Genomic DNA, 144,179 nt, shown 5'->3' on the forward strand with positions numbered 1-144,179 from the left:
AAAATAATGCATATTAAGTTAAACACTGGAGTGAGATTAAAATGCTGCAAAAATCCAGTGCCCATTGCCCTCAACAACTGAGAATCATGTCATTTTCTTTGTAAATTTCAGTAGGTTCTCCCATTCCGCATTTCCTAGTCAGCTAATGAAGATAAATGACTTTATTATGATTATTTTTGATCTTAATGAAAAACAAACAGCTACTGTTGGGAAAAACAGCAGACTTGTTGAAAAAATATTCTAAAATACCTCATAAAACAGATAAAGGAAAATAGAAAGTATTTAAGATTATAAAGCATATTGTGTAACAATCTATACAACAAAATAGCTTAAAAAGAGAAATTTTTTTTACATAATAAAAAGCCTCATTTTTGAAGCAACAAGTGCTCTTTGAACTTTATTCAAAATGTTTTGACATTATACGCATGTGTAGTATAGATTTACTCAAAATAGCACATTTAATGGCAACAAAAGCCTGGAAGTTAAGTGCTTAGTTTAACAGAATAGTTTCCATAGTTACCATAAAGAACATAGGATAACTTTTATTTCTTTGGAAGCCAGGAAGGGGCATTAGGGAAAGAATTAAACAAACAGAACCAAGCAGGTTCATTATGAATATAGCTCCACACCTGGTTGGCTTTTTAGAAGAAGGAACTCTTGATATTACCGGAAATGAAAGTTTTTCTCCCACTGAAATCTATAGCAGCACCTTAAGAAATCTGAGCAGTCTTTCCTCTGGGCGTTTCAAGCTAGATTCTGAGCCAGAGGGAAAGCCAGTTTAATAAGATTATCTCCGTGAGATGCATTTTTGCTCAGTGTTTCGTTAACAAACCACATCAGAAACAAGTAGTAGAGATTGCTGCACAAACACAGCGGTGCCTTGCGCTCCATGGCGAACCAAGCAGCCTCAGCTGTGGCTTCATTGCTCTTGGTCAACATGGTGTTGAAAGTCCCTCAGGAGGGGAAATGGACATCCATGGCTGGTGAAGGTGTCTCCATGTGCCAGCTTGGTTGTTCCTCGGGGTGGTGTGGCGACACGCTCTCTGAGTGTTGGTGGAGGTCACTTTCAGCCTTGCTTCTCGCTGAGTCTAATCCAAGGAGTTCTTCCCAGTTGACGGTGGAGAAACAAAATGATGTGGTTTCCTGCACCTCACCTTCGCTCCCAGCCTTGAAGGCAGCGGTGATTAACAGGACTTTTACAAAGTTCCTATGTAGTGACAAGGACAGTTTCAATCTTCTGTCATTTTTTTGCATTAGCTATGATTATGCTTTTACCACAAAAATGCATTTGTTTTAAAGGTAACAATGCAGACTAGGAGAATAGCTTATGTTTCATCTATATTTATCAGCACTCACTGTACATTTGTGTCTTCATTACCAGGAAATATTAAGGGACATTGTGCCATCTATTCCTGTTTACAGTTTATTATGCAGAGATAGGAAACACTTAGCATGTAAAATGAATGTAGAAATTATTCCTGGATAGAAACACGGACATTTCCCACTCGTTGGCTCTTTCTCCTCCATCACCGGATCAGAGTGTAATTGTCAGTAATCAGGCCTGCTTGCTGCTGATAAAACCACTCTGAATGCTAGCAGCCTTCTTTGTGTGATGACTCAATTATTCCAGAAGTGCCTCATCAAATCTGCCCCATCAGCTGGGCTAATAAATAAGGAGAAGAAACTGGCCCCCCAAAGCAAATTATAAATCCATTTGCATTAACCATTTCACTGGTCCATGATCTAGGCAGAAATAAGCATGGCAGATTGTGCTAAGCTTATTTGAATATGTTTATAATGTTTACAGCATGCAACTTTTCCCCCCACAAGGTGTTAGAATTATCAGTCATGAATGGCATCTAAACGCAGTTATGTTAATTGCAGCAAGGCTTGAGGTATCTTTGAGGGCTGTTTTGTGACTTAAATCAGGTGAAAGTCAAATCCTCTTGCCCTGAGAAATACAGGTCTTGCACAAGTTATTGGTGTTGCTTCCGAGTTTAGGGAGAAGAGGCCTGTGTTCTCGTTTTACAGGTGCTGGAAGGACAAATACAAATACTCTAATGCCTGCTAGGACAAGAACAATTACTTCACAGACAGTGCTGCGGAACGGGAGTTGTTTTGATGCTCCCGTGCTCTGGTATGACTTCCGCAATTTGCAAAACAAAAATTGCGTTTTTCTGGGAGAGAGAGCAGAGTTGCCTTAGCACTCCTTGTGCTTAGAATTCCTTGAAAAAAGACTGCAGGGCAGAGAATTTCATAAACCTGGGCAAACCAGTAAAAACCGATGAAATCCACCCGTGGAAATTTTGTTCATGGATCAATTTTAGTTTTTGTTCTTTTCAGAGGACAAACTATACTGAATAACAAGAAGTTTTATTTACATTTGAACTTCAGTGGCCACTTGGGGAAGCCAAAAAATGTTCACAATGGATTGTGGAAAGCAACCTGATTGCTAATATCGAAGACTTAATCTGGTTGACTATGTAATGATTTAAAACCCAAACATCCTCCCTGAGAGTAAGGGGTACCACTGGCTCACCCTATAATGCCAGCAGTTCTCCTGCAGAGCAGTTCATGCTGTGGAAGCTCTTTTTCTGCTCCTGATGGGATCAGGGGCCTGATGATGGGCTGATGGTAAAAGGAAAGCTTGTGGCCCATCTCAGTATTCTCTCCTCCCCTCCCCTCCCCTCCCCCCTCCCCTCTCTTCCCCTCCCCTCCCCCTCCCTTCTCTTCCCCTTCCCTCCCCTCCCCCTTTCTCCCCTCTCCCTTCTCTTCCCCTCTCTCTCCTCTCCCCTCCCTCCTCCCCTCTCTCCTCCCCTCTCCCTCCTCCCTTCTCTTTCCTCCTCTCTCTCTTTCCTCCCCTCCTCTATCCTTTCTCCTCTCTCCTTTCTTTCCTTTTTGATTTCAGAGAGGAAGGGAGAGGGAGAGAGAGATGGAAACATCAATGATGAGAGAGAATCATTGACCGGCTGCCTCCTGCACGCCCCCTACTGGGGATTGAGCCCACAACCCCGGGCATGTGCCCTTGACTGGAATCGAACCCGGGACCCTCAGTCCGCAGGTCGATGCTCTATCCACTGAGCCAAACCAGCTAGGGCCACAATGTTTTTCTTTGCCTAAAGCAGCTTACATGAAACTCACCACCTCTCTTCATCTGCTCCAGCCAATGCAGCATATGCCGAATACCAACCTGGAGAGCTAAGTAGAACAACGTCATCTGTGAGGCATAAGCATAGAGTGGCAACAGGCTTACAGAATTTTTATGAATCAATTTCTAAATGTCTCTTGCTATAATGGGGGAAAAACACACAATTCTATAGCTCATTGATCAGAAACTCTGAAGTAAGGGGCTTACATGTTCATGGGAAATTTAATACAGCAAAATGGGAAATGGAAAACCAAAGAATTTGATTGTCTGGGCAAAGATATCATTAAAGTTTATACGAAGTTGAACTCTAACTTAAAATGTCATACTGATTAATATAAAAATAAACCTGGACACTTAGAGCTGCAAAGGACTTGCTTTGCCATTCACAAAAATAAACACATGAGAAGAACCCTTCTCCCGCCCTCCATCATTCCAAATAATCAACTATTGGTGGAGATGTTAAGGTTGGAAGAGTGATTAAGAGACTGAAACTATTAGAAGTTGTGGAGGCAGGGCCTCCGGAGGTAGCAATGCTACGGTAAACATGCTGGCATGCTTCTGCTTTTATTTTACTTCTTAAGACACTAATTCTGGCCGGGCGTGGTCTTCGGAGCTTGTATTAACTTTCCAAATTTCTGAGGGGACCCTGCTGTGCCTTTGCAACCGGACTGAAATAGACCAGCAAATCCCAGGAACGAGTGGGTGGTTGTGGTGAGCTCATCTTAGTTATGTTTCAGGGCTTCAAGTGCTACATGCATTTCACGTTACATTTATTTGTCTTCTCATCCAATCTTTTACTTTGAGTCTAGTTGGAGGATTTTTTAAAAATGCTGCAGTATTTTTTTTCCCTGTTTTTTTTTGTTTGTTTTTTTGTTTTTTTTGTTTTTTTGTTTTGTTTGGAAAGACAGGTAAATCTATGATTCTCTGCTTTAAGGATACAACTGGCATATACATCATCTCACTTTAGGTCATTCACTGCCTCCCAATCAAATATAATCTGATATGACTTTTTTTTCTTTTAGCAACACAGCAGATTCATTACATTGTATCATAGGTTTAAAAAGCTTTTTCAGAAGCAGGGACTCACCCAGGAAGCAGCTGTGAAGAACTGAGTCCCTAATTATTGGCATATAGTAAAGCCGACAAATGGAGTACTTTGTGATGACTCCATTAAACAAGGAAAGCCATGCCTTTGTTTTGTTAATCCTCCTGAGGATATTTTTTTCTATTAATTTTTAGAGCGAGTTGAAGGGAGGGAGGGAGGAAGAGACAGAGGGGTAGAGAGCGAAACATTGATGTGTGAGAGACTCATGGATTGGTTGCCTCCCGCACCCAACCCTGACCAGGGCCAGGGATCAAACCTGCAACTCAGGTACGTGCCCTTGACGGGGAGTCGAACCTGAGATCCTTCGGTTCATGGGGCAAGGCTCTAACCACTGAGAAACACTGCCCAGGGCTGAAGAGACATGCCTTAGTTAGAGTGCACACTTAAAGATTTTGTAGCCCATTAGATTACCAACACCTTAGTTGCCATGCAGTTTTATCTCTTACGATTGCTGTTTTATAAAAATACGAGCTTCAATGTGTAGCTAGAACTAACTCTGCTGCCGGGTGTGGGAGCTTGGTCAAGATCCCAAGTCTTGACCAGGTTAACTGCCTTCCAAAATGAGTATTTCCCATAAATATTTTAGTAAGACCTTAGGTGTTATAAAATGGTTTAAGATGAGCAAAGGAGATTAAAGTGTGGCAATTAATAAAAATGGGGCTTTAAAGGGATTGCCTTTAAAATATTATAATAACAGGGCCCAGGCAGGGGATGGAGGGAACTGATTTCAGCGGCATCAGCCGAGAGGGTGGGTGGCGTTAGTGATGATGGACACAGGGAATGAGGAGGCTCTGAAGGGCTTGCATTTTCTTATGTATTTTGTGTAGTTGGGCCTTCCGAGCCTGTGTGTGTCAGATCACGTTTCTAAAGTCGCATTTTGTCCCAGCCCTCTGCCCACTTCTCCAAGTCGATCTCAGCTGTGCAGCCTTAACTCTGGTCCCCGGGGAGGGCAGAGACGGCAGATGGGGTTAGGGCAGAGGCCTGGTGCATCTGACAGCAAACGGCCTTGGGTGGAAGCCGCAAGCATCAGGAAGCTGCTTTTCCCCTGGGAACCAACTAACCACTGAAGAAAGTTGAAAATGAGCCCTCTGAGAAACGCTATTAAAAGTAGTAAAAAAAAATGGCAATTGTGCAGATGATATGCTGCTGTGTGCTTATTCGGATGCTAATGACTTTGACATTAGGGAACTCGGAGGGTTTACAGCTACTCCCTTATGCGATTCCGTTCTTTATTGGCAATCTTTGAGAAAATAAATGGAAAATGTATTGCTAATAAATACCTAACACGATAGGGCATTAGACAGAAAGCCATTACTTTTAGGATTTAGAAGGAGCTTTGTGACTGTTTTCCAGGATCTTTTGTTTTAGGTTCGAGTCTGGCAGACAAAGGGGAATGGGCAGGTGGGAAGCTTCAGAACTCCTTCTGAACCGAGGGTGAAGCAGAATAAGCCAAACGCATTTGCAGAGAAGGTCTTTTTATGTATTTTTGGCTGCCATCGACCACAAACTAAGAATTCCCCAACTCCCATGCGACTTTTCAATTCTTTCCTCCTGGCAGTGGTCTACTCCAGCACTTGAGAGAGTTTCGTCCCTCCCCTCCCAGGAGCCACAGTTGCTGAGTGGAGTTGAAGAAGCATCTGCTTCATGTGTGGTCAAACCTTGCAAGTCACCGAGAAATCTATGGTTCAGGAGCCGGTCACTTCAATCCACTGCAAAGGGTAAAACACAGGACGAGGCGAGAGAAATCAGCGAGGAAGGTTGGTGGCGTATGTTTTACAATCCCAGAACTGCCAGAGAGAAAACATGTTAGGTCTGTGTGATATACGTGATGTTTGTATGAACAGCCCCTCTCACATGCTGAGTGCACTGCCCCGAATTTCAGAGTTTCCTCTCAAGGGCCACACGGTGTGGCTGCGCACAGATTCTGTTCTTATCCCTGAGACCAAGCAGAAGTGATACAGCTCCGTGCGTTCTGTCTGAACGCAAAGTAAACCAAAGGCAAGTTGCTTCCTGGAAAACAGGTTAACACAGTGGCAAGAAGAATTGGTCGCGTTTTAGGACAGCCTCGTCCAAGAAAGCCCTGAATACCAACAGGCTGCATTTCCATCTGTCTTCTGTGACTCGAGTGTGGCACATCCCAAAGCTTGCCTGAACGCTCTCTTTTGGTGGTTAGCAGTAAACTAACAGTGCTAACGGAGAGTCTTTCTTACCCACTTTCCCTGGTAAATTGAAGACATAATTTATATATAGTTTGGTAATAAAGACAAAAAAGGGACTTGGCTTACCTTGGAAAAAGTAAACATGTTTTTACACTGATATGTAGTATACATTTTTTATAGTATAGGCCAGTGGTTGGCAAACTGCGGCTCGCGAGCCACGTGCGGCTCTTTGGCCCCTTGAGTGTGGCTCTTTCTAAGCCTTAGGAGTACCCTAATTAAGTTAATAACAGTGTACCTACCTATATAGTTTAAGTTTAAAGAATTTGGTTTTCAAAAGAAATGTCAATCGTTGTACTGTTGATATTTGGCTCTGTTGACTAATGAGTTTCCGACCACTGGTCTAGTCCAACTGAATGATAAGTAAGTGTCAGCACATCATTCATTGTTCACTTCAGTGTTTATTACTGATCTATTGAACTTGCCCTGCCTGATAGACTTCCCTTCTTTCATCTTAATAGAATGAATTTTAGGATTTCTCACTGAAGCGGGCAGAGACATTGAGTCACGTGAACGAAGCAGGACAAACCAAGTTGGCATACAAGTTACCTGGAGAAACAGAGAGGTAAGGCAACATTTTTATGAAAAAGTATCATCTAGGGAAAGAAAGCGAATCCAATCAAAGCACGTATATAAAGGCTCTCCTGTATAGCAGTGCTTTATCTCTGTGAATTTGCTTTGAAAAAGTTTTTTTCTTAGTGCTGAATTTAGAAGTGTGATTTTTGTTAGAAACATGGTCACTTTGATATTTAAAAACATCAAGCAGGTGAAGAAGTCCTCTGAGCCTAAAAACCTTTTACATATTGATTGGGATGTGTTATTTGTCCACAGATTTGCCTTTAAAGAAAGGTTCAGTGTTAAAAAAAAGTTTTAAAAATTCAATGTAGATTCATTTTTATTAGAAAATTAGTACTTAAGGATTAAAAGTAAATAAGTGATATATTTTTAAATTATGTTTTCAACACTATATGATGTGTAGAGTTAATTCCTACAAACACTGAAAAGTAAGGAATTTGGTTGTCCTTGGGAGAAAAATCTATTTAAAATAATTTACCCATATATGAAGGAACTTGTTTGCTAGCATTTACCTATTTTGCAACACATGCATCTCAAAATATCAATAAGAAAAAAATCAAGGCCCTTTTAAGGTGTTACTAACTCTGAGTTCTTTTTAAATAGGGCCCACTAAAAAAATACACCAAAAAAAAAATGACTCCTAAAACATAAAGCCCGCAATTACCCCCTTATGTTACAAAGCTGTGACTCAGAGGCCACTACAGCAACTAATAGAAAACCTTGGCACACGTTGGCTACCTAAGGGAATAATAGAACTATTTGCTGGAGTCGTTTGGCAAAAGGACACAAACATATGGCTTTGGTTTATGTTCAGCCTTGCCAGTTGTGCAAAGTTGCAGGATGAAGTCTACAACAGCAGCGACGACTCAGAAACGAGAAGCGAGACTCAAAATAGATCAGCCTCCTTAGAATGCCCACCAGCTGGTCTCAGGTTTAAGGTTTCTTCAGTGCAGTGCATGTCCACGTGGTTCTAGAAAATCACCTTGTCTCTGGGAAATGTGCATGCACTTGGCCCTGGCGAAGAGCTATTCCCAGAGAACCGTGCTGAATCTGGGAGCAGACCAGACCTGCTCCTTCCTCTCAGTATGGTGTTTGTTGGGCATAAGAGGGGTTCGTGGAGACAAGGAGAGGTATCATACATGTGAAGGGTAGACATTATGCAATTCCTTGGCTTCCTACAGAGTCAGACAGCACAGTAAGAGACAGATAGGAACAGAGAGTTGAAATCAGGGTCAGTGTGCCCTAAACAAAAGATTCAGAAAATATTTATTTTATTTAGGATAAGGAATTCAGAAAAGATTTAAAAGATTATATATATGTGTTGTCACAAATGATATAAGAACCTTGTTTTATTAGGTTAGACTCTTGAATATTTATTTTCTGAATTGCTCTTCCTATTAATAAATGTATGAAAAAAAAAAAAACACCCAGAAAAGTAAGCAGAGGGTACAAACAGAGAAAAACATCCTTGAACATTCTGTCTTAGTGTTCCTCTTGGTAAGTCAACTATTCCTTTAGAATCACAACTTATTTCCTTCCATGTTGTCCTGTGTATCAGGGAAACAAACATCTTTTCCTGCCATTTTGGGCTGATCCAAAGCTGTGTTCAAACAAAACGGTGGCAGAATTATCCAAAGAAAGGGCACTCACTGTAGGGTTCCTTGTTCTTCAGCATTGCCAAGTTTCATTCCAAGGTACTGGCATCATCTAGTTGTTTCATTTTTTTTTTGGGGGGGGGTTAGTCTTTTCCGACTTCCTGAGTCTCTCTTTGTCATTGTTTTAAAAAAATTGATCCTTTTAAAGGAAGGTAAAAGGTTTAAGGGCTCCTCATTGAGAGGACCCTGGCACTTCCTCTCCCCATTGCAATGAGATCTCCTGGTCTGAAAGGACATCACATAGGTGAATGTGACACAATATACAAAACTACATCATCAGTTCAAATATATCAGGAGAGGAACACAATGCAATCTGGTTAAACATGGAAATGATTACAGGTTGAATGTACGTGAAGGACTTTTCAAATGTGAAGTAGCTTCCTGCATAAGACTATATATACCTAGACAGTATTATGATGAACTGTATAAGAATTTTGAGAAAGTGTCCTTAAAACCTTATGATCACCATGGCTTTTTATATTAAGACTAGAGGCCTGGTGCACAGATTCATGCACTGGTGGGGTCCTTTGGCCTGGCCTGTGGGGATCGGGCCGAAGCCGGCTCTCTGACATCCCCTGAGGGGTCCCGGATTGCGAGAGGGCGTAGGCCAGGCCAAGGGACCCCACATAGCAACCGGTTGAACAGTCGGACACTTAGCATATTAGGCTTTCATTATATAGGATTAAGAAACACAAGACTACTTATAAATGAGTAGTGAGGATGTCTGTGTCTAGAGTTCTGTTGAAGGAGACATAAAACTTAAACATGACCAAAAGATTTGTTTTATATAGTTTTTAAGAAGTAAGTAAAGCATGGGAAATATATGAAATAATTCTGTGATAACTGTAGGATTCCAGCTGGGGTCCTGGAAATATCCAGGGGAACACAATGTAAAGTATATGATTGTCTAACCACTAAGCTGTACACCTAAAACAAAAGCAACATAAAATTGAAAGAAAGTAAATAAATAAATTAGAGAAGCAGAAAATTAAAAAATATATATACTTGAATATTTTTTACCATTAGGTTAAAAAGGATTATAAGTGAAAAATAAAATCAAACTAAATCTACTCACATACCAGTAATTTACTTGTGTGAATAAAAGCAAAATTGAGTTTATGAATTATGTGTCCTGCTTCTTGAATCCCTCTATCCCACAAAATGGTAATTTCAGGGCTCCCTCATCAGCACAAAGGAAGGTACCAGATCTGGGCACTGGGGTGCTGTGGACAGATCAGGTGATTGTCCCCGATGTAAGCACTAAGCCAGTGATGGCGAACCTTTTGAGCTCGGCATGTCAGCATTTTGAAAAACCCTAAGTTAACTCTGGTGCTGTGTCACATGTAGAAATTTTTTGATATTTGCAACCACAGTAAAACAAAGATTTATATTTTGATATTTATTTTATATATTTAAATGCCATTTAACAAAGAAAAATCAACCAAAAAAATGAGTTCGCGTGTCATAGGTTCACCATCACTGCACTAAGCACTAGTGAGAAAAGATGCTCAAGTACCAGTAACTAGAAAATGACTGTGTGCACCTGTATATAGGTTTAGAAGTATATAAGGTTGTTAAATGAGAACTTTCCAAATTCAATTAAGTAGTTACATTTTATTTTGTGGTCACTTTTCTTCTTCATTGCCTATCTACTTATTTCCATCGTTTGATCTTGCATGTCCTTCCTCCAAGTTTTGCTTCTTTGCCTTCTTTATTTTATAATTTTTTCCCTCTTGTCATTTCTCCTTGCATTAACTCCTAGAGAACTGGGGAATAAAGTGTTCTTAAAGATTTATTCCTGCTTTATTATGAATCAGATACCAAGCAATGACCACTTTTTTCTCCTTTCTATATAAATATTATATTATATAATATTATATTATATATTAAACATATCCATGCTTATAAGTTAAATAAACTTTTTAAAAAGTAGTTTCAGATCAATAAAAATAAGTGGCCAAGCCAACCTTTAATATTATTACTCTATTGAGAAGTAGACTGTAAAGCCAGGAGGAATCATAGGAATCTCAGAAAATATCTTGTCTTGTTCCTCTATAAACAATGGAATGAAATAGATAAAGGCCCTAAAAAACTGAGAGAAGGACAGCTTTTTAGAAAATCACATTTCTGTTTTGAAAAGAGAAGTGACTCATTAAATTTTATAAAATTAATTGCAGACGTGCCAATACCATTCGGGACTGAAGTAGTAAAAATGATCAAGTCTCCTTTGCCAATGAAAAACAACAATGTTCCCAATGGGAAAAGTCGTTTTAAGGTTGTGGGACATGTTATTTAGGTCAGTGTCCTGATTCATACCATAATCACGTATCTCTTCTATAAATCTGAGAGGATTTGGAAGATGATGATCCTTACCTCACCCACCCAGGTCTCAACACATACACCGAGGTACAAGTCTCTTTCTGCCTTTCACCAACCATTACCTGAATGAGGTACCCACTGAATAAGAGGTTTGATTTTACAAAAATTAAGGCTATTCATTGGCAATTTATTAAAGTTCCTGATAATAATTCAAATGAAGAACACTTACAAATTTTTACTCCTGTATTCAAGATTTTATTTTTTTAAAATATGTCTTTATTTATTGGTGGACTTTTATTGGTGGACTTTTTTTTTTCTCATATTCAAGATTTTAGAGAACAAAGACTTATTTTCAAACTAGAGGCCCGGTGCATGACATTCGTGCACTGGGAGGGGGTGGTCCCTCAGCTCAGTCTGTGCCCTCTCGCAGTCCAGGACCCCTCGGGGGCCCCTAGAGCTGCTGCAGAGGCGAGAGAGGCCCCTACCACCGCCGCTGCACTCACCAGCCGTGAGCCCGGCTTCTGGCTGAGCGGCGCTCCCCCTGTGGGAGAGCACTGACCACCAGGGGCAGCTCCTGCATTGAGCATCTGACCCCTGGTGGTCAGTGCTCATCATAGCGACTGGTTGTTCCGCTATTCGGTTGATTTGCATATTAGCTTTTATTGTGTAGGATTGAGATGTATGAGGAGAGCGAGCCATCTCATAAATGGTAGAAACTTCCACCCCCAGCCCCAAAGGAAAAGCACATGTGCTTTAGGGTTCTGATATTTTTACTCCCTGACAAACTATAAGACAAGACTGGACACTGATTTTCATACTTTTATTATTCTTCAGGTGTGAGGGAGAGAAAGAAGGTGAAATAGATAGGTTGTATATTATGGCCTTGGTCCACTTTGTTCCTACAACTTGGCCCACCGGTTAAATCTGAAAATGTAGTTGTGTCAATGAGTATTCGTTTTTACAATATTTATATAGGACATACATGCTACACCAACAAGAGGACAGTAGCTCCACAACATGCAATTTATAAACCTGCATTCTAAGCCCAGTCAAGCAGAGGGCCATGCGTATTTACACATCCCTTCCAACGACCTTCAGGGGGAGGTGGCTGCGTGGGTTGATGAAAGAACAGTTAGGTCCTTGGATAGCCAAATTGCAAATGGAAGTAGTCTTGCACTGGCTGGTGTGGTCAGTGTGGTTCAGTGGTTAGAGCATCAGCATGCACACCGGAGGGTCATGGGTTTGATTCTTGGTCAAGGGCACATACCTGGGTTGTAGGATCATTCCCTGTCCCTGGTTGGGGTGTATGTAGGAGGCAACAAATAGATGTCTCTCTCTCCCCTCTCCTCTCTGCCCTGCTCCCCCCTCCCTTCCACTCTCTCTAAATATCAATGGGAAAAATATCCTCGCTCCTCAGGTGAGGATTAAAAATAAATAAACAAACACATAGATAGATAGATAGATAGATAGATAGATAGATAGAACTAGTCTTAAAGCTGTTATAAAGAAGGTTACATTTAAGTAGGTTTCGGAAACTTTTTAATTTGTGTCCACTGGTACTCTTTGCTGTCTATCGCTTCATTTTGGGAAAGAAACTCATGGAGTTCAACCTTCACTTGCCTTTTGGGGAAAATTTTCCAGTGGCTGGGGAGAGCTAATACCACCTGTGTGGCAGAATAGCATTAGACCTGAGTTGAGTAGCTTCTTCAGAAGGAGTGGATGGTTTTCATCATTTTAACCCCCATGCTACCATTCTCTCTTAATCTAGTTATTCACTTAGCACATGGAGGGGAGTTTGCATGAGTTGAGCCACTTTATATGCAACAGAGATACTCACAGCGGAGGAGGATTTTACAACACAGTGCTCACCATCCTGAGTAAACCAAGCCATTGTAATCCCAGCCAGTGTCACATCTGTCATAAATCCATGTGTTTTTAAGAGGGGGGAAAATCTACAGAAAAAAACCCCACCTTTGTTTTATTGTTGTTTTGTCTTATTATGTAATCTAAAATATTCATAACAATGAACCATTTTATTTAGAAGAAAGCAACTGCTGTTCAGCAAAAGCAGTGTGCACTTCTTGTTTGCTAATTTAAAAAAGCAGTTCAATGATCGGTGTGGTGTTTATTATGAAATGATGACAAAAGAGTGCTGGTGGTTTTAATAGTTTTAGCTGACGAGAGCTGCTGTTAATTTTGTCTGTAGTGTTGCAGGTGAAAAAATGCACAATGGATAAATAGTCTATATTGGTTTAACTGAACATAATATATAGTGTGTTCTGGAGTTGTTTGTCTCAATAGACTATAGTAATCAAAAGTAATGAACCTATTATGTGCAGGACCTTGGAGAGCGTCAAATGGCAGTAAAAGTGTGGCACATAAAAGGTTTATTAAAGGAAATTAAAGTCCATCATTGCCACACCTGCTCCCCTATTATAAGTCTATGGCAGGTCAGTGCCTTCAATCACAACTCAGCCTCGGAGAGCGGAGATGTGTCTCCCATTACCATCGCAGTCACAGGCTTCCACGCTCGTGTCAGGATTTAGGGGTGGGAGCCACACACTGCACCTTCTGCCTGTGTCTGACTTTCAACCATCAAAGCAACTTCTTTCTGTTTAAGAAACCCTCCTGACAACTTGTAAAAGTGAATTAAGCTAAGAAATTATTAGGGGAGTCTACGGAAATGGATGAATGGACCCAGGCCAGAATCTATCTCCATGTGGACAAAAACAATAGGTTTCTAGAATTTTTGCATCCCTTTGAGAATGCATTTGATTATATTTAAAATATTTAGGGGTGGTGTTTTAGGATATTTACTGCCACACCCAACACTCAAATTTCACCTTCCTTATAGACTGGGATGATTATAACCAGTGTTTATTCTGGAATTCTTAAAGTAAATGTATGCCATTTTTGCTAACCAACATTTCCAATGGTATTTTGAAATAGGGACATTTCAAGGGGTTGCCTCCATGTTGCTTTTTTACATGGGGAATCATTTTTTTTCTGACTTGGCAAGTGGTATGTATCAGAAAAGGTCTAGAAATGCAAAGGAATCAAGTTTTAGGAAATTAGTCTGAAACCTTTCAGTTTGGCATTTGAGGTTTTGTCTCCTTTGCAACCGCTGTTCATCAGACCCTCCTTTTTCTTTCTTTCTGTCCTTGTAATGCCAACAGTGTTTGAATCACTAGCAAACACTTACGGACAAGGACATCTGCCCTCTTGTCACTGTTTCCTGTGGCCCCAGCATCTATAGAGGTATTTCCAAAACGCAGGGGGTGCGAGGGCAGTCACAGTTCTCTCCCTGCAGAGTCAGAATGCTATTCAAGAACATGGAAGTCTACTCTGGTTTTCATCACGACCTTAAGAACTTCTAGTGACATGTTTTCACATTTTGGTCACTGTCAAAGGAATGACCTCAGGACTTGTGCTCCTGTTACAGATGGATGCAGAGGCTGAAGATAAAACGCTGCGTACCCGCTCTAAAGGAACGAAGGGTGAGTTGGAAGCAGGTTCCGGGACACCGTGCCCACCACACCATGAAATATGGGTGTTCTGGTGCCCAGTACCTGCCGTGCAGAATGATGACAACATCCTCAGGACTTCTTTTCTCCTTCTCCTTCTCCTTCTCCTTCTCCTTCTCCTTCTCCTTCTCCTTCTCCTTCACCTTCTCGTTCTCCTTCTCCTTCTCCTTCTCCTTCTCCTTCTCCTTCTCCTTCTCCTTCTCCTTCTCCTTCTCCTTCTCCTTCTCCTTCTCCTTCTCCTCCTCTTCGTCCTCCTCCCCCTCCTCCTCCTCGTCCTCCTCCTCCTCGTCCTCCTCCTCCTCCTTCTCCTCCTCGTCCTCCTCGTCCTCCTCCTCGTCGTCCTCCTCCTCCTCGTCGTCCTCCTCCTCCTCGTCGTCCTCCTCCTCGTCCTCCTCCTCCTCGTCCTCCTCCTCCTCATCCTTGTCCTCCTCGTCCTCCTCCTCGTCCTCCTCCTCCTCGTCCTCCTCGTCCTCCTCCTCCTCCTCCTTCTTCTCCTTCTCCTCCTTCTCCTCCTCCTTCTCCTACTTTTTTTTGGTAGATCAAACTAGAACATTGGGTCATGGTATTGAGAGGCAGAATATTCCGAACCAGGAGTTGAAGGACTCAGAAGAGCCCAAATGATATAGGATGCTAATTTTTATGAAGTGCAATCATGAGTAGACTCGAACATCTTACAAAACAACATCAGGGTCAGCGAGGGAAGAATGCTTCATGGAGACCTTCACATTATTGATGTGACCTTTAATGGCCGAGGGAAAAGACCAAATTGCTCGTTTATTGCCAAAACGGGTTTTGATTTTTATGTTATCTGGCTTCGTGGCTCCCAATCTAAACTTAGTTCCAGTAAAATGATGATGTTTATTTTTTGACTGTCCCTGCTGGGAATTTCCGGCAGCTCCGCAAAGAAATGTGTGAGAGGTTTAATGTAATGGTTCTCCCTCCCTTTTTGTAACCAACAGATGGTAACGTAACATTGAAATAGAAACAGGCCCTTGATGATATCAACATCTGGAAAACAGGATTGACGTGCAATAATACACCTTAAGGAAAATAACTTTTATTATAATTAGCTATATTTTTGGGGACCCTTAATTTTAAATGGACAACTGCAGGTTCACCATGGTGTCTGAAAACACTCTGGGTAGCCATTCCCCACCCTGTCCTCTCACGGTCGGCCTTGCTGAGAAGGGCTGAGTCAGGTAGCAATGGGAAGATATTTTGGAAGCATTTTGGGATTCATCATTGAAAGTGGCTAATCCAATGGGAGGCTTTTGTTAGCTATGCTTACATATGTAGTCAAGGTCAGTAATTCCTGTTTGAGTAAAGTTCAGATTCCAAAATTTTAAATAAATTCCAGGATGATTTTTTTAGTTAAAATGTAATTATGTTTATTATTAGCCATGGTAACCAAAATACAGAATATGCTATATGAGATATAGGGCTTTACCTAAACAGAAATTTGACACTGTATTATTTTCCAGTTTTAGCTTTACGTTACCTTTAAAGTAATTGCATCATGTAGCCTAATATTTAGAATGCAGTATTTCTAAACATTAAGTTTTTATGAAGTGCAATCATGAGTAGACTTGAACATCCCATAAAATGTAAATTTAAGAAAAAGAGTTTGCATCATTATTTAGTATAAGCTCAGGTCTGTCATAAATATCAGAGTCCTAGGGACTGTATTTGGATTATTTGAATCTCTTGCTTAGACTCCTAAAAGCACACTACTCTAGCATACTTGGAAATTGAGGCTGTTTTAATTTGCTGTTTTTTTTTTTTACTTCAAATTCCTTTGGCACATACATATACATTCTTAAATAGAGCCAAAATGTTCTTCGAGAAATGAGACAACTGTTTCTCGTGCAGCATGAGTAATCTTTCAAGCCACCTGTTGTCTCTCTCAATATGCTGCTTATCCTTGTGTAGGCAGGTATTTATAAACATGGACTTCTTTAGTTCCCATCATCCCAGTAAGAAAAATCAAAGTTCTTTTTTTCTATAAATTGCTTATTTTGAAAGATGTTGATATTTAATATGGCTGATGCTTATCCTCCTCTCTCTAAGGATAAAATGTATAAGACAAATCTTGGAACATATTCTTTAGTAAATATTTTGTCAGTTTTATTTATATACTTGTTTAATGTGAATTAAAATGTAAATAGGGGTGTGGTGGGGTTTTTTTTGGAAAAATTCTCCATAAACAATAAAATGGGTTAAATTGATTTAAAAAAGAATTCAAGTCCTTCATGCTTCTGTGATTTTTGAATGTATCTCTAAAGACAAGTATTCAGAAAGTCCAACCCATGACATCAAGTTCCCAGGGTCACCCTAGGCACTAAACCTAGAGTCATCTGTTCTGGGCCATATTCATTTGTCCTCTTGTCTCCAAGGAACCAGAACCAGAAAAGATCAACCCACCAGTGGGAACTTAAGTGGGGTCTATACTAACCATTATTGATCATTATGTCTAGGTAGGTGAATAATTTCAGTTGTACAGTTCTTGAAATTAGTAACTGATTTTTTTTTCAACAGTGCCAATGAATTCTCTAATCCAGGAGCTCAGGTAAGGTTTGTCCTACATTACTTTTTCTAATATTGATTTGCTTTAATTATTAGAATGTTTTGTATTCAGAATCCCTGTTTTAGTATGGGGAATAAGCCAACAGGGTTATTTCACGTAGCCTCTGTCTATATGCCAAAGAAGGGAAAAACTATTGATAATTAACCTAAAACAATTCAAACTACTCTTGTGATAACTAAACCCACAGCATTTTGCTGTAATGTGAGTAATTTTCCACTTTTCTCCGTAGAGTGTGTGCTGCCTCTGTGTACACACCTCACATGTGGTTTGTTTGTGCACTGATGGTAAGTGAAGAACTTGATTAATGGATAACCCAAGTCCTAAATTCTCTACTCTTTTTTTTTTTAATACTCAGACAATTCTATCAGGTAACCACGTGACTTTTTCTAATGTGACTGATAGCTATTGGGGTGGGTCCAAGCATTTCCACCTTGTATATTGTAAATGCACCTCAGGTAATATTCTGAAAAGTCCACCTTAATAGGTTTTGCAGAATAAACTCCAATTAGATTTTTTTTAAACAGTATTATTGTGAAGTATGGTGTGGTTTTTAAAAAGTATTTATTTATTTATTTTAAATATATTTTTTACTGATTTCAGAGAGCAAGGGAGAGGGAGAGAGATAGAAACGTCAATGATGAGAGAGAATCATTGATCGGCTGCCTTCTGCAGGCCCCCTACTGGGGATTGAGCCCACAACCTGGGCAGGTGCCCTGATTGGGAATGGAACCGTGACCTCCTGGTTCATAGGTTGATGCTCAACCACTGAGCCTCACCGGCCAGGCTAGTGTGGTTTTTTAAAGTACATATTTGAAAATAAATACATACTGCCAGTACGTTTTCTGTACTGGTGATATTTTGTAGTGGAATTGTGTCAGGAACAAGATTAGAACCTTGTCTCTGCTCTAGGTTTACTGTTGCAATCCCAGAAAGCCCCAAACCCGCCAACTAACCCACTTTTGTGAAAACAACAGTGGTCTGTATGTGTTCCTCAGGGAAATGTTTGGAAACTGAAGGATATGTAACAGTGTCGGACCCACATTGTGCACTGTCATCTGTGCATTGACAGTTCACATAGTTCTTTTCCCAGTAAACTGTGCTGTGTGGTTTCCCGAAGCCAGGGCTGAGTTACTTCTGTGTCCCAGGATTCATTCTGTCAGTTTTGGTTCACCCATTTAATGGGACACTAATCTACAAGCCCTTAGCTGTGGAAATATTTTAGTCGGGAATCCATGGCCCTGCCTCCATTATCAATGTTATCACTGAGGGTTTTACATGATAAACTACTTTTTATCAGAGCAAAACATATAGTATACCCCACATTGAGGCAGAATGAAAAGGTTGAATTTTCTGGCTCACTTAAATGCTTGCTTTTAAAATCCGTTCTCATTTAAAAGTCCTGTCTGTTTGGAGACTATGTTCCCTGTAGAATGATCAAAAGACGGTGACGTGATCAAAGGCTCAAAGTGGGTGAGATGTTTGCCATCACTGGGAACGGTTTCCTAATGGTCTGCCACAGAAACTGGGTGCCCACGAGCCCACGGTGTGCTCGCCTGTGGAAGTGGTTGTGTTTTCAGGCAGAGTCTTTTTTAGAGACTCCAACTATTCGGAGGGGAGGGGAGAGGCCTTTTGAGTGACGTGTCTTGTATGATAGCATGAAAAAGAAAAGAGGATATTGAACAGATGAGTGTGTGCTTTGGCCAAGGAGAAATATGTAATTCATAGAGAAAAAGGAAGGCATTCACAGAGAGAAGCAACTTTGTGGGGGAAAACATGTTTAATAGAACTTTCTGGAGAAATAAGAATTACTATTTAAGTTACTTTATTAGCATTTATTATAATAATAGGACTAATATTTATTGTGATCTTATTGTATGCCAGACATTCTTGAGCATTGTTTGTCATTTAATCCTCGCAACAACATTATAAGGAAAAAAATGATGAGAGTTCCAATTTTCAGATGAAAAAGTGAAACTAAATAGCTTATGTAAACAGCCCAAGATTTCATTCACCACTAGTTGTAACCCAGACTTCTGACTCAGAGACCAGCTTCTCAACTCCAAGCCATGCTTTCTGTCCTACACAATTAACAGTACCTGCCTAGAATATAAATAAAAAAAGAAATGGTTCAGCTGGATTTTGAAATTCTATGCTTTAACCCTTATGGTGTGTCTCTCAAAGCTTAATTTTCTGAAATTCAAACAAAGAATATCTTTTAATTAAAAATAATAAAACAATAAAGTAATAAATTGTTCTAATTCCCTAAAAATTATTTTTATCAGATATTTAATTTTACCTGATTTGTCATTAGCCCAACTCAGAAAGCTGGTGATAATTGCTGATAACATTTAGAAACCAACTTAATTCACCTATTTTTCTTGAATAAGAACCTGTTTGTAAAAATTACTGATTACTGTTAATTTCATAATTGCTTGTTTTCAACAGAATGATCATGCCTGGACTGAGAAGGTCCCAAGTTGCTGCTGAAATAGTTTAAATTGACCCTAGATATAGACCCTAATGATCATTCTATGTAAATTCTTGAAAAAAAGTTCTAATTTACTTGCTAGGTTATATTTTTAGTGTCTTTTTAATTCTGTACAAGTTCATTGGCTACACTTGCTCCTCCAATTTTTTCCTCAGGTTTCTGGTGATCTAGAATCCAGAATTTGTTTTGCATCTGAAATTTGAGCATCTTAGGCAATATAGCATATTTTCCTCAGTATGAGAGTTAAGGCTATTTTGTAGGGAATATTGGCAACTTTATTTAGTTTTCCATTTTAGAATGCATTGAGCATGTTATTGCTTCTAGAGATACCACTTACAAAAATACTAAGCAAAAGAAGCTAATTTAAATACACTATATTATTCATGACGCTAATAAAAATTGATACTGACATTCTCATCTCCGTATTATCCTCTATGTCAGCTACTATCATCACCATTAAAAAAGCAATTTATAACCACAGGCCCACCTTTAATCAGATTTATTATTAGCATTTCCCAGTCTTTCCTCTAACACAATTCAGGCTACAGGTGGTGTTTGGAAGGCTCTCTTGGCACCTTTCTAAATCATGACCTCTGTCTCATCTTTGCTCTTTTCGTTTGTTACTATTACCCTTAATCTGATCCTCATGTGATTGCACCTACTAATATTGGTAATTGTCTCATGCATTAGAAAAATGCTTTTATACCAGTCCAGCCCCTTTGCTCTAATTAGAAAATATATTCCAGTTTCTGAATGGCTTTCCTATGCTTCTGCTGCAGCGGGTACGGAAAGGCATGGGACAGACCACCCAATTCTGCCTCTGGTTCAGTCACGTAGTCAAAAACCGCGTAGAAAGCACTAAACTGCCCTGAACTTGGCTCATGAGTTAAATGTGGATAATATCATTTGTCCTGACTATCCCGTGAGCTTTTATGGATCCAATTAGACACAGTGCATATTATTTCAACAATTCACTCAATAGGCACATATTGCAGGCCCACTCGATAGCAAATTCGATGCTAAATGCTATAAAAGGCTATGTAATACTATAAATATATGATAGCATTATAGTTAATGGAATGTACTTATTAAAGAACAAACTCTTTTTATTTATTTTCATTCTTGTCAAAAGCCTCCCTAGGACATTTTAAGACACTTTCTTACCCTAGTAAATATAGTACAATAAACAAAACGATCTTTCTGGAACGATTGTCATCTTATGCCTCAAAGTTTCACTCCCTGTATATTCCCTTTGTTTTAAATTATGTCTTCATTTCAGAAAAAAATACTATGAGGCTTATGAGTAAATATTCAGAGTGTCATTTCTCAGAAAGGAATCAGAACAAGAAAATATGCTTTATTTACTTTACCTTTTTTTTCTGTGATCAAATACTATCACAAGGATATTAACCAATGAGTTATAGGAGTCTGAGGCACTAATATTTCTAGAAATCAGACATTTTCTAACACTGACAAAATGCCACCACTGCAGGTTTCACATGAAAATTTACTTCACTGTGGCATTCAGGTTTGCAGAGCTCACTCATAGAGATAATTTTTTTTCACCCATCTAGCTTTTATTTTTTGTAACATAAATCTTTTTGTTGTTGTTGTTGTTGTTTTTTTTTAAATTAAATCTTTATTGTTCAGATTACATTTGTTCCTCTCCCCCCCGCGCCCCCCCGCATAACTCCCCTCCTTCCAGTTCCCGCCCCACCCTCCGCCCTCACTCCCCACCCACTGTCCTCATCCATAGGTGCATGATTTTTGTCCAGTCTCTTCCCGCATCTCCCATTCCCCTTTCCCCCCCAAGAATAGTCAGTCCATTCCCTTTCTATGTCCCTGATTCATTATAATCACCAGTTCATTCTGTACATCAGATTCTTTATTCACTTGATTCTTAGATTCACTTGTTGATAGATGCATGTTTGTTGTTCACAATTTGTATCTTTACCTTTTTCTTCTTCCTCTTCTTAAAGGATACCGTTCAGCATTTCGTATAATATTGGTTTAGTTGTGATGAACTCCTTTAGCTTTTCCTTATCTGTGAAGCTCTTTATCTGACCTTCAATTCTGAATGATAGCTTTGCTGGATAAAGTAATCTTTGTTGTAGGTTCTTGGTATTCATCACTTTGAATATTTCTTGCCATTCCCTTCTGGCCTGCAAAGTTTCTGTTGAGAAATCAGCTGACAGTCGTATGGGTATTCCCTTGTAGGTAATTGAGTCTCTTTCTCTTGCTGCTTTTAAGATTCTCTCTTTGTCTTTTGCTCTTGGCATTTTAATTATGATGTGTCTTGGTGTGGTCCTCTTTGGATTCCTTTTGTTTGGGGTTCTCTGCGCTTCTTGGACCTGTAAGTCCATTTCTTTCACCAGGTGGGGGAAGTTCTCTGCCATTATTTCTTCAAATAGGTTTTCAATATCTTGCTGTCTCTCATCTTCTGGCACTCCTATTATTCTGACGTTGGTACGCTTGTAGCTGTCCCAGAGGCTCCTTACACTATCTTCACACTTTTGGATTCTTTTTTCATTTTGCTTTTCCAGTTGGGTGTTTTTTGCTTCTTCGCATTTCAAATCTTTGGTTTGATTCTTGTGCTCCTCTGGTCTGCTATTGGGTATAATATTCTTTATTTCAGACCATGTATGCTTACTATCTAGTTTCTTTATCATAGCATCGAGGGTCTCATTAGTTTTTGTGAGGCTCTGCTCAAGTTTATTGCAAGCCCTCAAAATTGCGATTTTTAGCTCCATATCCTCCATTTCTGTCATGTTTTTTTTGTCTCCACATCTTTTATGCTTTCTTGGTGCACCCCCTTGTGGTCTTTGTGCACAGTCTTGTTCTAGTTAAGCCTTAATTGTTGTAGTTAATACTAGAGGGATTTGACCACCAGGTCGACTGGCTGTGAGAATCAGCTGTGTGGAACACTTCTGTCCTCTGGGGAGGTGCTAATCTAGCCTTTGCCTGAGGCGATCCAGCAAATGGCTCTGCGCAGGGCTTGGGCGGGGTGGGATCAACAGGGCGGGCGGAGGGAGCAGCTATGGCTGCTCTCAGTCCGTCCCCAGGGGCTCTGCCTCTCTGTCCCAGCAACCGCTGCAAACCTCGGAGGGACCGTAGCCAGACAGTCCCGCTTCTCCCGTTTGAGTCTGGGTCCCTAGAGACTCGCCCGGATCTGTAGCCCAGAGTCTGAGACTCCCTCCTGATTGAAAACAACAACCGCGCCGCCCTCAGCCACCAGCCCGCTTTGCGCGCGCACCACCGTACCTTTAAATTTTCCACACTGCACCTCCTCTGAGCCTCGTAATGCTGTTGTTTTTCCTTCTAGTTGAAGAGTCTCTCCTCAGCCAGCTTTCCTGTGGTTCTGGTTGATGTCCGTTCCGTCTTTTAGTTGTATTTTTGAAGTGGTTGTTTGCGGCAGCAGTCTCCGGTGTTTACCTATGCCGCCATCTTCCTCTCTTGTAACATAAATCTTTTTACATAGCAGAATTTGCCACTCTTGATTGAGGAATGAATATTTCCTTCAATGTTTGTTCACCCAACCCTTCTTCTGTAGAGCGTAGTACTAGGTATTGCAGTGGAGATGAAATTAAAGGTATCCATGTAATAAACCCAAGGAATTATTATAATATCATCATTATGGGTGTTATGAGCATTCAGAGGGAGAGGTCACTTCCAACTTGAGGATCAAATATAACCCCGGAGCTTGACTATTCAGAGTATCAGCTGGTTGGCATTCCGTGGGAGCTTATTAAAAATGAAGATTTTTGGGCCGCACCAGACCTATTGAACCTGCATTTGAACAAGAGCTGTAGGCTATTAACATGTGTATAAAAGTTGGAGAAGTGCTAGTTTTTTTAGTCCTTACTTGGAAAAGCTAATCTTCAATGGTGTTTCTTTGGAATTTTCTTGATCTCTGAATTCTTGTTAATGATCATTGGTATTTCTATGTGATGAAGAGTAGCAGGATCCCAAACAAACAATTTTGACGGTGGCGTGGCAAAAAGCACAAGCCTCGGTCTTTTTCAAGTCTTTGATTTGACCTCTTGGAAGTGTTTGAAATCAACTAAATCTTTCTTAAATACTTTCCAAAGGTCGTTAGAAAGAGAATTTATATAAGGACGCTTTTTAACGCCATTTTATATGCATCCATAGATGACTCTCTAGCCATCTCAAGTGTATTCTCAGAAAAGTTATTGTCTCAAACAAAATCCAAAATCTGTCAGCTTCCACATGTCACGTGCCTGTCTTGCTACTTTGATACACTGGTAACCAGTATATGGAGATTTCTTTCAACCTGCTGAGCACTTCACAATTGTTGGTTTGGTTGGTAGCTTCCCATCCTAATGTGCTCTTTGAAAATCTCTAACTCAACACAAAGTTATTTAGCACTGTTTCTTGTTTCTCATCAACCCTCCTTGAAGGAACGCATTGAATTTAATTCTCAAGCAAAACACTTCATTTCTTGTTATTGTTTAAGTGAACTATAATCATTTGAAGTCCCATTTCACTTACATGATGTGTTTGTAAACAGTGTTTCTGACATCTTGTAATATTGTTCTTGCTTAAAGTGTGAACTGAAATAAATGTCCCACAATGTTGACAAATCAACTCCCTACAACCAAGACATGGTGTGCTTTAGCTTCTGATATTTTCTTTCAATGGGTGACTTTCATAATTCTGAATGCAAACCCTCACTTAGAATTTGACTGGTTCATGCAGTGGAGTGAACAATGGGGTAATAGCAGGCCTGGGTTCGGGGCTCTATCCGTGACTAGCTGAGTGACCTTGGAGAAGTGTTCAAATGTCAAGTCTTGCTACCTTCTTGACTAATGAAACCTTTTTTCTAGAAAGCACCTTCAGTTCTGGCCTCAAAATTCACCTCCCTGTCCCATGCCCCATCCCTTTCCCCCACCTCAAAGCATAACTAAATTTAACTTCTTGTTTTATTCAAACACTAGAGGCCCGATGCTCGAAATTCGTGCAAGAGTAGGCCTTCCTTCCCCGCTCTGGCACCCGGAACGCTAGGTTCCCTCGAAGCCCCGGCTTCATCTGGAAGGTCGTCCAGAGGACGTCCGGTCTAATTAGTATATTATGCTTTTATTATTATAGATATCTCCTGAGTTTATCTTTGCCTTTGAGCCTCTCTTTCGCTATCTTTCACTTGCTTTTTTTTTCATTGCATATTTTCTCTCATTTATGTTCTCCTCCTTGAAAGAGAATGTACTTTTTTTCCTAAGCAGCCCCTTCCCCCCAGATTTTGTTCTTCCAATCTCATCACCATACTGTTTTCTTCAGGAAATCCATACCTAAGGATACTTCTTATTTTTCATTTTATAAAATGCTCTTTCCATCTCAACTCTGTTACAGGCTATTCTGGCAAACTTCTTCCCTTCATCTTCTCCCATTTGGAATTTGTTCTCATACTCCAAGGCTAGTGATTAATGTCACCTCCTCCATGCATTCTCCCCATGACCACCCAGCCTGATGGATACTTTTTTCCATTGTGTACCCAGAGCTCTTCTTTTCCTGTCTGTCATCAAGCACTTATTACATTTAATCATAGCTATTTTATTATTCATCCCATCCATCTGTCCACTCATGCAAAAGAAAGCAGATCCCTGCCTTGAAGTTTACAGTTTAGTTGGGAAAACAATAAAAAAGGAGCAAACTATAAAAAAAACAACCCCACTTTAATCATATATAATTTTTTCCTTTTTGATACAGTCAACATTTTAAGGATAAGAAATCTATTTTATTCAGTTGTGGCCCTAATATATGATGTCCCTTGAGAAATATTTTAATTTATATTGTCTATCAGTGTTTGTTTTGAGAATAAATAATGCAATTAGTAATTCATTGTAAAGGAATGTCTCATATATCGATTTTCTATAACATCTTTAAAAGGACTGCAACTTTTTGCTTCTAAATTCTTAGATTATTTCACTAGGTCTGTCCCTTTAAAGTCAAGACTGTTTGCTAACAGAGCTTCCACTGGCCCCTTCACTACAGAACAGCCTCCTCTAGCTATAATCATTTCTAATTCATTTTCCTACTGCCAATGAGTGTTTTCCTCTACAAATATATTTCCTGAAAGTATCAAATAGAAAAGTGAGGTTCTCTTAATTTTGTTAACCGCTCCCTGGATCTCATTTGGTCATTTTTGGTCTCAAAGAGAAAACAAAACTGGAATAGAAATGCATCATGCCCTTTCCTGGGTTTGCTTGTATGAAGGGATCAGCCAAGTAAGTCTGCGGACAGGAGTGGCCGGATGCCACAAGATCAGAAAGTAAAGCCACGGCTGGATATGTGAACACAGAAGAAATCGAAGGCTGAGACAGCAAAATACAGAGACTGTAGATAAGAAAGAATACTTTCGGGGTTTTATTTAAAGATCTTCACAGTGGTTCTCAGCCTGAGGCATGGGAACTCACTCCATCTGTGTGGGAGGCACACGTGGGGTTTTCTCTCGGGGTTGGAGTGGGCAGTGTGTCTCTAGGGACTCACTCAAACTCAGAGCCAGGGAGTGAAGCTCTGGGAGGGAAGTGATTGCAATATGCCCCTGGGGGCTGCTCTTCATCTCTCTCCCCTGTGTGAATAGAGAGGCTTGAGACACCTGAACACCCACAGTGTTCATGGTCATTGCTGCAGAGCCTCCAAGGACCCCGTGTCCTGGTGGGTGAAAGCCAACGCGGAGCCTTCGGTCTCTCCTGTAGGATCACGGCTCTGAGTTTCTGAAAGGCAAGTCCGGCAGGCTCGCTCTCCATGGCCGTTTTCAAAGAAGTGTGACTTCCCAACACAAATGCTCCCGGATTTCCTCTTACCACACGGACTGTACCTTCTTAGTGCTCATTGCTAGTTCCCCCTCAACACCCCAATCACCCACCACACTCACTTCTTCCTAATCTCCCTGCCTTCCTCCATTCTGGCCCCTTCCACCTCAGACACTTCCTCCCTCTCTCTAATCTTTCTCTCTTTTTGTATGGCCTGTCCTTCTTCTGCAAATTGCTGCTCTAACTGTTCATAATAGACCCACCTTTCTTCAATCTGGGAAAAACATTCTTTTGAACATTGAGAAATATCTATAGTAAAAACAACAGAAATCGTCAGGAAAAAACAAACAAACTGGAGAACAATGAAAAGGTCGACATTAATAAAATCTGTTCTTGATGACAAATATAATGTGACGCTCCTCACTAAGAAATAATACAAATATAAATATCACCCAATAAAACTATTCATACATGAATTTCACTTACAAGCAGCAAATGTCAAAGAGGAAGAAGCCACCATATTATATTATAATATGCAAGGTATGGTTATCTATTGCATGAAAAAACATTTAATTCTTACATCAAAAGTTTAAACTTACATTAAGCTCCATTCTCTGTCAGTCTCAGTAACCCCCCAGAGTCTTCTCCTTAGGAAGAGTTCATGTATGTACATCTTGGGAAAAAGAAAAAAACATGTTCTTACTAGAGAACAGAAGGGCACCTATACTTCATTCATTACGGTACTAATTCGGCCTTTGTGCTTCCTGATCTTGATTTCCCGCCCTACTATATTAACTCAATTTTACTTACGTGGCCCTGGTTTGAGTGTTTCTGGGAGGGATTGACCCACAGTAACAAAGAAGCTCCAAACCCCATCATTAGTTAATGATTTTTACTTTGTGAATAAATGAGATCATTTTCATTTATAAAGATGTATCTGCATCATACGCATAATAGGAACTTGATACTTGATCGGTTTGGATACGGTAGAGTAGAGATAATGTCCTTGTGGGTTGATCCCAATAAACGTTTCCCCCTCGGACTTCTCTAACTCATATGACCTTGAGTTTATTCACATGATCACAAGTTAAATATCAACCACCTTTGTCATTTTTGTTCAGAAATAATTTAGAGCAGCCCCTTTTCTATGCCTACTTTACAATCACGATCACTTACTCCACTATGATGTCCCCATTCAAAAGTGAGGGCTGAAATCGAGTTTTTGAAATGGAATTTCGCCAGCGCCTGGTTAGCGGTTCTGCATTCTATCCAACAACCTTATAGTTCTCATTCCCGTTAGGAAGTGGCTGCAATTCACTCTGACCTCTAGGTTTTGTGAGGAAGTGAACTGTTTCTTCTTTCATCAGGAGTGTGCACGAAAGGGTCCTGCTCCTCCTCCCACTGCACAAAGTGCTTGCACGGGGATGAGATGAGGCAACTCCCTCTCTTCCCCCCCCAGATTCTCCATGACCTCTAGCCAGCCCCCTGCACTGTGCTACACACAACTCTAGAAAGTCTAGACCAGGTGCAAAGTTAGGGAGAGGACATACCGGGTGTCATTATTCGCCAGAAAAATAAACTAGGATGTTGACGGACTAAATGGCAGGGTGAATGATGGTTTTCTGCGTCATTCATGAAGATACTTGTATTTAAGATTTTTTTTTTCTTTCAAGTTTGAGGTTTGGGGCTTAAAACCCCTTTTTGGACAGAAAAAAGCTGAGCCAGCGTGGCTGGTTCTTCCACAGGAAGCAGGAGGGACTCTGGCAGACTGTGCAGTCCTGTAGACCCAGCCCAGGGAGGAGGGAGGAGGGGGAGCACCTTCCATCCCCCTACTTAAGCAGTGCTTTGATCTTTTGCTTTTTAAAAGTTAACCATTTTTGCAAGCATAATATGCAACAAAATTTCTGCTGGCAGCACAATCTATAGTAATAAAAGGGTAATATGCTAATTAGACCAGATGTCATTCCGGACATCATTCCTGACAAAGCCAGGCCGGAGGGAAGCCCAGGTCCCGGGTGCCAGAGGGAAGCCGGTGCTGGAAGTCAGGGAAAGGAAGGCCTACACTTGCATGCATTTGCATGCACCAGGCCTCTAGTCCTATCTAATAAAGAGGGAATATGCTAATTGACCCTCACACCATCACAAAGATGGTGGCACCCACAGCCAATAAGGAGGGAATATGCTAATTGACTGCCACACCCTCAAAGATGGCGGCACCCACAGCCACAAGATATGACACCCAGTCCCCTCAGCCCTGCCGGGGTGGCAGGCGTGTGGCAAGGCCAGAGCACTCCAGTCCCCTCAGCCCCCCAGCTGCCTGGCCACCCAGGGCCACCTGAGGCTCAGGTAACCAGGGCCAGCCGAGGCTTGCGCTGCTGGCAGTGGCAGCAGCAGAGGTGTGATGGGGGCGTTGCCTTCCCCTGATTGCCGGGTCGCCTCCCGCCCCTGAGGGCTCCCGGACTGTGAGAGGGGGCAGGCCGGGCTGAGGGACCCCCCCCCCCCCCCAATCCAGTGCATGAATTTTCATGCACTGAGCCTCTAGTTTCTATATAAAATTCTTTGAAATACTGTGCGAGAGAAATTAAATGGGGGTACATTTTATTTTCTTCTAAAACTAGGTATTTGTGAATGTATATGGGCTTGCCATATGCTAACAAAAATACAGTATTTTTATCTTATTATGAAATTTCACAGCTGTCATTCTTATTTTATTGTTAGGAATGCTAGTTCAAGTAAAAAAAAGTATTCAGATGATTGACTAATTAAAGTAAAAAGAGTCATTTTAAACTCGATTTTATACTTGCATTTAACCTGCATCGTCAAGATGCTGTTCTTATTCAACCACATTTAATTTTTAGCATATTCAATCTGTAATAGGCCAACTAAGATGCTGTCATCAACATAACTTGCCAATGATGTTTTGTGGGATGTCTTGCTCTCCAGGTCCCTGTGGACTGTGTTATGACAGAGAGTTAGTAGAATTTGCACTGTCCTCAGTAAGGCTATAGACCTACATTCTTTTTCTTATTATTGGAGTGTTAACTGACCCTGGTTCTGCTCTCTGATAGCTATGGGGAAGAATGTATTTGTCCTGTTAGTGACTACAAAACACATACCTGAGTCTGTTAATCTGCTGAAGTAAACATCACATATTTTGGTCTAGCAGAAAGGACTATTATTTGAGTTTGTAGCCGTCCATTGTTAATCACCAGGATCAATCTTATTGGGGTCCACTCTTGTAAATTTAATGGAAAAATGATAGGGACCACCCACCAAGCATTTTCTAAGTTCTAAGGGTGGCACTCACCTTTGCCATGCCTTCTAGAATATAATATTGTAGATTTACTATTTTGGTGCTGGGAAGGGAGACGTTTTAGAGGGTCCCACTTAGGGTTCCTACTTTATTAGCTAAGAAGCCAATAAATTTTTTGTTTTTGCATTTCCCTGGAGATGAAAGAGCCTGAGCACCTCATCATTTGTGTATCAGTTCTTTTGTGATGTGCTTGCCCATGGCTTTTGCTACTTTTTAAATCAATTGTCCTTTTCTTAATTATCTGGAAGATTTTAAAAGTATTCTGTACATATGAGTTAGAAGAAACTTTTCCCACTTGGTAGCTTACTTTTTTTTACTCTTACTGGTCTTTAAAAAACAGTTTTGAAGGGTATAATGGAAGGAGTTACATATCGTAAGAGTAGAGCTCAATGAATCTTCACAGTGTAAACATGCTTGTGTCAACAGATCAAGAATCAGAATATTGATAGGAAGCACTGCTTACTGGTATCTTTTGGTGAATAAAAGTTTTTAATTTTAAGCCATGCTAATTAGTCTTTTCCTTTAAATTAGTGCTTTTTATAATCTTCACTAAGGACATGAGGATATTGTTGCAATTTTTTTTTAGCAGCTTTAAATTCATACTTTTTCTGGATTTATTTCTCGAATCTACTATACAGTAGAAGTCAAGACTTTTTTCAGATAGATATCCCATGGACCCGGTGCTATTCATTAAAGTAACAACCCTTTCCCACGTGACACCTTTGTCATAAATTGACCATATAGGTGCGAGGTTATTTCTGGACCCAATAGATGGAACGTCTATCTCTTCTGTTTCATTGGTCTATTTGTTGATGCTTGCCCCAATAACACCGTATCTTAAGTACTACAGATTTATGACAGACTTTGATATCCAAGACTATAAGTCTTTCAACTTTGTTCTTGTTCTTCTTTGAGATGATCTTTGCTATTCGTGGGGCTTTTCATTTTCATACAAATTTTAGAATTAAATTGTTAATGTCTAAAAAAAATTATTCTTGAGATTTTTTTTCTGGGGACTGTATTAAATCTAAAAGGTAAGTTTGAGGAGAATTCAAATTGTACAACACTGGGTCTTTTATTCCATGAATATTTTATATTTCTTTATTTGTCTTTAATTTTCTCGAAATGTTATTTGTTTTATATTCATTTTATACATATTTTGTTATATTTATTCCTAGGCATTTCTTATTTCTATATAGTATAAATGGTTTTATTTTTTAAATTATTATTTCTAATTGTTTATTGCTGCTTTATAGAAATGCAAACAATTTTCTAAAGTGACCTTACTAAATTCACCTCCTTATTTTAGTGTTTTATCTATAGATTCTTTTGGGTTTTCCTCAAACACAATCATGCCTCTAAAAAAAATAGTTTAAGTTTTTCTTTTTCCATCACCATATACCGTTTTATTTTCTTTTTAATTTGAATTCATACTTTCTGGTACCTCTCCATGATCCTGTAGTACTCTGTCTAGATAGAAAAAATCAGTAGAAATACCCACTATGAAATTTCCATGGAAATATTAGAGCATGTAAATCATTTCTTTGGACTCAGAGATTAATAACTTCCAAATCATTTTTGTTATATTCTTTTGGGGAAATGTTGTTAGAATATATCTACTGCTGAAGCTACATTTTTTAGTGTGTTACATATTTTCTGGTAACTTGCATTGAGAATTGATTACTGTGGAAAATAAACTAGAAAACTGTTCTGGAGCTCAGAGCTTAATGGACAAATGTTGGGGGTTACAGTTCCCTAATTTGTTGTACTCTTTTCTGAAATCTGAAAAGTTAATGAATTTGACTTCTAGATATATTTCCAGCACTGACTTTTTCATTCATGTTATCTAATTATTATTTTCCTCAATCATTTGTTAAATAAAATTTCAGTCATATGTTGTCATCAGAGGGAATACGATTTCAAATTAGAATTTGAGTTTCTAAATGGAAGCATTTATTAAATATGAAACCAAACATTTCCTTTGGGTAAAAATGCAGATATGTTAAAGATATTTTAATAAAATCGAAACCATAGATTTGAAATATGGCATTGAAAGGTATTTGGTGCGTTGATAAAGTTCCCTGGAGGACTCTGGATGTTTAAAGCAACAGTTTGATTGAACAGAACAATAAATGCAGGGGTATTTTTTCTCTTTCTTTCTCATCTACTAGAAAAATATAGATAATAGAGCTCATTTATTTCCTTAACATTTCAGAGCTCTGCAGATGGGAAAACACAACCCAGTGGAAATTATTTCTGGCAACCTCGAGAAGATATGTTAGCATTTTGTGGCATTTCTTTCAGTGACATGTAAAGCATGGCTTTCCCTCATTGCAGTGTCACAGTGAAGTGTCACAATAAAGCCAAAATAGTGTGCCCTCGGGGAAAACTAGGGAAAGGGACCATTTTCCATGCGCACACAAAGGGTAATATTTATTATAAAGCCTTTTCATTTTAGCTCCAAATGCTGTCGGGGGCCATGGCTACTTTGCAATGGAGAAGCGCACAGAGTGTGAGGTTTAAAGCAAATGTTATGTATACATCTAATGTAATTTATGTAAATATAAATTAGACGTAAAAAGAGGAAAGTGCCTTTATGGACATGCAAGCATGCATACATCCGCACAGTGTGTTGGAGAGAGATGCTGCGGAGGGGCCACATCAGCCTGATGTTGATGGAATCCAAAGAGCACTGATCTGGGAGTCAGACCAGCTCCATCTTGACCTATTTTTGTTCTGACCAGCCCAGATGTTACCTTCTACCTGCCACATGTGATGTGAAAATTGTTACCCTTGTTCTATGGATAAGGAATTTGGTTTTCCAAAAGACTCAATTCTATGTTCCAGATTACACACAGCTAATATTATGTAAGGAATGTCATACACAGTGTATCAAATACAATAACTTTATTTTCAGTTAAATGTGTACTTTTGATAAAACCTTGTATTTCTTCTTCGCCTTGACACAGTTATTATTTGGATCCAAATACTGATCTTGAGTTTTATTGCCATTAAATGTCACCTCGTTAGATTCATTCTACTGCTCCATCTCTGGACAGTTTGGGGGTCTTGATTTCATTCCTCAGCATGCTTTTCATTGCCACAAGTCAGTAGCACCCCCAGAGCTAGTGGACATCGTCGATACCTGCACCCGAAGCATGGGGCAACGCCCGGTGACAGGCAGCTTCCTTCCAGTTAGAGAGGTGACTGGTTTATCCAGGCACCACTTCACCCAACTGCCACATGCATATGGAAATCACCCAAGTTCATTGTTCTGATTTGGCAACACGCAGGAGGGAGCCTGAGCCTTGGGGCCGGCAGACTGGGATTCAGCACCACCGATGGCCGGATCTGTGATGTGGGGAACGTAATTTGTCTTTATAAGTACACGTAGGTAACAGTGTTAACCAGACAAGGTTTGTAAGGGTGTTGCAGGTAGTAGATGTGTAGTCCCATTCGTCACCCCAACCATCAAAGAAAAACAGGACCTTTTTCTGACGGACCAGTTCTTTTTAACCACCCCGACCACCCATGTCTCCTTGATCAGTGTTTCCAGGACTGACACGTCTTCATCTTCATAAACTTTCTCAGCCTCTTTCCATTGTTATGCTTAAGTTGGTTTTAAGAATCTACTCTCTTTTTCCTGCTTTAATATATGAGTGACATTTTTTAGAACTCTTTTATTTTCTATAAACCTTAGTTTGAGATAATGGTTTAGTGGTCTTGTATTTCTTCTGAGCATCTTGGATGGAAATTCACTTGATGTAGGAGACTTTCGTGTAGGGAACTTCTTGAACTTTTTTTTTATATAACTAGGAAATTTATTCCCTTTGATATTTTTTTTTCTGTCCCTCCTTCCTCAAAGGTCAATCTCCTTGAAAAGAAGATAAGGGGAAGGGTAGTTCTGTGTCTCTGGGCTTGGTCTCATGCTATCATAACCGTATTTGTAGGCTGTTTTCCTTGACAAATTGGTAGGTTCAGGCCATGGAAGTTTCTGTTTGCTGCAGTCTTCTTATAAAGGCATATGTTTGCTCTCTGGTTATATTCTTTTTTGCTCTATGTTCTGTGCATGGTCAGTTTAAATTTGAGCTCCTAAGAGAAATTTTACACAAGCACATTAGCTTATTTAGGCACTACACCCTTCTCTTCCTCAGAATAATTTTAAATTCTTCTATTTTAATCTATTTTTGAGAGATTTCTAACCCTCTTGAATGATCTTTCCTTCCAGAATCTTTTTTCCCCTCTAGAAGAAATAGTATTTTTTCTTCTGACATTTTTTAATCTACTCTTTGAAATCCAAGGATGCACGTATAACAATAATCAAGTAATTCTCATGAATGGGCCACCATCTTTGCATTAATGTTTCTAAAGAGAACAATTTAAGGCCTTTATCTATTTAGTAATATTACTGAGCATTTCATCAGTTTCTTAGTGATGGAGTAAGGAATAACATACCACTTTGAGACTCACTGTTGCCTAAACCTTCTGGTCTTCCTGTATCTTGCTAAGAGAATGCTTGTCTTAACTCCAATACGTAGAGTGATCTACATTAAATCCGAGTGAGCTGTACGCAGGAAATCTATTTGAAAGGGCCATCCTCAGGAGCATTTTCAAATAAAATGATATGAGAACAGGAGTAAGAATAAATTGTTGCTCATTCTTGTGAAATCCGATCTTATTTCTCCTCATTTTCTGTGTTTGTTCTGTGTGTTGAAAGGGTGAGAGTAAAAAAATAGAATGCCACATAGCATTTTTGGAGGTGTGGGGGGGTGCTTCTGGAGATGGGCTGATTAAGTGTTCATAAAGTCCACTCCTTTCATTCTCCTTTCTTTCAAGTCAAAGCTCAGGATATGGCATCTCAAGTTTGATGTGCAACTGTGGCAGAGATAAGCAGTTTGGGTAGCAAACAACTATTGAAAAACCTTGCTATTTATCCATCCTGGACATGTGTTTTTTTTTTGTATCCGGTGGTAATTTTTCACATTAGCTGTTTCTTAGGATTAGCAAGCCAGTGCAAATCTTGTTTCATCCTCCCCTGGGTATTTAGTGTAGCGCCAAGCAAAGCACAGATTCACATATGCTTCCTCGGGATTAAGGATGATTTTTAAGCAACTCTTTGGATAGGCAGTAACATAGAATCCACAATCGAGTCAGTGGTTAGGCTGTTTTCTTTCATGCCAACAACAAACCCTAAACTTTAAGGTTTGCCCAAAACAAGCCCTAGGCTTTTAGTCCCAAGTTCTCACAGACTTGGAGTCATACCCATGAACGTCAAATAGCAGTCAACTATTTTACCATGTTCTTCATTTGCCTCAATCCCTACAGTGCGGCATATGATTGCTCCATGGCAAAGAAGAGGAGAGCTGAAGAGCAGGCCTCGGGGGTCCCTGTCAACAAGAGAAAGTCCCTGCTGATGAAGCCCAGACACTACAGCCCAAGCATGAACGGCCAGGAGGGGCTCGATACCAGGACGGAGGTGGAGGAGGACAACGGCCTGCTGGGGACCAACGCTCACCGGACCACAGGTAGCAAGGAGGGGCCCAAACTCTCCATTTGCTGTCAGGCACCGAAAACTCAGTCTACAGAACACATAGAGCTTGTGTGTTTGAATTTGGAAGCAAAATTAAATATTTTTTTCACGTCGAATCCATTTAGTGAGGGTTGATTTCTATCTGTAACTGTGGGATGTCTCAAACTAAGCACTGGGGAGGCCTTGCCCTGCGTTCATTTTCAAAATGCAGGATTGGGCTGTGCCTCTTTTTGAAGAATATAAAAGATACTAAACCTGAAAGCTGACGAATACCTTGACTCCTAAATAGGGTAGATGTCTAATGCCTGAAAGAACCTTTCAAAATAAAAGGGCAGATTTAATCTTGAGAATATTTAAGATATGATATACATGAATAAAACAAAATATTTTTGTTTTGTAAATATATATAGTATTAGTTAGCCCTCAAAATATAATTAGTGATAACAACATGGACCAATGCAGGTGGAATTCAACCTTAATATTTTCAACATTTAAAAAATAAATATTTATAGCAACGGACTACAGAAGGACGTAAAGTTGGCTGTCTAGCATCTCCATCTAGAAAACTGATATAGAAAATTTATTACTGTGCCCACTATTTCCAAAATACAATCATTTTAATTTACCTATAAGCACACATTATGTTTCATGAATTTAATTCTTCACTCATTAAATGCTGTTTGCATTATAAGTTATATGTAGTTACAATCTCAGAATTTTAGGGTGTTTCTCCCCAGTTCACAGTTACTCCCATTGGTCCCTGGTAGTCACAGTGCCTCTAGGAGTCAGAATATCACCAACCACATTGTGCATGAGGCTGAAATTAAAGGACATGCAAACTATCTCAAAAAATTGTATTTAAAAAAAGAAATCTAAAGCTTGACTTATTAGAAAATGAAATTAGGTATTCTAAATTAAATACACATGTTTTTTCTAAATGTGACTTTATAGGAATCAAAATATACCAAATGAATTGTAATTTGAAAAAAAGTATATATTATACAAACCAAAGGCAACAAGAGTGTTAGATCATAAATATCTATTATATATAGAAATATAGTAACAGCAATAGGTGTCAACAGAACAGACATAAAAGCATATGAAAGACGAGGGAGCACAATCTCAGATCACAATCCACAGATCTCCAGTAATCTTGGCTTACAAGTAGCTTGAGGTTCTGTAGTTAAAAAAAAAAAGTTATATTCTGATTTGATGATGTTTAAGTAAATTTTCTGACCTTCCTGTATTTAACATATGGCTTAAAGCCTCATGGCTCATTGGTAAATTATAATCATCTTTGACTTTTTTTGTTTCCTTGAGTTGGTTAGATTTTTGCTGATTCATGAAAATTGCAGATAGAATCTAGAAAGTCCTTGAATCAGTGTGGTTGGACTTGGACTGTATCTGCCCACTGATGGTATCATGATGTGTAACCATTGTAGATGCTTAGTATTAACCAAGAAAATATATTGTCAAAATGTACTCAGTTAAAATTTCAGTTGTAAGTGTTGATGGACATCTATTTGCAGGTTCATAAATATTACCTATTTTTTTTATATTTAGTACTGGAATCACTACTAATAACAATGAATAGGCTGAAATTCCAGACGTAGTGGCCATTATTGTTGAATTTTTAATATATTCTTGGCAAATAAGTTATATCACTTAATCTACCTGACAATGACATGTGTATGATTATGGACAGAATTTTACAGACATGCTGATTAAGGACCAAGGAGATTTAATGCTTAAGGCAATGCAGCTTGTAAATGTTGAGAAGGACATAATTAGGAAACAATTGAAGAATAAGCAAAATAACCAGCTAGCCATGCTTCAGCAGCTAATTCTCCCCAAGCTCTGACCACCTTCAGAAAGCAGACTGCGCAAAGTTTCTGCAACATTAGGTCAACATTTCCAGAAACGACAGGTCACAGATGCTCCTATCTCTGGTCAAAAGAGCAAAACTCTTTCAAGTTTTCTTCAGTCCTCTGAGCAAGTGATCCCCCACCCTCAGAAGGAAAGAGAGCTAGGTTGGTCCCCAGGCCCAGTGTAAGGGCTTCTCATCTCTCTCTCATTTACTGCTGGTACTCCAGGGTTTTTACCTGGCCAGGGGTGCGCCTGGTTGCGTCTTCAGTGGGCAGTTCAGGTGCTGAAGGCAGAGGGTCTAGTGCTCCTGAAAGTTCACATCATGAGCTTGTATCCATTTAATGGCAAAACTGCACCCTGGACCCTCCGTGTGGTAAACAAGCTCCAACTCACTTATGTGGAGGGTCCCATAGCCTCTGCCTTCCCTATCATCTAACACAGTATCTAGGGGAGGGGGAAGAGAGCCACCTTCCGGAACACCTGCAGGGTGTCACCTGCTCTCCCGAGCTCCCCCGGGATGTCTGCAGGTGCCTCCCCGTGTGAGGGAGGACGCCAGGGTCAGAGAGGTTAGGGACCTGTCAGCGTTGGAACAGAGATCGCATGCCAGGCCCAGAATCAAGCCTAGGTTCCTCTGATATGAAAGGCAGAAATCTTCTAGTGATCTCAGTGGCAAAAGCACAGAATAAGTCACGAGGCCACCCTGGGACATAGAAACACACTCGCATAGAGAAGTAGGCAGCCCGTCACAGAGCTGGGAGAAACAAGTGTCTCGTCGCAGACCTGTCGGGTTCAAAGGCTCACTCAACGTTTTTTCCCCCCTTGTAATTACAGCGAAAGCCAGGGAGAGAGGGATTCACGGAAGGAAATCGGATGGCAGCTTTTCAGGCCATCCCTAGAAACCTTCGTGTGCAATGCGCACGGGCATGGCTGTCGGCAGGACTCCTCTCTTTCTGAGGAATAATTAATAAATATTTTCTTTTAGCATATAACAAACAGTTGAACCAAGCAATTATGTAAACTGGAAATGACCCAAAATGCTAGCAGTTGGCAGCGGCACAGTGAAGTGCATTGTCGTGCACATGTGCATTTTTTGTCACTCCCGCCTCTCTGGTGATCTGCACTTAATAGGAATATTTTAAACTATGTAGCTAAGCAACAGAGGTAATTGTTGCTTTCTAGAGCTTTTGTTAGCACTCTACCACAGCCCAAATATGCATAATTAGGTATAATGTCTATAAATCATTATTGTACACATGTGGGTAGTTAAGTGGAGTGAGAGAATAGTTCAATGAATTGAGCATATTCACTGAAAATGCTTTTTATTTGTTTTCCGTAGTTCATAATACTTTAAAATTATCATAACCCTTTACACTTTCTCTTAATCACCAACCGTGATATTGAGAAAAACTTCATTTGCATTTTAGACTATGTTTAATATATTATTTAAACCTGGAGTTCCTCTGATATGAATTCAGGAGAGGATAGACCATCCTATCAAACATTATGTGCTTGTTTATCCAGTCTCTTTTCTAGGAAGTAAAATGTTAAATTTTTCAGTTTATGTTGAATAGATCCCAACAAAAGACTGCACCCTATAATCAGCATTATTTAAAGGGGCTAGTGTTGTGACTAAATTCTTCCCTTCATCCAAAAATGCTTTTAGTTACTATGGCAATATTTACTTGATCCTGGCAGACCAGTGTTGATTTAGGGAGATAATTACCAGAAAGGAAGATGATGGAGATGTATTTTTGAGTGTCCTTGTCAGAGACAATGTTTATAAAAAAAAAATTAAATGAGACAAAAAAAGGCTCATTGTCTTCTGCTCAGACACCCTCGCCCACAGCCCTCACATGGGATGGCTGTGCCTTTCTTCCCTCCAAAGATGCTTATTAACACAGAATGCACTTCACTTGGTGTCTTTAGCAGTCCTTCAGGTAGCTGATTATTTTGTGTTGCCCGTCCCCCACTCCCCTCCTGCTCCTCCTCCTTCTCTTCCTCCTCCTCTTCCTCTTTTTTGGTCATAGTATTCACTAAAGGAAGCATTGCTGGGTTGTCTGGTGCATTTCACAGCCTGGTACGTGCTGGGTGCTGTGCTCGGGGGAGGACACCTTGACCTGGACAAGGGTTAGGTCATCAGATAATCTGGACCCTTCACTGGTGTGTTTGCACCGGGACACACACACACACACACACACACACACACACAATCTTATCACCCCCACTGGGCCATTGCTGAGAAGGAAAGGGGGTGATGCTGACAACTGCCCTGGGACAAGAGGGATGGGTGGACTGTCCCAGGCAGACCAGCACTGGGGCCTCTTCTCAGTCATGGGCTCCTTGACTGTCAGGACTCCAGCTGGTTCTGCACCGAGAACAACAGTTAACATTCAGCATCCTCCAAACATCCCCATCTCCCGTCTCATTTCCTTTTCACACAAATGTACGAAGCACCAGACCAGAAAATGTGTTACTGTGTAAGGCGTTATTTGATCATGCTGATTTTCCCATGTGCTTGTGTTTCCTTCCACATGGAACTTTTGGGTGACCATTATGAAAGTGGTCAGGAAATCTAGAAAGCTTTCAGAACTTGTTTAGTAGATGAATTTCGTATTTTAACGAAATCCCATAAAATCTGAAAGTATGTCTGAAAAAAACTATGAAGACAGAAAACTGAAACCAAATAAGCTTTGAAGATATACTGCCATGCTAACAGAGAAATCTGATGACTATTTCCTTTATAATGCATGGCATTATATATATTTGATTTCTAGGTGGCTAAGATTTGCTAATGTAAGAGGTAAAGTAACAATAATTTCGCATTCAGCATTCTGTTACTATTATGTATGGACTTCAGTACCCTAGAAGTACTTAGTTCTTAATATACTAAAAATTCTAATAGCTCATTTCTTTAAAGGTAATTCTCAGAATATGAAGGTCTAAGTTTTGTTTTAAGAAGGTATTTATTTTTTCCCTAATGCTTTTAAAATTAATAGAGCCTACATATTCACATATTTTACATATTATATATACATATGTATGTATATATTGTTTGTGTTTTCTTAAAGTATTTTTGAAAATATTTCTTAAATAATTTTTAATTATTAAATAAATTTAAATAATTTCCTTAGAAAAATGTCCATAAACGATTTTTGTTCTTGTCTTTCAAATATTGGCGTGTGTTTTTCCCCATAGAAGAAATCATGACAAAACCTCTGGATGAGAATGTTCATTCAACTGCACAAGAAAACTCTCATGGGAAGGAAGACAGATACGGTTGCTACCAAGAGCTTGTGGTCAAATCTTTAATGCACGTGGGGAAATTTGAAAACAGTGCATCTGTCCAGACCACAAATGAAAACTTCAATGACAGTGGCATCCAGTCTCTCAAAGCAGAGAGCGACGAGGTGGACGAGTGCTTTATGGTTCATTCCGATGACGGAAAAGACCACATCGGCGACTCCCAGCAGAGATTCTGCTCCTCCGATGACAATGAAAGCAACTCGGAAAGTACAGAGAACGGCTGGGACAGTGGCTCCAACTTCTCCGAAGAAACCAAACCACGTAGAGTTCCAAAGTATATTTTAGTGGATGATAGGAAAGACATAGTGGAAGTTCCCGAAATAAAGACCGAAGGTGACAAATTTATCTCTTGTGAAAACAGGTGTGATTCTGACCCAGAAAGGAGAGACCCGCACAGCGCTCGCACGGATGCACTGGAGGGCAGAGCGCAGGCCCCCTTCCCCGGGGCCGAGGAGGATGACAGCCAGTGCCTGGCCGTGATGACAGAGGAGTCTGTGGACCTGGAGAAGGCGAAGGGGAACTTAAGTTTGTTGGAGCAGGCCATCGCCCTGCAGGCCGAGCGAGGCTGTGCTTTCCATAACACCTACAAAGAGCTGGACCGGTTTCTGCTGGAGCACCTAGCAGGGGAAAGGAGACAAGCCAAAGTTACGGACGTGGGTGGAAGACAACTCTTTAACAATAAACGTAAGACATGCTTCTGCATTTACTTTAGAAAGAAAATTGCGTTAGGGTTGGGAAAAAAAATTAGTTAAGACTTGATTACTTCTTCCAGATAGCTGTTTGGACAACTTAACCCAATCTGAAAACTAGTTTATATTTTACGTTATAAAATAAGCAAGTTCTTTTTGTTTCCTTACTCTCTAAATTGTTCTCAGATCAAGCTTGGTCAGTTGTGTTTGGACACACGATAAAAGGATCATTGCCTCTATTTCTTTTAATTTGATTGCTTTTAAAGGTAATTATCAGAAATATGAAGGGCTAAGTTTTGTTTTAAAAGTATATAGTACTTTTTAAAAAGTTCTTTATTGCACATTAGAAGTACATTAGTACGTACTGGATTTTAAATCATCATATTAATCAAGTCAATTCCAGAAATTTATTATTTCTTTCCCACCGTCTTCCTGGGATCATCTGACTGTCTTTAAGCTTCAAAATAGCCAAGCCAGCATGGCTTAGTGGTTGAGCATCAACCTATGAACCATGAGGTCATGGTTCAATTCCTGGTCAGGCCAGATGCCCAGGTTGCAGGCTCCATCCCCAGTGGGGGACGTGCAGGAAGCAGCTGATTAATGCTTCTCCCTCATCATTGATGTTTCCATCTCTCTCTGCCTCTGAAATTAATAATAATAATAAAAAATAACGTTAAACTACTTGCAAGTCAAGCAGGATGATCTATCTGATCCTTCTTAGGATAAAACTGGCTGTTAATGCTTTTATAAGCCTCTGCTTTTTACAAGCTCTCTAACTCAGGGTCCACAAAAATCTGGGCCAAGCTTGAATGCGAGAGTAAATAAGCTTAAAATTGTTCCTCAGACTTTAGGGAAATTGTGTTTTCTCTCCCATAAAGATAATCCCCTCCCCCACTCCACCCCCAGCCTTGCACAAGGTGGGCCTGATGATGATATTTTACAGTTAAGTGGAGTTTCCCAAATGGTGGTATGTAAGTGCCTAGAAAGCTAAGATGGGTATTTCCAGGATCTCATGAGACTCACTGCTCCAGAACTCGACATTTTTAAAGCAAGTTTGTCAGTTGATTCTTGGACACCCTGAAGGCTGGTAACCACAGAATCAGGGAAAATCAAGGTGGTGGCCCCAAGCTTGTGCTTATTAGAAGAGTTAGATGTTTGGTTGCTATTTATGCATGAATGAATGGTTTTGTCATTTTAAGTCTGTTTTACTACTCACCTGCAATCTTATTAGGTATTGCCTTGCAGCTCAGAGCTGAGAAAGCAGAAAAGAATAAGATGACGTCACGTAGTGAGGAACTAGATAATGCTAGGCAAACATTCTGCCAGGGTTGGGATGGGGACAGAATATTAATGACGTGTGTGTGGTTTGGGACAGGACACTGTATTTAGCTCCGTGCACTCCACTAATAGGCAACTGTTGGATTTATCTGAGTGTTTGGTTTTTTTGTTTGTTTGTTTTGTTTTTTAAATAAACTACAAGCCAGAAAAAAAGAAATTTACTTCCAATTCCCCCAACTCATAATATCTAACATATTACATTTCATTCATCCTAAGATACAGAGTTTCCCAGTTTAATATCTCTGAAATCACAGAATGTGCCATAATTAAATTTTAATAGTTTTTTCTTTCTTACTAGCATACAAATTATGTTTCATCTTACAATTGATGAAATCTTCCAGCCAATGAAATCCAGTATTTGGAGAAATTTTATTTATTTGTGCTACAGCTTAAAATACTTGATGATCCTTGGGTCAATTTTGTAGACCTTTTGAAACTATTTTTTGTTTTCAAAAATTAACAAGGCATTGGAATCTGTGCTTATAGACTTGGGTGATGTTGGAGATTTACTGAATGGCTAATGCTGCTGCATGGGTCAACAGTATATCTTAGTGCGTAGAGCAGCGGTTCTCAACCTGTGGGTCGCGACCCTTTGGGGGTCAAACGACCCTTTCACAGAGGTCGCCTATATACACCCTGCATATCAGATATTTACATTACGATTCATAACAGTAGCAAAATTACAGTTATGAAGTAGCAACGAAAATAATTTTATGGTTGGGGTTCACCACAACATGAGGAACTGTATTAAAGGGTCGCGGCATGAGGAAGGTTGAGAACCACTGGCATAGAGCATTGTCCTGCCTTGGGGTGTAAATAGCCGATGCCAGGAAGATTCAGACCAGATTACTATATAACAGAGAGGGAAAAAGAAGTGGAACTTGGAGAAATTGTAGGTGTGGTCCAGAGAATGCCCACAGAGTCCAAATTAAGTATTAACTTTCCTGTTCCTCTTTTTAGATTTGGGAGCCAGCAGCGTTAGAGGTGCTTTTTATTCTCTGGCATAAATTCCATGCTTCTAAGTCAACACTTTTCCCAAATGATAGCCACGCTCTTCAAAATATCATCCTCATTTCCTATAGACTGTGGGCATGTGACAGCTGTTAAGGAGAGAATAGTAGAATTTTAAAATATCATTTTACCCAAGACTTCAGATGAGTCAGCAATTCTAAAGTAAAGTTTGACTCTCCTGTTGCCACCAACCATCTAGTGAGACTTTAAGTCGAAATATAAGTAGAGTCATCGTATAATGTATAGTTCAGCCTCTTGGAGTGAAGGGGAGTGATATGAACAACCGCACAGGTATATCAGGCGGGAATTGGGACAGTCCCGGACAAACCAGGATGTAGAGTCATCAGGGGAGACGGTTATTATGCAGCATTTCACACAGAAAATGGAGGAGCCAGGCCTGAGATCACAGGAGCTCTGGCTTCTCAGCCTGCACAGGGGCTCTGCCCTATAGAGCATTTCATTAGCATCTCGTTTCACCCACAGAACAGAGCTTGCAGACAAAGGTGCATGATGGACGTCAGGGGACCACACCTGGTCAGGAGCCAGCGGCCTTATCTCCCACACCCTCTCTGGCTTCCTGTGCACCGATAGTGTGGCAAAGAGCAGGCACACTTGACGCCAAACCTTTCAGTCTGGTTTAGAAATGTGGCCTCACCTGGGTGAGGTCCAAGAGAGGAAAGGCACCGAATTACACATTGTCTCTCCTTTTTTTCTAATTCACTCTCCTGTGCTGTCAACCCTCCGAGTTTGGCTATCAGCAAACTTCAAGGAATTTGACTAGCGGTCTCCTGGAGAGCACAACCTGAAAGTGGGCAACGTTTTTGGATTCAATAAAATCTATTGCCATAAAAATCATAGAACAAGTCAAAGCTCTTAATAGGACCCTTTTGTCTCTTACAGAAAAGTGTATGTTCTCCACATGATGGCATTTAAATCCTGTCTCTCTTTCAACAAAACGCCTGCTCCTCAAGGCATCCCTGTCTTTCTCTGTTCATTTCTCACTTAACTTAGAGCTTTCTTTCGGCTCCCCTACCCCCAGCCCCTGAGTGACAACTTGAAGGACCCTTTGCTGAAACCATGCTCCCAAATAATTGCATTACATACAACCTGCTGTGCCCACCTGCCCAGGACTGCTTGTACTCCAACAACTGGGGTGGCATGCTATCTCAGAGGCACGTCTGCTCTCACAGTCCTCTGCCCTGGAGACGGCTGCCACATCCCGCGACATTGCCCTGCCCCCCGGGCCACGCTTGGAGCGGCAGCACACGTGCCCTCCACATCCACCAGGCAGGACTCACGCCCCCCCTTCCCCCCCTGCACCCCCGTCCCATCGCCAGCAGCTTATTTGTTTTCATTATTATTTTTCATTCCATGCACTAGTGAGGGAGGCCGTTTGGGCTAGAACAGGGGTGGGCAAACTTTTTGACTGAAGGGCCACAATGGGTTCTTAAACTGGACCGGAGGGCCGGAACAAACGCATGGATGGAGTGTTTGTGTGAACTAATATAAATTCAAAGTAAACGTCATTACATAAAAGGGTACGGTCTTTGTTTTTTTTTTTTTTTTAGTTTTATTCATTTCAAACGGGCTGGATCCGGCCCGCGGGCTGTAGTTTGCCCACGGCTGGGCTAGAAGAATGCATTTGTGTGCAGTCATCAGCTAACTGCTTTTCCTTTATCCAAATCAACAATAGTTTTTCCACCTATTCAATTGCCTGTAATCATTGTTTCTTTCACACCCTTAGCAACACTAGCACTCTTGATGGCTTCTTTATATTTTAAAATTGTGCTAATTGTCCATTTTGCCAACAACAAAAGAAAAAAAAAAACTATTCACAGCACAATTTCCTGAGATATTAACAGTAAGAGGTTTAGCAGTAAACTGATTTGCATTCTCTCCTTTGTTTTTAGCCTGAGAGATGCTTTCTGTTATGCTGATGTATCAGCATGAAAGGGTTGTCAGATTGAAAATCAAAGTTTGGTTCAATAAGGGAGACATTTTTTTTGATGAACAAGTTGGTCAAGAACTAAATTGTTTGAGAGGGAGACATTTGAGAACCAAGGTTTGATCATAATTGCAAAACTATTTGAAATGGCCCAGGTGGTGTGTCTCAGTGGTTGGTCATTGACCCTTGAACCAGGAGGTCACAATTTCATTCCTGGTCAGGGCACATGCCCAGGTTTCAGGCTCAATCCCCAATAGGTGGCACACAGGAGGCAGCCTATCAATGATTTTCTCTCATCATTGATGTTTCTCTCTCTTCCTATCCTTTCCTCTCTCTGAAATATATACATAAAAAAAAAAAAAAAAAAAAAAAAAAAGAATGCATTTGTGTTTGAAGTTCATCTGTCATCTTGACCACAAATATGAAAATTCTATAGAAGGCCTCTCTGTTAGTTCTAACCTCCTTAGTAGTTCTGTTAGTTCTCATTCATTTTATATATTTAGCTAACCCTTTAGCTAACCCTCAGCCAGAAGACCAGACGATTAACACCCAGGGCTTGTCTTCAGCCCTTCCCCTGACCAAGGTGTCCCCGGTCCCTGCCTGGCTGGGACCTGGGATCCGCACCCCCACCTCTGCTCTTGGCAGCACCCTCCAGGCCATGCAGGGCGGCCTCCACTCTTTGTACTTCCATTCTCTCTAAGTCTCCCGCAAGAATGTTGCTTTGCCAAACCTCCTTCCTATTGCCTCTGTTTTTAGCTTTTGCGTTCAGAGTAAAGCCAGCAGCTCCTTTTCTGTAGTCACTGCCTGCAGATCCCAAATGGCAAACCATTGGCGTTTTGGAACCTCGGGCCTCTGCAACACTGGCCATGGCACCAGGTGGCATGCTGGCATCCTTGTCCTAACTCTCGCAGAAGCAGGTTCCACACGTGTCTAGGAGCAGCCGCTGGGCCCTGAAGCCTGGGCCACCTGCTTTGTGAGTGACAAGGCCAGAGATGTCTTTCTCAGATATGGTGGCTTCTTTGTTTTGTCATTTTGAACCGGCTTTTTCCAGACACCTTCAATAGGAGGTAGTTTTTGGTTTAAATAAAGTCTTTCTTCTTTCTCACCTTTTTTCTTTTTCTTTTCAGGAGCCTGTGTATCCTGTGGTGTGGACTTGCTTTCTCACAGTGAGGCTCTAACTACAATCTGTGGCATGACACCTTAAAGCCATCTTGTGTTTTAACACTCCCTTGCCCTGGGTCAGCCTTTGCTTAGGAAACCAAAGAAATTGAAAATCTTTTTTATGTGTCCACAGGTCTTAGTTGAGGGTCTCACTCAAGGCAATGTGAGAAGAATGTTTATGATGATAAAACTGAATAAAGTGAGAATGTCACCCTGCAAGGCCGTCCTATTGAAAAGGAAGGGAAAGAAGAATAACAAAACGAATCTTTCCATTTTATTTCTCTGCAGATTCACCGAGGCCTGAGAAGAGGGAGACCAAGTGCCCCATCCCCGGGTGCGATGGCACAGGCCATGTGACAGGGCTCTACCCCCACCACCGCAGCCTTTCGGGGTGCCCCCACAAAGTGCGGGTTCCCCTCGAAAGTGAGTACTGCTTAGCCCTAAAAGAAGGAGGTGCCTTGCTATACATCCCACAGCATCACAGTGCGATCCCCTTTCCCCTCTGATTTGGAATTAGGAACGGAAATATGAAGTTTTTAAACATTTCATCAAGATAATTTTCGTCTGGCCTGGTGTTCACAATACAGTGTAGAGATAGAAGATGTGGGAACAGTCAGGCCAATAGGTCATGCAATGACTGATATTGAGTAGGTAATTTGTTACTCATAGTTCCAAAGAGGGGGGGGGGGGCAGGGCCACCCTGGGAAGTCCCAGGGCCAGTCGGGGGTCAGAGTGAGGGCGGGGGTGTGTTGTGGGCTGTTAACAGCCTTTATTGTGGTTTCCTGGGAAGGAACAGAGTGAGCAGGTTTAGGATTGGCTAGATCAGTGGTCGGCAAACTGCGGCTCGGCAAACCGTGGCTTGCGAGCCACATGCAGCCCTTTGGCCCCTTCAGTGTGGCTCTTCCATAAAATACCAGCTCTTCCACAAATACCAACTTCTGTGCATGGGCCACGAAGTTTCAATCGCACTGTACGTGTGCGCCCGCACGTATTTTGTAGAAGAGCCACACTGAAGGGGCCAAAGAGCCGCATGTGGCTCGTGAGCGGCGGTTTGCCGACCACAGGGCTAGATTGACTCCTTTCGGGGGCTCTGGCCCTGGGAGGTTGGGGCAGGTGAGAGGGTTCTGTAATGCCAGAACCTGATGACAGAGGCAGTTGGGTGAGGGCTCAGAAGGGGTTGGTTTGCTACTGAAAAGTGTTTACTGTGTCTAGGAATTAGGTAGCCCTGGGAGGGGCAGGCTCCCCACGGTTAGCAAGGCCCCAGATATCAAAGCATCAAAGTACAGAAAATGAAAGGCATGGCTGATACGCTGTGTGACTGCACAGCCCTTTCTTACTCAGAGGCATGGGTCCCTTATGCCCACAAGGAGCGTTAGCCTCAGTGCATCATTGAAATGTGGGCAGTGCATCACTTCGCCAACGCCCTCTGGACCGCTGCACTGAGGGTCACGGAATGTCTGGGATGTTGCCCCAGGACAACAGCAGCTGGGGGCCCTGGGCAAGAGCAAACCTGAGTTGGTCTCTCCACCCACATGCCCACTGTGAACTAGGAAACTAAAGGAAAAGGAAAGGACTGCCTCCTAGGTTTTCAAGTATCTCTGTGTTCCATCCTCTACTTTTTGAACCCACTCATTGAAACACCTCTTGGGTCATAAAAACCACAGTGATGGGAATGCCTCAACGTCACCTTTCTCAAAAGGTATTTTTTTTTTGATATCACTGAAACTAATCAGCTCATCACTGCCCCACTGGATTAGCAGTTCCTCACACTGATTGCCTCCACCAATAATTGAATGGCAGTGAGGGTGAGGAGTGGGGGGTGATGGACAAGGAATCAAAATAATGTCTCTTGGGAAATAAAAAAAGACCATATTCAGAACTTCACACTGTGGGGAAAAGATAGAAAGAACAACTGTCTACACTAATAAAAGCCTAGGTGCCTCTTGTGTGTGACGTCATCACAAGATGGCCACCACAAGATAGCTGCCACAAGATGGCCACATGCACAGCGGAGGTGGGGCCTGGCGGCCGCTCCGCACACTGAGACCTGGGGGTCCCATGGCTCTGTGTGGCATGGAGGAGACCGGTTCCAGTGCCTCCGCTGCCTCCCACAGAGGAGGCAGGTCTCAGCAGAGGAGGTGGGTCGTGGCAGGGGAAGGCAGTTGTGGGCAATCGGGTCAGGAGGGGAGGGCAGTTGGGGGCCATCGGACTGGCAGGGAGGGCAGTTGGGGGCCTTCGGGGCAGCAGGGGAGCAGTTAGGTGTCAATCAGGCCAGCAGGGGTGGTTAGGGGGCGATCAGGCTGGCAGGCAGAAGTGGTTAGGGCAGTGGTCAGCAAACCGCGGCTCGTGAGCCACATGTGGCTCTTTGGCCCCTTGAGTGTGGCTCTTCCACAAAATATCACATGCAGGTGCACACGTACAGTGCGATTGAAACTTCATGGTCCGTGTGCAGAAGTCAGTATTTTGTGGAAGAACCACACTCAAGGGGCCAAAGAGCCACATGTGGCTCATGAGCCGTGGTTTGCTGAGCCGCAGTTTGCTGACCACTGGGTTAGGGGCAATCAGGCAGGCAGGCAGGCAAGAGATTAGGAGGCAGTGGTCCTGGATTGTGAGAGGGATGTCCAACTACTGGTTTAGGCCCACAGGGATTGGGCCTAAACCGGCAGTCAGACATCCCCCGAGGGGTCCCAGATTGGAGAGGGTGCAGGCTGGACTGAGGGAACTACCCCCCCCCCCCTCAACGTGCATGAATTTCATGCACCGGGCCTCTAGTTTGATAAATAATGTTTTCCATTCACTCCAAGGAAAAGCATCTATATATATAAAGAGCCAGGGTCCATCACACCCAAAACGACCGAAGGCTCAACCTAACACCCAGGCTGCGTGCGCAGTAGGCTCTGGTGGGTGGGGACTTGTGGCAGTGGGGCTGAGGCCGGGGGAGGGGGGACCGGCACTCACACTCATTCACAACCACACACACGCACAGACACACACAGCGCCTACCAGCTCACAGTCTTTTCTCCCTTTCTTTCCCTCCCTCCCAGCTTGCTCTCAGAGTCTCTCTCAGAATGAGGCCCCAGGGAAGGCAGAGGATGGAGCTGCCCCCATTGGCCCCGCCCACTCCCAGCTGGGAAAGAGGAAGAGGGAGAAAAGGAGGCAGGGAGGCCTGGAGGACTGCTAGAAAAACAAAGAGAGACAGAGACTGGGAGAGACTGGGATAGAGAGATGGAAACAAAATAACAATATTAAAATATTTCCTCTAATTAATTCCCTTTTAATGTGCACGAATTTCATGGACTGGGCCACGAGTATAAATATAAAAGGAAGAATATAAGCTTTTCAGTTTGAGTTAAATATTAGCAGAATCATCTCATTTAAGTCTAGCGTTAACCATAATATGAAGTTTAGAAAACCTCAGACTTGCTGAATTTAATTGTTCAAGTCCGTAAGTACCCATTTGCTTCAATCCCAATAACTATGGGGAGGGAGCAGCGTGGGTTATGTAACTAAATTCATTTGACTGCAAACTTGAGAAATCATCTTGTGCTTGTGTCATGTGCTTATAGTATATTATTTTTTCCTTCTATGTGACATTTTGTGCTTAGTTCTTGCCATGCATGAAAATGTGCTCAAGTGCCCCACCCCAGGATGCACAGGAAGAGGACATGTGAACAGCAACCGGAACACCCACAGGAGGTAATGGTGCTGAGTTGCTAACCTTTTACATTACAAAGAAGTGAGAGACACTTCCCATCAAGAAAATAAGAAGCTAGCAATGTGTTATCCAAATCACTGCAGCAGTATCAGATACCTGACCACTTGAAGTAGATAAGAAGCATTCTCAATTTGTGCAGACTAAAAGGAAAATGACCTCACTATTTACTCTCCTAGAAATGTTCATTTAGCAGTCAATTATGCTAACACAGATGTTAAATTTGAAGACCAGGATTACACATTCATATAGTCATGCAAGTAGAACATGTTTTCTTTTGCTCTGAACCCATAGCTGTTTTGATATTGAATGGAGTTATCTTGAACCCCATTCTAAAAGCATTAAAAAGGTACCCAAAGGGCTTTGATATGCTGTGGTTTTGACTATATATTAGGATGAAGCTAAATATTACTACATTTCATGGAGATTCATCTCATTGAGATCTCATCTACCTTAAAACACATATGTGCATTTATATACAGATGTATTGTGAATACGTAAATATTTTTTGGTGAAGATGCTTGTTGTTTTATGTGTATTTTGTATTATGTATAGACTATGTGGTCTGGAGATACTATTTGATTCATAAGCATATTGCCAGAAATCTTCATATTCTATTTAAACTCAGACAACCAATGAAGTCGCTAACATTTCCCTAAAGATCCGAAGATAAATCATGGAGTTATCATGCTAACATCTATAGTTGGATACATTGCAATTGGAGTGAGCACTGTCCACTTAAAATATTATAAAAGTTTCAGGATAATTTAGTTATTTCTTCTTTAGGTAATATTTTGATTTTTAATATGAGTTTGTTATCTACCACCTCTGAGATGTTGTTGAGGGACATATGTTGACACTATAGTTTGCAAACCCCTTTACTGTGTTAAGTGAGCTATTAATGTGACTTAATAGTGTGTGTGAGGTATGATGTGAGGTACCTGCCAAAGCAAATTATGTTATCTTTTTTTTTTTTTTTAACTCAAATCCTCACCTTTTTATTTTTGACAGTCTTTCGGGTTGTCCAATTGCTGCGGCTGAAAAATTGGCAATGTCCCAGGACAAAAGTCAGTTTGATTCTTCCCAAACTGGGCAGTGTTCTGACCAGGTTCACAGGTATGACCCTCCCATGACACGCCTGGTACTGTATTCATGCCATGCTCCTACACAATGGGCCTGTCACCTCTCGTGTGCTAGTTCACTACAGCCAACATTCGTTCTCAGCTACCAATAGCCACTGGAGAGGCTGGTCCAGTTGATCATACTGTCACTTAAATGAACTTCTCCAGCCGTGGGCAAACTACCGCCCGCGGGCCGGATCCAGCCCGTTTGAAATGAATAAAACTAAAAGAAAAAAAAGACTGTACCCTTTTATGTAATGATGTTTACTTTGAATTTATATTAGTTCACACAAACACTCCATCTATGCTTTTGTTCCGGCCCTCCGGTCCAGTTTAAGAACCCACTGTGGCCCTCGAGTCAAAAAGTTTGCCCATCCCTGTTAGACCATCCAGAAGTTTCACTTGAAATTAATCTGTATGCAAAGGTAACATAATGTGGTTGAATCTAAAAGAACTAAAGTATATGATAACATATATTAATCAAAAAATTTGCATCACTAAAGGCAACCCATTCCACTGGTCAGCTATGGTCTTCCTGATTGAATTAACCTTTCTCCCCAGAGAAAATGCCACCATAAATCACTCATATCACTCAAACTACGTGATGCTATATATTCACCTTCTCTTCCACATGTACATTTAGCTTTTTTTTTAAAACAAAGATTTAATTGAGTAAGTTGGTAACTATTAATAAAATATATCTAATTGGTCCTAGGTGCATCACAATCTCTGGTAGTTTAGAAGACAATATTTTACCTTAGTAGTAAACTATATATGATGCCACTTAATGTTATTTATTTAGTAATATAAAAATCATATATCTAAGAAAAGTGATTTCAGGATGAAAACAGGTGATCAGATCTTCATTGTTACTGAGACACTGAAATGCAAAATAGATAGTAGGAATATTTTTTTGAAATTTGGCTTCTATTAATATGTGATCCTATAGATTTAATTAAAAGATTCAAAATAGGAATTCAAATTCCATGAGTGAAGAATATATGTCAAGCCCTAACAGGTTTGGCTCAGTGGATAGAGTGTCAGCCTGCAGACTGAAGGGTCCCAGGTTCGATTCCGGTCAAGGGCATGTACCTTGATTGTGGGCACATCCCCAGTAGGGGGTGTGCAGGAGGCAACTGATCCATGTTTCTCTCTCATCGATGTTTTTAACTCTCTATCTCTTTCCCTTCCTCTCTGTAAAAAATCAATAAAATATATTAAAAAAGAATACATGTCAAATGAAGTACATGAATTACTGAATAACTAGCAATTTAATATTTTATAACAAGCTTCTTAGTTAGTATAACTGTATTCTCTAGTTTTTCCCTAAGTACGTTATTTATTAAATATAGAAATAACATTGTTTTAATTTGCTAATTTCTTAAAAAATAAATATTGTTTTAGACTGGAACACATGCAATATTAGGAGTATAAACCAAGTTATATACACAATAGTAAGATTAATTCATCACTCAAAATATTTTTATATTTCAGCAAAAGTTTTTTACCAAATCCAGGAAATATCATTGAAGCTTTGACATTCTGATGAGTCAGGCATGTTTTGGTAGGAGACACACACATATAAATATATATAGGAATCCCCCAGAAATGTATATACACTTTGAATGATTATAAAGTAAGTGTTTATTAACATACAGTTCATTTTCAAGATTTAAAAGAATCTACAGAAATGAATAATTTTTTTTTGGTCAACACCTGTTTTCAAACTGATGGCTGTTCTGGTCCAGGCACTGCTGATAATGCAAAGCACTGGAATTACAAGCATCAGGAGTCATTTCCTTCGGGATTTGTGCACCCCGAATTTGTCAGCTGTTGCCAGTTTTGTACTGTAAACTTTATCTTTTATGTATACCCATAGAAAAGTCTAGTAGATAAATTTTCTTTGTTCAAAACTTAGTCTGGCTTCGCCTATTATTTCAAATCAGTTGAACCTGAAAAAGAGTGAAAATTAAGTGAGTTACCAGCTGTTAAAGTATATACATGTTTTTTGGGACACCTTGTATATCTATCTATATCTATATATGTATCTATTTCTATCTATCTATATACATATCTATATATACGTATATACGTATATATATTCTGAAAGGTATATTTGTTTAAATTCTTTTACCATTAGACCATAGCACAACAATATTTGTGTTTTCATTGACTGGAACTGGTACTCCATAAATAGGATGCCCTTGTTTAATCCAAATACAATAATTCTAAAGGAATAGTTAATTCACATTTAGCTTAGATTGGGATAATTTTGTTGAAAACTGTGATAGCTATGATAACACAGTAATTTAGATTCCTATTGAAATGATGGCAATTTAATAGCTACAATATTGAAATACTATTTAAACTATTATGTAAATTAGCAAAAACATTCAGACTGCAGTTAGCAAGATAGGTGAAAAGCCTGACAAGAAACTCACAATCCAGGAAGCTGTTTCCTGGTGCCTTGGCTGCTCCTTTGAGGTGCTAGGCTCCTGCCAGTTCTGCCAGCACGGCAGGGAGGCCAGCATCGCTTCTCCTGATCAGAATATAACGGCTTTTCCTCACAAGCTATGCTACTTTTCACTGCTAATTTGATGAACAGTCCTCGCAAGCAGAACGTGCACACCTTGTCAGTGCCCTACTAATAGTTACACGGCACTTTTCTCTAAGGAGCTCAAAGTGCTAACATCCATCAAATACTTGCTCCTCGTGGCATCTGCATCAGATGAATGGGAGATTGTGCATCTTTCCTTTATGGATGGGAGACTGAGACACACAGAATGAAGCCTCACCTTAGCCACCCAGAGCCCAAAGCACGTCCCTGTCTCTTACTCCGGGTGCAGAGCTGTGACCACAGGCCTTTCCCGCAGTGCAGTGTCGCTAAGGGTACCCACAGGCATGCCACCTCTGATCTGCTTTAATGCTGAGGCTGGTGTGTTCACCACGAGTTTCACCATATTTCTTTCAAACTCTTCAGGACAAGCTTGGTGAAGCAAATAGAATTCAATTTCCGATCACAAGCCATCGCCTCCCCCAGAGCCACGGTGTCAAAAGAACAAGAGAAATTTGGAAAAGTACCGTTTGATTATGCCAGCTTCGATGCACAGGTTTTTGGTAAACGCCCCCTAATACAAACAGGTCAAGGACAAAAAACTGCACCGTTTCCTGAATGTAAGCTTTGAATTCTAATGCTTATTCCAAAAAACGTGTATTGTGTATGTGTGTGTTTGGGGGCGGGGGGGGTGGTACTTAAATATGCTGCTCACTGCTGGGAGAAGAGAAAATATATTGCACATCGAAATAACAGAAACAACGATAGGTTGATGAGTGTTGCTGATTTTATATGAACTTACACTGAATATGGTGATTAATGAATGATTTAATTATTCTAAAAATGTGATACTATTGTTTAGTCTGAATATAATTTTCTAAAGAAATATTTATTCCACATTTAGCTGAGATTGGGATTAATATATTGAAAATGGTAATAGTTATTATAAGAGAGTAAATTTGACTGAGAGTGAAATTTTGAAAATTTAATAGGTAAAATATTGAAATACTACTTAAAACATTACTTAATTAGCAAAAGTGTTCAGACCGAAAGTAGGAGAAAAAGTGAAAAGTCTAAGAAGGAACACAATCTACTGGGAAGAAATGTGTGTGGCTATGGAGATATTTACTCACAAATTTAAGAATTTATATAGAAACATTGAAAATGTGTTAATACTCTAACGCTAACACATCCACATGGAAGATGTGTTCATAATTCAACGATGCTCTAACATAAAAAGCTTGGTGGTTTTCCTAACACATTATTTTTCAAGTTGTTTAGAGTCTTTGAGTATTTTAATGAAAAGGAGAGAAAGTGACATTGGCAATAAAGCCAGGAATGATTTTTTCATTATAGTAACTTAATCATAAGGGAAGAAGCAAACTAATTCCCCACTATGAGTCCTCCATAGACCACGAATTATATACAACATTCCACAATTCTGTGAAATCCTTTGATCTCACACCTCTTCACCAAGACTGAGTGCTCCTACAACACAGAATCTTTGCTTCATTCTGTGATATTGATCTTCTCTTTCAAAGGACTAGGATGCTGTATGAAACCCAACAGTATAAAACCAGGCCTGAAATGAGTCTGCTATCAATGAGAAGGAGCTTATACTCCAAATATGCTTTGCCTATTCTTACCAAAAATAGGTCCCAGACACCATAAATAAGCACTGAAAAAACATCACACACACATGTGCGCACACACATGCACAGAGTATGTTTTGTATCTATCTATACAATGTTATATATAGTTTCATTAAAAATATGCAAAACACACACACGTGCATATCTGTTTAATTCTGGTAAAGCTAGTTAATAAGAGCTATCTGTATACTCACATAATATCAACATTGGTTTAAAAATGTGAAATATTCAGTGATATTTTCATATTTTTATGTAGGGATAACATTTGATAAGTTTTAATTTTGTTTTATAAAAATAATGATAAAACATTTAAAATAAACAATATTGACAGCAAAAATGAATAACTAACTGCTTTAATATAATCCCCCATTATCTTGGGTGTGTCTCCTGTGATCTTGAGTGATGTTTACAAACACCCAGTGAAGAGAAATATGCATAATTCTCTCTCTCAGCAATGCCTTGGTACCCACAACAGAAACATAAAACAGAAACTCCGCCTTGATATCTAAGTTGCCTTTCTGTTCACCTTGAGGACATTTTCTCTGTCCTTTGCTCATCGTGTGCTGCCTGAATATGCAAAATGCCAGCTCGTTAAAGACTCTGCCATCTCGTTAGTTCCATCTAGTTGGAGGAAGAACAGCTTCTACTGGTTTAAGTACAAAGCAAACCTGGGTATCAAATAAACAGAAATGCAATTCCATATCTAAATATAACTTGTTATTGTGAAAGCAAATATTGAAAGGATATATATTTTCTCTTCTGGAATGACTGGTCCGTACACACACAGTTTACAGATGTATAAGCCTTAACCCTCTGTAGGCCCTGATGTGTTTTAGCTAGAGTGGTTTTTAATATACAATCTTTGCCCCAAATGCTGCCAGTGCACCTGCCCCATAACATTAGCTGTGGAGTTTTTGCTATAAGATGTATAAATACAAAAATATTAAGAGAATAGGCATCTTTTTTCTACAGCATTCACACCATCGGTGAACTTCTGTGATAACCAATCTGAGTAACCTTCCTTGAATGTACCAGTGCATAATGGATCGTGTGTTCATTCACTCTTCACATATTTTAAAGCAAGAAGTTGTATCTTTAAAACAAATCTGTTTAATGACCGGCACCACGTACATGCAATTGCTAATCAAATCTCTTTTCAGCAGCGAAGCATTTTTCAAATCCAGGGAAATTTCCTAATGGACTGCCTGGTGCAGGCGCCCACACACAGAGCCCTTGCCGTGCCAGCTCTTACAGCTACGGTCAGTGCAGCGAAGACACCCACATAGCAGCAGCTGCTGCCATCCTGAACCTTTCCACCCGCTGCAGGGAGGCTGCCGACATCCTCTCCAACAAACCACAGAGCCTGCATGCCAAGGTAGGCCAGTCCAAGAGCCTGGAGGGGGGGCCGGCGACTGAACCCTGAGAGTAAACTGCCTTTCATGTTCCTAACCACGTGCACTGCCCTGCCGCTCCCACCCCTAAAGCACATCCCCTCCTTGTCTTAAGAAGAGGGTCAGGGCCACAGTGACAGGGGTGAGCTTGGCCGGTTCCAGGAGGCGTGAAAGAGGGGCTGTTCTGGAAGGTGGTGCCCCCAAGTTGGGGCGACGTAAGCTATAGAGACTGGTTGGGGAGATGTGTAGCTTTCAGAGTTATGTTGTTTTGTTTGTTTGTTTGTTTGTTTGAGAAGTTTGGCACACAAGAAAAGGGGGTTGCCATGAAAATCTTTCTGAACAAGGGAAGCTTTTTGCTGTCTGCGAATCAAAGATGGTAGGCACCGTATGATTCAGCAGTGACTCGTAAAACCTTCGCAAAACTGACTCAGGGCATTTTGTAATTGCATGTGATCGCTAGCCCAGGGTGCTGTAGTTCTCAAAGGACATGTAGTAAAACCCGGACACATTAAATCCACAAGAGATAGTTCAGGGGGACCTGAGGGCTTAGGGCAGGGGTGGGGAACGTCCGGCATGCAGGCCATTTAAGGCCCGTGAAATCATTTGGTCCGGACTTGGCAAGGCATTAGGGGTGAGCTAATTAAATGTTTAACCAAATATAGATGGATAATTTTTAAGTCAATAATGTTTATCACCCTTGAATGATGTTATACGTATCCAAATGGCCCTTGGTAGGAAAAAGGTTCCCCACCCCTGGCTTAGGGCATCCAAATCCAAAATCGAATTCTAGGAGGTGCATGAAGATGCCACATTTCTGAAGCCTCAGAAGTTAATTCTGTTTCTCTAATGACCTCGCCTTTCTAACCAGCAACGAGAAGTCCACATGCGTGTTTATGACACCTCGATGACAACAAGAAGCAGAGGCCCTCTGTGTCCTGCCTTTTGCGAAGGAGGGGTTGATGGGCTGCGAGTCACAGTGATCCTCCCCCGAGGGAGGGCAGGACTGAGCCTGCCATCAGCCTCAGCGGGAGCCAGCAAGTCCTACCTACACAAAGGGCTCCCTTAAAATAAATCAGTTTCTACCCAGATGGCAGAAGGCAACCGAAATAGAGTGTGGGCTTATTTGGAGAAGAGATTTCACTCCTACTTTTAGTGAAAGAACCTTGGGTTAAACGCTAACCCCAAGATTCAGGCGATCAAAGGATATTGGTCTCTTTGCCAATTAAGCGCAGCCCCATCCCCAGTGTGGTCAGCTGCTCACCTGTGCCTGCCAGGCCTTCAGGAGACTGGGAACGCGGTGCTATGGAGCATTTGACAGAAGAATCGGAATTAGCTTCTGGACAAATCTGAGCCAAGTAAACCCCAGGAAGAGTTGGTGGCCAAGAATCACTCAAAAACAATTTTTAAACAAATGAGATTCTTAAACAAAGAAAAATACATCCTCTAAAAATATAAAGAAAATACCAAGTTATCCAAACTCAAAGGACACCAAGTCAGAAATTATTCACTTAAATAAATGATCTAGGGTACTTCAAAATGCAACTTTTGTTATTTTAAAATTTATTTTTAAATCTGAATTTTTTTCCTTTTTCAATATGCAGGTAGTTGGAGAAATACTAAACTATTGTCCTTCTTAGTGCTTTATTTTTTCTTTGTATAGGCTGTTCTATGAAAATAAAGGACCAACATTATAATGATTAGTGCTGCTAAATCACTTGAGTAAAAGATTCTAGGTCGAATGCTTTCCATGTGCACATGCAGATATTTTTTTTGTTTCTCAGAATTCTGACTTTAACCTTAATTAATACACTCCTGTGTTCTATTAATTGATGAAGCCAAACAATGAATCAAACAAAGATGACTAAAATCTGAGAGCATTTTCCCTTATCAATATATGTTCTCTTTTTAAAACACATTTTTTTCTGGTCAGAAAAGTGACTGTCACATTGGCTCATTTCAAAAATGCAAATGATCGACTTCCTGTGTATGTTCCTCTGCTCCCACTGGGCGCACTCTGAGTGCCAGTGTCCCCTGTGGAGCAGATGTGCCTGCCCAGGGGACAGGAGCTCACTGCTGGTCTCAGCCTCCCAGCTGCCAGATCAGTCTTAACTGCAGAAGCCAAATTCGCAACGTGATGATGAAGATGGAAGAGACAGGAAGGGCAGAGATAGACTTTTAGAAGGAGTCTGCTCTTCTGGAAGCTTTCTAAACCATTCCCCCATGAAAGTGACCTCGTTTGGCACAGTGGTCGTTAAAACAGGCTAAAGATGGCCCCTCCAAAGTGTCACTTGGTAAGGAATCCTTCCCCCAGGCACACATTTGCATACAACTGTAGCAATTGGTAGAATTCTGTCCTTGTGGATCCTGTTTTCTGAATAAAGAAGAGAACCTCATAAATTCCTAAAACCACAAAACATAATTTTTGTGGCAAAAAATAAAATAGAGAGGGAGAGAGAGAGAGAGAGAGAGAGAGAGAGAAAGCCAAATTAACCCTGAAAATGGCCTCTGACAAAGTGCCCATTGTGGGCCATGTGTATCGTCAGCATTGCACTTTGCTCTGTGCCCTTTGCTTAACGTTGGATGAACAGTTGTCCCCTCCACGTTGAGCACTAGGCTGACTCTCTTTCCACTAGCTTTGTTTTTCCCCCATGGCAGGCTGTGAGCATGTTTATGTCGGATGGGAAACAGCCATAGAGCTCTTAAGTTCCCTATTTGGAACCAAGGATGTGGACATAGGAAGTTTTCCCTTACTCTTGACTTCTGCAGCCAAGCATTTTTGATGTACTAGAGCAGCGGTTCTCAACCTGTGGGTCGCGACCCCCGTTGGGGGTCGAATGACCCTTTCACAGGGGTCGCCTAAAACCATCAGAAAACACATATATAATTACATATTGTTTTTGTGATGAATCACTATGCTTTAATTAGGTTCAATTTGTCACAATGAAAATACAGCCTGCATATCAGATATTTACATGACGATTCATAACAGTAGCAAAATTACAGTTTTGAAGTAGCAACGAAAACAATTTGATGGTTGGGGGCACCACACCATGAGGAGCTGTATGAAAGGGCCGCGGCACGAGGAAGGTTGAGAACTGCTGTACTAGAGAGACATTTTGGCAGATGGACTCTTAACTGTATGGACCGAAGGTGTTGAAGTGCTGGACTGCTCAGGCCCAGGTTAGATCCCATCACAGGCCCTGCCTTCCGAAAGCTTACAGACAAAGCAGACACAGTGGTTGTCCCAGGCAGAGGGCTAGGTTTTCAGCGGCCATGGTCCTCGTGTCCGGGTGCGGACGGGTGGCTTTGCAGAGAATTTGATCAGAACTTGGGCAGGAGCTGATTTCTCATTTTCCTTCTACCTCCATCCAGTCCTTTCTTTTATGTCAGCAGCTTCTCTGAAGTCACTGAAAGCGCCCAATGAGAGCCCAATAAAATTATAGATCATGATGTCACCCAGGCACAACCTTTTTAACATCAAGCTTAAGGACAGGAACCTTGACATTGCCTTCCTGTTCACCTGTTGAGGTGAATATAGATTTTTTTTTCATGCTATTTGCAAGCTCTCAACCGATTCCAAGTTGAGTGGGAGATCTGAATTCTTGATTTGCAAAATCCCTACGCTAGTGGAAGATAGAAGCAGAGGCTGTTTTCAGAGTGGCAGGAGAGCTCTGAGTTCTTAACACTAAAAGCAATGAAGATTGGGCGTTATGGATATTCCAAAACGCTCTTCTCTTTCTGAAGTTCCTCAGCCTCGAGCAGCTCTCTGCCCAACACTGGGGCACTGTCTTCACCAGCCCCTTCCCAACACTGCGCTGAGGATATCAGTACTAACACCCCTGCCCAGACTCAAGTCCATTGCATCTGAAGATAACCTTTAAAGGGATTATTCACTAAAATACAACCTGGCGTGAATGCAACACATCCACCCTGCCAAAAATTACCCGTATATGTTTTAAGTATCTCTTTGAAGAATCAAGTCAAGAGAAAAAATAGTATCAGTACTTAGTGGATAGCATAATCGTTAGAGGTAATTTTGTGTGAGGTCTGAGCCCTCTTTTGATTCTAGTACTTACATTTGTTCTAAGATTTATGTAATGTCCTCTATTTTAATTTGGAATTTATATGAGTTTGTAAAGCATACACGGACCACAGCCTCAGACACTCTCCCTTTAGTCTGGTGACTGTTGCTACTGATATTAGCGGAGAATTCAGTCAAATGGGCAGCAGGCATGGAGTGAGCATCCCGGGCGTGTGGAGTTTGCTGAGTGCTTTCCTCCTGCCCCGTAACAGCATGTGCCAGCACGTGTCAGAGACACTCCCCGTTTTTCTTCCTCCCTCCCACCCTCACCAGCAGAGGTAGGAACACGCTTCACAGTCTATCTTTATCCCGGTTGCTGCTGCTTGCCAAGCGTTCTGTTGTTTGTTTTGGTGTCTCCCCCACCTGTTTAGACAAAGTGGCATATGCACAGTGTGCCTTAAAAGAAAACAAAAAATTGACACTTGCTTGAAATGTTTAAAGTTCAAAGTCTGTTTTGTGCTTGAACAAGGCCGAGAAACAACATGATATCACATCGCCATTCTTGCTGCCTGATATCAGAAATAGCCTGGCAGCTCTCAGGGTGGTTAGAATCTGAAAGCGGCCTTTTCAGGAACTTTACACCATGTACTGTGTGTAAAATGCTACAAGGGACTCAGGTCAAGGATCCCAAGGAACCAATTAATACACATGTAGGGAAAATAGATATATAATAACTGACACTGTACCACTGTGCATAGTAGCATAGAAACATGTCTCTTTTGGTATTCAAAGACCCAAATTATTATTATTACTAGAGGCCCAGTGCACGAATTCGTGCATGGGTGGGGTTCAGCCGGCCTGCCCCTATCGAGGGTGATTGGGCCAGGCCGGCTGGGGGTAGGGGTGGGAGGTGTGCTGATTGGGGGTGGGGCTAGCCGAGGGGAGGGGCCGAGGGCAGTTGGCTGGCTGGCCCCACCCCCTGGTCAAACTCCCAGTCAAACTCCCGGTTGAGGGGACAATTGCATATTAGCCTTTTATTATATAGGATTAGTTGTCATTCATTGAATACCTATTATGTACCAGGCACTATAAACTAGCACTTTGCCCACATTAATCCTGTTTAATCTTTCTAGAAATTCCATAAAGCAGATATTATCTCATTTTGCAGATGACGCAGCAGTGGTGCAGAGATATTAAATAATTTTCTCCTAGTGGCACAGCCATGAATGTTGGAGCTGCCATTTGAACTCACACCTGTCCCACTTCTCATCTTTTTAGAGAGCTTGTCATGGTGTGGTATTCAGACTGCTGGCCCACCAGCAATTTCCACTGACTATGATTCCAAGTCCCAGACAAAGATTTTTGGGGAATTCCATTTTAATTTCATACATTTTTCAGACAAAGACTTGGGGGAAATATCATTTTAATTTTATATCCTATGGCAGACACTTATTTTTCCTCTGAATTCCACCATTCTACTTATATTGAGTACATTTCACTAGTTTATACTCTTAATTTAGGAGTTTTAATACTCAATTACTATTTAGTAAGAATTAGATATTTATTTTTCCTCTTTATTTTTAATAATTGCCTGCTTTGAAAGCAGATTTCAGATAGCTTCCAATCATGAAAAGATACTCCCAAGTACCCTGAAGCTAGCGTGGAAGAACACAAGAGATGGAAAGGAGGGGGGGGCTAACTCCCGCAGAAACCTAGGCTGAGGGACACTTCATTTTGCCTGCCCATTTAGCCAAGTCAGAAAGGAAAAGGTGACGGGAGACCTACCTTGTATTAAGAGAAAATTTTGCCAAATATGGAAAACAATGGCTTATCCTACCAATATTTTGAATATTAATAATTTTTATAATCAGAACATTTAAAGTAAAAATTATGATTTTGCTCCTTTAACTGCATCGTCATCTTTAATGAAATTTTTAATTGTTGAAACAATGCACTATTTTCATGTGCCTGGGAAATATTGGAGGGAATAGCCACAAGTCCATCCTCTAAATAGAAGGACCATACTTTATGCAGTTTTCTCTTTTGTTCTTCTGGAAACAAATTTCTATTTATTTTTTTCCTATTTGTAAGCAGAGTAGAAATGCCAGGCGGTTTCCTGCTTTCGGTGGTAGGTGACAGGTCTTTTCCATGTTGCTACAAAGTCCTCATAATTATTATTTTACAGGTCGCATAATGTGTCATTAAATAGATGTAGCATAATTTCTGTAATCATTTCTCTGTTGGTGTACAACTGAGACACTTCTTATTTTATAGTGCAGATAACAATTACAATGAATAATTATCTCAATTTTCAGTTTAATAATTTATAACATTTATTAAATCACCTTTTACTACAAATTTCTTATACACATAAAACAAGCTCTTCGGAGTCAGGAACCATGTATTTTTTCAATTTTCTTTTTCCCCCAAATAGAGTAGCTTGAAACTATTCAATGCTTTATCAGCAACTCAATGAATGAATAAATGAATCATAGGTAACATCTTTAACTTGAAAGTGGCTGAAATGGTGTTGGACATGCTCCCAAACTGGGAAGTACATGAGTAGTGATAGACTTATGCCTACCCTCAAGAAAACTTAAAATTTAAAGTTAAAATAAAGATCCCCAATAGCACTTTGAGAAATTAGAATATTGGAAGTCTGGGGGTGGGGCTCCATAGCAGCTGAAGGGCTATTTTCTCCTCCTACAGTCGCCTGCCCCCCTCAAACTCCTCCTCACTTTCATCCTGCCATTTGGAGTTTCAGACTGGAGAGAAGTGATGTCCATAGACACAGCTCTGAATAAAACCCCGTGCAGTGAACGTGTGATCCACCCATCGATGGGCAGAAAGGGGCCCTTCCCTGGGACTGAGTGTAATTGTTGAATGCATCTGTGCGCTCACTTAAAGCCCATCTGTACCCTGGTGCCCAGACGTGCTCTCTCCCAGGCAAGTCAGGTGCTCAGAGCAGCCGGCTGGAGCCTGGGTTGCGGGAAAGTGCCTCTTTTAAACATTAGGAGTGATTTCTTTTTTTCAATCAGCACACGATTACTCAAGATGTATACTCATAACAACTCTATTTTTGAAAAATTTACTATTTGGAACTTTTTTCCCCCCTGTGAAAATTAAAATACTTATTAGCGTTGCCTTGGGATAATTGACATTTTTCAGTGAGCTCAAATCTGCAGTATTTGTGGGTTTTGTACTATAAAACTCTGCAGCCCAGTGTCATGGCTCCTTTCCCTAAGCCATCTGTCACAGAGGTCTGGAATTTTATGTGAATGTTAGCTGTGCAGTCTTAACCCAAGTTTTTTTTTTTTTAATGAAAAAATGCCAGCAACTATGGCATTTAGCACTTTACATTGGTTATTAAACTTGATTACTATAGATCTGTTTTATTGCTGTAGTTACATAGCAGCTATGAAGCCAATAATTGCCTTGATATGCTCATGACAGAATGCATTGTTATATCATGGAGAGAGCACATGGCACTGATATGGTTAATATCTTGGATTTTTGTAACTAAGGTTTATTAATGCTGGTAGAAAAGTGTATTTGATGTTATACAGATGGCATAAGATGTTGTGGTTACTAAGTTATTATCCCGGATAAGCTGTACTGTCAAATTCAGGGCTTAAAACTATCACAGGAGATTAAACTATTTACTAAAAAGGACAGAAAGATATGGCCAAAGCGTCTTAGTACAAACATATTAGAAGTGTATTTACCTCCCACAAATATAATGCAGCATATCTGTCTCATAGGCTGAGAGCCTGAAGATAGGAACTTTGCAGGTAGAACAAACAGACAGAAGACGTGATTTTAAAATATATTTTTATTGATTTCAGAGAGGAAGGGAGAGGAAGAGAGAGATAGGAACACCAACGATGATGAAAGAGAATCATTGATGGTCTGCCTCCTGCAGGCCCCCCACTGGGGACAGAGCCCACCACCCGGGTGTGTGCCCTGACCCGGAATCAACCGTGACCTCCTGGTTCATAGATCAGCGCTCAACCACTGAGCCAGGCCGGCCGGGCTTCATTCTCTAAATCCGGGGCAAGCGGTGAGCCCAGCTACTGTGTGTGGCCCACACCTGAGTGGCAGCTGTCGGGGAGGTGAAGGCAGTGAAAATGGGGAGTTCGAGTAAATCCCCAGGGAAGTAACTGGCTACCACACACCTCAGGGATCCTGCTCCCATATTCAAGGATGCCTCCTGCTTTGCAAGCCTGAAGGACAAAGAGTAGAGAAGTCGTTCAAAAGTTAAACGTGAATTGACGGATGATGGCGAGAACGCCAGAAAGAGACTCATTTGACCCACTTATGAACATGACAGGCGTGTTCTTCCCAGCATCTGGCAGTGCTCCTGACTGATGATGCCGTGAAAAACCCGCCTGAGCAGGCACCTTGCAGAATATGCAGACACACGGGCACGTGGGCCTCAAACACAAAACAAGAAAACCTTAGCCGAAGGTGTCCCCACAAGAAATGCTGTGAGGAGGGTAGTTTTAAGTCTTTTACTCAGTATCACCTTTCTTCTGAAGATTTAACTGTAGAACTTAAACCGTGAGCGGCCATCCTGGCAGCTGCTACCCAAAGGCCCCGAGTGAATCATGGTTTGTACATCTGCCTCCCCTCAGCTGCCTCCCCACAATTTAACAAAGCTTTTCCGGTTCAAGTAACCCAGGGTAAAATGTTACTTCCATGTCAATCTAGTATTCCAATAAGAATTCTCTTCCGGCCTGGTTATTTTTCCACTTTCCTCATGTTAGGTTAATATTGTGATTTGGGGGTTGGAGGGAGGAATACTGTTGTACCTTTTTATAAAGGCAAGTATTAATGCTTTCAATGATGGATTGTGAGTGAGAATTCTGCAAACTAGGAAAGAAGATTTAAAGCTAAACTTTAAAAAACACCTGACCGGTTTAGCCAATACGTTTAGTATTTGGAACCTCTTATTTCTATTAGCCTTACTTTGTTTAAACCCAGAAACATGAAGCTCACTAGTGGGGCTGCTCTGAAAAGTCCGCCTAAGAATCGAACATTAACCAAAGCAAATCAGAAAGCGAGGTTTAAAATCAGATATACTTACATAAAAGCTTGCATTTAAAATGATCCCTTAAAAGCCCCACATGGCTCAGCTATAACAGCAAACTGCTTAAATGTTGTTTTTTTTTTCTGTTTCCTATGTACACCAGGGAGCCGAGATAGAAGTGGATGAAAATGGCACATTGGACTTGAGCATGAAAAAAAATCGACCCCCGGACAAAGCTGCACCCCTAACTTCCTCAAACACGTCTATTCCCACTCCTTCCTCTTCCCCATTCAAAACAAGCAGCATTTTGGTCAATGCAGCGTTCTACCAGGCTCTGTGTGTCCAAGAGGGCTGGGATGCTCCTATCAACTACAGCAAAGCTCATGGGAAGACAGAGGAGGAGAAAGAGGTATTGCTTCAGTATGTCCATACGTTTAAGATCGAAGGGCATGATGGAAGGGTATTATTGGCTTTTTTTCTCCTAATTTATTTTTCACAGTCCCGTTTAGATGATACATCATTCTGTACCTTGTTTTAGATTTTGGTAGAGTGTTAACTTAGAATTTCAGAGGAAATCTATAAATAAATCCAATTTTCCTGTTACTTGCCTAAAGTAATACTAAAAAAATTTTTTTTGTTGTTAATCATCACCCAAGGATATTTTTCCATTGATTTTGAGAGAGTGGAAGGGCGAGGGAGAGACACACAGAGAGAAACATCAATTTGAGAGAGACACATCGATTGGTTGCCTCCCACATTGGGGATGGAGCCTGCAACCAGGTATGTGCCCTTGACCAAATTCTAACCTGAGACCCTTCAGTCCACAGGCCAATGCTCTATCCACGGAGCCAAACCAGCTAGGGCTATTGTTGTGAATTTTATCTCCATTATGGCTACAATTGTGTGAACTGGGCTAGAGATTATATTACCTATGCCTTCAGATACAGCCGCCTGTATTATGAGTTCTTTCTGAGCCAGAAAATAGGAGATAAAACCAATTCAGGGACAAATAGGAATCCTGTCAAATGTATTTCCTTGGTTTTGTGAAGGAACTGTGTTAGCAACACTATGTGCAGTCCGCCTTGCAGAGTCACCCAACTCCAGATGGAAAATATTCAGAAAAAAGTTACGTTGTTGCTGACATGTGCTATGTAGTTAAACCAATGATTGAAGGTGTGCTGAACGCATAGAGACATTTTTTCCTTGTCATTATTCCCTAAACAATATAGTATCACCACTATGTACATTGCACTTATATTGTGGAAGGTATGATAAGTAATCTAGAGATGATTTGAAGTATACAGGAGGATGTGTGTAGGTTACATGCAAATACCTCAAGTGTCCTGGAACCAATACCTGAAGACCCTGAGGGACAGCTGTATGGAGTCATTGGGTCACATGCTGTGTGACTGAGTTGTCTCAATCCCAAAGTCAAGAAGATGCATTCATGTACTTGGTTATCTTAGAGGCGCTTTTACTCCTGCAAGCCAGATGTCCTGACTGTGCAGGAGTTCCTGGAGCCTTCATCTCCCTCGTCTGAGCCACCTGGCTTGGCCTAATTAGCATGACTTAGTGTCGTTCAAAAGAATTCATGGCCGGACCCCTCTGTGGTTTAGACTCTATATCACTGCAAATGTGACCCTAATTGTTACAGTAAGTGATTCTCGTTTGCTGGTCGGGAAAGTTATAGATACTTGCGTTTACATGTTTAAAGAACTGAAGTAGCCATTCTCTTTGGAAGTGTGCACCACCTTTTTCAGGTTTTTGAAGTCCAGAGACCTTAGGGGAAGAGTAATTTCATTTTAGCATATGCTTGAACATCTCAGAGCATAAGTCAACATAAACAGTAGTGACCTCAGATGGGGTTGTTTGCAATCCCTCTCTACCCTCTCTCCTCTTCTCCCTCCCTTCCTCCTGTTTCTCCCTCTTTCCATCCCTCCCTCCCTGCCTCCCTCCCTCCCTCTCTCCCTCTCTCCTTCTCTCCCTCCCTGCCTTGCTCCCTGCCTCCCTCCCTGCCTCTCTCCTTCTCTCCCTCCCTCTCTCTCTCCTTTTCTCCCTTCCTCCCTGGAGCTCATGTCCACGGGCAGTATTATCTCTGTGTCCAGTCAGTAAGGTAGGCCCAGTACCATTCTCCCACCACACATGTGCTCTATCTAGCCGGAGGACTGACATAACAAATCCCGCTGATACATGGACAGGAGCAGGCACACAAAGTAGAAAGGAAAGGCCAACCCTAAGTGTCATGGCTGGGGACGGGTTCCTGGGAGTCCCGAGGACCCAAGGCACGCTCTGTGTCACCAGCACACACAGCACCCCGGGAGTGGAGAGGGACATTGATACAGCAGCTGCTTCCGATGAGATTCTGTCAGGCCTGGCTTTTAAAAACGTATCTAGAGTGTTGAGGGATGGTCTTAGTTCATCTATCCTAATTGTATTTTAGAAGAACAGTTTCTTAAAATAATATATATTTGACTTTACTAAATATAAAACTGACACATACAAAGTATAAAAAGCTGGTTTACCGTAAGCGATGACCACAAACTGACAAACATGTGCTCCTTCCTCCCACCACATTCCACCCACCCCCTACCCCCACCACTTCAGGCTCCTGTCTATTTTTATAACCCAGAAATCTGCTGAAATTCATATTAACTGATCAAGCATAGTCATGATGAGATCAATATTGTTGATTCAATCCCACTTCATACAAGTCAGCTTTAGAAATTGGGGGGGGGGTACCCTCCAATTCCCCAGTCTTCTGAGTCTCCTACCAGTCGATTGCTGATGGAATTGTGGCCTATCCCCCCCCCCCCCCGCCCCCCCCCCCCCCCCCGCCACTAATGGGAATCCTAGTCCACGTCATAAGATCTGTTGGTGGAGGTTCAGTAAAAGTCGTATGTCACATGAAGGACAGTGCTTTGCAAAGTCAGCATACCTGCGTTCTAATTCTTGGATGAATCCAGCTGGGATAAAGCCCACCATGTGTGCAAGTGTCTCAAGGCCATGTGCAGGGGGGACTCAGGCTTTCTGGCCTCATCGTTGTGACCGTGCTGTAATGGGCCATGGTCAGTGTTCGCCGGACATCCTTCTATTCGTACAGAGTCAGACAAACGGATCCAGTCCCGAGTTAATGAAGCACGTGTCAGACAAGTGGGCTCTCGCGTCCATTTAGGGTCTTGTGTTGGACATTGGTTAGGATTCTGTGCCCTCCGCATCAATGCCAATACCGTACCTTTTCTATGCTGAGAAATTCCTCCCATTTGGGGGTCTAATTAGCTCCTAAGGGACCTCCTTGGCTACACTTTTATCACTCAGCCAGAGAGTGAGATCTTATAACAAATAGTTTATGTTTACTTTCCAATCTCATTTTTTTGCATAATTCCCAAAAATATGGATTCACCTTGGCAGCTTGTATAATTCAATAGAAATATGTTCTTATCTAATGCTTATATATACTAGTACATGTGAGCATGTTTTATTTTCTGGCAAATTCATGGGGGAAAAAATGGATTTGTTTAGATTCTCGCTCTTTTCGAATGGCTTACTTACTCCAGGTCTGCTAGTACAGACTTTTACTTCTACAGTTGGAAACCTAAATAATCAAAAATCTGGAATTATGAAAGTATGTGGAGATTCAATGTCATTAAGAAGAACAAAAAGGAATTTGAAGATGCTAAGTGAGTTCTTAGAGTCAAAGTGCTTGCCTGGGTTTGAGTTGACAAAACAGTTTTTAAGCTTAATGCTTATTACCGCAGTTACCTGACATGGGTGACCCCCTGCTTGGGGAAGCTACAGCCAGTGGGGACGAGCACGAGAAAGAGTGATCTGGATCACCTTAGCCCCCAGCACACGTGCTCACCTTTTGTTCTTTGTTCCTTCACCTGTGACAAGGTAATCAACTAATAGAGAATATTGTTCACATCCTGTTCTGAATCTTGAAAATGAGAAGTGAGATACTTAATAGGTATTGTTTTGAAAAAGTAGATTGCATTCAATGTCCTCCTTGGGAAGGTATCAGAGGGATACCACATTCAGTAAAAATAAAGATGAGGGATCTTTATCCTGAGATCTGTATATTGAGAAGCAGGATTATTATCAATGTTTTTAGAGGAGACAATTGAAGCCCAAGGAAGGAAAGGTGTTGATGCTTGGTCATGCAGAAATTAAGTAATGGGCTTGGCTTCCCTAACGTGAAGAAAAGGGAGAAGAGAGAAAATAGAGAGAAAAAAAAGAAAAAAAAATACACCAAAAAAAAAAGGAGACAACTAGGGAATATTGAAAAAAATTAGAAAGGAAAGAAAAAGGAGAATAACGAAGAAACAGTATGTGGCAGGGTCGGTGGAGGCAACCGTGGTCTACAGTGCTTCTCAGAATAGCAGGATCCAGAACTATAGGATGTGACCACACAAGTTACAGGGACTGGTCCACGCTTGTCATTTTCAATGAGCTTTACTGGCATGGCTGCACATGGCCCAATGATATACTGAAGACTACCCTGTGGTCTGTTCCTGCTCCCATACCCCATCCTTCCTGTTGCCACCTCCGTCACCTCCCCACCCCCCACCTCACATGACACACATACATCTACACACAGGCAACCAGAAATTGAGCGATTATTTCTAATTCATTGTTATCTAGCTCATATGCACAACAGTTGCTTAATTTTGGTGGCAATTTTCAGAAAATATTGTCTGTCTCTCTCAGTGAAATAGCCTGTCCAGATGCCCCCTAAAAAATTCCTGAATCTGGAAAAAACTCAAAATATCTCAGAAGGAAAGTGCTGAGAAATAACTACGGCTGTCAGTTTCATTCAACTGTCAGTTCTCCAACGATTTCAGGGCTTAAAATGTTAAAAGTGCCAGATGCTATTATCTGTTATTCATGTTACCATTATGTTCTGGTCTTTACTAAAATCCATATAAACATCCATCTGTACATTAAAGGAATCTCATTGCATCCAGGTCCTCTCTAAACACACACATATATGCCATGTTCTTTCTTACATAGCCATAGTATAAAAATATTAACTTCAAAATATTCATTTAAAAATAATATTATTTTATTTAATGATATTTTATATATAAAAAATTCTTATATATTCTTATAACTTATTTTTTTACTTAGTCCTGTTTAGGAATTTGTCCAATATAAAATGCTTCTGTAACAAATGAAGAATTTTCTTAGTGATGACCATCTGTATTTGAATATCTATGTTCTCTGCAAGTGTTTTAAGGCCAATATGCTGAGCAAAGAAAAGGAAGAAAACAATTATTTTATAATGAAACTAGAGGCCTGGTGCACGAGATTCGTGCATGTGGGGGGAGGGTCCCTCAGCCCGGCCTGCACCCTCTTGCAGTCTGGGAGCCCTTGGGGGATGTCTGACTGACGGCTTAGGCCAGTCTCCCCCTCCCCCGGAGAGCAGGCCTAAGCCATCAGTTGGACATCCTTAGCGCTGCTGCGGAGGCAGGAGAGGCTCCTACCACCACTGCTGCTCTCACCAGCCGTGAGCCCAGCTTCTGGCTGAACGGTGCTCCTCCTGTGAGAATGCACTGACCACCAGGGGGCAGCTCCTGTGTTGAGCATCTGCCCCCTGGTGGTCAGTGTGCTTCATAGCCACCAGTTGTTCCACCATTCAGTTGATTTGCATATTAGCTTTTTATTATGTAGGATTGCATTCATAAGAGTCCACAGTTTTTAAAAGAAGTTACAAAATATTTTTAAAAAGTGACACCCAATAAAATTGTCTTATTAAAGCATTACCACATATTACTATACCAAATGAAATATCATATATTCTGCAAGCATTATTTCATATGCATTTTAGTCAAACAACTTAAACTTTCATAACTGGTCATTTCTTTCAAAGGCCCCTATATCCTTGCTTTCTATAATGCACAGATTCAGCAGTAGAACAACGAATAACCTTTACATATTCATCTATAACTGTTCATACCTTCTTAGAGATTCTTTGTTCTTTATCATAAAAAAAATAATAAGATGGCTTTTTAGTTTATGCCATTTTTGTGAACTTCAGTATCTATACAGAAAAACAAAGACTGTTCTACATTGAGACTTAATACTGAACTTAACATTTGTATCTGCTTTCCGAAAGCCAAGACATTTATAAATTGTAGTAGAAAATACTAGCTAGGCTGAATCCAGATAACACTAAATGGAATGGATGGTGGTATTATTAGGTTTTACATCTTATAATTAGAACTTGCTTCACTTTAGGCATCCACATTATAAAACTTGAAAAGTATACTAATAAGCATCATTCATCTATTTTGCTTCCATGAAAGCAGCCAGTAAAATAGCACTTCTCTTTGTATCTGAGTAGGCAAGTATTATCAAGTACCTATTTCTCTTTAATTTTCAAGGGTTTATTATTCTCTGCTGCTATTTTCAAACATTTATCAATAAAATAAGATGGGCCCTGACGGATTTGGCTCAGTGGATAGAGCATCGGCCTGTGGACTGAAGGGTCCTGGCTTCAAGTCCAGTCAGAGCACATGCCCAGGTTGCAGGCTTGATCCCCAGTGTGGGGTGTGCTGGAGGCAGCCGATCAGTGATTCTCTCTCATCATTGATGTTTCTCTCTCTCTCTCTCTCTCTCTCTTTTACTCTCTGAAATCAATAAAGATATATTAAAAATAAAATAAAATGGAACACAACACTATAAATAATATATAGAAAAATTATATCAAAACAGGTTTTATGAATTTGATCTGATGATAATATAACTTGAGATAGTTTACCAATGTATTTACACTATATGGTCTTGTGTAAAATAATTGATTGAATTGTTATCTAAGTAATTAATGAAAGAAATTGCATTTGCCTTTATAACTGAGATCAAGATTTAGTATTTTTCTTTAGTTGGAAATATTCAGGTATTTTGTTTTTCCCATTGCTTTTTAATGTAGACTAAGGTTATTAAAATTGTATTTTACCATTGCATTTTTATATCCACTTGATTTAAATGAGATTTACCTAAAAATTTAAAATTGTTTTATCACCTTATTTAGATCAGTACTTTTGAGAATTAGAATACAGTTTTCTATATTAGTTTTCTATATTAAATCCAGGAAATATTTACCAGATATAAACTAAATGATAAACTAATTATGTGACTGAGGAAAAGGATCATTAGTTTCCTGTAACATAATATATCAGATGGTAAATAAGTGATTTGAAAGGATTAATGAGTCTTATGAAATAAAGGTCAGTCTTAAGCTTAAAAGAAGGCCATGAAAATTAGTGATAACTCAACAAGAAATTCCATTCAATAAGTAAAAGCATACCAATTTAGAAAAAAAAAAGTAACTAAGGTAACTTAAGAAAAAACAGGAAGTGCTGCAATAATTAAAGCGATGATCCAGAAAAATCAAACTAAATACCTAAATATTGTAGACTTGGTTATTATTTATTTATTTATTTATTTGTTAATCCTCACCTGAGGATATTTTTTCCATTGATTTTTAGGGAACTAGGAGAGGGAAAGATAGAGAGAAACATTGATGTGAGAGAAACACATCGATTGGTTGCCTTCTGCACAAATCCCAACCAGGGCCCTGTCTGGTTGGAACCTACAACTGAGGTATGTGCCCTTGACTGGAATTGAACCCGGGACCCTTTGGTCCGAAGGCCAACACTCTATCCACTGAGCCAAACCAACTAGTGCAGTTATTATATATTTAAACAAATAATTTAAATCTTAGTTATTTGTATATTAGAAAGAACATTCTGTTAACTTAAATTTACTTATTCCATTTCAGATTTAAACTTTTTGTGATTTGCAATATTTCTTCTGTTTTTTTTTTTAAAATATATTTTATTGATTTTTTACAGAGAGGAAGGGAAAGAGATAGAGAGTTAGAAACATCGATGAGAGAGAAACATCGATCAGCTGTCTCCTGCACATCTCCTACTGGGGATGTGCCCGCAACCCAGGTACATGCCCTTGACTGGAATCAAACCTGGGACCTTTCAGTCCGCAGGTCGACGCTCTATCCACTGAGCCAAACCGGTTTCGGCTATTTCTTCTGTTTTACCAATGACTTCTGTGTACATAAAGAACTAGCCCTATGTTCTCTAGGCAATGTTCATCATACAATAAAACCCGAACTCTATTAGAATAGTAACTTAATTATTTGGCTCAACAAATGCCTCTGTAATTATATTTGCCAAAATGTGAAAATTTTAAAGGTATCCCCATGAATTATAATTTCTCATTCCTCATACTCATTTTCTTATTTATTTTGTGCACAAACCCTAGAGGAATTTCAGCTAAGTCTTTAAGCCAAAACTCACATTTGACCCTGAGGACTTCAAATACAGCTGTCTTTCTAGGGTTCCCTAATGCCCTCTGTGCTTCTGTTTTTTGTCTTTTTTTTTTTCTCCAGAAAGACCCAGTGAACTCTCTAGAAAATTTAGAGGAAAAGAAGTTTCCTGGAGAGGCCTCCATGCCAAGCCCTAAACCCAAGCTCCATGCAAGAGATCTCAAAAAAGAACTAATCACGTAAGTGATCCAACATGGCATTCTCTGCAAGACTCTGGAAATAAGGTACTCAAGGTCGTATATTTTGAGTAATAATATCTCAGCTTATATAGTTGATTTTAGGAATGTTTTAGGGCAATTTCAACCATCCAATAGTTAGATATTCTACATGGACCTAAACATATGCACAGAACTAAGAGGATTATGAAGAAAAAAGAAACACCAACAACCAAAAAAAAACAACAACCCATTTACATGGCATGATCTTATGCTAAAAGAATTAAAAGTCTAACTGTTTAAAAACAACAACATAAAGCCAATAGAAATGTTTATGTTTTGATCAGAAATTCTTAATCTGATATCCATCGACTCCAAAAAACCCAATTCAGGACTTCAGGTGTCTACAAACCTTTTCGAACTTAATGCAAATTGCTATTTGGGTAAGACAGTTCATCATTTTCATCACATTCTCAAAGGACAGAAAAATGAAGTGTGAATATTTCTTAATGGGTACTTTTTACTGGTACAAAAGTAAACAAACAAGGAAGGGTTTTTAAAAGACGTTGAACAATGTTTGGAATATATTTATGAATTCCTAGAAAATGATCTCTAGGGACCTCATGGGACTCACCACACTTTACACACAGGTGAGTGCTTTAGTGGATACCCCTTATATTTATGGGTTGATATTCTGGTTTTGTGAAAGTCTCACTACTTACAGTTCCATCCTGTCCTTCTTATGTTTTCTGTTTCTAACACATAAATAAATGTACCTCAATTACTTCCCAAAAGTTGTTTGAAATAGGATTTTTTGATGTTGTTGATTAGCATAAATTTGCTTAGAGTTGGAATGCCACTTATTGAGGGAACTAGCTAGTTTCCTCTCTCTAATTTTGACCCTTCCACTTGCAAACCTTCTCAGCATACTGGCAAATGTTATTGTGTAGGATTTTTCAATGAAGATTTGTAGTTAAAGCCAGCTGTCAGAATCTGAAACAGCGTTTCCCACTACAACACTGCCCCCAATTCTTTATTTTTGTTTAACCTCTTCATACTACCAAACATGAAAATTAATCAGTAGATAAGTGCACAATTTATTATTATATTTACTAAGTATTTATAGCTGACTTGTTTAAAAATTATTAGTACGTCTTTACCTATCCTCGGCAGTATTAACAGTGGTAATTTAAAAATAGAAATAAGAAATAAAGTAAATGCAATGCTGTTTTGAACACTAGGTGGCAATGTATTTCCAAAGTGGGAATTAACAGATCATTATAACACGTCTTTCACTCTCTGATATATGATTTGTATAATGTTCAGAAAAGATTGCTTCTCCATTTGGGGGGAGAATGTCATCTGCAAGATAACTCAGCTCAAATGTTAGTCATTGTTCATTTTTTCTTTACTTGTTTGCATATGCTATAGCTGGACACAAAACTGCTCAGAATAATGCACCTGTTAGCTTATTTTCAAAACACACAGAAGAGGCCCAGAATGTGACTAGCTTCTGAGATAAAATCAAGTGTCTGATCTTGCCAGATGCCCTATTGTTTAGGTTTATTTTTAATTAGCAATTGCTTTGTTGGGTTTGAGACTTGAATAAAAGTGATTGCAAGCTTTTTAACTAAACTTCTTGCGTATTTCTGAACTGTCAGCAACTTTGTCAACTATTAATGTCAGTTTACATTTCAGTCACATGTAGTGTTTTCAAAGATTTCTTTCTTTTTCAGATGATTTAAAAAAATGTTTATGAAATTACTATGTTGCCTGATCTCTTAAAAACTAACAAAAATTCTTTTCTGAAATCTGTTATATAATTGGTGATGGTATTCTTAAGAGACACTATCATTGCAAACCATGGATTTACAATATTTATTTTTATAACCCACATTTTCAAAGAAGTAAAACATCATTGATTGTTGACTCACCTCATCACTAGAACATATATTTTAGCATCACTTTCCTACATTATTGGAATCAGAGAATTGGATGTGATGCTGAGAGCTGATAAGAACATGCCAGTTTTCTTTTCGCTAGTCTACTTGTTCTTCTGTAGCACAGATCCTTAGTTCACTAGCTTCTGCAGGTTCTATACTGTGTTAACTGACCTTGAAAAGAGAAGCTACGTTATAACAAAGCAGACAAAGCAAGTGAAGCAATAAAATGCACTTGACGCTAATTATATATATCTTTTGGTCCAGCTGTCCAACGCCAGGATGTGATGGAAGTGGCCACGTCACCGGAAACTATGCATCCCACCGCAGGTACCTCGTTTTATCATCTGGTTCTGATTTAAATACTAATTCTCGCCCATTCTAGAACGATATCTTGATCATGAATTAGAGCATAAGTTAGTTGGTGTGTGTGTGTGTGTGTGTGTGTGTGTGTGTGTGTGTGTGAGGGGGTGGTGGTGGTGGTTTGTTTTTCATAAACAAAGCTAAGTTAAATCTTTAGTTTTTTCCCTTATGTAGTATAGATATCATGATTTTGGTTAAAAATGGTTTTCTGCTCCTGTAGTCCAGGCTACAAAGTGAGAGTTTATGTCAGGGCTTTGGTTGTATCTAGTTTTAGGATTCAGGTAAAACAAAAGTAAGACAACAGAGTGACTGGGGTTGACCACTTAGCTGTGGATGTGGCATCCCCAGTCTTGGTGTTAAAGGTGAAACAGTGACAAACGGCTCTGCTTAATCTTTGCGCTCACCTTCTTCATTGATTTGCTTACCCTTTGGGTGCTGATTTGAACCTGTCAGCCACCATCCTTTGGTGATGCCGTGGGCATGGACTCCTTGTCAGTAATGGTTCTATCACTGAATTCTAGAATTGCGGAGTATCACTGGGTTAAAGCCCTTCATTTGATAAATAGCAAACCCAACTCTTATCAGAAATAATTGAGGAGTCCATGAGCCCAACCTGGCTAGAGTAACAAAGCCAGATTCAAACCTAATTATTTTTTTTCCCCAATCCCCAGTCACCAGAAAATTTAACAGATACTCACAGTCTCAGGATGCCATTTGAGTCAGATTTGTGTATGTCAGTGTTCTGTGTTTTGTTTTTGTTTTTCTCACCCCATTTTAGTGTTTCTGGATGTCCGTTAGCCGATAAGACGCTTAAGTCCCTCATGGCTGCTAACTCTCAGGAGCTTAAGTAAGTGTGGGAAGCGTGACCTCCATGCCCTGTGCCCGCTGCGCTGGGACTCTGCTCACTCAGGACCAGCGTGGTCACTAACAAGTAGAGAATTGTGTCTCCGTGAATTATAACCAGCACACCCTTTTACCAAAATGTTCAAGTGACTAAACCCAAATCACTTTAAGCTAATTATTTTGCTTGCTTTGGGAGTTTTGATTTTTATAATAATTTTTAAAGCAGTGATGTAATAGTATAAGAATACTTTTTTTCCCCTGTTAACTTCAGAATTTATATAATAAATCAGACTTCTGAAGGTATGGCAAACAATTTCCATCATCTGATTTTAAGAAAGCTGCATCGTATTTTTCTTTGTGGGCCTTTTGAATCATCTGACTGCCTTTCACTTTTGGGTGCTAGACACATTTGGCTCATTTTTACCTAGTTTAACAAATCTCAAAGTCATATTAACTTTTACTTATTGATTTTATTTTCTCCATTCTTATCTTCTTTTTTTAAAAAAAATATTTTTATTGATTTCAGAGAGGAAGGGAGAGGGAGAGAGAGAAACATCAATTATGAGAGAATCATTGATTGGCTGCCTCCTGCATGCCCCTTACTGGGGATCGAGCTTGAAACCCGGGGAATGTGCCCTGACTGGGAGTCGACTAGTGACTTCCTGGTTCATAGGTCAACGCTCAACCACTGAGCCACTCCGGCCAGACTCTTATCTTCTTTTATTCCAAAGTTCTCACTTGTTTATTTTCATATCTTGTTATATTACATGTAGAATAATTAAAAGTAATGATCCACCTATACCCTTTAAAAATATAATAGGGCATATATTTTTAAAAGACAAAGGAATAATAGTAAACAAAATTAATGAACTTTACTTGAAAATAATAATATTTTAGGAAAAATGAGTGTTATTAAGTTTAATGATAAAACACTATTTATATAAATAGTAAAATCAACATTTGGTATCTAAACCACAAGCAAAATTTCATATATTAAATGTTTTTAATTTTTGTTAGTATTTCCATTTTCTAATTTGTTCTAAAATTTTATCTAAAAATTAAAGAAAATAAGTCTGTGAAAAGAGATGGAATATTAAATAGATATAACATTCAGAATTTTAGTACCAGAAATAGTATAGGGAACTATACAATATACAATTTTTCTCATTTTCAAAATGTAAACTACAATCGATGGTGTTGGTGTAGATTCTGGAAATTGTTTTATTGACTGCCACTTTCGCAGACTGAAACATAAGAATGCTAACTAAAAACTAATAAGAGATTGAAAAGAGAGAAGTGCCAGGCATACTTACTTTTATTTCATCTTACTCAGAACTTAATTATTCAATCTTATAGAATTGCTCTAAACTTACACATTGCCATGTCTTCATAGTAATTGTCGGTTCTCTTAAGTATTTTCTCTAAACATTATTTCTAGGGAAAAAATGTTGGTAGTACATTTAAAACATGTAGGTTGACAGGTCTTATAGCAATCTCCAGTACTTAGGTCTTATACAGTCATCTAATAAGTAACAATTTTGGATTTTTTTCTGTACATAGAAGAAAAAGAGACACTTCATTGACTTCTTCTTTGGAGATTCAAGAAGAACTCCAAAGCAAGGTCACTTGACACAGATTTTTCTATAATTGCAATATGCTACTAAGCCAGTAAAATATTAATAGAAAAAGACTGGCATTTAACCATTTCCTATAAAATAGAATACATGTTATATTTGAAAGTGGTTGATTAGAGAGTCAATGCATAAATATGATTTCACTCATATGCAGGCTATAAAACTGAAAACAACAAGTGAACAAACAAGACAAACAAACAAAAATTCATAGACACAGACAACAATAAGGTGGCTACCAGAAGGAAGGGAGGGAGGGACCGGGAAGAAGGGGCAAATATATGGTGATGGGAGGAGATTTGACTTTGGGTGGTAAACACACAATGCAATATACAGATGATGCATTATAGAATTGTACACTTGAAACCAATATAATTTTATTAATCAAGGTCATCCCAACAAATTTAATTTTAAAAAATAAGTAAAAAATAAAAGACTCAATGCAGGTTTCTCTGGTTGGCTTAAAGAGATGGATGCTGATTTTATATTTCATTTGGAAAAAGCATTTACTCCCATTTTCTGCCTCAGGATTGAATATAAAAACATTTTCATGAAAGTTCACTGGGTTCAAGTTTAAGAAAAGGGGAGGTATTCACAGTTTCCTTTTGGTTATTATTTTTCTCAAACTTGTGTTTGGGTAGAAATCTGAACCATTGTGAGCATATAACCAAAATAATAAAGATAATTTCTTCAAGAAAATTTAAAAAATCAAGCATTTTACGTCAGTCGGTGTGTATCTATTAGTATTTGGGATTTTTAAAAAGGCAAAAGGGAGAGAAGCAGTATAAACTGTATTCAAGTGTATTTTGAAACCTAATTCTAATTAGCCTTCCAAGCAGAATTGGGTTTTTCCTTCTCTTTCACCCTCCACGTTCCAAATTTAATGGTTGACTGTCAACAATAGTTATTGGTAGATTTTCCAAAAGGCCATTTAAGTTGGACCATGAGCCGAACAGACCAGGTGCAAATGACTTTGCTCCTTTGGCAACCATATTAACGTGCCACGTCTCTGGAATTTGCATAGAACACTGTTGTTCACCTGAACTCCATGGGTTATTGTGGTAGTGGAGCATATCACAGAAAATAAATTATGCTCTGAAACAATTTGGAAAACTGTTTTTCTTAAGCGAAAGATAAGAACTTTGCATGATGTAGAGAGAAGCCCAGCAGTAAGTTGTGGATCAAATTTTAGGTTCCTTCCCAAACAAGTTTTTAAGAAAAGGGGAAAAAAAAAGAATGTAGGATAACTAATACAGTCTATCAAGCCTAACACAGGAGTCACATAGCTTAACAAATTTTTAAAATGGATTCTTAGCCAAAAACTAATTTTATTTAAGCAACACGGGCCCCACCAAAAGCAGCTCATTCTGTTGAGTTCTATTTGCATGTGTCATGATCCCGCTCCCTCCACCACAGCCATGTGGCCAATGCTCTGTTCCTGTGTTTTCCAGGTGTCCAACCCCAGGTTGCGATGGTTCGGGGCACGTGACTGGAAACTATGCTTCCCACAGAAGGTAGGATTGACCCATTTCTCAGAAATGAAATCAGTGTCAGCAGCGGTGGCCATGGAGCTGACATGGTCTGGTTTTGTTCTCTGTTGGGTCCATATTTTAGTTTGTCCGGCTGCCCTCGTGCCAGGAAAGGTGGTGTCAAAATGACTGCTACGAAGGAAGAGAAAGAAGACCCTGAACTCAAGTAAGTGCGACAGCCGAGGCAGCAGCAGCAGCAGGGCCAGAAGTAGCTTGTGGGTCAAATGGGCGGGACCTTCGTTGGTGCCAGTGGGCGCTGATTTCATCTCAAGCACAGGGATCCTTGAGGCAGCTGTCAGTGTTCGGATATTTGAGAAAAATTTTCCATTCATAGCCGTGTTTCTACAGATGATGATACTATAAAGTTAGAAGGAGGGGACCGTACTTCTTCCAGTTGTTTTAAAGGAAAGCAGCATTCTGCAAGCGCTACAGAACAGCAAATCGGCAGCACCCGCCCCCCTCCCCCAGCTTTAATTTTGCTTAAGGCGAACTTTTACCTAAATTAAAGTCCCTCCTCTGAGACATATGCTACCAAGGCTAGGATGACATATAAAAATATAGATGTAGGAATTCAAAAAATTTTTTAATTGATTTCAGAGAGGAAGGGAAAGGGAGGGAGAGAGAGAGATAGAAACATCAATGATGAGAGAGAATCATTGATCGGCTGCCTTCTACATGCCCCACACTGTGGATCAAGCCCGTAACCCGGGGAATGTGCCTTGACTGGGAATCGAACCATGACCTCCCGGTTCATAGGTTGATGCTCAACCACTGAGCCACACCGGCTGGGCTAGACGTAGAATTTTAAATTGCTTGCTCTACAGCATTTCTAAGTATAATATTTAGGTATTTGGACACCAGAATTCCTGTTCTATGAGCAATGTGCTATGTAATATAGGACAAGGTAGCTAACATTTTGCACCCGTGGTCTTTGCCAGCAACAGGGCTCACCTGGTTGGTTGGGGCTAAAAAGTGTGGGTCTGAACTTGACTCCACTTCTTGTAAAATGGATGACAAAGTTCCCGAAGCCTCATTTTTCCCACCTGTAAAATGGGATAGCAACACTCTCTGCCCATTAGATTTGCAGTGAAGATGACAGGAGATAACGCGTGAAAATTGCTTAGCCCCGAGCCCAAGGGCCATTAGTACTGCCAGAACCACGCTGTTTTGCTAGTTGTATTGGCATCTTTTAAAGTCTATGATCTCACCATTTGCCTTCTGGATAGTGTGGAACCGCCACTACCTCCTTGTTCACTCAGTTACTGCGTGTCATGTGAGTTGTCCATTCTCTCCCAGCCGGTAACCTCTCTGCTGTGTTCCTCTAGATGTCCTGTGGTAGGGTGTGACGGCCAAGGTCACATATCAGGTAAATACACGTCCCATCGCACAGCTTCTGGCTGTCCCCTGGCTGCCAAGAGACAGAAGGAGAATCCTCTCCATGGGGCCCCCCTCTCCTGGAAACTGAACAAACAAGAACTTCCACACTGTCCCCTGCCAGGCTGCAATGGGCTGGGCCATGTAAATAATGTTTTTGTCACCCACAGAAGGTAACCTTTATTCTCTTTCTGTTGTGTTGTTGTGATTATTTGTCACCTGGGGGGCTTGGTGGGTGGGGGGAGCCCTCCTCCGGGTCACACGTTATAGCATTTTTAGATGTGATGACAATGAGTGTGGTCGGAGAGCTGACTAGTTTGAAGAATCAAGCCTATTTTCCCTATTTCTGAAAATTTACTACACGATTTACAAGTGTTCTAGAAATGGTGCCTTTGTCTCTTGTATACTAAAATATTGCTTATGCTGCTATTTTTTTTTTAATGGTTCAGTCTTTTAAGGGTTCACTTTAGTTCCAAGAGGTAATATCTACTCTATTATGTTGTGTCATTGTAAACTTTCACTTCGCATATTTATGCCATTCCCTGCCTCTCGAGAACTGGCACAATTTCAGGCCAAATTGTAGTTATTTTTCTGCTGGGAAGATGTGACTCATCCCCAGCAGCCAGAAAGAAAATAACACAGTGGCTACTAAGTGTGTGACAGGATGAGAGAGATTTAGAAAACCCTTTATGGTTTCACAATGACTTCATTCCTTTGTCACCGAGTGTCACGCATTTCAACAGAGTCCTTTGTGGGTACAGTGATCGCGTGCTGCCTTGTGGTTCACATTCCACCTAACGGAAGATTCACTGCACACACCTCCAATCAGCGAGGGCCCTTCTAGCCTCGCAGCCCATGCATGGATGCGGGTTTCTTACCAAATGGAGCTTCAGTGAGCCTGATGCTTTGCTTCAGAGCAGAATGTGGATTGAGCAAAGCCGGGGCATTTTAACATTTCATTCCATTTTAAAGCTACATATCGATGGAATCAGAAAAGTGAAACCTTCCAGGAATTGCTGGTTTAAGTGGCTATGCAGTGACACCTGCTTATGGAGAAAACCTGGACTTGTCCAGTCATTTATTTTTTGATGGTTTTCAAATGCCTGGTCTCTTCCCCAATAGTACAAATGGTTTTATTCTGAGTTGGAATCGCCATCCCATAGTTTGAACTGACAGTGGCAAATCCAGTGTGCCTAATGTCACCATTACTGCAGAGTAGCTTTACTTTCTTATCACGGACTGAGCAATAGACATGTTAACACTGATAAGGAAATGTTACTGCTATGCTATGATGAGCACAACCCTCCGTCAGCAACAACAGAGGTAGCTTTTTAAAAAATATTATTTTTATTGATTTCAGAGAGGAAGGGAGAGGGAGAGGGAGATATATAGAAACATCAATGATGAGAGAGAATCATTGATCAGTTGCCTTCTGCACGCCCCCTCTGGGGATCGAGCCCATAACCCAGGCATGTGCCCTTGAGGGGAATCGAACCTGGGACCCTTCAGTCCGCAGGCCAACACTCTATCCACTGAGCCAAACCAGCTAGGGCAACAGAGGTAGCTTTAAAGCCATGAAGAAGCTTTCGACGATGTCACCAAGGTGAGCTGAGGACCACAGGGATTCTCATACAGCTGCAGGTGGAAGAGGAGTGGGGAAAGCCACGCCAGGAAGTGAGTTGCCTTCAGGAGTCAAGTTGAAAAAGAGCAGACGCACAGGCCTGCTGCCCAGCCTCTGAGCCGCTGGGTTGATGCCCCAGAAGGTCTCCTGCATGGTGGAGCTCAGAGACACGGCTGAGAATGTCTGCGGTGGCATTGCTCTACTAACTCCAAGCTGGAAGCGACCTGCCTGCCCACTGGCCGCCGAGAGCATAGGGAATCAGTGTCTGTCTACAGGGACTGCCATGCAGTGGTGAAAATGAAGGCACAGCGCGGGGGACTTTCAGAACACAATGCCGAGTGGAAAAAACATTGCTGCTGGAGAATATGTTCAGTATGATTCTAATTACAAAGAGTTAAAAATGTGACAACATTACACTGTAAAAAGCTAGGTAATTATCCCCCCCCTCCCCCAACTCCAGTTAATGGTTTTCTCTGGGGAACAGGAGACAGCAATCATGGAAGGGCTCAGGAGCTGCAGAGGTGCTAGTAAGGCACGCGCTACTTGGGAAGAAAAACCGTGTTCATCTTAGGAGTGTTCCTTACACTGCAGACCTATTGTGTATGTGTCTGCATGCATGGTATATTTCATAATATGAAAATCAAAATGACAAGTTCAAAAAAAACATACACAGGCTGCAAAATTAATGACCAGATAGTATTTTTCTAGGAGAAGGAAAGCGATGAAGAATTTAGACAAATGAATAACTCAGATCTCGCTGCTCTTCACTGGCGATCTCTCTTGTTCCTCACAAGAGATGGCATTTAATGTGTGTGATTCTCTTTAATGAAGAATGCTTTTCTTCCTCATATATGTGTATATGTGCATATTATTTTTCATATTATTTAATGGAATAATATAACAAAAATGCCTAGCTTCTTCTGGCACACCCACAGGTGTTCTATTCAGACTATCTTCTTCCTCTTTTATAAAAATTACATGCATATGATACAATAATTTTTTAAAGTAAGAACGACTTAAACTGGAATAGCACATTCTGACCTACCATAGACGTTTACATGCAATGTATTCTGAACCTAAAATCCAGGACTCTTTCCAATCACCAGTGATAGCTGATAGGCACCTACTCGGGGCTCTCTCTGTTCCAGCAGAAAGCACTGTGCTAAGTTTATTCTCTCAAACCTTCACAAATCCCTGCAAGCTACAGAGGTGTTGTAATGATCTTCCATGGACAGGAAAGGACATAAGCACAGGGAGTTGCCCCTGCAGACAGCACTGGGATGCCAGCCCCCTTGCATGAGCGCTGTGTCATCCATGTCCCTGTGTTTAATGAGTCCTCCCGTGTACCAGGCCACATGTGCATACAGTTTCCTCAGCCATCGTCTAAGATAAGTTTTCTAATTTTTCCCATTTTCCCATCAGGAAAATGGGGATAATTACAAAACTTGCCTTGTACAATAGTTAAACAACATTCAATCTCTGTGTTAAGTCAGCATTATATTTACACTAGTGGCCCAGTGCAGAAAATTTGTGCACTTGGAGGGGGGGGGTGTCCCTCAGCCCAGCCTGCACCCTCTCCAACCTGGGACCCCTCGGGGGATGTCTGACTGCCGGTGTAGGCCCGACAGCTGGACATCCCTCTCACAATCCGGGACTGCTGGCTCCCAACCACTCACCTGCCTGCCTGCCTGATTGCCCCTATCCGCTTCTGCCTGCCAGTCCTGTCACCTCCCAACTGCCCTCTCCTGCTGGCCTAGTTACCCCTAACTGCCCTCCCCTCCCAGCCATCTTGTGGCTGTGGGCACCACCATCTTTGAGGGTGGGGCAGTCAATTAGCATATGCCCTCCTTATTGGCTGTGGGCACCGCCATCTTTGTGACGGCATGAGGGTCAATTAGCATATTCCCTCTTTATTAGATAGAATACCAATTGCTTTAAAAGCTTGCTTTAAATCTTTACATTATAAACTTCCATTTAAGAAATAGCAATCTTGCCCTGGCTGGTTTGCTCAATGGATAGAGCGTTGGCCTGCAGACCAAAGGGTCCTGGGTTCTATTCTGGTACAAGGGCATGTACCTGGGTTGCAGGCTCCTCCCTGGCCTGGCCCTGGTCAGGGCTTGTGCAGGAGGCAACCAGTCAATGTGTTTCTCTCACATCAATGTTTCTCTCTGTCTTTCCCCCTCTCTTCCACTCTCCCTAAGAATCAATGGAAAAATATCCTTGGGTGAAGTTTAACAACAACAGCAACAAAGAAATAATATTTAAAATCTTTTTTTTTCTTGAAATATTAATGTTTATTGCATGTAACATTATATTTAAAATCATCTTTCTCTAATTAAAAAAAGAAAGAAAAATAGAAATAGCAATCTGAAGACAAATATGATATTAAAATGCAAAGACACAAACACACACGCACATGATTGTGGTTGTATGTCGCTTTTAAAACAGAATTTCTGTGACTAATAGAACTCAGTGCTATGCCATACTTTGTAATTTTATGAGGTTCATTAATCTATTAAAACAGTGATGTCCACTACATAAATTTTATCACTTGCCATTTTATTTTAACAAGGCAGATGAAGATATGATAGTTTAAAATTGCCTTGATAGGCCTTAATAGAATTTCAAATTTGATCAAAACCATGTAAGGCACATTTTCCCAGCCATTTGCATTATGGAGCCCAAATCCTGGCAGGGACTTATCCCAGCCAACCACCACCTTTCCTCAGCCAGCGACATGGACCCACATGGAGGGCGTCCTCAAAAGAATAAGGACTTTTAAAATATTTTCCACCCCAACTTTTTAAATGTAGGATCTGCTTTATATTCTGAAAGGTAGAACTGCATTGGAAGAGACAAAATATCCAGCAGCTATTTGAAATCAAAGCCCCCCTTTCACATCTTAAATATACTCTTTGGTTCCAAGTCACGTAGTTGGGAACACTTCACGCACTTGCCACACCAGTGAGTTTCAACTGGACATTTACTGCCGGGCTGGCCGAGCCACGCAGATCCTAGGGGAGACGGAGAAGGCGAATGAGCTGTTAATGTCCATTACTTCACACACGGACTCTGACAGGTCACTTTCAAAACCGAACTTAGCAACAAGGTATTAATCCTCTTCATGACCATTTTCTGAGAACACTATGTGCCATGAAACAAGACAGATTTGTGCAAACATTCCAGAAAAACAAATAAGGAAGCTTAAGTGGGCCACACTTTACAATGAGAAACTTCTACAATAGAAAAATCGGGTGCAAATTCAGTTTGTGCTTTTTCATTATTTTCTTTTTCTGTGTAAAATATTACATAATTTATCAAATTTTGGCAAATCACATGATCCCTTTTATGTATAATATGTCATACTTTTATATTTTATATAATCTTTGCATATAATAATTTAGAATTCTTTAAAAATACACTCACTCAGCAAACATTTACTTTGCTTCAGAAATAATGTTTTTCACTTGGCCAAGTGCCCTAATCTTTGGGTTAAAAATAATTGTCTCAAACATGGATTATAATCACATTTCTGTGGAAAAATATTTTAAATGACTGTGATCATTTTTAATTTTATTTAAAAATTGTATCTTTAAAAATACAACAAAATTACAAAAGAATTAATAGGTGTTTAAAACAACAAATCATCTGGTTATGTACCTTGGAATACAAGCTTTGTTCAATGTTATTATCCTCTTGGTGCAATTTAAATACAACAGATACATTAACGAAAGGACTGCTGAATAATGAAAATAAGGAACAGAGTATAAAACCACTATAGGACGGTATGTTGCCTGCGCAATGATTGTGTCTGAATATATTTATGGTGGTTTCTTTTTTTTTTTTTTTTTTTAAATATATTTTATTGACTTTTTACAGAGAGGAAGGGAGAGAGATAGAGAGCCAGAAACATCGATGAGAGAGAAACATCGATCAGCCGCCTCCTGCACATCTCCCGCTGGGGATGTGCCCGCAACCCAGGTACATGCCCTTGACCGGAATCGAACCTGGGACCCTTCAGTCCACAGGCCGACGCTCTATCCACTGAGCCAAACCGGTTTCGGCAATGGTGGTTTCTTTTATTTTCCTTTCAAGGTAGGGCTTTTTTTGAATGATAAATAAAGGTTTAAAAGTTAAAGAATAAGTTAGAAACTTTCCCATACCCAACTGCCTGGGGAAGGAGTGTTACTATTTTGTAATAATTTGAATCATTCTGTATAGGTCAGGCTATATAGTTTATATAAAGATGGAAAGATCTAGATTCTGCTCTATTATTCATGGAAGTTTGACTAATTTGGAACAATTCTTATTAATAATGTATGGACCATTTCATGTTTATAGGAAGTAAAGTAACCACTACTAAAGAAAGGCACTTATATGTATGCAGAATAGAAATAATTTGATAACATTAATTAAATGATATCAGCAGTAGCTATTTGTATTTTTGTTGAAAAAATCATACAAAACATTTTACATCTTTTCAGGGCATTTTGCTTTTATTTTTATATATATAGTTACTTTCTACAAAGGGACTGCATGTTATAATGTCATTAATAGGCAGGCAAACACTTAAATAGTAAGTAGTGAATAAAAATTTTAATTTGTATATGAAATAATATGTTTCACACATCAGCATATTCCTATTTTCACAGCTTATCTGGGTGTCCTTTAAATGCACAAGCTATCAAAAAGGGCAAGGTCTCAGAAGAACTAATGACTATCAAGCTCAAAGCAACTGGAGGTAAGAGCTCATGGCCAGGGTCACCATCTCCATGGAGGTCCAGGTAGTAGTTCCTCACGGGGTTCTGCGTGCCAAATTATACTTTATTTGGGAATTGTAATGTTAATATACATTAAGGAAGCTTTTCTCACATTTGAACTAAAAGTATAATGTTTATCTCAAAACAATAGCTTGGTTTCCCCCCTACTTTTAAAAAAATATGTTTTTATTGATTTTAGAGAGAGAGGAAGGGAGAGGGATAGAGATAGAAAAATTGATGAGAAAGAAACATCAATCAGCTGCCTCCTGCACATCCCTACTGGGGTTCGAGCCCGCAACCTGGGCATGTGCCCTGACCCAGAATTGAACCGGTGACCTCTTGGTTCATGGGTCAACACTCAACCACTGAGCTACACCAATCAAAAATGCCATTCCTTGAAAAGGAAGTTGACTCTAAGGAGACATAAAGAAAAAACACAATATATATAAAAGAAACATAGCAATAGAAGTTTTCATTTGCTCAAAATACTTGTTTAATTGAAAATCTATGCTCCATAAAGTTGTTGAAAACAAATATTTTAATCCCTGTTGCCTGGGAAAAGATTCCTCTACCAGCAAATCAGCCAATAAGATATGGTGCTGACGATGCAATACAGTTCTCCAGATGCAGCAGGCCAGTGCGGAATGAGCCCTGTGTCCCAGAGAGTGCTGTTAGTGAGGTCATGGGTCATTGTTTAATCTTTTCTTAATTAACGCATCATCCTGTTACTCATATTCAAGTTCATTTAGATACTAAAATACTAAGGTCTTAGTTGGTGAGTTTGCTTTTCTTCTTTATCTCAGAGCCCAGTTATTAGGAATCTTATGACACACTCTCTGCATTGGTCCATGCATGGCCGATTTTGTTTAGGTAGTTAGTTACTTATAATAAACAATAAGCACCTACAAAACAGCTGCCTGATTTAGCATGCTGTATGTAAGTTTTCCAGGCTTATTTTTTCTCTCGTAACATTATATTAGTAAGAGTCATCCATATTGTTTTTGGTGGGCATGTGGCTTGTTTCCAGGTCGTACCTTTGTAAACAATATGCTACGTACACCTTGTGCCCACCTCCTATCAGACATATGCAACTGTTTGTCTCTGGTGTGTACCTACGGCTGAAATTGCTGGTTCACAGAGTATGTAAAGTTCACCTAAAGCAGATAATGAACTGTGTTCCACAGCAGTAACCCCCGGAAAGTGTAAGAGCCTGCATCTCTTTCAAACAAATTGTCAAGTCTCCAACCTGCTCTCATGAAATTGATCTTATTACATCTAAAGTGAAAGTTTACATTTATCTCTCTTAATTGCCATTTGTTTGGTTTAGATTCATCACTATGGACTGTTGAGATTACCTTAAATCCTGCTTCTGGCATCCTTACTATTAACTACCCATCCCACCTTTTAAAAACCTTTCCAATCCATTCATATTCCTTCTATAAAACAGTGATGGGAAAGTGATGCCTGTTCATTGACCCTTTACTCTGTGTTCAGCACTTTATAGATATTTTTGCATTAATTCTCACAACATAGATTTTATGCCTCTTTTACAGACAAGGAAGTGGAAGCACAAAGAAGTAAGTTTCCCAAGTTCAAGAACAAGAGTCACGGGCAAAGCACATGTTTCTTCTAGATTGCATTTGCTTGCCCTCACCCAGGCCCACGTAGAGAACCCAGATTACATGTCCCTGGACTCACACCCACCTGCCAGCACCCAGCTCTACCTGTGTATGGTGCATTAATTAATCAGCATAACTTGGGTCTTAATAGCCTTCACAGGGTTGTGTATGGGAGGAATTCAGTCCCACCTCTGCCTCTGACTTTGGACTTAGGCAGGTTCTATCTCCTGTCGGTGATGAGCATGGCCTCACTTAGCTTAAGGCTCAACATCTGCATGTATGAGAAAGGTATAATGGAACACGACGCCTAGTGCGCAGTGAAGTTGAAATGAGAAAACATTTACGAACACCAACATGTCTCGCAGCACACCTGCAGCGTAATGGGCAAATTAAACGGTGGTACTTTTATACGCCCTTCTTTTTCTTACAAAGGATTTAAATCCTTCAACTCCTTTTACCTATCATTTTAGAATCTCGAACATGGATTTGGATACAAATTCAACATTTCAAACCACTCCACAAACCGCAAACTAAATGTAAAGTGACTGAGATTTATCACAGTCTCATAATTTCAGTGTGAACTAAGAGAGTCTGATTCTTTGCAGGTATAGAGAGTGATGAAGAAATTAGGCATTTGGATGAAGAAATAAAGGAATTGAATGAATCCAACCTTAAAATTGAAGCAGATATGATGAAACTTCAGACGCAGGTAAAGAACCAGAAAGGTATCTTCATGGTAATCATACTCTTTAGTGGAGGCAAAACATTGAAATGCTAAACCTTGTGATGAAAAAAAACAAACGCCACACACTGATATCTTATAATGAATATACTAAGCATGTCTAGATTACATAATTATTGTAAATACGTGAGTAGGTGGGTCATCTGGGCCATCACTGATTTGGTAGCTGAAGGCAAAGGTATTCATGTTTCTGCTTTCGGTGCATTGAAGGCTTTATAAGCAGGTCATCCTGTAATTGTAGAGTCCTTTAGAGCACATGGTGCTTTAGAGAAATTGTATATGAGAAGATATGAGTACTTAGTTTTATTAAAAAATTCAAGTAAAACAGGGCAACTTTTCACATTCAATTTTTCTACAACACCTCTGAATGTGTCCATTTTTGTTAAAAACAGATCTTTCTGGAGATTTTCCTGCATAGCTTCTTTACCAAAAATTGCAAGCAATGTCTTTACTGTGCATTCTCCTTTGTAATGTCTGCCCCATTCCTGACTAAATTTATCCAAATGGAAATTAAAAATATAGTCCAGGATTTTTTTTTAGCACACTAAATAATAGCTATATTGCAAAAAGTACAGTATCTTTCTCCCTTCTCTCCTCTCCTACAATGTGGGATTTTTAGATCACTGTGGTTACTGACTCCCAGAAGTCATTGCCAGCAGTTTAAGACAGAAGGTTTAAGTCCATCTGAAACATAGGTTTGGTTTCCTGACCCAGCATAATGTGAACAATGCCATGATCTTCCATTGAATCACAATCAGTCTATAAAAGAACTCGGTTTACAACTCCTCTTATAACCATTAGCAAAGACAGCAAAGACATCTGCCCTCATGGAGCTTCAAGTCTAGATGGGGGAGGCCGACAATAACATAAAAAATCATAAATTGTTTGATCTGGCTGGCATGGCTCAGTGGTTGAGCATTGACCTATGAGCCAGGAGGTCATGGCTCCAATCTTGGTCAGGGCACATGCCCGGGCTGCAGGCTTGATCCCCAGTGTGGGGCATGCAGGAGGCAGCTGATCAATGATTCTCTCTCATCATTGTGTTTCTATCTCCCTCTCCCTCTCCCTTCCTCTCTGAAAGCAGTAAAAAAAAAAAAAAAAATAAAGGAATCATTTGTATGAGAGAAGAGGGTAGGGAGAGGCAGCCAGATTTCAATATAAAACAGGAAAGCCAGGCTAGGCCTCAAGAAGAAGGAATCATTTTGGCAAAGATTTTAGCAATTGAGGGAGTTTGCCAAACAAGTACAGGGGGAAAGTGTTTCAAAGAGTGAAAGCACCGTATAAAAACCCTACCTCTTGCCCTAACTAGTTTGTCTCAGTGGATAGAGTGTCGGCCTGTGGACTGAAAGGTCCCAGGTTCGATTCCGGTCAAGGGCATGTACCTTGGTTGCAGGCAAATCCCCAGTTGGGGGTGTGCAGAAGGCAGCTAATCGATGTTTCTCTCTCATTGATGTTTCTAACTGTCTATCTCTCTCCCTTCCTCTCTGTGAAAAATCAATAAAATATATTTTAAAAAAACAACACACATACACACACACAAAAAAAACACTACCTCTAGAGAAAGCACAGAGTTTTGAGAACTAGCAGGTGAGTGATGTGGGAGATCAAAGCAGATGTGTCCTGGGGTAACACATGAGTGTCCTAGGCCATTCTGAGGACTTGTTTTTTATTCTGAATCAACACAGAACATTTTGGGGTTTTGAGCCAAAAGTTAATGTGATCATATTTGACCTACATGCGATCTGCATTTTAAGAAACTTGTATTAGTAGCTGTGTTGAAGATGGACCAAAAGAATAGATTGCAGGGGGCAAAGCCACACTCAGGGCCACCGTGAGAAGGCAGTCAGTCACTCTGGTGGCTGGGCCCAGGGCACAGCAGTGAAGATGGGGGACTGTCGGCCCATTCTGGATATTTTGAAGGAGGAGCCCAGTGGATTTAAAGTGTGAGAGAAAGAGAGCCATCAGGGATAACGTGAAGGCCTGAGCAACATTCTAGTTGCTACTAACTGGGAAGGAGAAGACTATAGTATACTAGTAGCTCTGCACACGAATCCATGTGCCAGTAGCTCTCTGTGGGGACTGGCCGCTCCACACCTGCTGCCCAGAGGCTCTACATGGCCCAGAGGCCCATCCGCAGCTGGGCGCGGAATGCTTGCCCTGTCACCAGTGCGACGACACAAGAGTGTCAAACCCCTCCCCCCCTAACTCCCCCCCACCCCAGCCGCTCCATACCCACTGCCCAGAAGCCCTCCGTGGCCAGGTGGAACACTTGCCTCATTGCCATGGCGACGAAGCATCTTGTGGCTATGGGCTCTGCCAGCTTTGTGACGGAGTGATGGTTAATTTGCACATTACCCTTTTATTAGATAGGATGGAGCAGGCTTAAGGAAACACAGAGCTTGAGATATCCATCATGTAGCCATGTGTAGATGTGGGGGAAGTCTGGGCTGAAGATATAAATTTGGGAATGCAATTTCAAACTTTAGAGCCATCGATGGGGTTGCTGTTTTGTGAAGAGAAGTTACCAGGGAAGGCATTCCTGGGCATTGAGGTTCAGCCAATGCATTTCCTTCAAAGAGAAACATTTTGTACTCTTTCCAAACTCCACTTCTTTTATTTTCAAGTCATTTTCATTGCAGATCACATCTATGGAGAGCAATTTAAAGACAATAGAGGCGGAGAACAAACTTATAGAACAGAATAACGAAAGCCTGCTGAAGGAGCTGGCTGGTCTAAGCCAAGCTCTCATTTCAAGCCTTGCTGACATCCAGCTCCCACAGATGGTAAGTCCAAGGCCAGGACGTGGCCTCCCCATTCCAAGGGTTTGCAGGGTCAGTGTCAGTCACCACCAGGGCAGCCAGACAGAAGCACCAAGCTTTGAGGAGACCTGCCAACAGTCACCGAGGCATCATGCTTCATTATGCAGGACTTGCAATGACCTCCTTCATTCGGAGATTCATACACTTAAATTACATGAAGGCCAAGGGTTTTGGATACTGTAGAAGTCACTTAAAGATGAAGGTTTATCTGAAAATTGTTTTATAATGTCATATGAAAGTTGGAGGCCAAAACTCTCTGGCTAAAATTGTTTCTCCAAATAAAAAGCTTGCGTGGCTTACAGAATCTGAGACACGGCCATTTTGTCATCCACCCAACTTAAGAATCGTAGAAAAGAATTTAACCAGATGGTTCCTTTGTACTAAGTATGAAGGCCATACTTAAGTCATCTTCCTATAAAACAAAAAGCACAAAAGTGATATTTCCCAAATCTAAACACATATTTGAAGCATGGCAACTATTTAAAATTTATAGAAAATTAGTTTCCTTTACATTTTCATAAATATAATTATAAACATTTGAAAGGGGGGGGGCTGCATTGTTGAATGCTTTTAATTTCCTCACTATGTCCATTTTTAGAACAAGTTTTCTAATGCTGCAAATTTTACATATAGAATGTTTTAAAAAAACAGCAATTTAATAAAGAAATCTGATTGATTTTCTGAAAACAATTAAGTCCCTCAATTTACCCAACTTTCCAGCATAGAGTCCTCATCTTAACCAATTCCAAATCTGTCTTTTGACAATTAAAAAACAAATCAATAACATAATACTATAAAACACAAAGAAAAATAAATGATTACTTTGTGGTCAGTATTGAGGTAATTATTGAACATGTTTTAATATTATTTATTAATGTTTGTTTAACTCATACTTCAAACATATTCCTTAATATTTTTTCCTTACCAGTGCCACTAAAATAATCATTACCATACAAGATAACTTGTACTTTGTATAGTTACCATATAAGGTACTCTAGTGGTGAGTTTTAGGGTTAATCACACTAAATTTTCACAAAAGCACTAAAGATATTCCCATTCTCTAGTTGAGGAAGTAGAGACTCAGAAAATTTACATAATTTGATCATGGTCCCAATGCTAGCATGAGTCGGCGGGCCTGGCTTTAGTGCGGGCTTTGTTCACTCTGTCACCTGGGTCCTTGCTCAGTTCTGTGACTCCAAGAAGCATGTGACACCACAAATGCAGAAGCTAAAAGGGAACAGAAAACCACGGTTAAGACAACACTAATAATTTGGATCAGTACTTTGCTGAGCAAAAACAAAATAATCTTCAAGTATAGGAAGCTCACCTTCTAAATAGCAACAACAATATTCTTTACACCTAAAGTATTTATGCCTTGTAAAAGTCTCTTCTAACCATCTTGTGAAGTAAGCAGGGCATATACATTTTTAAAAAGATGAGGAAGGGGGGGGCACCAAAGAATGGCTGGGTAGGAGTGCTTTCTGTCATTTATTTCCTTGCACACAGCGTGCAACTTCTACATGTGAAGTGTCTGTTCTCTCTGAAGCACCACATTAGGCCAAGGAGATACCGAAACACACAAAAATATGAGATGAGCAGTCCCTGACTTTGTGGATCTCACATTCTACCTGGAAAGATGGGTAGAGAAATAAAGCACATTACAATGAGGCTGCGGGCGGCGGGTGTGTGTGTGTGTGCGTGTGTGTGTGTGTGTGTGTGTGTGTGATGCACAAAGAGGTGTCTGAGAATGAAAGAGGAACATTTTCCACCGGACACCTGGTTAGGGACCAGCTTGTGCAAATCTCAGATTCCTTTAATCCAGCCCAGTGCTGTCCAAGGAAACATCTGGTACAAGCAAGCCTTTCTCCCAGGCTGGCTGACATTCCCCTTCCACACACAGGAGGTCTGCTTTGTGCTGAGCCCAAGCAGTGGAGGCTGAGACTGCATCCCAAGGTAGGGCAGCTTTGAGGGCCCACCTCAGCAGCCAGACAGCTACCTTACGCAGCTCCACACGGACCTCAAAAACACTGTCCAATCACACTAATCCCATAAATTGAGGAAAGAAGGAGCAGATGAATCCCAATGCGCACCTCCTCTCTCTCCATCTCCCCAAACTCCAGCAGCCTCAGGCATCCTTACCTTCCTTCCCAGACTCAGAGTCCCTGATAGGCTTCCGTGCCCTTTGGTCCTCCTTTTGCCTCATCCTGAATCCCTGTGATTGGTTCCATGTGTTTTGTCTCCATTCAGGGGCCTATCAGTGAGCAGAATTTCGAAGCGTATGTAAATACACTCACAGACATGTACAGCAACCTGGAACGGGACTATTCCCCAGAATGCAAAGCTCTGCTAGAAAGTATCAAACAGGCAGTGAAGGGCATCCACGTGTAGGCGCGCCTCGCGGTGAGCACCAGAAATCACCAACAGCAGTCACACCAGTGAACCGGGCGCCTGCGCTGCCGAGGCAAGCAGGCTGCCGCACTGCATTTACAATTGCAACATTGCACTAATTTCCTCCCCAGCTGACATAAAAAGGAAAGGAATGAAAAAAAAAAAACTATAATAGACTCTATGGATTAAAAGCGATGCTGTCAAATATTAGATGGTATTTATTTTCATATGTTTTTCTTTTATTTCCTCATTGCACTCTTTTGAATTTTTTTCTTTGTAAAGTATATGTAAAGTAATGTGACATTTTAATATTTTATTCATTTCTAATCAAAGAGTTTTTTATCTTTTACCTGCATTTTGAAGTCTGCCATATTTTTTACAAGTGTGTTTCTTTTCCAATAGAATTTAAATAGAAATGCTCGTCTCAAATCACATATCTTGCTGGGCTTAAATGAGAAAACAAACAAACAAAAACAAACAAACAAACAAACAAGTCTGAAGGAAATCTTTGTCTAAGGACTGCACTATGCTCCCCTTTGATTTTTATTGCACTCTTTACCCCCCCTTTCACTGGCTTTCGCATTTATAAGTGGGCTTGTCCTAAGGTGAGACGCATGGAAGGAAGAAGATAAATGGCGCCCACTTGTGGGCAATGTGCTCTCACAGAAGCACAGGTACTGAAAAAGCCTGTTCAGAATTTGTTAGCAATACTTAAATATAGAAATCAGCAAATTACTCGACTTGGCTGTATGGTTTCGGTAAACATGAATTATTTATTTGAAATGTTTTAAAGAAACGTAAGCTTCTTTTAGTGGTGCAGATTTGTCTGTTTGTTTTTCAAGTCATATCAGATAGTTGGCAACTCTTATCCCAAGACGAGAAATAAGACTTGATGTGACCAGCCAGGCTTCCCTGCCATATGCTGGTACAATATACAAGTGACAATATTGATGTCGATTTGTACTCAGCAAATACAAACACATCCAAATGGAAAATTTTGTAGATACCATATCCCCTGAAATAGCATTTATCTTGCTTGGTTGACTGAAGGAATGGAAAACTATAGTAACACATGGAAAACTGTTACTCCGATCTGAGTCATTACTTTAGGCAACGATAAAACTTTCAATTTGATCGATATCTTTCTGTAGAACTACAAGTGCTACAGAGTAAACACACTCAACACACAGGCACACACCCACATATACACACGCACATACACTCAGACACACGTAAAATTGAGCCCGAAATCTTGAATTTCTGCATAGATCAGAGTTTAGTAGTTGCTATAGTAAAGGCAATGTCTATTTCAGGGATTGTAAAGTAGTTAAGCATTGTTTCAAAAGTTTTTTTATATTTATTTTTTTTAAGAAAAGGTATAGACAACCAGCTAAACTGCCTTTTTGGTGTGCACACACACCTGGTGTGCAATGTGCCTCCGTGTAAATGGACACTTGAACTTAGTGTGGGCTTAATTTTCTGTTCTATAACAAAAGTGTTTATTTTCTATTAGCCTCATGGATATGTAGATTGAATGTGATGGCACTCACAGGCTTGATATATTCCACTGTTATTACTGTTACCTGCACAAATTAAGAGTAATATCAACAGTAATTCCACTTCCATGCCACTGTGGTCATTGTTATGTATTAAATGGGGCTTATCTTTGGTTTGGGGTTCATTTGAACTCTTGAATTTAGTTTAGTGAAAATGAGATGTCTGTTCTTAGGTAGGAATGGTGTTTATTTAAAAATCAATTTATAAAGAAAAAGAGCTACCATATGTGCTGTCTATTATAAATGGGACACCAAACAAAATTTTCTATTAAAGTTATGTACTTGCAAACAGTTTGCTCTAGAGTACTTGATAGATGCATACAAATGAGTTCACTTATTACAAAGACAAACCTTAATTTGCTAAATATTTTAACAACTTTGTTATATATTTTATTTAATTTAAAAGAAATTTCTTACCAGCCTATGTATTTATTACTATAATTTACTATGACTTCGGGTTAATAATTTATTTGTGTTTGCATAGTTTGAGCAGTATGTTTTATGAAGTATATTTGTATTTATTTGCCTCCTTTGTACTTGACGTGTTTTGTAATTTGCACTGAATTATTTTCCTTTCAACTATGTTGATCGATACTGTAAATTGGGTCTTTTGTAAACAACAAAAGGACAATGATGTATGCATTTTTTTAATTTCAAGTAGTTTGTATACTGTTTCTTCAAACAATTAATATTTCTTACATCAAAGCAACAAAATTGTGTTCAGTGCTGTACATTTGGTGTATGGTAGGAAATAAAAATTGATAATGAGTTTTGCTGTGATCTTTCTCAAGCTGCCATGCCGAGCAAGCATGTCAAACTCAAAGGCTAACACGGGCCAAGTAAACGAGGCATGCGGCCCGCGGGCCACGAGCTTGATATGCTTTGACGTAGAGACTATTATCACCATCACACGGAAAGCATGGAGCTCGGCTGCGGTAAAGTACCCCTGAGTCCTCCAGTGGTTCTGATGTATTTTGGTTCTGTCAACCCATCTGCTTGGTTTGTTTTTGCACCACAAGTAGGAAGGATTTTTGCCCATTGACAGGTCGTCACAGCCTTTGGTTCAGCACACACTACGGAAAAGTGGGCGCCTTTGATGTAAGAAACACCTTTGCGAGCACTAGCAGGAACTGCACCTGGATCTAGTGAGCAAAAGAGTATAGGCCTCACCCTCCTGATTCCAAAACGGCTGTGGGCATATCTGCATATTCGTACAAGTTTGTTGAACTCAAGTTAAAGAAAACTAGTCGTCAATTCTTTTTTTTAAAGTAGTTTTTGTTTGTTTGTTTTTTATTGATTTCGGAGACAGGAAGGGAGAGGGAGAGAGAGAGAAAGATAGCAACATTAATGATGAGAGGGAATCAATGATCGGCTGCCTCCTGCACACTCCCTACTGGGGATTGAGCCTGCAAACCCGGCATGTGACTGGCCGGGAATCCAACTGTGACCTCCTGGTTCATAGGTTGATGCTCAACCACTGAGCAACAGTGGCTAGGCTAATTGTTAATTCTTGACAGCAATTCCTTTAATTATGTGTTTTTCTCATCTAATATCAGCTTAATTTAATTTTCCAGTTTCTGAAATAAGTCAGTCAGAAAGGTCAAGAACCATATAATTTCACTCGCATATGGGATATAAAGCAAAAAGCAAAAAATGAACAAACAAAAAACGAGGTCATGGATACAGATAAAAGAATGGTGGTTACCGCTGTAACCGGTTTGGCTCAGTGGATAGAGAGTCGGCCTGCGGACTCAAGGGTCCCAGGCTCGATTCCGGTCAAGGGCATGTATCTTGGTTGCGGGCACATCCACAGTAGGGGGTGTGCAAGAGGCAGCTGATCCATGTTTCTCTCTCATTGATGTTTCTAACTCTCTATCCCTCTTCCTTCCTCTCTGTAAAAAATCAATAAAATATATTTTTTTAAAAAGGAAAAGAATGGTGGTTACCAGAAGGCAAGTGGGTTTGGGGGTGGATGGAGAGGGTAAAGAGAGGTCAAATTCATGGTGACAGAAGGAGACTAGACTTCAGGGGGTGAGGACACAATAGAGTATGCAGATGTCATAAAGTTGTACACGTGAAATTTATATAATGTTATTAGCTAATGTAACCCCATTATATTTAATTTAAAAAAGTCCCATTTCTGCTCAGATTTAGACATCTCTAGGATTGGATGCCGTTTATTTATTTATTTATTTTATTTTTTAAATATATTTTATTGATTTTTTACAGAGAGGAAGGGAGAGGGATAGAGAGTTAGAAACATCGATGGGAGAGAAACATCGATCAGCTGCCTCCTGCACACCTCCCACTGGGGATGTGCCTGCAACCAAGGTACATGCCCTTGACCGGAATCGAACCTGGGACCTTTCAGTCCACAGGCCGACGCTCTATCCACTGAGCCAAACTGGTTAGGGCTGGATGCCGTTTATACTCAATGTGGTAAAACCCATGTAATCCATGTATTGAAGCAAAATTGGCTAAAGGGAAGCCTGGGTCCCCAGAGGAAAGCAGGGTACTTGGGTAGACCTTTATGTAAGGGGTTGGCACATGGCAGTCCATGCACAATAGAGCTTGCTCTTCGTCACCAAATCAAAAGATGCAAATCTGCTCAGCCAGCTTCTTAGCTTACTCTTTGCAAAATATGTGTATCTTGCCCTGACTGGGATTTTACATCAACGAGTAGTGTCTGTGTTCTTGTCATCCAATCTGTCAGAACAGTACCAGTTCTATTGGAAATAAGACAGTGATGAGTGAGTATCATGCATTCGTACAACAGAAGTTTGATTAGAAGGTACTTATGTCAGGTCCGCTTCCTGACGACCATGTAAGTTTCATCGGGGTGACGATGAAATGAGTGGTAAGATTATGACCGAGGTACACACAGGCTCCTGTGGAAACAGTGTAGAGCAGTGATGGCGAACCTATGACACGCGTGTCAGAGGTGACACACGAACTCATTTTTTGGTTGGTTTTTCTTTGTTAAGTGGCATTTAAATATATAAAATAAATATCAAAAATATAAGTCTTTGTTTTACTATGGTTTCAAATATCAAAAAATTTCTATATGTGACACAGCACCAGAGTTAAGTTAGGGTTTTTCAAAATGCTGACACTCCGAGCTCAAAAGGTTCGCCATCACTGGTGTAGAGGGTTATATAAATAACTCTGATTTCTTGGGGAAAGTGCTGGTTACAGATGAGCTCGGCATGTTTGAGGAAAGGCATTGCAGGTAGCAGGAACGTCATGGTGATGAGACAAATGCAAGCAGCTTAAGGTAATAAAAATACAAAAAAATAATGAGAAGCATAAAGCCCAGGTAAGTGGGAAGACAAGTTATATTCTAAACAGCCATGTTAAAGAGTTTTAATTTCCATAAGCAGACCTTGGAATGCCAAAGAAAGATTTAAAACCAGAATGATGGGACCTGATTTCCATGAAAGATAATGTATCCTAGCACGGTGGTCGGCAAACCGCGGCTTGCGAGCTACATGCGGCTCTTTGGCCCCTTGAGTGTGGCTCTTCCACAAAATACCACGTGCGTGCGTGCACGTACAGTGCGATTGAAACTTCGTGGCCCATGCGTAGAAGTTGGTTTTCAGAAAAGAGACAGACGAAACAAGTATACAAGAGGAGTGTGGATGAGAGAGTTGGAAGGGGTCGACCTCAGCGAACGTACCTCAATCGGATTGAGGACGTTTTTAGCAAAGTCCAGCTTAGGAGCACCCTAATTAAGTTAATAACAATGTACCTACCTATATAGTTTAAGTTTAAAAAATTTGGCTTTCAAAAGAAATTTCAATTGTTGTACTGTTGATATTTGGCTCTGTTGACTGATGAGTTTGCCGACCACTGTCCTAGCAGTTCAAACAACGAATATTTCTTTCTTACACTAAAGCAACAAAAGTGTATTCAGTGATGTGCCTTTGCTATATGGTAGGAAATAAAAGTTGATGATGAGTTTTGCTGTGATCGTTTTCAGGCTACTGCATAGAAACTATTGTCACCCTCCCATGCAAAGTGTTGGAGCCTTTAGACACAAAACTAAAATACTTCTACTTGAACCAGTTGTCTGATTGAAAAGAAGGGGTGAACGATTTTTGATTTGTCTCATTAGAAAAAGTTTTAAAATGAATTTGTTGTGGTACCTCAATATTTTATCAATATGCATAAAGCTAATGTTCTCTGTGTCTCTACACATGATGTCCATTTTATTGTGGCCTGGGAACAGGACCCTGCTATTTCCTTACATTATTCAGCAGGTAATTCTATAGTAAGCAGATTTAACTGGCTAATAACTGTCTATACTGTTAGACACAATCAGTGATGTCTTGAATACTTTAGCTCATGAAATCCTCAAACAAATTTAGGGAGCAAATGCCACCATGCCCAGTTACACCAATGAGGAAACCGATGTTCAGAAAAGTCAGTAACTGGTCTAAGACGATCACACTCAGATGCAGAGAACAAACCGATGGCTGCCAAAAAGCGGGGGTGATGGGGGCCGGGTGAAAACAGATAAAGGGATTGAAAAGTACAAGCTGGTAGTTACGGAGCAGTCATGGGGATGTGAAGTACAGTAGAGGGAATACAGTCAATAATATTGTAATAACTATGTGTGGTACCAGGTGGGTGCTTGAAATATCGTGGGGACCACTTTGTAAATATACGATTGTCTAATCACCATGCATACACCCGAAACCAGTACAAAATAATAGTGAATATAATTGAAGTTTCAAAAAGAACTAGGAAAAGGTATAGCCTAGAGTTGACATCTTTTCACTATTTTTAAGGTATAATCCATGGGGATCTGTCAGAAAGAAAGAAAACCCAGAAGGAAGAAAGCAGGAATAAATTAAGATTCAGATACAGACGAGGGCCCAGACATATCCAATATTCTTAAATCCTAACACAATAATAGTGCCTAGCTGCCACTCCTGAGTGCCTCATCGTGCCCCCTGAGCCCCCGAATTCGCTCTCATAAGCTTGACTGACACACCAAAATGTATTATAATCAGCCTTATACTGACAGGAACCTGAGGCTTAGAGAGAATTAAGAATTTGCTTGAGCCTCAGAATTAAGTACCAGGGTCAGGATTCAACCTAGTTCTGACCCGGAGTGGAGCTCCTGTCCCTGCTGCAAGCCATCAGTGCTGTCTCTGGCCACCCCCTAACCTGCTGACCATCCCCCTAACCTGCCTCAAGCCATCGTCACTGGGCAAGTGGCAGTCAGTTTAATCCCACTCCAGACAACGCTGTTTAAAGAAGCATAATTTTCACGTTTAAACCACACTCTTATATTTCTCTTGTAAAAGCATATCATAAAAAATGTGACACCTTCATAATTTATTTGACAAATTGGGATTGAAAATCTTAATATGGTTGTAATAGCCAAAAAGTCAGAAAAATGTAAACAACACATTTTTTGTTGCTTCTAGAGCAAAACAACACAATTATTGTGTTCTGTCATGAGCTGCGGTTTTGGATTGGCCTCCAATAAATAAAAAGACACTTTGTACTGACCTTCATCAGTCATTAAATACTTAAAAACATAAGAGAACATAAAGTTCCCTGCTCTTAAGAAACAGCTGCTGTTTTAGACTTTTCCGCTTAAATATGTATTCTTACCTGTAAACGTAGCCTTCTGTGATGATTACCTGATGCAGTCTGAAATGAAATCCAGGATTAGATGGGTGGGCCAGATATTTTGAACTAAGAATGGCTCTTTGGGGATATGACACCCGGATAATGTTTAAAAGGATCACACTTTTAACCACTGGAAATGTTTGTAAATACTTATCCCCAATGCTAGTGTACTTGAGAGAACTCTCCAGTGTTGTGCCTCATCAAAACCCTGAGGACCACCCAGCTGGTGTGGCTCAGTGGCTGAGTGTTGACTATGAACCCGGAGGTCTTGGTTCGATTTCTGGTCAGGGCACATGTCCGGGTTGCGGGCTCAATCCCAAGTAGGGGCCATGCAGGAGGCAGTGGACCAATAATTCTCTCTAATCATTGATGTTTCTATCTCGTCCTCTCTGAAATAAAAAAATAATAATAATAAAATAAAAAACCCTGAGAACCCAAACCCTCTATACCCACACAGCTGGCAGCTCAGGCCACAGTGTGCTGTCTCCTCTCACAAGCCTTGACTATTGGATTGTCCCCATTAACATGGGTTTACTATTCTAGGAAATTCTTTCCCAGGAAGAAAAATTGAAAAGATCTTCATTATTTGTTCCAGGAACTTTCTAATAGTACATTGATTTGCACGGGAGCCATTCAGTGTACTCTCAGAGCAAATTCCCCTCCTCCGGACCACGTGCTCTAAAATGATTGTTTTCTCTTGGAGACTCATGTTAGAGCCCCAAGCTGTGCTGGGTGCCTCTCTTCTACACTGTGATGTTGTGAACTTGCCTAATTCTAATCACAGTCTCACACCTTCCTTAAACCAGACAGACCTCCCAAACCATTGTTGGCTGCTTCCAGGGTTCAGAACGCCCCAGTTCGGGACGTCATTTATGCTGGGGTTCTTGTCCCAGCATCTAGAAGGGCTCAGGAATCTGGAAAAGGCGCTATGCGTAGATGACATAGGAATCCAGAGACTAATAAAGAGTCTGGAGACGAGATATAATTTTGAAAGGCATTGGGGGTCAGAGGACCTTCAGCTAAAGGAACGGAAGACTCCCTCCTTGTCTAGGACCCTTGCTTTTATTAACACAATTTGTCCTAAGGCAAGGTGGAGATAATACACTTCAAAGGGTAAGGTTTCAAAGCGTACAGAGGCATTGTCAGTTGGGGGAATAGCCTACGGCTGTTCAGGTGTTTGGCCAGTAGGAGGCAATAACATGTAGATTAAGATGCCCTTTAACTGTCTGGCAGCCACAGTTTCCTATTCAGGTTTGGGGAAATGCCTTTAGCCATTCCCAACAGGTGACTACATGTGTGATTCAACCCTGTTGAGTCCCCAAGTCTCATCAACCTTTTGATGAAACTCTTGAAATTATGACATGCGGGAATTGGCCTACGGCACCAAACCACAGGAATACCCCACCTTTGCCTGTCCTGAGGTGCGCAGTCAGCCACCGCCTGGGCCGCCTGGCTGGAGCTTCAGAGAGGTCTGCCGATGGCTAATACTTGTATTGGGTATGGAATTGCCCAGGTGAGGCCCAGCTGTGAAGCAAGGCAGGCTGGTGCTAGTGCCAAGTCTTGGGCCTTTTATTGATCGGTTTGGGGCACGCTGACTCCAGCTGCAGCTTGTTTGAAAGATTTTACGAAGTCTGAAGCCTGAGCCAGGTCAGGCCCTTCATATGGAAAAGCTGCTGCAAACAGCTTGGGTGAGGCTACAAATTGGATGGGGCGGGGCCTCAGGGAATCACCTGGGCGCAGCAAACGGTGTGGGCCGCTGCCAGGCAGCTCTGCGACTCCGGAGATCTCAGCACAGGAACGGTGACCCCTGGGAGCACCCAGTTCCTGCCCCGATGCCAGACAGTCCAGTTCCTCCCGCTTCGTGCCTGGCTCCTGAAGTGGGACCATGTGAGTTCATGCGCCGGCCCTGGCCCTTTAGGAGGAGCTGCCGTGGGTCTCCACAGCCTCCGTGTCACTCAGCCATAATCCCCGCTGGTTTTTACAGCCCAAACTTACAGGGACTGGTCTCCCCGGCTCTGGAACCCTGTGCTGAGGGGTCTGGTGTGGGGCTGGGACCCCCTGCTTTTCAGGGGAGGCCTTGGAGAGGCCCTCTCGATTAAAAACATGCCACATGTGGGTGTCTGAGCAGCCTGTTCGTGCCTCTGCCCCTCCTACTGTAACCGGACAGTCAATGGGTCCAGGCTGCCTGTCGCTACCTGAGCCAATTAAGTAGAAATGGGGTTGAATCATATGTGAGTGTTTATTCCAATACTGCCGGCAGCATGAGAGGGCAACAGGGCATCCACAAACATCTGCTCTGCACCTCACCATAAGCTGGCAGCTTATATCGGATAGAAGGACAAAGATTACACGGGGAAGCAGGCAAAAGGAATAAGAGTGGGCAGGCAAAATGGGCAGTTTACAGGCAATGCGGGCTGGGGGTTTGCAAAGGCCTGGGGGTATGCAAAGGCCTGAGAGATTGCAAAGGCCCGGTGCCTCTGGTTTCTGCAACAAGGTTGTTAATCTTCCCATGATAATAGGCAGCTCCCGGATGGAGAGGATGGGCCGCATTTCCAGGTGAGCTCAGGTCCCACGTGCAACTCCCAGCCAGGTTAGAATGTACTTTCTATAATCAGAATAAAACTATCACGGTTAACAGAACGTTACTAATATTTCTTACAATTATAGCTGGTCCCCAACATTTCTCACCCTAACACTACTAGTCTCAATGTGCTTTCTTCTTTACTTCTCTAGCTGTAGGATTTCCATGCAGATTTCAGGCGCTTCTGAATGATGGTGGTTCTATATTTTTAGATGTAATTTTGATGTAGGTTGTGGGAGGCAGTGAGTACCGGCATTTACCTACATCTCTATTAGAAATTAGAAAACTAAAAGTATCGTATAGAGTTCTTTTCTTTAAGCAACAGCGCTCTTTGGTTGTTAGGGAAACGTAGGTTTATTGTTGTCAGGGAGGGGGAGGCAGTGTGGGTTATTTATAGTTGGTGAGCTCTGGTGTAAGACAAATCTCTCAATGGCAGTGCCAGTTAGAACCGGGTAAGGTTGGTGATCGATAGCTTACAATCGGTGGGCATGGGTGAAGAAGTGCCAGATCGGAAGGGAGTCCCGGGAGAGTAAACAGCCGTTTGAAACTATCGATTGAAAGCTGACTGCTCTGATATGCATTTAAATCAGCGGTTCTCAACCTGTGGGTCGCGACCCCTTTGGCGGTCGAACGACCCTTTCACAGGGGTCGCCGAAGACCATCCTGCATATCAGATATTCACATTACGATTCATAACAGTAGCAACATTACAGTTATGAAGTAGCAACGAAAATAATTTTATGGTTGGGTCACAACATGAGGAACTGTATTTAAAGGGCCAGAAGGTTGAGAACCACTGATTTAAGTGGAGTCTGGAGAAGATCCTGAAAGGAACAATTGAGTAATTTGTAGTTTTATCTTCCCGGGGCAGGATATTCTGGGATGATGAAGTCCTGTGGATAAAGACACAGTAATAGCAAAGTCCTATTAATTTATATGGCAGGCTGTGTGGGGTAAAGGGTTTCTCCTCTTCAAGGTACAATTTGCAGAGATTTTACTGTGGACTCGGGGCATCCTGAGGCCTTTGAGCAGACAGGGATGGTTCCAGGAAAGATGTGGGGTCCAAGTGGCCAGGGACAGCAGGAGTTCCCGGGCCTGGGGACAGACCGCGTTCTCACAACATGGCGATAGCAACAGCAGCAGCGTGAACACCTCAGTCAAGCACTCCTGTGCTGCGTGTGTCTGGGAAGGGGCTAATGAGAAAGCATGCACAGTGCCCTTGCCCTTAGCAGACAGACATAGTCCTTGAATACAGCGAAAGTGGCAAGCAGAGGGCTGGGGCAGAAACCAGAGGGGAGATGTCCACGTAGATCAAACACTGCCAAGTGCTGAGCATATGTGATCTTAGTCTCTCAGCACCAGGCTGTATTTGTATTATTATTATTTTACTAAAATCTCAAAAAAAAAAGAAGTAACTTGTCCAATATCATCCAGCTGGCTCATGGAATAGCTAGAATTTAGCTTGTTTAACTCCAAATATTATGGTTCTCCCACCACGTTATAATGACCCTGATCCTTGATTGGGAGAATTCCAGATCTGGTGGGAGATGAAGTAGATGGTGGAGACGAAGTTGGGAAGAAAGGGCAGAAAAGATGGTGAGGGACTAAACAAAGGCAATTGTATGGAAAATTAGGAGGAGGCCAAGTTCCAGAAAACATTCAAATAGTAGAATTATTAAACTTTTAGATTAACTAAGAAAATGGACACCTTTTTTTTCACTTGTACGCTTAATGGAAAAAAGGTGTTCATGACTTTTTTACCCCCCAAAACCCTGAAGGTTAGCTGGCCATCCAAGGTGCTTTCTTTAATCAGAACCAAACAGTCACGGTTAACAGAGCATGATTAATATTTCTTATAATGTAGCTGGTCCCCAATATTCTATTTCTCCCCAATGTTCCATTTCTCCTTAATATTCTATTTCTATACTGGTGAGCAGGCCACAGTGAGGGCCCGAGGCCAGCTCCGTAACCTGCAACAAGTGTGACAGTTTCAGAGGAGCAGGAGGGAAACAAATTTGTCAAATGCATTTTCCAAATTTGAAATGTAATATTTATTATTCTCGCAGAAATCCCAATTATCCTTTACCTTCTTAAGAATTGCATACAAGCAGTAGGATGGCCAGGGTTAGTTTATACAAGGTAATATTGCTGATGGGAGGCAGTTCATCTCAGCAAACGTGTTTTCACGTCCATTGTGCCTTTGGTTTAAGCTGATTAAATTTTCCTTGTCTTGGTTGTTGATAGTCAAATCAAGGGCTCAAACCCTGACTCGTTGAAGTGAAAATGAAGAGGTGGCAATTCCAACACAGATATTTCCGTTTAGAAAAACATATTCCTGTGAGGCAGCTACTCATGCTTTCCCCAGTGATCACGAGGAAACCGAGGCACGGACAGATTTCTTAAACTAGGATTGCAAAGTTCCCACGTGGCAGAGCTGGGATTTGAACCCTGCCATTGTGGGTGGGTCTGGAGCAGGGGTCCTCAAACTACGGGGAGATGTCCCTGTGGGCCACATGCAAATACAAGTATTGTATTTGTTCCCGTTTTGTTTTTTTACTTCAAAATAAGATATGTGCAGTGTGCATAGGAATTTGTTCATAGTTTTTTTAAAAACTATAGTCTGGCCCTCCAACGGTCTGAGGGACAGCAAACTGGCCCCCTATTTAAAAAGTTTGAGGACCCCTGGTCTGGAGCCTGAAGTTGTAAGCACTGTGATACATTGCCACACAGTTAATGAGGGAGACTTGTTCTATTAGCACCCAAAACCTGTGAGTTTTTTTCTTTTTTTGCCGAATTAATGACGAATTTTAAGCCATTATTTATACTTAGTATCAGCACTAATGAAGCACCTGCTAAGTGTGAAAAAAGGAAGGGCATGCCTGATGGAATGAAACTAGTTCCACCTGACTGCCAATCCACAAACTACTTCATTCACAGGGAGCAGCTGGCGTTGCAATATGCCTCTTGATGTTAATGCTGAGTTGAAGGAAATAGTGGAAATTAAAAATTTATCTTTGGCCACTAAGTGTACATGTTCTTAGCATTCCTTGTGCTTTTTCACTCTGAAGTGCACTCTCTAATTAAGGGAAGGAGCAAATGCTATTCAAGGTCGTTTTAAAATAAAGAATGAAATCAAGATATTTCTTTATTATCTTGATATCGCCATTATAGCCATCTCTGAGATTTCATGCATCTTTGTCAATTTTGGATCTCAAAGATATTCAGTGTATTAAATGTGCTGGACTTATAACTTTAAAGCCAAAATATCATAATTTTTATTGTTGAGGATAAGATGGCAGAATTTCTGAGTAAAACAAATTATGGGTCAAACAGTTTGGTCACCTAGAGTTCTTTCACAACACTCAGTTATTTTTTCACTCACTGGGGAGATAAATCAGTGGCCCCCTATTGGATAGATTTATCAGCTATACTAAGATCAAGTACATTCCAAAATGCTTTCAGAGACACATACAACCAAAGAATGGATTAGAAGTCCACTCACAGCTGTTGTCTAAATGAACAAACCTCACTTTTGTGTGAGGTATTTGTCCCCTTAATTAATTTCAAGCACTGAAATTAGTAAGGAGAAATCCTACCATTACTTTCAAATCCATATTCAATCCAAATATCCAGAACTTCCTGCCAGAGCCATCAAACGATTTCTATCTTCATAATGACTGATCGTCATGTTAGGATTTTCCAATAGAAAACCCAGGCATGTGCCCTAGCCTGTTTGGCTCAGTGGATAGAGCATTGGCCTGCTGACTAAAGGGTCCCGGGTTCGATTCCGGCCAAGGGCACATGCCTGGGTTGTAGGCTCAATCCCCCCAGTAGGGGACATGCAGGAGGCAGCCAATCAATGATTCTCTCTCATCATTGATGTTTCTATCTCTCTCCCTTCCTCTCTGAAATCAATAAAAAATATATATATTAAAAAATCAGGAGTAATATACTTAATTGCATTGGATAGATTTGTTTTATCTGAACATAACAGTAAAACCCATTAAGAGTAGCTTTGTGATGTCTCTGTCTCTCTCTGTCTCTCTAACTCTGTCTCTCTCACCAAGAAGTTGAGTGGCTGGTAGTCCAATGTGGCTCTAGTTTCATCTGTCTTTCTCATCCATCATCCTATCACTAGGTTGCATCCTCAAGGTTATCACATAAGTCAATAAGGCTGCTAAGTCTCCAGCCATCTTATCTGCATCCTAGAAAAGGATGTCAAAACAGACAAAAAGAGCAAAAAAGAGACCCACGTTCCTTTTAACCAGCCATTTCCTAAACTACATATAACACTTGTACTTCCTTTCATTGGCCAGAATAAGTAAGTCACATGGACTTACCTAACTCTGGAGGAACTCTTTTATTCTGGATAATGAGGTACATAGCTAATAATTAGAATTCAGAGTTCTGTTACTTAGTAGGAAGAGAACAGGGTTGCAGGCACCTCTAGTTCTCAACTACTGAGCCAATGTGATGTGACGATCAGTGTGGCTCATTTTTCCAGGGGGAATTGGTGGAAGGTCTTCACTGCAATTTTAGAAATTGTTATTTTTAAGTACTTTTTGCTTATTATTTTTTAAATTCAGATAAATCTCTTTCCTTCCTAAAAAATGGCAGTTTGCAATTGTTGGACACTCATTAAACAAATCCATTGCATATGCCCAAAGTTTGATATGCACTTACGGATGTAATTCAGTTTGAGGGGACAAAAAAGCCCAGTTTCTCTAGATATGAACTGCACAGGGCTCCACTCTCCACTGCTCCTAAAATTCCTATCCATGGGAGGAGCATGAGTTAGCAATATGAGGCACACCAAACACTTATTAATTTGTGACTGTTTATCTGATCTGGCAGAAACGTGAGGTAAAGGGTGGCCAGACCTTGACCATAGTCATCGTTGTTTCCAAGGGCAAGGGATAGTCCCCCAAACAGTGTGACTCCCTGACTAAATGAATACGTGAATAAAGCGACTGGGTAAGCTAGCCACATCTAACATGTCACTAGATCTTTACTATGTCTGTTTTCCAAAATATGAAATAGTATTTGACCCAGTTTTCCTCAAGGTTCTTGGAAGATAACAGATGTGAGAATACCTGGAAATTTTAAAGAGTAGAGTTATATGGTGATATATTACATTCTACCCTATATAATAAAGAGGTAATATGCAAATTGACCATCATACCCTCACACAAGATGACCACCCCCATGTGGTCACAAGATGGCCACCACAAGATGGCCAGCAGGGGAGGGCAGTTGTGGGCAATCAGGCCAGCAGGGGAGGGCAGTTGGGGGGGACCAGGCCTGCAGGGGAGGGCAGTTAGGGGCAGACCAGGCTGGCAGGGGAGGGCAGTTGGGGGGCCCAGGCCTGCAGGGGAGGGCAATTGGGGGCGATCGAACCGGCAGGGGAGGGCAGTTGGGGGCGAATGGGCCAGCAGGGGAGCAGTTAGGCATCGATATGGCAGGGGAGTGTTAGGGGGTGATCAGGCTGGCAGGCAGAAGAGGTTAGGGGCAATCAGGCAGGCAGGCAGGTGAGTGCTTGGGAGCCAGCAGTCCCAGATTGTGAGAGGGATGTCTGACTGTCTGTTTAGGCCCTGTGGGATCCGGCCTAAACAGGCAGTTGGACATCCCTCGAGGGGTCCCATATTGGAGAGGGTGCAGGCTGGGCTGAGGGACATCCTCCCCCCGCCACCCCACCCCCCCATTGTACAAATTTCATGCACCGGGCCTCTAGTATATATATAAAAGGCTAATATGCAAAGTGTCCCCTGGGGAGTTTGACCAGGAGATTGGGAGTTCAATTGCTCGCTATGACATGTGCTGACCACCAGGTGGTGTCACAGAACGAAGGATGGCCCTGGCTGGCAGCCAGCAGCTGGGAAAGGGAGGCTCTGGCCAGCAGCCGGAAGGCCCTGATCAGCCCTGATCGCCAGCCAGGCCTAGGGACCCGACCTGTGTATGAATTTCATGCACTGGGCCTCAGTTACATTATAAATATACTATATAGCAATAGTGATCACCAATAATTTTCAGTACATTAATGCTTTTTAGTTTTAGAAATACTTGAGGTGTCCTGAAAAATATTGCCTAACATTTATGATATATGATGCCCCAGACTCCAACCCACTCCCCCAGATGTGCAGGCACTGTGTTGAGCTTGGAGAGGCAGGCTGAGGACTGGGCAATCCCCAGGCTTCCTGATGGTGGGTCCTGCAGTAACCCCCTCCTCACTGACCTGATACTGTAGACAGGGAGCCTGTAAGTCTCCCCATTGCCCAAGGTGCCACAGAAAGAGGTTCTACACTGACCTCACCAAAGGCTGGAAAGATGAATGGATAGGGACCGAGCAAGCCGATAGCTACCAAGATAATTGGATAGAGAAAAAAAAAAGCAAAAGCCCTTCCCTCCCTATCCCTATAAGCACTGGGGCTTGGGCAGGAAGGCCAGATGGTCTTGAGATGTGAGTCCACCATTCTCCCAGGCTGTGGCACCTGCATAAAACTGTATAAATACAGTGTGGTGTTTTTTTTTTAACTTTCCATTTGGAGGTTTTGGCACTAAGTAAACAGAGGCTGAAAAAGATTACAGCCTGACTCATGTTGGCTAATGCTATATAGATTTAGAAAAACAAATTGGCCAATACACAGTTTTTCAAAACTGCTCTGCAGTAATCTAATGCTAATCCCCCCACTGCAATTACATTTGGATCTGGCACTAAACAATGAGTAAATCAACTTTTCAATGGCCTTTTTTAGCCTCTTCCTGTGACTGAATTATACACATTTCCCACGATGCTCTTAATTTCAGAACTCATTTCCTATCACAGTGCATTTCATTTTTCGGAATGATTCTGAGGCGGTTTCTCTGTCTGATTCCTCCAACACCTGATCAGTTTGAATACACAGTGTGAGGAAAACTTATGTCACATATAGACAAATGGTTTACTCTTTAGCAAACGGGTTACAAGATCCTTGGAGAGGAACTCATTAAAATGGGCTGGGATTTATATGTATTTCGTAGACTATGACAACAATGACATAATTTCATCACCTTTCAACAACTCATTTTAATTTTGTTTTTCTCCCACTTCCTTTGCTCTAATAATTCTTTTCTAGTCAAGCCTACATAATAGTCTACTTGAAAATTAGTCTGATTTATTCTCTGATATAATTTGGTCAAAAGCCCTGGTTCGTAAATTTATAATCAATTGATATCCACTCTATTTTGTAGACCAAAACAATTTCTCTTAATAAATGTCCTTTAATGGTTCTTAAAATGTTTGAAGGCTTTTTCTAAAAATACTCATAATAAAATTTTCTTTTATTGGCTTTGGGTAATTCAAAGAAGTGATTAGACAAAAGCATAGCCTACAGTCATCCTGTCCCATCACTCCCAAGGACAGTGGTTCTCAACCTTCTGGCCCTTTAAATACAGTTCCTCATGTTGTGACCCAACCATAAAATTATTTTTGTTGCTACTTCATAACTGTAATGTTGCTACTGTTATGAACCATAATGTGAATATCTGATATGCAGGATGGTCTTCGGCGACCCCTGTGAAAGGGTCGTTCGACCGCCAAAGGGGTCGCGACCCACAGGTTGAGAACCACTGCCCAAGGATCACCAGACAAACATCGCCTCACTGTTTCTCTTCCTGGGGGATACTCTCAGGTGTCCTCTCCAGACGGAAGGAGGGGGGCCACTCCCTTTCTGGGCTCTCTCACTAGAACTGCGGGGAGCAGTCATCTCATACAGCTGGCCCACCAAGCTCTCAAGGGATGCAGGGCAGGTTCATGGGGAATTTTAAACATGTTTTGGATTATAATAGTGGAGCTAGAAACCCAGACTCTATTAATCTGATTTCCACCCCTCCCAACATCTCATAGCTCCTTATCCTAGCTCTTCCCTGCAGGGCAGGGATGCTGGAAACTTCAGAAGATGCTCGAGACAGATGAGCCCCAACTTCAAAGGAAAGTTTCCAAACCACAGCTAGAGACCACCCAGCAAAAGGTCCAGATTCCAGAGAGAAGTCTGGAATTCCAGAGGGAGCGAGGACGAGGAGAAGCCCACCAGACACTTCAACAAGGAATGTTTGAATTTTAGTTCAGTGGCAAAGTCAGACCTCAAACATGAAGTCCAAGGTGGAGCTAAACTTGATTTTATTTCATTAAAAAAAATTAGCTGAAGAGCATACGTGCATAGTTTATGGACACAGTCAACAGCGTTGTGAGGGCCACGAAGGAGGGGGGTGCAAAGGGACAGGGGGATGTGGAATATCTGTAATATGTCAACAATAAAAAAATGACAAAATTATTTTTTTATAATGATTCCACTGGAATCAAGAATTTCAAGGGCTCTGAGTCACAGGCTCTTTATGAGATGGGTGGGAAGTGCTTACTAAGGAGAGGACTGGGTTGCAGGTCTACCTCTGTTACTTACTAGCTGTGTGATCTTGGCTGAGGTTTTTTTAAGCCTTTCTTGGCCTATTGTACAGTTTCTTCCACTATACATGGCACAGGTTTAATTTAGTTCAGTATGGCATTCCCACCTAGGAATAAAAGGCCCAGTCCCCTATACATAGCCTTTAACAGCTCAGAGATAATCTGTCGTAAAAGTGAGGCCTAGATTGGATTCCTTTTCTTGATATCGAGCTCTGGTAGAGGACAGAACTAAGAACCTAGGAATTGTGGTTCTCTCTGAGTGTGTGATCTTGTCCTCTGAAAGTATTTACATTTACGAAAAAGTTTAAAATAGTTTTCCCCAGACTTTAAGAACTTGAGCCTTGAAATACACTAAGGTTTTGAAATAATATGAATATAGCTTGTTAATAAATCAAATTGAATGATTCTGAATTGGCCATAAATACCTGTGTCGGATCATCATGTTGTGCATCTTAAACTTCAACAATGGTGTGTATCATTTATTTCTCAATAAAGCTGGGTGAGAAGAACTAACATAGGCTCTATTCTTTTTAAAAAAATACATTTTGATTGATTTCAGAGAGGAAGGGAGAGGGGGAGAGAGAGAGAGAAACATCAATGATGAGAGAGAATCATTGATCCTCTGCCTCCTGCATGCTCCCTACTGGGGATTGAGCCTACAACGGGGCATGTGCCCTGGACCAGAATCAAACCTGGGACCCTTCAGTCCGCAGGCTGATGCTCTATCCATTGATCCAAACCAGCTAGGGCTCTATTATTATTAACTTATTGATTGTGTAATTAAAACAGTGCCTCCCCCCCGCCAAAACAAACAAACAAACAAACCAAAAACAAAACAAAAAAAGCAATGCCTGCTACATTGGCTATCTTTTTATTGTTGTCATTGGGAAATAGATCTGAGAAGTAATTTTTAAACAAAACCTGAAGTAAAAATATATTAATAAAATTTTGTGTCAGAGCCAAACAAATATTTTTTAACCTATCATTAGCTTATTATAATCCTAATATTTTTGTGTGCCTCATTTGGAAGTATTGTTTTTCCTACAGGTAATTTATCCACCAATGTTTTACTGCCACAACTTCATTTCTTTGGCATGTTAGGTGATTTTGCAATAAAATATTAAATTAATGAAAAATTAATTGACTTATAAAGGTGATACAATATGTTAATATGGGTGATATATAATTCCACAACCAATTCAGAATAATTCAGTTTGATTTCTTAATAAACTATATTCATATTATTTTAAAATCTTAGTGTATTTCAAGGCTCAAGGTCATAAAGTCTGGGGAAAACTATTTTAAACTTTTTCCCAAATGTAAATACTTTCAGAGGACAAGATTACACACACACACACACACACACACACACACACACAGAGAGAGAGAGAGAGAGAGAGAGAGAGAGCTGATATTGATATTAATCAGGTTAGAAATAATACTGAATTAAATTCAATGGATGTATATTTAGTCTTGAATCTGCAACTAACATTGGATAAGCTACTTACTTTCTCTGGCTTACCTTTCCACAATAAAAAATAAGAGGTTGGATTAGATGGTCTCTTGGGTCTCTTTTTCTTCTAAAATCATATTAAAATTCCACTGAAATAATTTCAACCCCTGCAGTCATCTTATTGTTACTCTACTGTTTCTTGTATTTTCTCCTAAGAGACTCATTTTTAACACTAACACTGATAATAGAAGCTGATAATTCTTATAACGGAAGTCATCTAGTCAGGGATACAGTTTATAATGGATAAGTCAGATCAAAATTAAATTAAAAAGGTTAGAGTTTGCTTTAAAAAAACATTGAAACAAAAGAAACGCTATGTTCATCAAGAAAAGTGTTCTGGAACTAGTAAATTTATTTAATGTAATAATTCCACATTAATATAATTTTCTATTTGGGACTGAGCCACATGAACACTCATTAATGCAGAACAGATCAAATCAATATCTTCTTTCTAGCTTTTCCAGCCACTTCTCTAAGATGACCTGAGGGAAGTCATTCTGGTAATGACAGATTATACTAGATTATCAAATTAACAGTAGAAATAAATTATAATATGTGTTGCAATTCCTAAAAGGTGAGCATTTTCTAATATTAGAATGGACAAACTTTAACAAATGGTATCTTTTCCCTGATTCTTACCATGAATAAGAAATTTTGTTTTATGACATTCTTCATGGAGAGAAAAAGTAATATTTGTATTTTAATTCAACCACCACAAGTTTGGTTTTTGAGGTTCTATGACTTGATACCTTTAGAATTGGCCAAAATTAATGGAATCAAAATTCTCCCAGCTAAGATACATATTGCTTCTTTGAAAACAAACAAGGAGATAGACATTCTGGGACAATAAGAGCCTGGGGTCGTCAAGGGTTTTCTGTTTCCCATTTATCTTCTATCCCAAATACTATTAAACATTTAGATATTACTTACATTAGTGTCAGCCTTCTGCTGGATTTAATTAAGCCATCTGCTAGAGAGATTTCTTCTTCCTGTTTTTTTCTCAAAAGTTCAAACTGGTTCTGAGCCTCCTCCTCTTTTGGAGAGTCAACATGGAAGGTTTAACATGTAACCACATGACTATTTCGGTGCTCTGAGCATCCCCGTATTACCTTTCCTGGAGCAGAGTGATGAGCCACTTACAACTAATAATTCTCCATTTGATTGGTGTTCAATAGGCGAATCCCTCTTTCTCTGATCTAATATATTTAAAAGACCACAAGCATCACAAATTTTACTTTTGCAATATGCACATTGACTCTTTCAGAGAAAGGTGTTAATACATTTTGACGTGCTTAACTTAAAGACAACAGGTAACAGTCATGCTTTCCCCATTTGCACAGCAATGTTTTCCATGAGAAAGGGAACTATCATGCCTGTACAGGTCTCTGGAATCCTGGGTAACATAGAGTTTACCCACGCTGTTACTGGTCAATAGAAACAATGAGGAGAATCGGAAGGGATGAGAAGCAATTTTCACTCTAGGCCAGGTTTTTTTTTTTTTTTTTTTTTTTTTTTGTGTGTGTGTGTGTGTGTGTGTGTGTGTGTTTTCCACCTGAAAATCTGTGAGCAGCCATAATTGCATCTTTGTTAACGTGGCTTTGTTAGTTGTGTTGGCAGTAGCAATTCTCCCCAAAAGGAAGTTGTGTTTCTCCTGTAGGATGGAGGCTGGCTTCAGGCTCGTGGAAGGCCTGTCACCTGGACTCTCCTATGCACACTCTAGACTGCCTGGTAATGAATGTATGTAACAGGTATTCATTTACCTCCTTTATTTTGTTGTCCTTTGAACTTCTGATGAGAACACACTGATCTTCATTCTCCTTAGTTTTTTTTCTTTCCTGTCTCAGGAGGGACAGCTACCTTTTCTTGGGTGCATTGTGTGTACACGGAAATCTGTATTAATGGCAATCTAAAGACATTTATATATTAGCATTTTTTTAATAAGTAAAAAATAAAGAAGTATCAGTGACTCCTTCCTTCACAGATCTCGGTGCTTTAGGTTGATGAAGGAAGTAAGAAGACAATAGTTAGTATGAAAAGACTAAATTTATAGATACCAGCTCACTTTTCTCTTTTAATGTCTGAGAGTGTTTATCATAACATTATATTTAGTCTTCTATAATAATATCTTATTGGGTATCTGCCTCCACTCATTTTCATTCTCCTTCCCCAGGCATCTCTTGACAATTTATACTAGGATTTACCAAAGATTAATTTATTCTAAAAAATCCCCTGTTGCCAGGCTGGCATGGCTCAGTGGTTGAGCGAGGAGGTCACAGTTAGATTCCCTGTCAGGGCACATGCCAGGGTTGCAGGCTTGATCCCCAGTAGGAAGCAGCTGATCAATGATTCTCTCTCATCATTGAGGTTTCTATCTCTCTCTCTCCCTCTCTAAAATCAATAAAAATGTATTAAAAATAAACCTCTGTTAAATAGGCCCAGTGCCAATGATGACCAAGGTTGAAGAGCTCTTCACTTGTCTTTACCCAACCTTGGTAGGCCTAATCCTTAGCATTTTCACCTCATATCCTATCTAATAAAAGGCTAACATGCAAATCAACTGAACGGCATAACAACTGATCACTATGATGCGCACTGACCACCAGGGGGCAGATGCTCAGCCAGAAGCTGGGCTCACGGCTGGCGAGTGCAGCGGTGGTGGTGGGAGCCTCTCCCACCTCCACAGCAGCACTAAGGATGTCTGACTGCGGGCTTAGGCCCACTTTCCATAGGGAGTGGGCCTAAGCCATCAGTTGGACATCCCCCAAGGGCTCCTGGACTGCAAGAGGGCGCAGGCCGGGCTGAGGGAGCCACCCCCCCCCCAAGTGCACAAATTTCATGCACTGGGCCTCTAGTTTTGTATAAAAGGAAAGACAACCTTTTCTTCATATCATTAATAAAACCCATGCACGCTTAGGGCTTACAGTATAAGTTTAAACTTTCCTGTCTTGTGCTCATCTGCATTAATTTTTAAAATCAAAAGATTATACCTTAAAAGGTTAATATGCTAGTGTCCAAAATATTTTAAACTAAAAACAATGAGTTGCACTTATTTATTATATTGGTAAAGATAGAAAAAGCTAAAACTAGTCTTGACCAGGATTTTTGGAAATATGCCTTCTATTACACTGCTATTAGAAACCTAAGTTGCTACACATCTGGAGGAAAATTTGTCATGATATATCCAAAACCTTAAAGATGTTAGTATCTTGGATTCAGCTATTTTATTTCTAAAAATGTGTGCAAAGTTGATAATTGCAGCATTATTTGTAAGAAAAATATGCAAATAGCTTCATTGATAAAGAAGAGGTTTGTTTAGTTATGACCTAGAATAGGATGCTATAACCATTAAAAGGTAATTCAAAATTATATGCACCAATATAGAGAAAAATTCTCTTAAGAAAAAAATTGTGCCCTAGCTAATTTGGCTCAGTGGATGGAGCATTGGCCTGTGAACTGAAAGGTCCTAGGTTCGATCCAGCCTAGAGCACATGCCCAGGTTGCAGGCTCAATCCCCAGTGGGGGGCATGCAGGAGGCAGCTGATCAATGATTCTCATCATTGATGTTTCTATCTCTCTCTCCCTCTCCCTTCTGCTCTGAAATCTACACTAATAAAAGAGAAACATGGTAATTAGTTTACGACTGCTACCCTTTTCATTGGCTAATCAGTGAGTATATGCAAATTAACTGTCAGCCAAGATGGCGGCCAGCAGCCAGGCACTGAAGTGAGCATGAGGCTTGCTTGCTACGGACTCCAACGTTCCCCGCCTCACTTGCCGGCCTCTCAACTGCAACTCTAAGCAACTATGTACTATGTTGCAAATAAGCTAAACAAAACACCAGAAACCGGCTTTCATTCAGCCGGGGTTTAGCAACATTGTATCGATGTTTTCAGCAGTGAGGCCTCAGAGTTAAAGCTGGCCCAGAATAAAAAAAAAGAAAAAAAAAAGAAAACAAGGAGCGGTTGGAAGCTTCAGTCACTTGCTTCCGGAAAACGGCCCTCAGCTCCTCACCCAGACTGGCCAGGCACCCCAGTGGGGACCCCCACCCTGATCCAGGACACCCTTCAGGGCAAACCAGCCGGCCCCCACCCATGCACCAGGCCTCTATCCTATATAGTAAAAGAGTAATATGCCTCCCGGCACCGGGATCAGCGTGACAGGGGGCAGGGCCCAAACCCCCTGATCGCCCTCTGTGTGTGACAGAGGGTGGGGCCACAACCTCCCTATCTGCCCTGCTCTGTGCCTGGTAGCGGGGAGCTCCCTAATCCTCTGATTGCCCCACAGCTCTGTGTGTGACAGGGTGTGGCACCCCAACCCCCCCCCCCCCCCGCCCCCACAGGCCTTGCTCTGTGTGTGACAGGGTAGAGCCATAACCTCCCCATCGGCCCTGCCCCGAGTGTGACAGTGGTGGCGCCCCAACCCCCTGATCCGCCCTGCTGTGTGTGTGACAGGGTACGGAGCCCCAACACCCCTGATGAGCCCTGCTCTGTGCGTGACAGGGGGCAGCGCCCCAACCCCCTGATCGGCCCTGCTCTGTGCATGACAGGCGCAGCAACCTCCCCATCGATCCTGCCTTGAGTGTGACAGGGGGCGGTGCCCCAACTCCCCTATTGGCCCTACCCTGAGCGTGACTGAGGGTGGCATTGCAACCTCCCGATCCGCCCTGCTCTGTGCATGAATGGGCTGAGTCCCAACTCCCCAATTGGCCCTGCAATGAGCCTGACCAGGGGCTGCACTTAGGAATTGGGCCTGCCCTCTGCCACCCGGAAGCAGGCCTAAGCCAGCAGGTCGTTATCTCCCGAGGGGTCCTAGACTGCGAGAGGGCACAGGCCGGGCTGGGGGACCCTCCTCCACCCCCCCCCCCCCCCCGAGTGCACAAATTTTTGTGCACCGGGCCTCTAGTATATATATATATATATATATATATATATATATATATATATATATATATATAATAAGCTTTAAAATAATGTAAAAATATAACAAAATATTACTAATGGTTATTGCTGGTTAATGAAATTACTGTTGAAATATATTTATATGTTTTTTAATATGACTTTTAATTTTACTTCCCTAAACTTGTGTTTTTTTATCTTTCAAGATTAATTTTTAAAATTTTCAAGTCAATTCCATTTTATAAAAGCCATCAGGGCTGTTAATGTATCCACTTCATAAAAAATATTGAGACAAATTATTGGAAAGGCATATAAACATGTTCAGAAACAAAAATAGAAGCCAACAAAGGCATGAAGAACTGAAATATGCAGATAGTTTAAAACTTATTTTTATATCTTCTCTTTTTAAACAAACATGCATATAAGAAAATCAGTTAGTTTAGTGTCAGCAGTTTAGTACCTGACAACATTAGGGAATTACGGTGAGTGAACTAGAATAGGAGGAATTATATATATTCTCCACACAACCCAATAATTATGCATTAATTGGCCTATTGATTTGGTCAAGTTTAGCTATAAGCCCTTGACAGTCAATATTCATTCACACTAGTGAAAAATGAGAGGGCTCAGGAAGTTTGCTGAATGAAGTACCTTGTTAAGGAGTGAAGTATAGACTCACATGATATTTCTTGTCATAGTATTTTCTACGCTGCATTTTACCTTCATAATGATTTCCTCCATTAGATTGTAAACTCTTAAGATACAGGACCCATTTGTCCTCACTCACTATTATATTTCTGTTTCCCTCCATATGCCTAGTAGTAGGCTATACTGGTAATACATCTATTAAATGAATGAATCAATGAATAAGAATGCCTTGTCGATGCTTTTCTCCTCTAGAACATATTACAAACCTTTAGTTTCTGCTGTTTCTGATCCTGTGCTCCCACCAGCCAAGTTGGGCAGAAACCCTGCCCCCCACACAGTAGGGGAGACCATGGGCAACTTCCCTTCACTATCCTGGGTCCTCTCACCAGGCCTGTGTGTCCTAATCCCACAAGAACAATTGCGGATCTGTTGTGAGATACAGCAGCCAGGGGAGCTCTCTGAGGGCAGGGATAGTGTCTTCACTCCGAGTCCTCCTTGACTGGCTAAAGGTGGGCACCTGTGGCTTCGGTAAATGTCATCTCCCTTTCTCCCCTCCCTTCCAGCTACGAGTCTCAACCAGAATTCTAGATAAACTTCTTTACAATGGAAAAGAGAGGAAAAAAGGATTGCTCTACCGGTGTTTCAATTCAATTCCACACATTTCTTAGTCCCAGAATGTCTCAAACGGAAGAATTGGTCTGAAAGTCTTTCAGCAATTCTCCAAACTGCCATTTGGCGCCTGGCTAATTATTAACACCAATCTAATTATAGGAGGACAATCTGTTTGTAGATATTTTCCTGGCAGTGCTTACGATGGTTTTAGTCCACTTTGTATCATTAAAAAATGTTGCATCCTTTTACGTTATTATCAAGCTGCTAATTTTTTACAATTAAAAAAAAACCCGCCCAATTTCATAATGGCAATGACTTTGGGGCATTTTCTTATTACCTTGATTCATTCTCATAAGAAAGTCCAAATTTTTCTTGAATAATAAAAAATGTACATATTTTTCATGGAATTTTATTAGATGTTTTCAGCTCTTTTAGATTTTAGGTTTTTTTCCCCATCTAATACAATTTTAACTATTTTTTTTTAAATAGCATCAAAATAAAATCTTAAGTATTCTGGCTTAAACATGGATATCATTCATTCGTTTGAATGATGTTCGTCTACGGAGCTGAGTCAGAGCCCAGGTCTGCCACACTAGCTCTGTGACCCAGGCCCTTGGCTTTAAGTTTCATGTTCTCAGGGAATAATATTGCCCCACTGCCTTGTGGTGAGGATTAAGCAAAATAATCGCAGTGAGATATTTTTGAAACAACTAAGCTTATTCTTCAGCTATTCATCCCACAGCCGAGACTGTTAATTCCTAGATGAAGGCACATGCCCCCCACCCGCCCATGGGAGGGTGGTGGACTGGTGATTGACAGACTCTGTCAATTACTGTGAGATTTCAGGTCCCCAGTCATATAAGGAGAAGCCACAGCCTTCTGAAGGATACGTTTTAGACTTACATATATTTTATAGTGACTATTTTGACTACAACTAAGACTACAAAGCTTTTAAGCAATTACTTTTCCATTGGCATGAGCTTTAGCTTTGGAATTAGACAAGCATGGACTGAAATCCTGGCTTTGTTGATTATCTATGTGTGATTTTGGACGTTAACTTCTCTGCAATCAACTTCCTTATTTTGTGTGTGAAATGGGAATAATAGTACACATATCACTGTTGAAATTATATTTTTGAGGGTTGGATATTATTATGTATATATTTTGTGCTATTTATCAAGCTCCTATTCAGGTTTTCTTTAGTTTTGTCCACAACTTTCATGAAAACAAAATATTTCTCTTGAAAATTACTGTATTGAATCACTAGCACTAAAATCTCTCTTCATCTCTTCATTGTAGAAACTGGTTTTGAAAATAATTACTTAATTTTACAAAGAATAGATCTATTTTCTATTTCATGATTAGAAAGACTTGTGGTGGTGGCTGTTTTTTTTTTAAATTATAGTTAGAAGAATTTCTTGTTGCATTGATTAGCCAATAGATGGCAGGACTTCAGAGAAAACAGAAGTTTTGCTGCCCCTCTGCAAAATATTATCTGCATAATCCAAAAGATAAGAAACAACGGTAAAATAGCTCAGTTCACAGTTTTAAATGTAAACTTCGCCTATTTTAAATGTTTTGCTGTCTTCTTTCAGTCTGACAATAACTTGCATTTCTGTGTAATTTGTAATTTCAATGCAAAAACATCTCATTAAACATAAAAATACAATGGCATGACATAGTGTAAGGAAAAAAATGCTATTTCAAACACTAGGGAAGACATAAAATTCATCTCAGAATAGATGGCTTTTAGTTTAAAAAATATAGTTGTTTAGGAAGAAGATAAGCTCCCTAGCCTAGTGTAAAATCTGGAAGGAGATGGAGAATGACGAGAGCTAATTTTTGCAATTCAAGAAAACGTTAGTGAGGATAGGAGAGATGCTTGAGTAACATGGAGACCATGAGCAGAGGCCAGGATGTGGGAGCTCCACGAGGAAGCGCTACCAAGGCAGCATGCTCCCTGCCCTTTTTGAATTCTTCTGCAAAAGCTGCGGCTTCCTGAAGCAATATGTCTTCCTGAATATTACATAATGTCTCCGCCTGGGCCACGTGACCTCCGGTGATTTAACGCTCGACAAGCCTGGGGCTTCATTCTGAGACATATTTGCATAATTCGATTCCTTTTGCAGAATCTGTCCTCAAGTTTAAATCTACCAACAGCCGCCTGAGTACGGTTTGGTAAATTAAAATAATTTTCAGGCACACTGGGATATCCATATCCTCTATTATCCTGGCACTCTTGGCGAGGGCTCAAAAGTAATTGTATACCGCATTAATACTAAACAAACCCTTTTACATTTTTTTTTGAAGGGGGTGATGCAATTTCAGTAGCTTTGTCCCCCCCGGGCTTTTGTAAATATCAAATTGGTTTAGTAAAGAGGCACTTCGAGCAGGCTTCGTCATGAACTGCACCTCTTACAATGATCTTCCCATATATCATGGAGAAATCGCCACAACGCTGGTGTGGAAACAGATGGCACAGTTGTGCTATTAGCACCAATGTCATCCTTGGGCTGTTAATTCCAATTAAGAAATGTAAGTCATGGCGGGGTGGGTTATGTTCCTGGTCCTGGTCAGCAGTGTGTTCTCATAAGGCCACACACTGCTTACGTTACAGTAGGAGTGAGGGCTCTGACGACACTTGTGCCAGACCACGGTCAGAAATACAGAAGCTTCGTTGTAGAACACTCCAGGCTTGCCTCGGAGATAATTTCATCCTCTTAGGATAGTTTTCAAGAAATAGGCTGGCAGAACCCCACATTTTCACCATCTTTTATTTGAGAGGTGTTTCAGAAGCAAGAGGGCGGAATGGAATAATGAAATAATGACAGAATGAAGCCAGAAGACAACATCTTGTTTTTTTTTCTGAAACTGAACAAAATAAACAATAATATACCTTAAAAGCAATGAAAGTTATGCAGGACTCCTACAAAGGAAGGAGCAGAACTTCACATTATTTATTATCTTTGAAAAAGGCAATATTAAATATAAACAAAATATGCTGAGGATTTTGAGTAGCTGACACGAAACCCAGAAAAACAGCGTGTGTAGGGGTGGGAGGAGAGGGTGAGTTAATAAATCATCCAAAATCTTAAAAATACTAAGCAATTTGCAGAAAAGTGAGCTATCGGGATTTGGTTCTTTGGAGGGGGTTGGTCCAAAATGATACATAAAACCATTTAAAAGTAGAAATGCGTCTCACACTTCAGTAAACTCACCACTTCTATTGCAGGCTGGGAAAAAAATGCCAGGATGGGTCCTATTTTGTTTTAAAAAATTTTTGAGTGGTAATAGGAGGGGATGGGAAGGTGTTTGCTCAGGATTTTTGGAGAAAAATAACAATGTAAAAAGGAAAAACCACCACAGTTATTGTATTTGTTTGCTAGGGCTGCCATAACAAAATATCAGAGACTGGGAGGCTTACACAATAGGAATTTATGTCCTCACAGTTGTAGAAGCTGGAAGTCCAAGATCAAGGTGCTGGCAGGCTTGGTTTTCCTGAGCCCTCGCTCTCCTTAGTGAGCAGATGGCTGCCTTCTGGCTGTGCTCTCACATGGCCTGTTCCTCTGTGCGTGTGCATCCTGGTGTCTCGTGTTCTTTTAAGGACATCAGTCCTCACCCATTTAGCCTCATTGGAACTTAAAATTTACCTCTTTAAGATCCTATCTTCACATAGAGTCATTTTCTGGAATGTTGGGGCTTAGAACTTCTATGAATTTTGGGGGAGAACAATTAAGTCCATGACAGTTGTCTAAAATGAGTTATAATCTATCAAAAGAGATTTAGTGAACATTGAAGACAAAGTAAGTTCCACTTTGGGCATAAAAATATGAGAACTCCATGGATCTACTCCACAGTGGAACAGGTGAAAATTATGAAAAGACAACCATTTAAAGCTTCTGAAACTAGTTCTAAGGCTAAACAGTAAATGAGAAACATTCATTAAACAGCCAGAACCAGGCTGTTTTTATTACAAGGGCTTTGTAGTATTGTTTCTTCAGAATTTCTTGTTAGTCAAATCTGCTATCAGTAAGTTCTCTCGGTGTTTGTTTACATGGGAATGTCTATATATTTTCTTTATTTGTAAAAGATAACTACTGGATATAAAATTCTTTGTTGACAATCCTCCCTCCCCTCTCTCCTTCCACTGTGATGGAAAATTCACTCCAGTGGATGTATCCAAGAACACAGGGATCCCTTTCGCCCCAGCAATCAGTTGGAGAATGAAGGTATCTTCCTGGAAGGGGTAGGGTGACAGATTTTCTCATCCTGTGCTCAGCAACCTGTGGCTGAGGCTAAGCTCCAGAATTTTATATCCAGCAGTAAGATATTTTACAAATAAAGAAAAAATGTAGACATTCTCATATAAACAAACACTGAGAGAACTTGTTGAGCCAAGATACAGGGGCTCTCTTCTTCCACCCAGTCCCCATTTGGGGTGGAGACTCTATCTTGGGTGCAGATACTGAAAATACTGGGTCCCAGAATTCCCTCAGCCCATCTTGTTTTATAAGGCAGAGGTTCCACACCTGATTAGGCAAGCTGAGAAGACTAGAGGTGACTTTGCCAATAAGAAAAAATATTGTTCTTACAGGGGACCTTAATCAGATTATAGTTGGCTTTTCACCGGATACAATGGGAGTAAAAAAGAAATGAGATATATATTCAAAGTGCCCCCCTCCCCCCCAAAAAAAACACACACACCCTGTCAGCAAAGAATTTTATATCCAGCAGTTATCTTTTACAAATAAAGACAAAATATAGACATTCTCATATAAACAAACACTGAGAGAACTTGTTGATAGCACATTTGACTTACAAGAAATACTTGGGAACCTATACTACAAAGCCGTGGTAATAAAAACAGACTGGTTCTGGCATAAGAACAAACATATGGGTCAGTGGAATAGAATAGAGAGCTCAGAAATCAACCCTCACCTTTATGATCAATTAATATTGGACAAAGAGCATACAGTGGAGTAAAAACAGTCTTTTCAATAATTCGTGTGGGAAAATTGGACAGGTGCACGCAAAAAAATGCAACTAGACCACCAACTTTCACCATACACAAGAATAAACTAAAAATGGATAAACGACTTAAATGTAAGTTGTGAAACCATAAAAATCCTCGAAGAAAACATAAGACAGCAAAATCTCAGACATCTCTCAGAGCAATATTTTTGCTGATATGTCTCCAAGAGCGAGGAAAACACCAGAAAAAATAAGCAAATAAGACTACATCAAACTGAAAAACTTTTGCACAGCAAAAGAAATCATCAGCAAAAGGAAAAGGGAAGGGTGTTGTTCTACATGGTATTAATTTCTGGGTTCTGTGGACATCAGTTTGCTATGGTTAACAGTGATTTCCTTATGTGTATGTATATTATGTATGTGTGTGTATATATGTACATATATTTGTGTGTATGTGTGTGTGTGCATGTGTGTGTACCTGTTTGTATGTGCGTACATAGATATGCATGTATATGTGTATATATGCTTGTGATGGGAATGGAGCTAGTGGTGTGGTTTGTGTTCCATTATCTCTCTGGATCCTTTAAACAGTAAAACAATGAGAGGCTTGCATTACCTTTACTTGGTTGTACTTCTAAGGTCCTGAACAAAGTATGGTTGGCAGAGATGGTTGCTACTAAGGATCACAGTGAAGACTTTCTGAGTGAGACTGAGAGAACTAAAAAATGGGGAGGTTCATTTTTGGTTTCTATTTTCTCCCGGGAACTTTGTTCATATACAGGAATGCACAGTGGGAAAATTTGGAACGTTTTTATTTTGCTGTCATTGTATAATGAGAGTATTTCTAGATGGTCTTTCAGTTACAGTGTATGTCTGGACATCTATACTTGACCACATGGCAAGACCAGGGACGGAGAATAGAATAGGGGAGAATTGTCATCTTCAGAACAACACTTCCTTGGCGAGAAAGGAGTGCATTGAATACCTGTTCTGCTACAGTGGACAAATATCTGATACAGGCAAACCTGGATGTCAGGGCACCCATCTCATGAAAGCTGGAGAGGTTGATAAAGAAAACATAAAACTGTTGATTTCCTCCATCCCAGGATCAACCACAAGCCTGTGGAAGGACATGACTCCCCCCGCCAAATGTTTTTCATGCCTTGGGTGTTAACATGGGGCACTTCTTCTAAAACACTCCTGAACTCTGGCCTCTGCTTCTCTCCCATGCTCACTGTCCCTGAAGGAGGCATAGCTTCCTTGACTGGTGGGTTCTGAGAAGGGACTGAGCTTGTCTGTCATTCACCCCTTTCCTCTCCGACAAGTAGCTGCCTGTCCTTCCGGCATATAGCCCTCGGCCCTCACTTAGTCCATCTTCCAGCTCGCAGGGGAAGACCTGCAATTTGAGAGGGCAAGTCCATTCAGGCAGGTGAGGAGGAGGTGGGATGGAGGGAGGGGCGTGGGTGACTGGCCAGACCCCATCTGCATTCTCCATCTAAGACACGTCAGCAGCACAGAAAAGGTCATTTTAACTACCTGTCTGATTTTTGCACTTACTGGTTCCCCGCTGGTTCCAAACTTGAAGAAAAGACTGAAGTGTTCATGATTATCATGACTCAAACCTCAACTGTGGAAACAACACATTGTACTAGCTCTGGCTGTGTTGGCTGTGACTTATGAAGAGTGGTGGCTACAGCTTTCTCGTTTCTGTGTGAACTCAGCCACCCCGAGTCTTCCTCTGACATACCCTCCAGGGAGTCATGATGTCTGTCTTTTCACCGGGTTTATCACTGAAACTCAGCTAACGATTATGCCTGGTTGGGGAAGGTGAGGAAAAGTGAGATCCACACCAATGCATCATGCTAAATTTCCTCCTCCACAGCCTTTTCACTGCTACCAACTAAATGAAAGTGAAACCAACGAAACAAAAGATTAAAAAACAAACAACTGCTGTACAAAGACCACTTTCTTCATGAATGTTTTCCTCCTCACCCTGGTCACCAGCGTTTTCCTCCCTCTGCGAACGCCTAGAGTTTGAGATGCTTCTGTAATGACGTTCGCCATATTCTAACATATTGTAGTCTTCATGGCTTATCTGCCACTCAGCTCTGAGCAACGCGAAGCCAGGAGCATCATGCCAGTCACTACGTGTCCTTAGGACAGTGATGTGCAGAGAGCACTTGAGGCAAGTTTGTTCAATGAGAGGAGTTTTACCTCCTGGTGCAGGTATTTAAAGAGCTCAGCATTACAGCTTTGTACATTGATCCTGTGGGGAATTATTCTTTCCCACCTAGAAATGGTGAATTGCATTTCAGATGAAAGCGTTTGATTAAAACAGGCCTTGCTGGCAAAAGCACCTCATGTCACTAACTGCAAGTGGTGCCAGGATACAAAGACGAGCCAGGTCCCTTCCAGCTTTCAGATTGCAATAAACATCAATACTCACATGTTGAAAACGGAAGCAAAATCCTTCAAAAGGTCTTAAATTGTGTTGAAGTGAGGATGAAATGTACTGCTGATCTGAGAGTTGGCATGGAAAACAGAATTTCTCAGCTCTTTGATCAATACTTAAATGGGCCGAGAGTCTTACAATGGGAGTAACCACAGATTATGCCATCAGTCACCATCCCTCCTTTTATAGACGAGGAAACAGACTCGGGGAGGGTCAGTGGCATGGTCAGTGAATTCACAGTGGTCAGAGGTTGAGACGGAACAGCACATCCATCCCCCTAGCTCCCACTGAGGCTGAGCCATGAAAACCAGTGCAGACATGCAGACTTCATCCAAACCTGGCTGCGAGAATGGTCTGGGAGTCATGCTCAAGGTGAGGCAGAGGCAGAGAAGCAGGGGCTATGGAGACCACTAGGCAGACCCTAGCCAAGAGAAACATATCATGAACAGTGGAGTACTGTGTTGTAGGGGACATAACTGGGTAGAACAGCTGAGAGTGCATTTTATAGCAAGTATTTGTTTTATAAACTGCTTTCCAAATAGGTTAAGGATTATTCCTGGCAGGTGTGGTTCAGTAGTTGAGCATTGGTCTATGAACCAGGAGGTCACGGTTCGATTCCCGGTGAAGGCACACACCCGGGTTGCAGGCTCCATCCCCAGTGTGGGGTGTGCAGGAGGCAGCTGATCAATGAATCTCTCTCCTCATTGATGTTTCTATCACTTTCTCCCTCTCTCTTCCTCTCTGAAATCAATGAAAATACTAGTTTATGTTAAAAAAATAACTTAAGGATTAGTAATCCTCATTATGCTTTGTTATAGTGATTCTCCAGGTCTCCTGCCAGATTTTTCCTCTGGACAAGACATTTAAAAATGGTGGAGTTAGAGTTTTTGTCCGCAACAAGCAAGATGTGAGCCCTCTTATTCATCTCAGAGGAGGAAGTAAAAGGACCTAACTACATAAGTAGAGAACATTCACCCTTTGGAGTATTATGCAGCCATGAAAACACTGAGGTAGAGTTTCTGTAGGGTGTGGCATCCTCCCAAGAACACACATGTTGTCCTGTGAATAATACAAGTCAGAGGACAACATGTGCACACCTCCATGTTCATAAATACACAGACAAATACCTGGAATCCTCTTTGAGAAAAAAGGGAGCGTGCTCCTGTTAGCCCATAGTCCCCACACTGCTCAAACTTTTGCCAACAGAATGCATTTATGTAATTTTTTGGTTAAAATTAAATTTAAAAGCATGCTGACTAGAGCAATTATTTTTGTATTACAGACAAAAAGTACACCTCTACCAAATTTTCTTTTTAGGATTTTTTAAAATATATTTTTATTGATTTCAGAGAGGAAGGGAGAGGGAGAGAGAGATAGAAACATCAATGATGAGAGTGAATCATTGATCGGCTGCCTCCTGTGGTGCACCCCCTCCTGGGGATTGAGCCCGCAAACCAGGCATATGCCCTTGACTGGAATGGGACCTGCGACCCTTCAGTCCACACGCTGACGCTCTATCCACCGAGCCCAGCCACCTAGGGCTCTACCAAATTTTCTTGACTTGTGGCAATAAACAAAGTTAGAGCAAGATAACTTTGAGAAGACGTGCCTTTTGAAACGTGGAGAGTAGCAGATACAGGAGCCGGTAGTGGGTGGGGCCCTGATGTGGTGAAGCAGACACCTGACTCCAGAGAGCTTTCAGCTGTTGTCAGCACCACCAGGCAGCAGGCCCCAGCAGGAACTCAGCCAGCGATGGGAGGGTGTGGTTTATAACAGCGATTGTCAGCCCCTGTATCGCAAGAATTTGTAAAACATGCAATATCTGACTATTTAGTCAGGGCCACTGACCTCTTATCCCTTAGATTGTCAAATAAAATGACAACAGCCAACACGACAATAGCCATCAGGTGTGAATGAATCAAAATTATACCTTTTTTTTTCCTGTCAGATTGGCAAAAAATATATTTTTTGGTGTGCTGCAGAATTTTAGTAATTAGTTTGTGTGCCATGAGATAAAAAAAGGTTGAAAATGGCTGGTTTATAAGAATTTATTGCACTGTCTGCTGTTCAGTGTGATCGGCAGTGTCTGTTGCTGTTTCTCCTTTTGATTTTCTATAATAGAAGTCTTTCTTTTTCATTAATTTGGCCTGAAGAGGTCAATAAGACAAATAGTAAGCAGACTTTTCTAACTGAAGGAGGTGCTAAAATGTCATTAAATTTTTCACCCCAGTCTTCTTTTCCTTCCTTCCTTCCTTTTCTTCCTTCCTTCCTTCCTTCCTTCCTTCCTTCCTTCCTTCCTTCCTTCCTTCCTTCCTTCCTCTTTTTTTCCACTTTTCAAAATAATTTAAGGTTTTATGGCAGTGGTTCTCAACCTTCTGGCCCTTTAAATATAGTTCCTCATGTTGTGACCCCCAACCACAAAATTATTTTCATTGCTACTTCATAACCCTAATTTTTCTACTGTTATGAATCATAATGTAAATATGTGATATGCAGGATGGTCTTAGGCGACCCCTGTGAAAGGGTCGTTCGACCGCCAAAGGGGTCGCGACCCACAGGTTGAGAACCGCTGTTTTATGGTAATACTTTATTTTTGTTTTGAAAATTACTTAGGCTCCTAAAAAAGTGTAAATAAGGATTGCTTGGGTACCATCATTTTATTACAAACATATTATCCATAATCTATAGAAAAATCAGTAACTAACTTGAAGCTGTGGAAATATTGTTATTATAGATCCTGACTAATGCTGCATATGCCCCCTTTTAAAATGAGAAAATAACCTTCAGCTCCTTTAAAATGTAGAGTTTGGCATTTTACTAAATTTCATAGGGAGAAAATGTAATGAGTCAATAAACCCAATGTGGAGGCTGGTTATTGTCACATAAATTAATTTGCCTGCTAAATGATCAGACTCACATCCACCTTTTTCCCCACCATCTGCCTCACAACAAAGTTGGCATTGTACTCCTTTGAGGGCGAACTGTAAAAATGTCATTACTTAAAGGCTTATTATCCACCAAGTCATGCTAAACCCCAATTTCCCTGTACTTGCTGGCTGATCAGGTAAAGAACAGAGTTTGGAATTTCTCTCCCCCCGCCCCATCCCCAAATTATATACACCAGTGGTATGCCTCGAGGCATCTCTTTGTGTTGGGCTATTGTCCAAATGAGAAATGCCGCCATGTGACCTTGGCCCCCTGCTTGGCAGGCACCCCCATTTAGCGGGAAGATGGCAGGCCACGTTTGCATGACTCGATTTGGACTTGCCTCTCCCAACACTTGTGATCTGTGAAATCTCTCCTGACTGTCACACTGAGTGAGCCCGTCCCATTTCTCTGTGCAATCAGGCACCTGGCAGGCTTTGCCAAACAGGATGCTGGTCAGGGAGGGGGGTGCTGGAGCCAGAGTTTTGCTCGAGCCAAGTTCTAAATATGACCCTGATGGAATCCAAAGGCCAAGATAATCCTGATCAGGATCTTCACACAATCCTTGTTGGAGTGGAGAAGGGAAAATATGCACCGTGGGGAAAGCATAGTAGCTATAAAATAACTGTTTAATATTTAAAGGTTTGTAAGTCGGAAACTAAATACAGAGGAAGAAGTAGTGGCCTTTTACCAATAGCTAAGCTGTGGCACCCAGTGGCAGGTAGTGCTTTTTATTGCTTGCTTTTTCATTTGTGTTCTTCTCTAGCAATCAAGGTAGCATTATATGTTCACCAACCCACTCTGTGCTGTATCACTTCTGTTTATGCTTCCCTCTAATGACACGATGTGGATTTCTTGTTAGATAAATCACCTTTTTTTTTTGGCAAACGTGTGACCTATAAATAATGGCAATTACTCAAAGAACAGTTGATAATTACATAACTTGAAAGAACAATGGGGAATATATTTTGACCTCAGATTTTCACAAATATATGGTTAATCTAAAAAATTTGAGGACTTACTATGTTACATATGTAAAAACAAACACAGTATAAAGAGAGGTGATCCATGTCCAAAGGGCTTGTTGTCTAACTCTAGCAGAAAATTCAGACAAGTGGAAAACAATCTACTGCAGCCCGTGATGTAAGAAAATACCACGTTAGGTGCACGACCCGAGCAGAGTAAGGGTGTCATGGACGACCTCCCGGTGATGGCCCGGGGTCTCCAGGCAGGAGGAGCCAGGGAGCGGGGGGCACCACAGCGGAGTCTGCCTCAAGGCCCGCGGGGCTACCAGCTCTCCCGTGGGATGTGACTTGCGAATGTGCTGGGATAGAGGCAGGTACTCCGTTCTCAAGTTTTTCAAAGGCCTTGCAGAGGGTTTTAGAACCTGTTTAGTTGGGAGCCATTGAAGAATTTGAGACAGAAGCATAGCATGATCTGGTAGTAGTTTTAGAAAGCTCATGCATTCCAACAACATTGCAGCAAATATATCGGCCTGGGGTGAAATCTGAGGTGTGGAAACCAGACTGGGGGTGCTGTTGTGGACTAATCCAATCAGGAGAGGATGAGTCAGGACTAGGCAGTAACACCAGGAAGAAAAGGAAGGGAGGTTTTAAGATAATGAGTAGAGATAATCCATAGCAACTGGTGAGAATTACATCAAGGGCGAGGAGAGGAAGATGTCAAAGCGGACTCTCCTCTGCCTGTGAATGGTAACTCACGGCGACAGTGTGGAAGGCATTTCCATTTCCAGCCGAAGGTGTAAAAGCAACGAGAGACGTGGATTAGACAACCACCTGAAGGCAGACAATTCACTTTTTTGGGGGTGGGTGGGGGGGAGAAGTAATGAGATTCTGCTATTACAACAACATGGAGATGAAGCAGAAGGAAAATGACAGAAATCTTATCAAGTATTATTTATGGATCAGCCATCTGGAAAAGCAGTTTGGGAAAGAAGAGCAAAAAAAAAAATGCTAAAGGATGAGGACAGAAGGCAAGTGGGTTCAAGTTCTCGTTTTTTAAACATTGGGTTAAAAAGCAGTGAAATGGCAGAAGAGACACTGGAAGGTGCTAACTATGTCTCCTCTTTGGGGCAATGGCAGTGAGAGGGATCTGGAGGTCAGTTGGGAAAGGACTGTGACAAGGGCACAGGGACAAGCGTGACCCCCTCCCCCCAGCAAAGAGAGAAGTACCCGTTCCCGAGGGTATTCCTCCCTCCTCTTCGGGCCCCATTTGTTTATTCCGAGCTTATACCCAGCACCAGTCCCCGAGTCAGCTAGGGAGTCTGGTCTTCATAAAGGATCTGTTGTTACTCGGTGAGTTTTCTCTGCAAAATTAGGAAACATCTGGCTGCTCCGAGTGAAAACGTTTCAAATAGCGAAAGGCTGCCAAGTCAAGTTTCCATTGTAGTCAGGTTCATTTACATTGTGGGAACGAACTCAGTCATGCCCCAGGTACGCACCTCGGGACTCACTCTCTGAACCTGCTATCTTTATTCACTCCAAATGGGATCATTTCTAGATAAATCCTTTCACCTAACACGGCACAGGCTCAGCTTGAGGGACTCCTTTCTAGAGGAAATTTAAAAATCCCATCAGGGCTTCCCTGTAGTAAAATTAAAGAGGATCCTTCCCCAGATTAAGGCCAAGGAAGGCCCACGTATGGGAATAATCCCAACCTTCCCAATAACTTGAGTAGAGGAGAGGGGGATTAGAAAGCACAAGTATTACAGGAAACATAGTGACTCCATTTACAAATTATCATGTCTCTTCAGAAAACCTTCCTATTGTAAAGCTATTCTGTGAATTATTTCCATGATCTGCGCCCACTTTTTTATTTGAACGAATCCATGCTAACTGACTCTAGCACCCCCTAGCAGTCTAAGAACCTCTCATCCTGTACTTGGTAAAAACATTTTGGTCATTTTCATACTGTCAGTGTTAGTGAGAATAGCAACAAGCCATCTAAAACCGTTGCTATCTGATTTTTATTAGGCCACCAGTTCAACATCATCATCAAACTTTTCTAAAAGGTGATGCTAAGTTAAATTAAATTTTAATTCGACTTCATTTAAATTTTGATTTGATGTTAAATGTGTTGAAAGTTAGGCACATTTATTTCTTCTAGAAAAGGGCTCTTTTGGTCAAAATACTTTTTAGTAGTATTGACTCATTTTATTTTGGATCAAGGTTAATTATAATGACTATCTTAGGATATAATCCTAGAAAGTAAATTTTATTGTTCAGGTTTTTTTCTAAACCAAATCCTTTGTCTCTTTATAAGTTGCATTTCTTTTCTTTTCTTTTTTTAAATATATATTTTTAATTAATTTCAGAGAGGAAGGGAGAGGGAGCAAGAGATAGAAACATCAACGATGAGAGAGAGAATCATTGATCGGCTGCCTCCTGCACGCCCCCTACTGGGGACCAAGCCCACAACCCAGGCATGTGGCCTTGACTGGAATTTAACCTGGGACCCTTCAGTCTGCAGGCAGAGACTCTATCCACTGAGCCAAACTGGCTAGGGCTCTGTAAGTTGCATTTCTGATCATTATTTGTGAATTTCTAAAAAATGTATTCATCTCCACCTTTTTATACTCTATTATTATTATTTCACTTTATTTTTACTTAATTCTCCCATTTTTCTGTAAAATCAAAGACTGCACGGCTAACATGTCTTTAAATACCACACTATTATCTATGCTAACAAGAGCCTCGGTGGTCCTCCTGCGCAACCTCGTCACAAGATGGCCGCCACAAGATGGCCACAGTGGAGGCGGGGCCTGATGGCCACTCCGCATGGTGAGGCCTGGGGGTCCCGCAGCTCTGTGCGGCATGGAGGAGGCCGGTCCCGGTGTCTCCGCCACCTCGTGCAGAAGAGGTGGGTCCTGGTGGAAGAGGCGGGTCGTGGCAAGGGAGGGCAGTTGTGGGCAATCGGGCCAGCAGGGGAGGGCAGTTGGGGGCAACTGGGCCATCAGGGGAGGGCAGTTGGGGGTGATCGGGTCTGCAGGGGAGCAATAGGCGTCAATCAGGCTGGCAGGGGAGTGGTAGAGGGCGATCGGGCTGGCAGGCAGAAGCGGTTAGGGGCAATCAAGCAGGCAGGCAGATGAGTGGTTAGGAGCCAGTGGTCCCAGATTGTGAGAGGGTGCAGGCCGGGCTGAGGGACACCCCCACCCTCTGTGCATGAATTTCGTGTACCGGGCCTCTAGTTTAATAATAATAAAGTAAAAGCTAGGTCAAATGTCATGGATATATTTAATGTTGAATGAACACAGACACATGGACACAGACGCAGACACATAGACCCCCTTCATCATCATCAATTTGCCAGAAGTACATTTGAATGTTTGAAACCAAGTATTTGTCTTAAAGCCAGCGACATCAGAAAACCTACACTGCACATTCATTATTCAGATCTGTACTAGCAATTCTGAATGGGTACTATTTAAATTGAATTCTGTTAACTCACTTTGATAATAGGATTAAGTAGTTGAATATTGTTTGTTCACTCCTGATGCAAGTACGGTTTGCCATTCATGGTTATTGCAACTTGAAAAATACATAGTGTTTACAGGGCCCAATGACCCTGACTATGTATTTTTAAAGACTTTAGAAATATCCATTCTCTATATGAATATATTTCAGAATCATATTTAATTCAGGGAAGATATAAGGCAACCTAAAATCTTACCAAAATCTTAGTATAGACTTAACTGAGAAAGGGAATGATAAAGGAAGATATTTTTCAGAATTGAGACCTTCTGGTACTGTTTGTGTGCAGAGAAAAAAGACAGAACAGAGAAAGCAGAAGCCAAGAAAGAAAAGAGAGGATGACAAGTAAAAGAAGTTGCATTTTAGAAATATGTATTTAGGCATCTGCCCTTTCAGAACTGTTTTCACAAAATATGTTTTTCACTTTGCAAACTATGTTTCATAAAAGTATTAATATGCTAGATATTCCAAATCCTGAATCCTGAGTAGGGTCAATATCAGGAACTTAAAATCACATCGATGGATGGAAATATGATGGATGGAAATCTGCCTCCTGCTCACCCCCTACTGGGGATTGAGCCGGAAATCCAGGCATGTGCCCTGTTGGGAATCAAACCTGGAACCTCTCAGTGAATGGGACGATGCTCAACCAACTGAACTACACTGGGTGTTTTTTCTTATGGAAGTAAGACATCTGTTAATACAGGTAGTAGGTTCCTGATATACATTTTTAAAAACTTGTTAAACATTTAATAATTACTTTAAAAATTACAAATAATAAAAGGGAATATTTGTAGGTGCAGAATGATATAAAAATTTTAAAGAAATAAGTTGTCAGAAGAGGGTCTGCACATTTGTCTGTTTCTTGTCCTACCCCTCGTTGGCATGGCAGACAGAGGCGCTCTGGGACAGTGCAGTCTGGCACAAACCAAATTTCTCTAAACACGAATTCAGTTCCAGAAAAGAGGACAAGCCTTCTTGAGCCTTGAGACTTCTAACTTATGAGATGCTTTTCTATTTGTTTGCTTGAAGGTGTAGCACTGAGGGGTTTAAATTTTTACTAAAATAAGGTGATGATTAGATATAACACAAAATTCTGTTTTACTTTTACACTGTAAAATTAAGAACCTTGTTAAACTAGCTCCCTCTTTTTACTTTAAGCTGTAACAATTACGTGCATTGGAGATGTCAGAGAGACCCAAGTGAAATTATTAAAAGAGAATGTGTTTTATTTTCAAACGTTTGGTTGATTTTTAATAGACACAAACATTAAATAAATCATATACAAATATCAGGGTTAAGTTTCACATAGTATTCTGTCATATTCATTAAGATATAATGCAAAGACACCTTGACAAAATCTGACCAGCAGATTTTCTAAAAGATTAATGCATAGCTTTATGTCTTTGTTAAATATATAAAAGTATAAAATACCTTATCCGTCTATCATCCCAGGTGGTCTTTTTAAAATTAGAGACAAGTGATGGTTTTCTCGGTCCCAGCCATAGATTGGCTTCCTAGCTCCTCAGAATAATTGCCAAAGTTCCTAAAAACACACCCCTGGTGACTGGAACTCATAGAAAAGCCTGGGTGTTCTCCTGTTAACACAAATAATTTCGCAGAACACTACCATCCGACAAGGCTATTCGAAGGCCAGGATCCATCAAGACAAAAACAAGACCACTTCATCATCAATTCTGAACACATTCAAAATAACACGTTCAAACCACAAAGTGAGCAAACATCGCCCTCTCCTGGCGAGGAGAAGGAACTGCAGTGTGTGTGTGTGTGTGTGTGTGTGTGTGTGTGTGTGTGTGTGTGTGTGTGTGAGAATCACAGCTTTAACCTTGCTTCCTGTCATGTAACACAAGATTTATTAAGATAGTCACAGAATTGCACCTGCTTCCTGACAGAATGGATCCCTAGCAAAACCCCACTTGTTTGAACCCTCCTCCAAAATCATGTAACACAAACCCAAGTCCCGTGTTTGTTTCTTCCCAACACTCACTTCCTGAGACACCCCTGGCTTCCTGGGTGCCCATTCTCCCTCGCTGCAAGGAGCAAGGGACCCGACTCCGTTCAGCACGGGTGTGATATCATGTGGCATTTTGCCTTTTGCTGTTAAATATAAAAACCAAAAAAAACCCCAAATGGCTTCTAATCACTTTTTCGTCTAATGTAATGACATTTTAAAATTAATGTTGAAGATAAGACCACGGACATCACATTTAAAATCTACACTGTCAGAGGTGAGTCCAAGATGGCAATTCAGGACACTGTGCTGCACACCTCAAACACATATGATTTCAAATGTCAACTGGAATGGAAAAATGTAAAAAGTAAAATAAAATCTGAACGTCTTGGTCCACCAGCCACAGGAATAGTTCTTGCTATTGGTATCTGGGCGTCCCTTTCTGGAGGTTTCCGTCCCTCGGTACCTAGTTAACAATTCCTTATGCGATAGTCTCGGCTACACTAACGTGTGTGGTTCTGTTTCCTGACTTGACTCTGGAGAAAATGCAGACATATGTGTGATGAGTGGATCCAGGAAGTATACCTAAGAAATAGATCATTTTGGTGTGGCCTTAGGCCTTCGTGCAGTGTGGAGCTCCTTACCAGTAGGAGCTAGTCACCCAAGGAATGTGGGAGCATCCAAATGAATCATAAACAACCTCCTGTTCTTGACAGTAATGAAACGGCTGCAAAATGCAGGGACTGCTGCCATGGGCCATTGGGCAGCAGTGGAGTCAACGCGACCAGGGCCTGGAACAGCTTCTTCTAAGGGCCCTGGAGCCCTCACAGAAGACGAGCAGCTCAGGTATGTACACTCTCATCGCAGTCCCAGAGCCAGAGAGCTTCTAGAGCAGCCTCCAGGGGCTCCACATTTCCCGTAGCTATACAGCCACTGTGCTGAAAAGTACACACAAACTTCACAGGGGAGATTGCAGGATTGCAGTGTTAGTTAAAACCACAGCCAGCTGAGTCTCCTGAGCAAATGTCAGGGACATCGGGATGGAATCACACAAAGCTGAAACTCTTCAGTGCTCAAGTCTCTCTGATCTTTTCTTGCCAGTTGTAGTCAGGCATCTCCAGAGAAACAGTAAGATATAGACAGGCGATAGGTGATAGATAGATATAGATGATAGATAGATAGATGATAGATAGGTGGATATAGATGATAGATAGATATAGATGATAAATAGATGACAGGTAGATAGATGATAGATGATAGATAGATAGATAGATAGATAGGTAGATAGGTAGATAGATGATAGATGATAGATAGATAGATAGATAGATAGATATAGATGGTATGAGGAATTGGCTCACATGATCACGGAGTCTGAGAGATCCCCAAATCACCCATCTGTAAGCTAGAGATTCAAGAAAGCTGGCAGTGTCGTTTGCAGGCCTGAGACCTGGAGAGCCAATGGTGTAAAATGCCGTCTAACTTCTGACGTCGCTGCCTCTGTGAAAAAGGAGTGTCTGCCTTTCTGAGTTTTCAGTTCTTTACACTAGTGAACAGTTGTTACATACCTTCTCTCTGTAAAAACCCCGGTGTGGTTTCTACTTCCTGACTGTCCCTTGACTGTCATAGGGGGCAAAACAACTGTGAACTTGGGGGATTTGGGCACAAAACCTGGTGCATCACTTACTAGCTGTATAACTTTGGGTAAACTCATCGTTCTAAATCTTAGCTTCCTCATCTGTAAAAGTGAGATAGTAACATTGCCTAAAGCTTGTAAGAATTAAGTGATAAAATTAAAGTAGAACAATTTATTCATGAAACCGCATCTCACATATAAAGACATAAAACAATACTTTTCTACCATAAAAAACTCTTAGGTGGAGCTCAAGACACTGTCATATTTGTAGAAATAAATAGAAAGTATTTATTTTCACTGTAAAACCACTCTATATTTGAATTTTCTACCACAGGTCTAATACTTTCATTTTATTTTTTAAGATTTTTTTTATTGATATTTAGAGAGACAGGAAAGGAGAGGGAGAAGGAGAGGGAGATGGAGAAACATCGATGTGAGAGTGAGACATCAATCAGCTGCCTCCTGCATGCCCCCAACCAGGAATCAAGCCCACAACCCAGGCATGTAACCTGCCCGGGAATTAAACTGGCAACCTGTAGGTGCACTGAGCCACACCAGCCAGGGCTCATTTTGTTTTTAAAATAGCACAGAGATGATCTGGGCAGTGGGTTCTGAGTCATTTTGCTTTCTCATAATATTTTCTACGAAAACTTTGTAAATGCTTGAGTAATGGGAGAGAGGTACATTAAGAAATGTTAACACTTTTTGCAGATCCTAAAGGGTCTGGTGACATGTTCTGTGTCCGATTCTGTCCTGTGTCCCAGCTGCTGGCCCATGGAGCCCCAAGCAGCTCGGCACCAGGAAGGACCTGCACCCAGTTTGTGAAGAGCAGGGCGATTCTCTGCTTCAGTAATTGTGGCTTTTAGTCACACAAGGAATGCTGCAGGTCTGTGCTAGATGAGGCTTGCTTCCAGTGTATTGTACATTATTCTATGAGGCATTCTTCATTATTTCACATTTGTGTGAAAGATAATGTCTTCAGGAGGCTAGAAACAGACTGTGGCTAGGGAGTTTACCAAAAAGAATTGATTCAAAAGCATGCGTACTGATTATGATCCTTATTGGAGCAGGGGCAGAAAAAGAACTGGTTATGTATTAGCAAAAATCAAATTGTGATTTAAAGACATTAATTTGGTTAACCAAATGTATGCGTGTGATTAAAATGCAATATTGCTGTGATTATAATGCAATCAGCAAATTATTAAACTGCAATCAAAATGTAAACAAGTCTTATGTGTCTGCCAGAAGTCTCCTCATCTCATTATTTTAACTCAATCGGTAAACTAGTTTTCAGTAAATAGACTGTCATATTTCTCAGCTGTCACATTTTATCTTTTTTCTTTTAATTTGTTAACTGAATGAAAATATCACAGGGACATTTTTAAGGAATGTAGTGTATCTTTCCAAATATAATTTTTAAAAGTCTATAAATCAGGGCTTATTAGTATTATTGTACAAAATTTGATCTGCTAAAAAGAAAAAATATATTTAAACATCTTGTTCACTTATCTATAACACAAAGATTAAGCAATAAGTTAATGAATGATAAGCTTAACACTTTTCATTTTTGATAAATTAGCTTACAAATTAATTTTTAAAAGATTGCAACATATACATGTGCTTAGCACTAGTATTGTATATAGCTACACTTGTAAAATATTTTAATATAGGTGACTGTTAGATGTTAAAATTATAAAATCTACAAAATGTAACCATCAAAATAGTGCATTTTATTTAAATTATACATGCTAATCATATCCCTAGCTTTATTTGCTCTGCCTACGTTTAAAAAAATACCTTGCTGATTTTCTGATCCTAAATCATACAAGAAAGAAGTGCTCTAAAATATTTCACCCATTTTATTCCAGTACATGTCCTTAAAAACATAAAAAATGTCACCAACAATATATCCTACTTTTTATTTTAATTTAACATTATAGCTCCTATTGTTTAATCTGGACCATCTTCTCCGGGATTCTTAGAATTCACATAATCTAAGCTTTGTTCTTCATTGGAAAACTGCTAGAAACGGACTGTAGCTGTGATGTTGTAATACAGGTAGGTTGAGCTGCCTTCAAAAGTTGAGACACAAAGAGCTACTTCATTTAAGCAAAACAGAATGCCCTAGAAGTTACTTCTTATTCTAGGGTGGGTCCCAGTGGCAATTATGGTGTTTGAGAGCAAGCATTGTCTGTTTTCAGGACTGACCTTTGAAGGCATCTTAAAACTCAGCTGCTTCTTAAAGGTATTGCAATTTTTTTCTTTCCTTTCTCTGTTAAAATAACAATCTATCCAGTTAAAACAAAAAAATGGCCAAAATATAACCTTTTGTGATTCTAATCTTTAAACACTTGAAAATTATATATAAAATTAATGTATAAATATTAGTAGGTATTCTATTTTTTTCATACAAAATTTTCATGAATCTGTTTTTTTCCATGTTTGTCTTTTAATTTACAATAAAATATTTACTTATTCATTCTATAGTTATTAAAATTTGAATTGTTTCTAGTTAATAATACATTATGCAACCATCTGTATACAGTCCCCCCCCCCACCTTTAGTATAAGTAAATAAAATAAATTGTTGTTGCAACCCATAAACCAAAAGTTAAGAAATCATATTAAAGAAATCTCATTGAATTTTAAGAATATACTATATCAAACATTAATAATTTGTGTCAGGCAATGTTCTAAGTGACTTACACATAATAACTTTTAACCCATAAAACAACCTCATACAGGTGAGATGACCAAGTTACAGACAAAGAAATCAAAGAATAAAAAGTAAAGCAACTAGCCCCAGGTCACACAGATCATGTATGGAAGACTGGCAATCCAGCTTGGGCCTTCTGGGGTCAGAGTGCATACTTTAACAGTTATACTGCACTCTCTTTAATGAGTATATAAGTAGAAGATCCAATAAGTAAAAAAGATTGATTTAAGATAGTGGGCTAAAAACAAAATGATAGGAAATGAGAAAATAAGGAAGAAAAGAGGGAAGAGAGAAAGGGAAAGAGGCAAGAAAGGAGGAAAGAAGAAGAAAAGGGAGGAAGGACAGAAACAGGAATTCCGCAATGGTGCTGGGAGACAGGAAATGAGCATTAGTGGAAGAGAACTTGTGAGGAATTCCTGAATGCTAGGCAGTGATGTGAATCTTATCCTGTGGAGCAGACAGAGTGGTTGAGAGCTCCCTCACCTCTCTCTCTCCCCCCCCCCCCCCCCCAGTAGCTTTCAGCAGTTGGCTTAGACCAGAGCCTTAAATCTGAACCATGATTCCTAATGGGGAATAAATATCTGAGAGAGAGGGAAGTGTATCTCAAGATCTCAAGACCCTCTGGATTATCATGACAAGCATAAAAGAGAAAGAAATAAAGTTTTTGCCCAGAATGAGAATAGTGCATGCTGGGGCTGACCAGCAGACCCTGAGTGACAGATGAATAGATTACTCTGACACATGTTGCTGTGAAAGAGAGGGCTAAGGGGCTGCTTGGCTATAGGAGCAAACAGCCCTGTTCGCCTGCCTCCTTAGGCTTTTATTGTAACAACAGCTTGAACTAAAATTAACTATTAGATACTAACAGCAGGGTAAGCATCCTTGAGAAAGCACCTGCTTCTACAAGGTCAGGTTTAAAGGCTAAACATAGAGATTCCAGTAAAAACACCTGGGGGTTCGGACTTGTTTGAAAAAGTCAAGGCAGGGCTGCTG

The 144,179-nt window shown here is 40.7% G+C and overlaps 1 protein-coding gene across 4 annotated transcripts; it reads left to right on the forward strand.

Moving 5' to 3' along the window:
* Window positions 1–6,957: 6,957 nt before the first annotated feature.
* On the forward strand, window positions 6,958–98,441 carry ST18 (ST18 C2H2C-type zinc finger transcription factor). Of its 4 annotated transcripts, none has more exons than XM_070392184.1 (22): window positions 6,958–7,034; window positions 14,462–14,516; window positions 17,079–17,109; window positions 35,021–35,220; window positions 40,287–40,668; window positions 40,756–41,078; window positions 46,827–46,961; window positions 50,144–50,234; window positions 51,262–51,366; window positions 54,352–54,545; window positions 56,738–56,952; window positions 66,182–66,427; window positions 74,423–74,538; window positions 76,722–76,784; window positions 77,596–77,664; window positions 80,743–80,805; window positions 80,906–80,986; window positions 82,146–82,367; window positions 88,468–88,556; window positions 90,800–90,903; window positions 93,576–93,719; window positions 96,003–98,441. In XM_070392184.1, the coding sequence occupies exons 2-22, from the start codon at window positions 14,462–14,464 to the stop codon at window positions 96,141–96,143; spliced, it is 3,069 nt and encodes a 1,022-aa protein (XP_070248285.1). In that variant the 5' UTR covers window positions 6,958–7,034; the 3' UTR covers window positions 96,144–98,441. The 4 variants fall into 4 exon arrangements, with proteins under 4 accessions (XP_070248285.1, XP_070248286.1, XP_070248283.1 ...); XM_070392185.1 differs by having other exon boundaries at window positions 56,741–56,952; XM_070392182.1 differs by having other exon boundaries at window positions 40,287–41,078.
* Window positions 98,442–144,179: the final 45,738 nt, after the last annotated feature.

Source organism: Myotis yumanensis, unplaced genomic scaffold (assembly GCF_028538775.1).
Source record: "Myotis yumanensis isolate MYYU_CA2020_CCGP unplaced genomic scaffold, mMyoYum1.0.hap1 SCAF_15, whole genome shotgun sequence".
NCBI classification, from domain to species: Eukaryota; Metazoa; Chordata; class Mammalia; order Chiroptera; family Vespertilionidae; genus Myotis; species Myotis yumanensis.

Bases quoted from the DNA above. Each gene is read 5' to 3' on its own strand.
- ST18 (XM_070392182.1), top strand. From the start codon at position 14,462: ATGGATGCAGAGGCTGAAGATAAAACGCTGCGTACCCGCTCTAAAGGA. The intron at 14,517-17,078 runs GTGAGTTGGAAG...TTTTTTCAACAG, and splicing joins CCGCTCTAAAGGAACGAAGG to TGCCAATGAATTCTCTAATC. The intron at 17,110-35,020 runs GTAAGGTTTGTC...CAATCCCTACAG, and splicing joins TCTCTAATCCAGGAGCTCAG to TGCGGCATATGATTGCTCCA.